At 36.8% G+C, this 144,179-nt stretch overlaps 3 protein-coding genes across 5 annotated transcripts; 2 read left to right on the forward strand and 1 right to left on the reverse strand.

Annotated features, from left to right (window-relative positions):
* The first annotated feature begins 212 nt into the window (after positions 1-212).
* On the forward strand, positions 213-70,416 carry sema3h (sema domain, immunoglobulin domain (Ig), short basic domain, secreted, (semaphorin) 3H). The gene is made up of 18 exons (XM_038293848.1): positions 213-324; positions 32,876-33,030; positions 38,386-38,448; positions 38,963-39,082; positions 41,803-41,896; positions 42,680-42,799; positions 43,881-44,026; positions 45,165-45,279; positions 59,020-59,089; positions 65,002-65,146; positions 65,337-65,426; positions 65,700-65,829; positions 65,917-66,005; positions 66,959-67,000; positions 67,522-67,676; positions 68,136-68,197; positions 69,364-69,506; positions 69,794-70,416. The coding sequence occupies exons 1-18, from the start codon at positions 213-215 to the stop codon at positions 70,244-70,246; spliced, it is 2,304 nt and encodes a 767-aa protein (XP_038149776.1). The 3' UTR covers positions 70,247-70,416.
* Positions 70,417-97,079: 26,663 nt separating this feature from the next.
* On the forward strand, positions 97,080-104,975 carry borcs6 (BLOC-1 related complex subunit 6). Of its 2 annotated transcripts, none has more exons than XM_038293859.1 (7): positions 97,080-97,154; positions 99,199-99,791; positions 99,908-100,091; positions 100,168-100,350; positions 102,882-103,045; positions 103,277-103,360; positions 103,929-104,975. In XM_038293859.1, exons 2-7 carry the CDS (start codon positions 99,210-99,212, stop codon positions 104,052-104,054), a joined length of 1,323 nt encoding a protein of 440 aa, XP_038149787.1. In that variant the 5' UTR covers positions 97,080-97,154; positions 99,199-99,209; the 3' UTR covers positions 104,055-104,975. The 2 variants fall into 2 exon arrangements, with proteins under 2 accessions (XP_038149787.1, XP_038149785.1); XM_038293857.1 differs by having other exon boundaries at positions 97,089-97,180.
* A 7,860-nt stretch (positions 104,976-112,835) lies between these two features.
* On the reverse strand, positions 112,836-132,357 carry si:dkey-72l14.3 (Glyco_hydro_56 domain-containing protein). Of its 2 annotated transcripts, XM_038293840.1 has the most exons (7): positions 131,915-132,357; positions 118,481-119,090; positions 116,670-116,918; positions 115,239-115,385; positions 115,045-115,131; positions 114,066-114,260; positions 112,836-113,754 (listed from the first exon to the last, which is right to left on the reverse strand). In XM_038293840.1, exons 2-7 carry the CDS (start codon positions 119,045-119,047, stop codon positions 113,386-113,388), a joined length of 1,614 nt encoding a protein of 537 aa, XP_038149768.1. In that variant the 5' UTR covers positions 119,048-119,090; positions 131,915-132,357; the 3' UTR covers positions 112,836-113,385. The 2 variants fall into 2 exon arrangements, with proteins under 2 accessions (XP_038149768.1, XP_038149769.1); XM_038293841.1 differs by lacking the exon at positions 115,045-115,131.
* Positions 132,358-144,179: the final 11,822 nt, after the last annotated feature.

Raw genomic sequence — 144,179 nt, forward strand, 5'->3', positions numbered from 1 at the left:
GCAGGGGATTATTTTATGGATCTGGATGCAGGAGAGACAGACATACTTGGACTGTTAAAGTGTTTGGATTCAGTATCTTAGAGACTTAAACTCTTCAAGGATTCAAACTTTGGTTTTGTTAAGCATCTTAGCAGTTAAGACTTTAGGACTTGGTTGAGGAAGGAGAGTCTCTGGAGCAGAGTGAGTTTTCTGAATCTGTCAGGTTGTCCGTGATGAGGAGGAAGATGTGTTGGCTGCTGACAGCAGTCCTGGTTGCCCACCTTGGAAGCACTCTGACAGGAGCGTGGAGAGCAGCGCAGCCAAGGCTACAGTTTACATACTCTGGTAAGAGGCAACATGTGCTTTGTTTTTTCTTAAACCCAGAAAACATTTTAACTTTCTCTCATTTTTTCGTGCTTTTACTGTATATTCTCTCCTTTATACCAGCACTATGCTTTAGTAGGAGAAAAATTAAACAGCATGATGCTCTTCTACCTGTTTTTCAGTCTCTTTTGCACCTTTGCACCATTAATGAATTAACGGTTACACCTTGTCCTCTCAGCATGAGGTCTCTTTAGACTTTAAAATGTATTCACATCATTGTTTACAAAGTTAACTTTATAATAATGGCTTTGAGATGAAATATTTACATATTTACTGCCTCCAGGTTTCTTTTGTGTTCAAGAAAGCTATACTTGCAGTTGACGTGAACAGAAGGGAAGCAAACACCAAGAAAACAATAATTAGACTATTTTATAGATTAAAACAAAAAAGCATTCCAGAAATTGAGTAAAGCTGAATAAATCTATATCTTATATATCTTACTTCATGAACCTGGTACAGTAATTTAAGGACAAACAGAGAAATAGCTTTGGATTTTGGGTTGATTTCATACTATTGCGGGTTTTGTAATGATTATTTTGCTCATCTGAAGGTCTGCTTTGTGAAACTGATCTCATGAAAACATTGTTGGATTAAGCGTATCTGGGTTTGGGACAAATAGCCAATTAGCTGTCCCATTAAATGCCTCTGAGTTCCCATTTCTACACTTTCTACATCCATTAAACACACATAAACAATTCCTTTCATTCTAATATTTGAGAGCTGCACAATTGTTTGAATGATAATTATTATTAAAGTGGGTGTAATATCATAGTTCTTTAGAATGCAAAGTTATGTTTTAATTAGGTGTTCTTTACTTGCGTGTTGACCATACATTTGGCCAGTTTGATGAACTCTCTGGACTCTTACAGCAAAACCAAATGTATATCTCTAATAGTTAAGATAGTTTATAGAGAGGTAGGGACATTCTGTACTGCTTACAAAACCCCAAATTAATTTTTTTTTGTAGATAAATTGTATAAATTAGACCCTAATTGTGGCATCTGTGACAGTACAAATGTTTGACATTTAATTCTCCAATATAGGTATATATGTCTATGTCACAGCTAGGGCTACAACTAATGATTATTTTGCAAATTGATCAATTTGTCGATTATTTTTTTGATTAATAATCAGACTTCCAAATGTTCCTCAAAGAAGATTTTTCTACGAAATGAAACCAGCTGAAACTAACATTTTTCCACTTGTGGGATTCTGGATACAGCATATTGACAGAAGAAAACATTTTTTTTATATCTTAAATGCAAAATGTTTACATATTATTTCACAATGTTGATATAATTACTGCTCTGAGTGTGTAGTTCTGTCAACTAAAGACATGTTTTACAGTCCTTATGCTCAATTTAACAATGAATCGATTTCTAAGTTAGTTGAAGATTATTTCAATAATCAGTTAATCATGAATAAACTGATTAACTGTTTCAGCCCTAGTCACAGCCATGCCATTGGGTATAACAGTATGTTATATGAGCATTCCAGTTTCTTGCTTGTTGGTGTTCATATTCTTCATTGCTTTCTTCATTTTCCACTATGGCCGCTGTTACAACCATAGCATTGGCCAAAACAGTTCCACATGGTATTAAGACTTCCAGATACAAATGGAAGGCACCATAAAACCATCTCATTAAGAAATAACTTTGAAGTCAAACATGGATTTAAAGCCTTTTTAAGGTGAGCATTTTATTACCAATGAGTCAGCATAGCATTTAAATTTAGATGCTTAGATTATTTGTTAGTTGTTAGTCAAGTTCATTGTAATTTTCCTCAGTCTTGACCACACCCTGCTTAAATCTCCTCCCCTATCCCACACTTATCCTCTTGCTGCCCATTTTGCTGACATTTCTCAAACTGTGTCCTGGGGGTAGGGTTTATGCTTTTACAACAGAGTTGGTTGTATTAGAAGAAAGTGATAAATATAATTGGTTTGTGATTTGTACTTCAGGATACATTCACACTCCTTTTCAGGTCTGTGGGTCGATAAAGGTGAGAAAATAGGCGCTCATGGAGATTTCTGGACATGCCCAAACAAAATTTTGCAGTGGGGGAATAGCTTTTTTTTGTGGACATACCATTGCAGTCTGAGCAAAGCAAGAAGAAATTCAGCACCAAGAAGAAAGTCCACCTCATTTTAACACTAGAATACATTTTTTTGATGTTCACTACTTCACTGCTCTAAGTCGCCTTGTGAGACATTTTCAAACCCTTAAGTCTTTGGATTGGCATTGGACTACTGATACAACCTGCAAGTGGCCTTTTTTGTTGGTATACTTTTGTTATTTGATTCATTAGTCACACTTTGTTTAGGGATGCAAATACCTATTTTTCTAAGGGGTATGCAGAGATATTACAGCCCCCCCAAAATAGATTAGATCCTATGTTAATGGCTATAAATCTTATTAATTCATTGATTAGTAAATACAAGGTTTAATTTAGTCTTGCAATAAAAGGGTAAGGGGAACCTAATGTGTTTTGTTTTTATTTCCGTCAGATTGAAACTCTCTTCCCGCTGCATTCTTACAAGTGTTGGTTGAAAAGAAACTTGCAGAAATGTGATGAGAACCGTGTTTTTTTTAGTGCCATCAATACAGCAAAGTTTTCATAAACGGAAACTATAGCTGCAAGGTTCCAGATGGGATATCATTTTATTGCCTTTGGATTTATTTCCTTCTTGTCTATTGGCAACATCTCTGAAACATTTTTTTGACATATACATTTTGCAAACCAAGGACATCCTCTATGATTGACTAATTGTGAGCATCGACCCCTCCTGCAGGATTTGGAAGTGCCTGTGGTCTTCAGATGGCCCAAATCCCAGATCCAGATCCCAACCTAACCAGCAATTTCTTTGCCCTGGGCGGATATGTTAACCAGAGTGAGATCCATGGGGTCGGACGTTGGAAAAATCTTGTTGATGGGTTCAACAGAGCCTTATCATAAATGAGAACAGTTGGCCACAAGTTAATTAAATTTCAGCTATTTATTGGCCAAAACTGCTCAGTAGGTTCGTTTTTCCATTTCTTCTCTCGCTTTAAGGTACGACAGGCTGAATAAACAGATATTTTTGAACAACAGACCAAAGCTCATGTCTGTGGGAATTTTAAACACTATAGATTTTATGTAGTTCTTCATCGACCGTATAAAGCTGCATGTGTTAACGTTGTGAGAGCTGCAGTGGGATTGGGTTTGCCTCACTGGAGAATAGGAGGATTTCAACATGATGTCTGCGTGATAGAGGGTGGATTTGATGCTCTTGGAATTCTCGTGATGGATTCTTCTTCACCAAACAGGGTGGGGCTTAACACTACGACCCATGCAGGGTGTTTTGTTGTTTGCAGGCAACAATCGAGGATCTGCTTGTAATTAAAACAGGATTTAGGGTTTCCTCTCTTAGTTCTAGTTAGGATGAATCTCCAGCAAATTGAAAGGATTGCTGGAGCATCCCAACCCTTTGTTACACAAAGGTAAACGCAGTTTCCTCTAATCATGTGGTGTGGGAAAGCAACAGATTACATCTTCCTGTATAAGTTTAAAGTCACCGTCTGTTCTAATTATTTTGAACCTAAATACAATCAATTGGAAAGAGAAAGAAATATGTAGAAATTTCTTGTTTTTCCTCATGTAGCAACAAAAAGTATTTGCACCCTTTAAGATTTTTTCTTTTTTTTTTTGCAGTGTAAAGACTTTTAAATACATTTTCTTAACAGATAATATCATTTTATTTTTACTTGTTTTATCTTTTTGTAAAATGGTAAATTCATCTGCTTCAAAGAAATTCATACAAAGCAACCTGTCTCTTTCCTAAACCTAATAACTGGCTCTGTGCCTTTAGGCAGCACTAATGGGGCAAATCTCCTTTTCTCTGCACTGGAGCTGTGTGGGTAGGTGTGAAGGCTGTACACCATGTCTGTTGGAGGTAGATATGTTTGTATAATGGTGTTTGTGTTTCTGCACACGTAAAGATATGGTAAGGTGAAGGCTTCTGTATATGTTCACAAACAAAGCTGCTTTACTTTCAGGATGAGCGCTGACTCCTCTTTTTGTTTTGTGTTCCACTGAGGCAAATCCTTCTATCTTTCAACAACACAGATCTGGGTGTATTTCTTTTATCTACAATGGCCAATATATCCAATCTGAAGAGGGAAGGAGCAAAAAAAAAAAAAAAAGGAAGTGTGATGGATGAAAAGGACTGTGATGTCCATCATCCTGTGTGTGTATGTGTGTCCACATGTGTTCTTTCTTTCTTTCTTTCTCTCCACGGGAGCTCCACACTGTGGTCATTTCCACGCTGTAGCTTTCACTCAGACAGAGGGTGGAGATTTTTTGGAAGGGAATTGCTGTAATTAGAGAAGGATTTGAGCTCCATTCAGACATTTTGACTCTGACGTTATTTGGCAGCTCAAACACGCTCTACGCCGCGATTTTTCTTGTGTCTTGGAATTATAGTAGGAGACTAATTGAAAAGAAAAACAGTGGAGTCGGACATTTAAATGAGTTATTTCACTGCATTGGTGAAACAAATTGTGACCTATAAAGATATATGAAGCAGAACGTAAGCAGAGCCCAGTGATTTTTAAAAGGTGTGGCAGCCTTATAAAAACGATGGCGTAAAATAACATAATCAAGTAATCAAACATCAGGAAATGATGAAAAAAAAAATATACATCCGAATTTCTGTGCAATAAAATATGACATTTTTTTGGTTATATTTTAGCAATAATTTTTATATTAGATAATGTTTAAAAATAGTTTAAATTACCAGTGTTTCTCTTGCTATCTTACCTGATTTCAAGTAACCGTCTTTGCGGTTGGTGCACTTTGGCTCTGTAGGACCTTTTTCAGTTAAATAGCTTTTCAGGACCTGTTTCACTTGTTTCCCGCCTGATCTAACCAAAAAGGCTGTATGGAGGATTTTACCAACCATTGTTATGTTTATTAAACAGGAAGCAAATTAAGACAATTGACTTTTAGGCAAAGGAATAAACTAACTATTTTCTTTTTGTTACCCCAGATGGGAATTGAACCCCAATCATGGTTTACAGGCCAAAGCCCAGTGGGGTCATTAACATTAATGATTGAGAGAGAGATTAAACAGAACACTGAGACTGCAGGTGATTGGACAAAAGCATACCACCTTGGGTGACTCGGCAGGGGGTGTTCAGACGTATAAAGTGTAGGAACAATCATTCACTAATAGAGGTCTAATAAATTTCTATTCACACTTTAGAATCAGCACCTAGGTCACCGCCAGACACTACAGACCCTCAGTCCCACCCAGGATCAATAGCGTAATTAGTGGGCATTTTGTTCTTATGTTTTGGGGGTTTAAAAATGCTTTAAATTAGAGTATGGAGGACTTTTTCAATTTCAGTGTCCTTTGGAGGAGCTTCTAAGGCTCCTCAATCAAAACCGTGATGAGCAACAGAATCAGAGGGAAAGTTTAACCTTGTTTTTGCTGTTGTAAAGAAGGAAGCCAGAGCAGGCTTCTTTTTCAAAGAAACACTCAAACTACAGGTTTGGGGAAGGTTGGCATGCTAATAATGTGATTTCCATGAGCTTGTTTCAGTTCCTTTTTTTTCTTATAATATTGAATATTCTGTTGGTACTCACTTCATTTCCCCCATTTCCCACACATGGACACAAATGTACTGAACAGCAAATTTTCTTTTCTCACAGAGTGACATAAACTTTAGATTATAGTGGATCTACACATATTGTTACATTGTTGATGTATTGTCCAAACATTTTTTTGTTCATTTTTAGGAGGGTTTAATCTTGGTTTCCTTCAGTTAGAGACTAACCAGAAGTATATTGATTTGCTAAAGCCAAAAACCAAATAAGAGAACAATTTGTTCAGAAACATAAAAGCAAACAATGAAATAGTAGGAACAATCTTGACTTGTAGTATGCTGGGTTAAATGCCTCTCAGTCTGCTTACTGTGAAGATTTAAATAGGAAGGGAAATGCAATAGATTTCATATTGGACTAACAATAACCAAGACAGTACCCTTGTATTTTTTATTTTTTTTTTTACAAATGAAACTCTAAATATATGATCTGAAAAACAGATTTTAGATTGCATATTATATTATTATTTGCATTACACAATATTAGAGCATCCAAAATCTAAGCAAAGATAAATGTAAGTCAGTGACAGAGAGAGTAGGTTTCATTATAGGTTCTATTCTAATTGGTTGTCTTCAGTCTAAACAGAGAGGTTCATGAAAATGGGAATTAATCAGACTTAAAATGAATGAGCAGCTCTTACTGCAGTTCTCCACCTGTCTTTTTAAGGGCTAATAAAAATTTGTTGGCTGACGCACAAACTAACTCCGGTTTAATAAGACTATTAACTGAACCACTGGTTGATGGCAGGTAAAGATATCATCTGCTGAAGAAGAAGGTTTCTAACTCTAAAAAAAAGAAAAAGAAAAAATATTTTGCACTTTTAAATACAAGAAAGTTAAAGACTTTTTATTTGCATGCAGTTAAAATACAATTAAGCTGAGTTTATATATATGTGTCCTTTATGTAAACGTATATAAGTATTTTATGATATCCAACACCACCTTTTAAAATCCTGACAATAAAACCATCTGCACTGTCAGAAAATAAGACTGTGTCTGCTTTATTAAGTCAGCTTGAATCTATTAAGGCCCACAGAGGCACAGTCATGTTTTATTCATGCTGCGTTCACTTCATGAATTGATTTCTAGAGACGTTTATGTTTATCAGTCATAGGAGATTATTGGGAGTACATATGAGTTGTTTTCAAAATGAATAGAGATTCTACCTGCATTCTGCTGTCGAGTTATAATGCTCAAATAAAGTTGCTTTTCTTGTGTGTTTGCAGGAAAATATGTAAATATAGGGAATGCTATTAGCATGCAAATTGTTAGGTATTTAGGAGACATTAATTCACAGCTGTATATTTTTTCCATGTAGACAGTGGCACGGGAAGGGGGGTGCTGCGGGGGCTGCAGCCTCCCTCGTCATAGCATCAGCCCCCCACGGTGGGGGGCTGTGGAGTAACATAATATTGTACTTAAAAACATGAAATTATTTATGTATTTTTTTTTTTTAAAGACTGTGTTTGATATGGGATTAAAATGATGGGCTGTGTATAAGATATAAACTAATGATTCATTATTTTAATATTTCATAAAAAACTAGGCTACTCCCCCGGAAGCTTCCACCACCTCACATTCGTTTAGGCATGGCTAGCAATAGGCAGCAGAAACATATTTCTGACTATTTCGAGGTAAGAAATGGTTTTAATTCCCCTATACTGCCGCATTTAGCGTTATTTATGTGCCTATTCGTCTTAGTCCTGTGGCTGAAGAAGTCTATGCTAGAATAAGGCTGCATATCACTAAATATTATGTCTGTATTAAGCTATTTAGTAACAAAATATGAAATTAGTTAATTGTTTTTTTTTTGTGTGTTTTTGTTTCAGATATGAAATCATTCCCCATATCCATAGTCGAATGGACTTGCAAGACGTTCAATGCTCAGTTTAGGCGATATTTAGGCCATGTTTTATTCAAGTATTCCTGATCCTGTTGATTGGGAGCTGCTGTTTGTTTTGAATGATTAAAAGAGAAGAAATAAAGTTTAAAATGTTGATGCTTTGTTCCAATGCATTTTAAATGGCAGTTTTTGGCGACAAATGTAGGCCTTCAATATTATGTTAAAAACGTCAGCCACAGCCCTCAACATAAAGACGTCAGCCCCCCTCGCTTGAAACAGCTTCCAGCGCGCCTGCATGTAGATGTTTTTGTGTATGTTTCATAACAGATAAATATGATGCACATAAATATTGGTGAGATTTTCTAACTTTTTGTAAAATAGCTTAATTTTTCACGTAAATGCTGTTTCTTTATGAACCAAAATGCTTAAATGGTCACAACTAACAAAGCTAACATAAGTAGCTTCTTTGTTCCTCATCTCAGATGGTATATTGGCTTTTAAAGCAGCAGGACATTATTAAAGTCTGTTGTCTTTTAGACATCTTGCAGCTCCAGCTGATCTGTCAACATCAGATTTTTTAAGTAACAACAGATAGATTCTTCAGAAAAACAAAACAAAGTCTAATGTAACTCAAACATATCTGCCTCATAAGAGGTTTTGTTTACTTAAACCTGCTGATTAAACTTCCATCTTCATTAAGTCTTCAGCTCAGCGTACCACCCCTGACAGTGCACAGTGCTTTGTGGGATTTAGATTCACCCAATTGTACAATTATTCATAAACTATTATTCAAATTTTAAAATATTTGTAAAATTACAACCACTAACTTTAATGTATTTAACTGGGACATTACCTGAGATTAAAAGTGAACAAACAGCCTCATAAAAAAATAAATAAAAATGGCTAACCACTTATAGGTAGGCAAAGGAGGGACTTAATTACAGAAGCAGTCAAAAGGCTCGTTATTACTCCAGAGCATCGCTGTCTGTTATCGAACCTTTGATTCATTCTAATTGATTCAAGTGTGTTGAAGTAGAGACACATGTGAACGTTGCAGGACATCAGCCTACACGACTAAAGGTTGATAGAGAACCAACACTGCACTTCGCCATGAACGTGACATCTCCAAGGTGAAATACAGTTATGACAGCTTCATCCTGTGAGAATCTTCTTCAGCAAAGCTTGAATGTAATTAATGTCATAAAAACATATGACTAACTGAAGGTTTCTTGAATTAAAAATATATTTAGCTGCTATTTGAAACCATCCAGTGCCCAAAGGTGCTGAGAGTTTTCAAATAAAAATTTGAATCTACAACAGTTCAGTCACTTTAAAAAGGGGCTGTGCTGTTTCTCTGTTTGAATGAGTTAGCAGTCTTGCAGCAGTTTTGGAATACCTGAAGATGGGCATGCCCCTTCTCATTACTGTAAGTAAACAGGTCATTACAAGGCAGCATAGACACAAATGTATGTATTATCCTCTCAGGCTGAGTTTGGAGATGAATAGGAATAGGTCTGAGCACAAAGCCCTGGGGAACTCCATTTAGCAGTTCAGCAGAATCCGATATAATTTGGTTTTCAAACACAATGATAATCCTGTAAAATGTGAAATGTATGAGAATCACATTAGAACAGACCAATATCGGTTGAGAACATCCCTCTGTCGGTTTTTTAAGATGCATGATTTACTGTGTCAAAGGCTTTGGTCTAACAACACCATATGTCTGTCATGGTAACACATTCAGCCAGGCATACACTGTACGATTTTTTTTTCACCTTTTCAGGCCGATTCTCCAGTCGTGCAAGAGTTTTTTGATGGGACTGACTTTCAGCCTGATACAGTTGGCCGTCATAAGGTGGTCATGGGCAAGGCACTCAGTGCGCATGCACAAACAAGGATTCTTCTTTTTCTTCCTCTCAGATGAAAACATAGAAGCATGGCAGAGGTGCGAATGAAATGGCGTTCTTTCTGTAAAATTGACAGACCACGTTTGCTCAGTCATGTTTTTATCCAAATACGTTGTTTTCCTTTGTAGGGCTTTCAGCACACAAAATTGCTCAAATTGCCAAGGCAGTGAATTTCACTCTAGTGAGCTTCATTTTTAACAGGAGGCATCGGAGACATCGAGTCCGAGTAGCGCCATCTCACTGCGGAGCTGAGTCCGACGGGGTTTTTAGACGTACAGTGTGAGCAGGTAGATCGCATCAGAGCTTCGGGTGAGAGAACATACATTGTGAGCTGGGAGCTTTAAAATCCTACAGTGAGATGTAGCTGCGTGCAACAATAGTGCTGACCCTAAATTTGAGTGACATTCTGTTGGAAGTCCATTGGAATTGTTAAGAAGGGTAAAGAAATTTTATTATCTTGATTTTTAGTGCTGGTAAAAATTAGCCTGGGTGCCATTCTGAACTTAGTCCCGCCCACAACGTTTGAGGTCGGGAAGTTCGGTCTGGCATTGCTTAATAGTAGTGCAAGTATGCTCGCACAATATCTGGCGGGCCAATCAAATTGTCAGGGCGGGCTTTATACGATGATGGACAGATAATCAACAGTAACGTAATCAACCACGTCACCAAAGCGTGCTTGGGTGACAACAACAACGGCTGCCGCTGAAGATTTGAGGTGTGTAGATTCTGCTATTAGGTCTGTTCTAGAAGATATCGACAGCAAATTAATTTTAAAAGAGGAACAGAGAAACGCGATCAAGGCTCATCTTCTTATTCTAGGCGTGAAACTGCACGCTTTGATTTTTGTTGACAACAACTATGCGTCACTTAACATACGTCACGCACTCCGTTGCTCTTATTGGTTGTAGATCTATCCAATTGAGTACAGAGGCATTTTTTTTCCTGGTTCGTTCGAAACACGCCCCATAATCACAGCTCTATGGAGCAGTATCAGACTCATATTCTGACTAGAATTGAGTAGGACTACGTCAGGCTAGGTAAAAATGTAATTTCAAAGCAATTTTAAAGATGCCTTTAAAAAGTCAGGGGCACTGAAAATATATATATGTCATATCGCATTTTATATTTTTAATTATAAATAAGTTGAAAAAATTATGTATCATGTCTTCTATTTCACATTTATGTGTTGCTCTCAATTAAAGTTATAACTTCAATAAAAACAAGATTTATCAAATACTACATATGAAATGTATTGTATTTGTTTTTAGGATAATGCTACCTACTGACTGTTCAAATGTTGTTTGTTTTCAATGTTCTTAGATTAGATGATAATTAGATTGTGCCTGGTTCACAAAACCTTCCTAACTTTTCCTAACTTCACCTTTCAGTTTTTTTCTTTATGTAGTTCAGTAATAAAGCACAAAAGCGTTCAAAGCAGTATTAAAATTGAGAGTTACTCTATTATTCATGCATTCTTTCAGATCTGTTCCTATCTAGGCCAGTGTTTTCCAGGCTGTAGCTGATATGTAGATTTCACTGGGACATTCTTAATAGCACACACTCCGGATATTCTTCTCTATTAATTTTAATGGAACCCTAGTGTGGTGACAGTAACATCGCTTGTTACTGTTAAAGTCAAACGACAGCTGATTGCTCACTCTGCATTTCACTGTATTTTTAAACCAAGACAGCCGTTTTTTCAGAAAGAATTTTTAGTTTTCTGGTAGTCTGAGTAGCAAATTGGTAAAAACATGAAGCTGTGTTCATCTATATCCCTTATATGTAGTGAAAAACAACCTAGTTAGTTAGTTAGCTCCTCTGCTGTTAAAAGATTTCTGGGACACTTGAAGCACCTCTTTAAACATTGCTTAAGTCCAACTTTTCTGTAGTAAATGAAAGCATAAAAACATGCAATGCTTGTAGGTTTCTCCTTTTTCTGCACAGAGACGGTTAATGGAGACTAATTAAAACCTTGTTTTGGCAACAACAACCTTTGACAACAGTGGACATGCTGTAAATCCACCCTTGGGACGATTCAGATGCTAATATCTAAGGCTATCTTTAGCCGAGGGGCTGTAATTAAAGAAAATTTCACAGGCTTCAAATTTCTTCTATTTCCCCCCCAAGTATGGATTTGCTCCAGCCTGACCTGCCTTCTCTGTTTTTCTTTCTGCTTCTCTCCAAGTTTTAGTGTTTACAATTATTTCTTTATTATGTACTACTTTGGAAATATGAGAAAAAGTTTTACTTATGTAATCCATGTGCTTTTTACAATTCACATAGGAAATGAATGCTATGCTACATTTACAGTAAAGTAAAGCTGTATCAAAACTAATAAAAAAGGGCAGAATGTAACACAATCTATAGGTCTTTTATTGCAGCTGCAGTTATTTTTTTCCCCCTCCAAGCATTCCTTTCACCTCAGCAGTCTCAAATTTTTTAATCCACAAAGGCACACTTTTTGTCAGCCAGAACCAGATGGGATCAGCAGCGTCGGACTTACTGTGACCATTAGTTTACCTCATTAGCTGTAGATTAGAGCGAGATGGAGACGCAGGATATGAGGGTGTGTTCAGGGATGGAGCGAATACTCGGAGGGTGATTTTAAACTGTCTGTAGTATGTTTATTCTTAGCTGACATGTTTTTATGGCAGTTTTGCAGAAAAAGATGCAGGTTGTACTATAGAGGTAAAGGGAAGTTAGAAGAATATATCTTTTCACATATGTTCCTAACAGCAGGTGATCTTTCTGATGAAGATATGCACTCACAGTGTAAACTATTAGAGTGTGGGAGGAGGGGGAAAGCATCTGCCGATACAGCAAATACAATGTGATGCAATGCCTGGTGTGAGAATTGTGTATTTGCTATGCAGCAGACTAAAAATTCTTTATCAAAAAATAAATCATAACAATAAGTAGCTAAATTGATCACTGGCTAGCCCAAAAGGAGGATTCATATCAGTGCTAGATGTCCACTGAAGGTCTTAACCTTTGATGCCACCATGTTGATGTTCCCATGGCTGCATGCTAAAAAAAAAAAAGAAACCACAAGAATCTGATCCTCTCTCTTTTGTCAGTGATGGAGAGATCAGACATGTGCCACAAAAAGCTGAAAGTTGGACTTCCTTTTCCTGTTTAAAAATGAGAGGATGTAGAAAGACAGATAGGGAACTTTATTATCTAGCTTGGCTTTAAAGCATGGACTCTAAATAAAACTGCTCCTCAAAGCTGACTTTAAATCACTGCAGGCATCACAAATGCCCCAACCTACACAGAGCAGCTACTATTTTCAGAAAGTGCCCATTTGTAAAACGCTGGGGTATTTTATTGCGCCTTTTCCTAACTAATACTTTATATCTAAAACGCTTTAAAGCTGAGCCAAGAAGTTGAAGCCACAGACAACTTAAGGGCTGCAGAGATTTTTCACTTAAGTGCAGACATTTGTAAACTCCAGGAAAGTGTGCTGCACTAACTACTCTTTGAGGGGAACACTGCAGTGATTTTTCTGCGAGTCGCCGGCCTGGGCCACAGATCGTTTCCACTTGGCACGAGTCCACAGAGTCATTAAATATCAGGCCCAGCAGGAACAAAGACACATTGCCACAGTGAATCACAATCTAAAGCGCAGCTACCACAACCCAACTGCTTTCTAGGATGATATCATTCATTCCTTTTTATTTATGTAAGATCAATTTGCAACAACTTAAATCTCAATGCTGTTCAAATTTAGATAAATTCATGTAGAATCCATTTTTATTCTAAATAATTGTGATAAAATGCACTTATAGATACATTGCATAGAATTTGTTTGATTCAAGATGGGTTTTTGAAAATTCTGTTTAGATTTTGTTACAACTTTTCAAAACTGGATGAAACATTCCCAAGATTATACAGAAATGAGGTCAGATGGCTGCTTTTCCTACCAGAAAAACTATTTCACCTCTGAAAACTGTCAGTTTGATGCCAAAAATGTTTGGTATTTCATGGATTGAGCTGATCAAACAATAAAGGACCTGCCAGAATATTCATCAAAACGAATATTCTGTTATCTTCAGGCTTGTTTTTTCTTTTGCAATGTTACACTTATTGAATTTGCTTAACACCAACAACAGATCAATATGTGAATTACATTTTAACCTCTTTTTTATTCCATACATTTTTTGTCTAACCTTTTCTTTATTTTAGGGTGTTTCCACACACTGGAAATGATTACATGGATTTTTGTTGGGGCTGTTTGGAGCAAAGCTGGAGTTCACGGCCTTAAACCACATAAATAAGCAAAGGAGGAAAAGAATACCATTGAAGAGAAATATTTAAGCAATGTCTCCAAGCATAAAGACATCTCTATTCTGCATTTGACAGGGCTGACCCAAAGAGTCCATGCAACTATAAACCTTCTCTCACACAAATAGGGATTAGGAAAAACAACAAATTAGGAGAAATGTAAGCAGTGAACAGACTGTGTTGTGTGTATGTTGCACCATGAAACCCAACTGTTTAATGATGATAAATACTCATTTGTCAAAGGGTCAAAGGTCAAGCTGTCCACGTGGGTCTGCTCTTTGGGTGATGCAGTCCAGACCTAGTGTGTCTGTGTTTGGCTATAATTCTGCTCTGGTATGTCTGTGTGTCTGTGTTGGAAGGTTTAAACTGAAATGAAGCAGCAAGAAACATTAAGTAGAGCTTGTTTTTGTTTATATTTTATACACAGCCTTTAGTTGTAGAACTAAAACGGGGTCAGGAGTAATCAGAAAAGTGATGATTTTGACAGGTTAAAATATGGTTCTCATCTTATAGAAAAATAAAAGAGAAATAGAAGTGAAATAAGTCATAGTGTTAAAGAGAATTATGGTGATTAAGAAGTAATGAGGGTTGAATTTCCAATTTTATGTTGAATCCTGTGAGAGGGGGTGGGGGCAGGCTGCCTTCTTATAGGATCTGGGAAAATGTACAGTGTCCCAGGGGAAGGATAACTACGCCATAATCTTAAACACCATGATAGTCTATTACAAATTCATCCACTTTGTCACAGCAGGAGGTCTTAGACAGCAAAAAGACCTTCTCCAACACATTCAGGCACTCTGTGAAAGACAGAACATCGGAGTACTTGTCCTTGACAAAACGGTGCGATTTCTTTTGATACCATGTAGATATGAGTGTTAGAAAAGACTCCCCGCATGCTCATGTCTCCATCCGAGTGCCCATCTGTGTGCCTATAGGCTTTGTTCCCAAGCTTCTGCAGGCCTCCCACTGTAATTGCACCAGTAATTGTGAAGTGATAACCCCATTTCCACAGGAAATGTGCCCCGGTTTCCTCACCCCCCCCTCCAAATCCTCCCCTCCTCCTCCAACAACACCCTCCTCTCGTGGCGCAGCCAACAAACTCCGCCCGTTGGGAACACTGTACCAGACAGCTAAAGTTCCCTGGGGCTCAGTGAGCAGACAAACAGACTGACAGAGACGGATGCTCACAAAGACACGGAAACAAAGATACACATGTGTGGTTCCTTAATGCTCTTAGATGGATGAGCCTTTAGGCTGGGAGGGAATAATTGGACAGATCAATATAAAACGTTTGTGTGATAAAAAAGGTTTTTTTTTTATTACTAATTTTAAAGAAATTTGGAGTCTAAATAGAGAAAAAAAAATCTTTGAAATCCTTTTTATGCTATATGCTCTATGCTTTTATTGAAATATGTTTCAGTACTTAAATTAAGTTAAAAAGTTTTCATTTGAAATCCCCTAACTATTCATAAACTTTGAAATATCCCAGCGGCCCACCACAGCAACCCTTTGAGGACAGAACGTCACCTTCGTCCTCGTATGCTCTTGTTTTGCCAGCATGGAAAAGCTGCGCTGACGTTCTCCGCTCTGTATGCCAAAAGCATTTCTTCCCTTCATACACGTCCCATTTCATCTGCTTATACTGGCTGAGTGCCTTACCTTGACAACAGCAGCTGTGTTCAGATCTGCTTCGTAAAACCGTCAGCCTAAACCTGGACAGCACCAGACAACACAAAGGTATTCAATCCCCTAAACATTTCTAAAATGTTGTCAGATTAAGACCCAACTCTGCTATGTGTTTTATTTGGATTATAATATAAGTGCAACTTAAACTCAAAGCAGCAGCATGACAAAGAAATGACAGAACAAATATTTTTCAGTATTTTATGCAGTGGAAAATTGCATTCATAAATGCATTTGTATTTAGCCCTTCTAAATCAAAACATTTTGTAGAAGCAGCATGATTACAGCCAGAGTCTCTAATATCTCTGCATATCTAGAGGCCTCGATGAAATGAGGTCTTGACACCAATTCTCTGTTGCATCTCGGTCAGTACTTTGACTGGGCCATTCCAACACATAACTATGACTTAAGCTGATCTTGCCTTTATAAATAAATAATTATTGATCTCACAGCGGAGAAATAAATTCTTTGCATTTAACCCATCCCCTTTGGGGAGCAGTGGGCTGTCACTGTGCTGCAATCGGGGGTTAGGGGCCTCCCACAAACTGAGTGGCAGTCTGTGCGAGTGAGTATCAAACTCACCACCTTAGGACTCCAAGCCCTATGCCCTAACCACTAGGCTGCCACTCCCCGATGTTTAGCATTGTTATAGTCTTATTGTTGAAACATTTCAAGTCTCTTGCAGCCTCCCAGATTTGCTGAATGTAACTTGAGCCATTTCTCTAGTGAGAGAAAGATTCAATTCTGTTATACCTGCCATCATGTTTGACACTCATTTAATACATATACATTAAAAAGTGTTATTTAAAGGTAGTGTAGTGCCAATGCCATTTTTTTGGCCCTGATACCGATACCCGATCCCTGGCTGTGCAGAATTGGCCAATACCGATATCATAACGATACCATCTGTTTGAAAATGATATGTGTGTGGATATATGAATAACTGCATACTACTTGGATATAAAATAATTGCCATCATGGCTTTGTCAAGCTGTTGCCTGCCTTTGTGAAGCAGGAAAAGGACTCATACCAAATTAATCCAGTAGAACTTTTTATTGCCTACCTGGTATGGGTGACAATAGTTGAATAAACTTTAACTCTCAATATGGTATCAGTGCCCTATTTGTTGGTACTTGCCGATACCAATACCACTATTGTAGTGCTGCATCGGTGCCCCGCCCGATACTGGTATCGGTGCAACACTATTTAAAGGTATAGTGGAGAATATTCTTTTTCCGGGTGGATCATCAAAATAAGTGGTCCTTCTAATTGTCAATCATTCTGGTGATATCTTTTCGTAACGTCACCCTTCATGTTTGTCCCCCACATTCACAAATGTATATTTTAAACAGAGCATGCACAAGGAGAAATGGGCTTGTGCACGCCATGCACGTGTTTAATAGGTGTTCCCTCTCAGGAGCAGGTACAGGGTTGTGCATGTGCTTTATTTTTTTATGTGTAAATTGCTTATATCCTCCACTATATCTTTAAAGTGTTTGTTCTGAGCGTTCTCTTCTCATTAAAGAATCAGGGAGAGAAAACTTGAAGAAGTAAATACACTGTGCTTATTTCCATCTATCCTGGCATCCACATTGACCAGTTTCTCTGTCTCTATTGAAGAACACAATCCTGTTCTTGTTATGTTGTACCATATAAATGACATTTTTAGAATGAATCTGTGGATTTTGCTTAGCCATACTGTGATCTACTTTTTATAAATTCATTGGCTGTATTTGTAAAACCCCCTTAACATTTTTCCAGCACCAGATTATTTGAAATTTGGATCAAACTATGGTTAAATTCATCCAATGTGACGGTGAAAAAAAGTAATTTTACAAAAAGGTGAGGCAGAGGAAAAGGCTTCAAAATCCCTGCCAGCTCTTCTTAAAAGTACAAGTAGGACACTGACCCAGGGAGAAGATGAGAATTGAAGTTGTAGCTTAGAGGGAGCCACTGTATGCTTCAGGCATCTTAAATCGTTTCAGTGGACACCTGCTTGCTAATTTTAAGCAGTGGAGGCTCCGTTGGACCTCGACTCTTCAACTCAGTCTTTTTCTTATGTGGCATGGTCAGTTTGGCAGCTCACAGATGCATGTGGTTTTGTATGTGTGCGAGGGAGGGAATGTTTTGCAGTGGAGGAATGTCCTTAGCTGCATCACACGCAGCACATTTGCTCTAATCACATCCAAGTCCATCAGTGCTCCCATGACCAGCAGCCTTTAATCTAATGTTCACCGCGGATAAAAATACGTGCCCACTCACTAACACACACATTCATACGAACATACACATGGTGTGTGGTGGACATGGTGTAAACAACACACCTACAGAGGCGCACTAAAAGAAAGGGACCATTCATGCACAGGTTTTAGAGTGTGTGCACAGACTTGTAGGATTACGGTGCAGCATGTCTGTTCCTTTACACCGTAACCTTTTCCATCTTTGATTCCTGGCGACAGGAGTCAGAGGCCAATTGGCTTCGATCAGAGGTCAAGAACTTTCTCTACCCTGCTGTCAACTTGATGTTGATAAGGGCTGCTGCTCTCGCTGGTTTGTGTGTGTGAGTGACTTGTGCACTTGTGAGTGTTCATTCGCTCACAAGTCTACACAGTGATGTATTCTCTAGCTCTGTTGCCTTGCAGCAAAAGAGTTTTAGGTTCAAATTTGAGGCTAAAATCTTTCTGCCTGGAATTTTAAATGTGCATACAGAAGTTCTCTCAAAAATGTTAGGTTCAATGGTGCCTAATCAGCTAATAGTGTTCAGATTTATGCACCAATTCATAGATTGGAACGTAGCTGGAGGTTAGGTGCCTTGCCCCAGGGTTAGAATCAATGCTAAGCTCAATAATCAACTGATGAAATGAATTGTGCAGGCGTCTGAGGAGGAAATGGTGGATTTTATGGGGTGAACCATAACAAGTTACACATTTAGATTTTTCTCCTAAATTACATTTTTTTAGATCTATATATATATATATATATATATATATATATATATATATATATATATATATATATATATATATATATATATATATATATATATATATATATATATATATATATATATATATATATATATATATATTTTTTTTTTTTTTTTTTTTCCAATAGCAGTGAGAAAATCAATTATGGTTTTAATAGAGTGGGATATTTTTGTCTTCAACTAATTTTAAATTGATTATGCATCAAAGGCAGTATTTGGTTCATCTTTACTTCCAAAAAATAAGAGGAAAAATCCTAAAGGAACACAAAATTACTTATATTTTTCCAAATAATGCTGTGAGGCCTTCATAATGCCTGAGGATGTTATTATTAAACACTTTGTTGTGTTGAGGAGGGCCCAAATAGATGTATTTATGGGGAACAAAAATACGAATCAGCAAAGTTCTATAGAACTTTGTTTGTGAATTTGAAATGTTACTCGTTAAAGGTAATTTGGAGGATTTTTTTAAAAGACCCGTTCCTCTCCACTTTAAAAAATAGATGTGCCTGCAAGAGCATGCACTAGCCCGTTTCTTCTTGTACATGCCCAGTTTAAAATGTGCTGTTCTCATAACTCTTACACGCTTACTGTGCCCAAATGCAGCTGGGACTATATAGTGGACTTTATAGCAAACTCGGTTAACTGGCCATTCTTAGAGATGATCACTGCTTTTTGCTCAGTTGGTCACATAAATCCTCCTTCACTGCACAGTGGGGACAGTAGGGACAGCCTATGGTGACAAAGGGCCACTGTGACAGCAAATCCCATAATGCTAGGTGAGGAGAGCTCTCCGCACAAAGCATTCTGGGATATATCTGCCTCTTCTAAGGTCTTTCTCTTGTTCTCATACACTTTGTAGACACCTTTTCTCTTACGGCCCTTGACCATTTTCAAAGATATGTGGTGAGAAAGGTGATCTTCAAACTGTAGCCACACACATGCGGCTGAAAGTGCGCATGCACAGAAAAAGATCGCTAGCAGGGCGAGCACGTAGGAAGGCTTTAGGTAAATGTATAACCAGAATGATTGACAATTAGGAGGACCACTTATTTAGATGATCCACCTGGAAATAAAAGATCTTCCTCTATACATTAAATGGCGTAAGAAGGTCTTTATTGTTTTCCACAATATTCCATTGATCTTTTACAGCCTATCTAAACCTGAATGATAAAATCTTACCTTTTAATATACTGTGAAATGTACCAGAACTTTTAAATGAAGAAAAAATTGACAAAAATGTCCACAATGATGCCCAAGAGGTAATCCATTGGTGTTGTTTTAAAAGAAATATTCCCTTAAAACAACAGTATTTAATATTCTGTATTTCAATATTAAACTCATCATAAGGAATTCTAAGGAATAATTAAACTTGAAGCTGGCGATGTTTTACAGATGGCCGTCTGAATTCTCGCTAGACTAAAGTCATTCCAGCACCACTCAATAGGATTTCCGTCTGCAGGGGAGTTTCAAATAATGTATTTTGAGAAACCATATGAGAAACAACTTTCTACTGGTGGCAATTACAGAAACTCTTCACTCTTAAAAGTACTTTTTCCCTAGTATAAAAGCGCCGTTTGATGGCTTTCTCATATGCTTTTTTTATGTCCTACTCTGTATGCTCTAAAGCAATTTGCCATTTTGGTTTCAAATTGTTTCTCCAGCTCTCAGTGTGTTTTGAAGGCATTTTGGGAGCTTCAAGTTGTTTTGATGCAAAAAAAAAATCAATTTCAATCCAGAGTTTTTGAAAAGGCTGCGGTGTTAGGGAATGAATTGCCTGTGGGCGGATCAGATCATCCAATTGTCTCTGAAACTTTCGCTCTCAAGTCCTTGAGAACACTTTTAAAACTTCCATCTAAAAAGTTATTGCAGGCTGTAATGAGAACAGGTTTATCCTTAATGTCTGTATTTGTTTATCTAGGCCAGATGATTGCAGTCTTGGCAGCTGTGGTTCTGTAAAAGTATTCATACCCCTTAGAGGTATGTGACCAACACAAAGTAGAACAATGATTGTGAAGTAAACGAAAAAGTATACGTAGATTTTCCAACATTTTTTGAGAATAAAAATTAATAAAAAGTGTTCTGGAAATTTGCATTCAATATTAGCAGCTGTCTCTTGCCATTGTTTGCAAAACAGCTAAAACTTAGTCTAATTGGATGTAAATATAATTTTTTAAATTATTGACACAGATTCTCCCCTTGCATTAGGCCAGACTTTGAAATTGCTATTTAACATCATGCATATGTTATAGACTTAAACATTCCATTGTCAAATCTTGTCTATCGCTGCTAAGGAAAACATCCCTTAGCATAATGCAGCCACCTCTTTATTCCCTGTAAGGGGTTCAGGTTAATAAGGCCGTGTTGGTATTTGATAACCCAAGATGCTTTTCATTCAGGAAACCATCTTACTTGTGCTTATCGTGTCCTATACATGACACATGTTATACTTTAAGCCTGGACTCCCTGTTGCTATCTTTTAATGACAGCCTCCTTTTAGAAACAGTTCTATGATTTGTGAAGTGCAGAATCAATAGTTATAATTTCATTAGCCTGCCCTGCCTAAGGTGTGGATCTGCAGCCCCTCCAGAAGTAGAACGGGCCTCTTGGCTGAAACCTTGATTAAAGCCTCTTGAGGATCCTCTCTGATTGGGTGGACCCTCATTTCTTAATATGTTTGATGTCATCCCATTCTCTCTCTATACTGAGGAGATGGACAGAACCGTGCTCTGACGGATTTTTTAAAGTTCTTATTTGTTTTGTCCCCTAAGTTTTAAGGCTTGCAGAGAAATTATATCTTCTCAAATAGTTGTACGTACGGTAATTGGTGAAAGTCTAAGTTTTTATTCCAACTTAATGGTGCTAAATAATGTTTTCTATCAAACATGAGAGGCCCTCACTGAACAAAATTGCAATATACTATCATTAAATTACTCTTTCTCTAAAGAAAGCTGTTATCAGTGTTTAGTTTTAAAGTATCAAAGTAAAGGAGGATGCATGCTAAACTATTTAATTTTTTTCCCCCGTAAAATGTTATGTGAACCAGGTTTTTATTCTTCCCAATTTTAAACAAATTCCAGTTTGTAGTAATTAGCCTGCAGATGTGGGAAAAGTGTTTTGCAAAGGCATTGCGTTTAAGTGAGAAGCTCGGAGGTAGTTGATTATGTGGGTATATTTTTTTTGTACCAGGATTTATGTCTAAGCGTGGGTCCCTCAGGGCCGGAGCCCCCCCACGCCCCCCCACTAACAAATGGCTTTGATGTCTTAGAAACACTCCATTATTCCAATCGACCCTGTTAGGAGGAGTGTTGTGGAGAGGTGTTGGCCAAATCAATCATCTATGTGTGTGAGACAGGGTGGCAGCGGGTGGAGGGCCACGACACATCCCCTCATGCCCCCTCCTTAATTACGTTGGCATGGTTGCTGTATCCAAGGCAACTGTCCCAAGAGTTAGGGTGGAGTAGGTGCAGCTGGTGTTTCATGACAGAGGAATGGTCTGTGTTAGTGGTAATAAAACAATGTTTGGTTTATTTTTTTTTTTTAACACATTTAATTAGAGTTGTTCACTCTTCCGCATGCTGAAATATTTTGAGTTTGTCTGGGTGTGCTCCTGCAGGGGTGTCTGCAGAATGAAGAAAAAAACCAAGCCAGAGTTTTAATCCCATGAAGAGTTGCATCAATGTTAGACATGTGATCCTGACTCAAAGGTTATGTTTAATTTCTATTAGCATGCAGAGTTCTGTGCGCATATTTTTGGATAATTCTTGACAAAGCGGTTCCTTCTTGGAGACCGTGACATCCTTCTTGATGATTTTTTTTTCCAATGCCAACTTAAACATGTTTGAGCCAGTCTGACCCAACGGGAACATGTGAGGGTACCAGATGCTGAATCTTGTTGGCATTTTCACCACAGCAGTGGTTTCACATTCAATTAAGTAGAGATTTTTTCCCCCTCATATTGCATTAAACAAGGTCATGCTGCTCCTGAGGTGCACACAGTAATTTTGGTGAAGAGCTCGATGCCTGAGTAGGCGCAGGAAGGCATGAATTCCACCAGGATTTGATTTCCTGTAAGAGAGCCTCTTAGAAACTTCCTTCCTTCAGAAGTAGGCTGCCAATTTAAATACACGTTTGAAATTTAAGATGTTTATTGCTCAAACAAAGTTGATGACGAACACGTTAAGTGGATTTGTTTATAAAAAAATCTGATATTTTTTTCTTTTGCTGATAAATTAACTAGTAATAAACACAGCAAACGCAGAGAGTGCGATGTGAATGCTGTAAACAAATGTTTACTAAAACATAGCTGAAGGATCACGACATTTCTTCAAGACAAACTCTTCTCAAAGACTACTAATGAAGACTGTTCCCGGCAGTAAGGTGCTCTGTTCTATTTATAATGATGTTTTGACACTTATTTTGAAGAGAAATAAAAACAAACACTTTTTTAAAAATATAATGTATGATAAGGTCTGTTTTGTAATTATGGAGAATATCTTAAGGCAGCTTTAGTGTAGGTAAAAAAATTTACTTTTCTGCAGGAAACATGAAACTTTTATTGCTGGATTGGTTGAATATTGTTGACACACCAAGTCAAAAACCACAGAAGAACGGTGAGCCAGTTTTTAATCAGAACTGATCATTAAGTCATATTATTTTGGAAATTACTTTGTTTTTTCCCTGTTCGTTAAAGAAGGCTGCACGGTTGAGTAGATTGTAGGACTGCTGCCTTGCAGCAAGAAGGTTGGGGGTTCCATTCCAGTTCCGGGGTCTTTCTGCATTGACTTTGCATGTTCTCCCTGTGCTTGTGTGGGTTCTCTCCGGGTACTCCGGATTCCTCCCACCGTCCAAAAACATAACTGGTGTTTCTAAATTGTCCTCAGGTGTGAGTGTGCTGTGTGTCTCTGTATTGCCCTGAGATACATTGGTGACATGTTCAGGGTCACCCATAGACTGCTGGAGATAGGCACCAGCCCAAATGACTGACGGATTAAGCAGGAGGAGATGGATGTTCATTAAATTCACTGAAATCTCTCACATTTTATGGTCATTTAATGCATAATATGATATTTATTAATATTTTTTCCCCTTTTAAAATGAGTAAAAATCAGATGAATAATTGGAAACTGAATTGTTGCAACAATTGGATTCCCTTATTATGATTTTCCCTTTTGGATCAAAATCTGCACCTTCGGCTGGGCAACGGGAACATTTTATGGTCAAATTCTATGATTTCATTTAATTCTGGTATTATATATTATTATTGAATTTGAAAATAGCACTAAATGAAGTTAATTTGCATATTCTATAATCAGGAACTGATTCACAGCATGTTTTATTATTCTAGTATCTGTCTCCTTTCCAGTAATCCCTTGTTGCTCTTTTTTGTAAGGATTAATTTCAGCTGCAAAACAATTTTACTGAACGTGCCAGTAAGTGTTGCTAACATGTTTGTGGTTTGAAAACATATTGAAAGCAATTCCCCTGCTAGTTGAAAACTCTTTGGGATTTTCTTCAGATGCTTGTGAAAGAGTTGCGTTCAGCACCATCGCTTTTGTTAAAGGGTTCAACATTTAAACAGAAGGCAAAATATAAAGACCTTACCTTTCCAACGCTAAAAGAAATGACAGCAAACGATACGCTCCATAGAAATCTGTAAAAAAGTCAAGATAGTTTTCAAGTAAAAACAGTAGATGTTGACTGTGAGCTGATTGATCTGGTGTGATAGTTTTCAGCACAGATATTTTGGCATTCAGAGATTTCGCCCAATGTCAGTGTTTAGCCTCAAAGCTGTGCGACAGGCGCCTCAGTTTTGTCAGTTTCATACCTCAATAAATACAAGAAAGCAAATGACAAGATGCTTAACTCGATGGGAGATGAAAAAAACAGCACGTTCATGTCATTGTAGCATGATGAATCACAGAACACAGAAAAGTGATGGGTAAAAATGAATTATAAGCCTGGGCTGCTCTGCTTACACGCTTGAGTTGGCTCTGCACAAGGGACTCCTCTCATAGCGCAACATCATAGAGACAGTGGCTAACGTCAGAGAGATACTTGTTCATCTCCAGTCCCTCAACCTGAAGAGCTAATGAGGTTTCAGTCATATATGCTCACCCATTAGATTCTGCACTCATCTGTGCAGAACCTCCTCAGAGATTTTGGTCCATATTGACATGATAACAATAAACAGTTGTTGTACATTTACTGACATTCCAAAGGTCCATCAATTATATGGAAAAGCCAGTCTATTAGATTGTTGTGTGTTTGGAGTGCAGAGAGCTCGTTGTCATACCTAAGAAACCAGTTTGAGATCATTTGAGGTTTCTGATATGATGCATTATTCTGGTGGAAGTATCCATAATGAGAGAATCGAGAAACTGTGAGACATGGTTTGCAAAAAGTACTAAAGCAGGCGTGGCTTTAAACGTGTAAAAAAGTATCCCCTTAAAATTCGTTCACCAGTCTGAAATGCTCATTCAAAGCAGAATGGAGAAATGCTTTCATGATGTTTACTCCAGATTCTGACCATCTGCATGTTGGACCAGTCTACATTTTGCCAATCTGTTATTGCATTATTTTCTTAAAGAGCCAGTGTGAATCGGAGCCTTAGTTTCCAGTTCATAGCTGACAGGATTAGCGCCTAGTGTGGTCTTCTGCTGCTTTGACCCATCTGCTTCAAGATTTAACATGGTTGTAACCAGTGCTTATTTTCACCACTACTGCCACAGACATACCACCTAACATCGCATGTAAAAAAATCACATAGATCCCTTTTTTTCCCTCCTGTGTTAAAGCTCGGCTTAAAGTTTTTTTTTAACCAAAGCCTTAGTGCATTTAGTTACTGGTTTGTATTAACTTTAATTTAAATTTGAACTTTAATCAGATTCTTAATTAAATCTGATTTTAATCCCTTTACACTATATATGGAAGGTAGTGGGCACATCTTTGCTGTCAAAAGAGAGTTAAATTAAAAATGTATATTTACCAATATGAAATTTAAAAATGCCATCATTAAAAAATGATCAGCGCTGTAGATATTTGGGTAAATTCCTGCAAATGAAGGACAGGATTAAGAGTTAACCACATAAATAAACAGTTTTAAATATGCTAAAACCATTATAGATTTCTGAAAATGTCTTTCCTTGACTGTGCGTAACTTTCAAATTTTTCTTTTTTTTTTAGGCAGTTCTGCTCTGAATAATTTGGTTAAAACCTCCATTTGGAAACCATGTACTGTAGGTTTTCATTTTTCTTCACAAATTGTTTGAAAGAAAGCTCGATTTTGTTTGTTTCTGAGGTAATCTAAATCTAAACTAAAAAAAGAGTCTAGACTCCGTTGAAGAAATTGTTTTTGTGATGCTCCCCCTGAGATTAATGAAACAGAGATCAGTAGGAAACAAAACAATTTACCTCCTTGATGCATTGCAGAATAACAACAAAGTACCCTGTGAGAGTCCATGCTCCACAAAGCATATGTTTCTGTTCTTTCTTTTAGGCTGAAAGACCATTTCTTTCATGCTGTTTCTTTGTGACTGATTACTTTGTGTTTCCACTGAGTCATGTTTTTCCTTCCCTCCTTTTTAAACTTATTTTCTTTCTACTCATCCATCTCTTGTGTAATCTGCCCAGCTGTCAATGTTAGTTTTTTTTATTTCTGTAATTTTTTCCCATTCCCTTTTATTAACCTTGTTTTAATTTTTCATTTCCTTTCCTTCTCTCTCATGTTGACTCATCATTATTACTTGTCATCAAAGAGTTTTGACAGTATTTCAGGTCTTCTTTGGCCTATTTTTAGAATTACCTTTAATTAATCTCCTCTTCCTCCATCCTCTCACCTGCTGTTTTACCTGCTTACTCTCCTGTGGTTTTCAATCTTCTCAAACCTGTTTCCTCGTTTGACTCCACTTCCTTCTTGATCCGCCCTCAGGTCCATCATTTGGCCCTCGCTGTCTCCAAAACATGATTTCTTCCTCCACCCTTATCGACCTACCCCCCTCTTTTTATTTCCTCATCCCTCCTCTTACCCTTCCCCTCATCATTATCTATCATTATTTATTAATTTCGTCCATCAGGATTACTTTCACTCTGTTCACCTCCTCCCCTCTCCCACCCTCTCTCATCTGTCCATCATCATTTCTTGTTTTGACATTTTTCCCATTTTCATCACGTAGCTGTCTTCACCCATCAGCCCGGTTTCATCTCATTGTCACTTTGCCGTTCCATTTTTCTCATCCTTCCCTCCAGCTGTTCATCTCCGCATTGACCTTCTCCTCCTCTCCTCCCCGTTAACCCTTTGCCCCCCCCCCCCCCCCCCACCTATAACTTTATTTTCTCATATTCATACTAGTCTACCATGCATTGAAACTATAGCAGACTTCCTGTTTCATGCTTTGAATGAAATTGGACCTTTTTAATCTCTTCAAACATTTGGTGGAAGAACAAAGGGAATATGTCTATTTTATATCTAGATAAGAGTTTCAAAGTATGTAATTTTGTGTAATGTATTTAAATTAAAGTATCAGCCAAGCTGCCAGCTGATGCTGATTTTGCTTTTGGTCCAGAAAGCACAAAATGTAGCAAATCGTCAAATAATCTAAAATATAATTTTATTTTCCAGGATAAAAAACATCTTGAAAAGTATTTCCTGTTTGTAAAGTATTTCATAAATTTTATTAAATGAATTTCAAGTTTAACACAGTATAATCCAGTTTTGTAAGATGGACTTAAACTTTCTTATATATAGGGTTTCATCCTAGTTATATTATCTAGTAATAAAACATTTAAAGAAGCACATCTGATTAAGTCAAGTCATTGGTTTTATAGTAATCCATTCTCCAACACAAGGTTGTGGCGAGAGTGGAAAGAAACAACCTCCTTTTAACAGAAAGAAACCTCCGACTGAATCTGAGTCGGTGTAAGCGACCAACTACTGGAACCGTCCAGGAGGTTTGAAAAGTCTGAGTGTCAGATGTAAAACATGGAAGCATTGGTCAAACAGTACATACACAGAGCTAATGACACTAGCCATTCCATTGGCACTACAGATAAACCAGTAAGAGGTATAGTGGTACTACAGTATCTGGGGAACTGGAAATCAGAGTACATCTTTTCAACGCTGCAAAAATGATCTAAAAATTAGTAAAAAAAGTCTAAAAGTAAGTGTATCTACCCTTAATTCGAGTAGGTAATTAAGATGATTTGCCAATGGAATTAGTATTTTAACTCTTAAAATAAGATAACTAGATATTATGCACTTGAAATAAGACAATGCAATAGTTTTTTTTAAATCTTATTTTAAATGTAAATTGTCTTGCTCCATTGGCAAAGTGCCTCACTTACCTCCTTAATTCAAGTAAAAATGCACTTAATTTAAGAAAAAATGACTTATTGAGATTTACATTTTTTACAGTGAATGGACAAAGTTGCTCCTTCAATGACTTTAATAAAAAACGAAGAAATGTATGATTATGTAAGCAGGGTTCACTGCTTCTAGCGCCCAACACTCCCTGCAGGATAACAGACAGCCTATACACAACCTTCTCCCTGTTCACATCTGGCTGACTCTACAGGCATGTGCAATAGTACATGTATGAAGGTGGAGGTGTGCATGTTAATGTGTGGCTTTGACATGCGGGTAGCATTAGTTTACAGATTTTACCTTTCATTTTGTTTCGCCGTTGTCTTTTAAACATGCAATGACAATCAATTCTAATTCTGAAAGAGAAATATAATAAACAATGAAAACAGAGCTAAATGTCAAAAAAGCCTAACCTCATTCTACATGCAGATTTTTAATATCCTTACAACTAAATATTTATAATCTGGTGGTTGTTCACTCCGTTTATCTTTATCTATGACATATAAATAATTTCAAAGATTAAGGTGGAGATGAAAAGCATGGGTTACATGACCAGTTAGAGATTTTAACCAGCAGCCAGTTCTCTTTTGCATGTACAGTAATATACAACCATGCAATCTCACGGTTGTATGGTTGTTGATACATGAGCTCAAAAGCATAATACCCAATATTGAATGCTAAGGTACATCATTTTTTAATCATTTTATAAAAATAAAAACGTTTTTGCAACTTTTTTTTTTTATCTCTGAGATATAAGCTGTATTGTTTCATTTCAACATCTGAAAAATATGTTGTTGATAATTTTAGATTAAGGCCAAAAAGCACTCAAGGCTTTTTGAGAAGTTACAAAGTATACCTATAATTTATTGCATGATTCATATTTTACTCAGCCACACAGGAACATTTCAACAAGATTTTAAATGGTGTTATTTTGCTCATCAACTGTAACAATATGAATTTATAAATTAGTTCTAAATTTCTTTCTCTGTCCTTTTTTTGTACTAATTGGAAATGACAGCAAAGAACCAGAACATGAGGTTTAAATCTGCTTGTTCAGATGTGATGTCATAAACCTGAACTTAATGAACTTGTATTTTCATGACTGAAATGAAGTTTATGCCACCCTGGAACTGTAAGGAAAAGTCATGTGCCCTCAGCATGAAACCTTTTAATTGGACCGGGTTGTGAAAACTTGTCATTTTGATAAATCTTGAAGTAATGAAAACAAATCAAACCAAGCTTCTTGGAAATGAAGTTAATCATCTTGATTTTATTTATTTGTTGTTAAAAAAAAATTTACGAAAAAACATAGAAAGACCTAGTGTTAGTATTTTAAATGCTCTTTTGTCCGTTTAAAATGCATATCTGTAGCCCAGGTTGTGCAAAAATGACCACAGTTTTTTTTTTTTAATAACAGCAGCTTTAACTAAAAGCAGGAGAAAAATCATTAATACAGTAGCTAGAAATGTAAGGTTTATTTCAGATTAGGACATTTAAATTATTTCATTTCTGCATGCTCTTTACAGAACATAATGAGCTGTTTTGTGGCTTTTATTTGTGGAGAAAAATACTTTTAATTCAGTGAAGACAACAAATTGAGCCCAACTGTTAGCAGAATAAGAATAGGATCTTCAAGAAAGGCAACAAATGTTGTCTTTTTGGAAAAATTCATAATTTTTAACATTTCATTTTATCCATCCATCCATCCATCCATCCATCCATCCATCCATCCATCCATCCATCCATCCATCCATCCATCCATCCATCCATCCATCCATCCATTTTCTTACACGCTTGTCCCGAATGGGGTCGCGAGGGGTGCTGGTGCTCCACCAGTCAATGGGCGAGGTCACCAGTCCATTGCAGGACATTTTATTTTAGCGTTATGTATTCTTTCTGAATATAAGTTATTGTTGTTAAGTCCACAATAAAGAAATAAAGAAAGAAATTGTGATATCAGGGACATATAGCCTAATTAAATGTAAAGAAATACATTTTTAAAGGTTTATTTCATGTTTCAAGGAACCAAAAACCCCTGCTCAAACAAAGTTGGCCCTCTTTATTACACTTACTATGTCTCATGTTAATATTAGTTTGATAATCTAAAACATTTAATTGTGACAAACAAAAAGAAAAAGCAGAAGCGCCTCCAAGTCACTGAAATAATGACTTTTGTGTGACGTTACAGGAAACATTTGAGCTGCCTTTCACATTCATCATCATGGTTGTTAGGTATCAGGGCAATGTAAATTTCCTGCTGCCACCTGAAGAAATTAATCATCTGTTTAGATGCTGAAATATTCTCCAGTTGCCTCTGACCCCTCTCTCACCCCAATCTTAGCAGCTTGGCATGTCTATATCTATCCCTGCATGTTATTCTCAGTGTGTCATCACTTTTTGCTCCTCCACCACAAGCTTCCCACTTCTTTTGGTGTCTGTAAGATTTTTTTTCCTTTCTCTTTTCTTTTTCCTTATCTTCAAAGTTTTTTTATGTTTCATAAAGGGTATACACTGCAGCACAGAGCAATATAATGCACTACAATGAAGAGCAGATACAGCAACTATAGGATCACTGAGGAATTTGGTGTAATATAACAGTTTCTTTTCCTTCTGAGCTCCTACCTGTTACATGTTTATGAATATATTGCCTTTAACGTTCTTCACTGTAAAAACATAAAAAGTAATTTCCTTATAACCTTGAATTATTTTCTATATCCAATTTGAAGTCGCCTCGTGTATAATTTTAGTCAAACAGCTCCAGAGTTTAACATTTCAAAGAAACTACTCTTGCCAAAACTTCAGTCTGTTGTGATATATTAAAGGAGATTAACTTAATTATATTATGCATGATGCACTTCAGAGCACAGTGTCAGCTCAGATTTACCAGTCTGATGAAACAAACTGTGTGTTTCAGAGGTGTTATCCATCACTGCAGAGGAACAGGCACCACATGACTGCCCACCGTCTGGAGAGCCCAAAACTAAACCTAATTTTTTAAACAAAAATGAGCTGAGCTCACTGCTGCTTTGGAAGGTGATAAATCATGAAGTTAAGAGGTTATGAGCTCTGAGCAGCAATGCATGTGGAATCAGCTGCTGGAGCCTATATGCAGCAGCACACAAAGCAGAAATAGTTTTATTTTAGCACATCAACTTTCCTATCTTGTCTCTTTAGGTTTAATGAGTCATAATGAAAAAAAGGGAGTGTAGTTCAGTGGAAATTACCATCTCAACGCATTTAAGTCATAAATTTTTTCCTTAGACAAACATGTTTCATAAGCCGGCTGTAACTATGGGTGCTATGTGGAGCTGCCAATGTCCCCCACTGCTATAACTGATACCTTTTTGCTCTTGATGCCAACTTTAATTCGCTGAAGTAAATCAGTCTAGATAAATCAGTTCATCACAATGCGAGGTCTAACACAAAACAGGCGGCTGTGCAAATTGTGTCCTTGCTCAGATATCAAACAATCATCCTCATCATAGTTCTCATAGTTTACATAGTGCAAGACAGTAATGAATTAAAAAAATTCATCATTGCATTGCATTGTATTGGTGCATTCATCATTTTCGATTTCAGAATCTGTTATCGCACACCCTGTCTAGATGGTGTGCTCAGGTGTGTGTTTGTAAAAGTTACATTTCAGTCCAGCCTGATAAAAAAAAATGAAGCTGAAAAAAAAAAAAAAAAACAGGGAGATGAGCATCTCATAGAAACTGAATGTGTGGGAAAGTCGGTCTTTTTATCTGATCATTTTTAAAGCAATAAAATGCATCATAGTTGCTTATTGTTTTGCGCAACTCCTTTTACTATGTTTTAATTCAGTTCTTTTCAGATAATTAAGCATAGAAACGCACTGATCAGAAGTTTTGTGAATTTTTCTTGATGTTTGGCAAATTTAAAAGCTTTGACACATTAATACTTATTTTTGCTTACACTAATTTCTTTTTTAAAATTTTCATTACTGGATTAGTAGTCAAGATTTTGATTCTCCAGTGTTCTTGTTTAACACATTCCTTCATTTATAATTTAAATTAGACGCAGAAGTAATCAAAAAATAAATCAAGGAAACACTTTTTTAATATATGGTTTATTGTTATTCTAAAGTTTGATTTATGTGGCTGACTTTTTAATGTCTTATACACGGGATTAGTGCAATCAGCACAACTCCCATTAACAGTCTACAGCAGTCTGTACACAAAAAGATAAAAGCTCCTCTTTCCTGAGATTATAATAAGCTGTAAACAGCTTAATAAAACTCATCTTTTATTCCATCTTGATGAAAGTGGAAAGTACTATAGTTTCCTGTCTTACAGTTTACTCTGCATCCTTACTAATTATGAAAATAGCTGACCTTGACCCTTTCTTCAGTAAGAGCTTCAACACAGAAGAGGGATACAGTTGGTGGTATGAACAGAAATGCCTCAGATTTTTTAGTGTCTGATTGTTAGTAGCTGCTCAGGGAAGGCCAAGCAAAAACAAAATATTTCTCATTGCACCTCTACTTTAGATATATTTATTTCCATTTTCTTTTCTTGGGTGACAGCAAGTTATTAGCCTATTTGTTTTAACTTAGCATTATCTTCACCATTGTTAACTTTCTAAAAGCTAAACTGCAAAATGTGCCCTTATTTGGACAGAGATAATAACTTTTAAAGCCTAGAGAAAAAAATGTTTTGTGCCATTAACCGTAAAAAAAAAAATGCATCCATTGATCTCCAGAGCTGTGGGTGTTAAATACATTTCCCAAGATGTTCTGGTTTCCATGTAAGTCTTATGTTACATTTGTTTTCCTCTTCTTTCTCTCAGAGCTCATTCAGAACGGCCGGCTGCTAACACTGCCACTGGATGCAGGAGACCTCCAGTCCCTGCTGCCGGATGAAGACAGGAGGCGTCTGTATGTGGCCATGAAAGATAATCTTCTCTCCACAAGTCTGGATGACATAACACAGAACCCACGGAAGGTAGGACATGGAGTACATATGCATGTCAACACACCATGCAAAGGAAGAAACCTTAACCAACTCATCTGCTTGTCTCAGCACCCATGCACAAATATAAAGATATTTATTAATAAATTTGATGCTTCTCTAATATAGTGGATGATTTTTGTGTTGTAATGAGTTAAACAACGGATAAAAGCTATTGAAAAATCAATTTAAGAACTGACTTTAAAAAAAAATCTTCTTTCTTGACTTATACTACTTTAAAAACTGTTGTAGGCATTTAAAATGCTTCTGGAGAATTTCAAAGATTCATAAAAAAAAGCATTTAAAGCCATATGCATATTTAATCTGGTTTTGCTGGGGACAATTTAAAGCTTAGCTTGTTTACTCCAATTCACCAGAGATGGCAAAAGTACTCACTTTCCGTACTTGAGTAAAAGTACAGATACTTGTGTTAAAAAATACTCTGGTAAAAGTGGAAGTACTGATTAAACTTCTTTACTCAAGTAAAAGTAACAAAGTACAGGCTTGTAAATTTACTTAAAGTATAAAAGTAAAAGTAGAAACCACTTTTTTCATGCCGTTGCCTACATTTTAAATGGATGTCTGCCAATAGGACTAGATCTCCGTTGTGTTCATTTTCAATCATCTCGTCGTCCATGCTACTATGCTAACGCCACCGCCACCAAGCTGCAATGATTTGCCGCCAATGAATACCGCCGAATCTGTCGATTCATCTTGTAGTGGTGCGTCAAATGCAACGTAGATTCCCATCCAATTAGATTGAATTTGGTATTGATGACGTGAAAAATAATAACGGTAACTCCATTGAAATGATTCAAAACTAAAGTAACGAGACAATTTTTTAAAATGTAAGGAGTAGAAAGTACAGATATTTGTGTAAAAATGTAAGGAGTAGAAGTAAAAAGTCGCCATAAAAATAAGTAGTAAAGTAAAGTAAAAATATCAGAAAAATCTACTTGAGTACAGTAACAAAGTATTTGTACTTTGTTACTTCCCATCTCTGCAATTCACTGATAACCAAGTTATGTTCTTTGGGGACTAACTCATATATTTATTTGTGATTTCTTCTCAGCTAGGTTGAAGCACCGTCCCTGCATCATATTTGTATAGCTTTCAGACATGTTACTGCATCAACCGTGCTCATTAAATCATTAACTTTAACTTTGACTTTTTTTTTGACTTGTCTAAATAAAAACTGGCAATTTGAATTCTGTAACTATGCTAAATCAAAAAGCAAAACCAAAATAATTGACTCTAATTAACTCAACTTTAAATTCCTAATTTCCTCTACTTTCTCATTACTGTCATTTCATATGTATCTCCATTCTTCCTTTTTAAAATCCTTTACAAAATAAAGATTAAAAATATAAAATTTACATTGTTAAACAATTGACAAAAGTAAAAGCATATTTTTCTTTCTTATCATATTTTTTTTATAAAACTAAGTCATACACAGTGGAGGAAGTTTGGGGGGCATAACCTGAAAGCCTTGATCTGCATCTGAGACCCGTTTTACGTGCAGAATAACCAAGAAATTAAGATTTTGTAAAGAGAGAAAATGAGAAACTGGATATTAGGTTGGGGGATCAGACAGATGAGTATTTCTTATCACGCACTGCTTTATACAGAGCAATGTTATTTTCAGATCAACTCGGAAGGTAGCAGCAGGTCAGTGTGAAGAACCTGAAATGATAAAAGGCTGCCTTTTATAAGCTTACTCTGAGTTTTTAAATATTCCTTGACAAAAAAATCCATAGTACAGATTTTCTACTTGAGTCCAGGATAAAGATGGAATCAGAAATTGCCCATAAGTTAAAAGAACTGGACCTGGTAGATGAACCAAAATGAGACAACTGCTCGGCCAAAGTCTAAATATGTCCGGCTATGAAAGTTACCTAAAGAGATGATGAACCAGCCAGTGTTTTAACTGTTAGGCAATCCGCCAGTTGGTCCCTGCCTCACACCTTTATTAATGTGAGGTATTAAAAACGCACTGACACACCAGAAATTATGTTTTTTTTCATTTTGTTATAAAAAATCTATTTGAATATGAAAAGACGTACATGTGCATCAGAAAATCTCTGTTTTGTAAATCTTTTTACCTACAGAGCCCGAATCCCTGAGGCAAGAAGCGTTCTCTTTTAAAAACCAGCTGATCTTGTTCCCATGCTGCAGGCGCTGGTGCAATAAACTCATCAGGCATTGATGTGGATAACAATCATACTCTCACACAGCAACACATTCAGAATCGGCTAAGAGAATCTCATATTCATAGGTCATAAATGTATGCGGGGGAGGGAGCTGTTTGAAAGAACGATGAAGTTGAAGATTTTAGGTATAGAGTATCCTGTTTCACACCTCAGGTCCAACACCACATCCGAATTGCCAGACAGACACGTTAATGGCTGACTGAGTTCAGGGTCACAGCAAGGACAGCGGCAGTGCTGCCTTTTCATAACCATGACCTGTCGGATCAAATCAATATCCTCATCAGTCAGCGGTGCACGCAAGCCGTCAGAGAGCCAAACAGGTAGGCAAGCAGACAAACAGCTCCTGAAACGGACAGACTGCCACCGGTTATTCCAGCCAGCCACCCACTGTGCCAGGCACACTGCCACTGAAAGGAGAGATAGATTTAACCCACAATCAGCTTTATGTGGATTTCACATTTATCACATTTCCACGTATAGTAATTATAGACTGTTTAAACCTTTTTATGCCAAGTACAGTTATTATGGTGAAAATATCAACTTTCTGTTAGTTTCCTCTGCTGGATTCCAAAGCTGATTAAAATGTTTAGTGTTTTATTTAAATACTGTATGTTTGCACTGTAAGCAAATGATAAAAAACATTTTGACAAACAGATTGACACGTAACTGATGCCTCCAGTTCGTCTCAGCCCAAGGCTCATACTTTGATGAGGCTACAATAAAAAAATTAATAAATAAAACAGCGGAAAAAAAACCCTCAAGGCATTATTTTTGTGAGAGTCTACAGCTGGCAGCCTCCATTACACAGAGAAGGTCACCACGGGTTTCATTGTGTTTTTGTGGCTCTTTGTTTTCAGACTCCTCCTTTAATCGTGGTCCCTTCTCTGGTTTCTCCTCTAAACTTTAAACATTTTCAACACCTTTTTTTTGATTTATTAGGTTTCACTCTTCCAGCATGGGGTTTGAGATGACAACCAGCATGCTTTGCACTGTGGGATAAATTCCCATTAACCACAGCTTTCACCTGGTGGTACCCTTCCAGCGGTGGTCCATGTTCCTGTCAGTGTGTGGTACTGGAGATTAGGCCGAGTGCGGTCACTAATCTAATCTGATCATCTTGGCTCCGCAGCGGGCTCTGTGGGGATGACTGCATCGGGGAACCATTACGGGACCTTCTGAAATTGTTTCCTAAAACCACCAGTATTTGTCACTAATGACTTTCTTTAAATATATATGACATATTCTACATGGAGAACTAACTCTCTGTCGCGTTGTGTTTAGGCTAACCATGAGGTCAGGTGCCTCTTTATATTAATTAATGCCAATAAATATGAGAGTTTTAGAGCTGTGATTTTTAATTGTTTCTTCAAAGAGAAATTGTTTGCTTCTTGTTTTTTTAAGGGCAGCTTTAGCCATTTCTGTGGTATGCAGTGATACATATCACTTACCACTCAGCCTCATGACTCTGGTCTCTAAGGGAATGACTGAGAAAGGGAAATAGCTTTATTAGTCATGTAGCTGCCATTGGGAGGAAGAGCATTCACCTCTTTCTCTCTGACCTGCAGTTTTTTCTCGAGCTCAATTATTTCCTCTCTGTTTTCATTTGAACCAAAAGGGTGGGAAAAAATATCACTTTTTATTATTTACACAGATTAAATTCTAATGCAGAAAAATGTGACATTTAATTTGATTAGGCTGTTTTGATTGTATTAGTGGTGAGGTTAGAAAATGTCAATGTTATAAGTACATTTTTCATGGATGATAGTCTTACCTGAACACAAGGTGAGCTCATCCTTTACCTCCCCACTCACACTCACACAAACACACTTCAACAGAGACAAAAAGTCTTATATTTCATTCAGCTACAGGGAACTTTTATGGATCAACATTGTAAAGTGGGAAAAACATTAAAATTTGACCAGACTTTGCATTTTTGTGAGGTGTTTGCTGAAGTCACCTTTCACTTTGATACCCTCAAAGGCCCCCAAGGCTGGTTGGAGAACATCAGTAAAGTGAGGAAGTGTAAAGTGGAGTCTGGTTATAAAACCTTGAAAACATAACAACTAATCTATTAACACGCCCACATTAACAGACTAATCAACAATAGCTTTTAAGAAAGGAGCAATCAGAAGCTAAATTATGGATCTGGAGGAGTTGCAGAGATTCTGTTCAGGTTGAGAGCTATTACTTATGGGAATATAATAGGAGCTAATTACATGGAAATCCTAGAAATAAATCCAGAGGACGTTAAAATGAGGTGTTGTCCTTTTACTGGGACAACGATGCTGCAAACACAGTCGATTGAATGACTGAAGAGGATTCGTGTGTCAGAGCTCAGTCCTGAATTATTTCAGGTGCAAGACATTAAAATAGTAATTCGCAGACACCATCCATCTCATCTCACTGGCTTTTAGTTTTTTTTTTTTTGTAGGAAATAATCTGAAAGGTTTCTTAAAGTACTGACAAATAAAAATCTGAAAAGCGTGCACCTCCTTCTGTCTTAGATTTATTACATCAATACTCACATTTATTTTTTTTTTTTGGTTACATTATTGAAAAATGTAAAAAATTTCAAGGGACATTGACAGTTTTAGAAGTTGTTTATACCTTCAAAAATATTTCTCACAAGTCCAAGTGCTTAAGAGCTTGAATGCTAAGTGAAGGTGGTGGTAGAGCCTGTTTTTTTTTGTGTTAAAGAAATAAATCTTTAAAAAAAAAGCATCAGGTACAGATCTATGTATTGGGCTTACTGGGTACTTCTCATTGCCTGCTGGTCAATAAGAAACACCCAATTCGTTCTGCAGGTGCAGTCAAATTGTAGATTAGTCATGCTGTCACCGTCCCTCCTGCCCTGACAGTTTGGCCCATTATCAGGACTCATCAATGCTTGCCAGTTGGTTTTTATTTTTCTCCTCCCTGAAGCTGTTGCTCTGCTTAGACTTCATCCAGATTAGTCATGTGCTGTTGGCTCTCCCTTCCTGGCGGCCTTTCTGAGCACCTGCTGCTTCCAATTGCTGTTTATCAGAAAAGTAGAGTGAGGAGAAACGAAAGGCAGAGCAAAAAAAAAAAGAAACAACTAATTTTTAAATGTCTATCTCTCACTTTTTGTCCTCTCTTTGCTCTTTCTCTTTCTCTGTAGCTTTACTGGCCAGCCAGTCCGGACCGTGTCCAAGAATGCCTAATGGCTGGAAAAGATTCAGAGGTGATTCAAGGCTCACTCACAGATACCGACACACATGATTAAACAAAAACAGCAGCATGCTAAATAGGAAGTAGTGTTTTGCCTTGAATGGAGTTGAGTTCACCATCATTTAGATCATCTATGGACGTGTTGTCAATCAGAATGCTGCACAGATAAAAATCTCCAACTGACAGATCAGGCCTATTCAGCTTTTTTATTTTATTTTTCACTGCATGTTGCAATGCGATACTGCCAAACAAGACCTGCCTGAAATGTTCTGCAACAATAACCCAAAACAGTCGCATGATAGATTATGATCTACTGCGGAAGTGAAGCTGATTGAATCCAATTCATTTAGGAACTGTAAACAAACAAAAACTCTGAATGCTGGTAGGGGAATCAAGATTCAGGGAAGAACAAATCATCACATTTAGGAAGACAGATTGTTATTCAAATGTTTCATGTGTTGCTTGAAACTGAAAACAGGTTTTCACATTGCTTTAATTATTTGTTCTCCGTTTTTTTCTGTGAACAGCTGGAGTGTGCAAACTTCCTGCGAGTTCTGCAGCCTTTTAATCAGACTCACCTGTATGTTTGTGGAACCGGGGCCTTTAATCCCCGCTGTGCTTTCATTGCCACCAGCATCTTCCACCAGGTAAGAAATGCAGAAACACATACATTTAAAAAAGTACATTTAACTCAGACTTAGACATTGATCACTTAATATGCTGCTTAGAAAGTTAAAATGACAAGGAGGAGTATACCTGTGCATATTATTTTAGTTAATACCTCACATTGACATTTGCACACGTTTATGGTATATTTATGTAAGTGATAGTTCACTATGACTTGGTCAATATGTTATGTACATATTTTCAAGTCAAGAGCAAATAGAGCCCTTAAAGTTACTGTAAATAAACCTGTTTGGTTCTTAGGCTGTTATAGTTAACCATATATATATATATATATATATATATATATATATATATATATATATATATATATATATATATATATATATATATATATATATATTTGTTCCCAATTAGTGTCTGAGACTTATTAAAGTTAGAATTACTGGGTTTTACTGAGATGCCCCTTGACACATTTTCGCAGTGCTTTGCAAAGTAATTAATCATTAAAACCCATTCCGTTTATTCAATGAAACATTTGACTTGATAAAACAGCATGACGTTGTGCAGAAGTGTGAAGGTCACAAAACATCAAATGTAATCTTCCAGACTTTTTACAAACAGAAATCTGAAAAGTCTGCCTTAACTTTTTTATCCTGATATCCGGTCATCTTCAGAAGTCACAAAATCTGTAAACAGATCAGCACTGGCCCATTTGGATCACATGCAAACCCTTGTATGTGGTGTAAAACCGACACTTTGCATCACCCCGAACAAGACGCCATGACATTCAGGTTGGGGAGATGTTTTCCTCAGCAGGAACAGGGAAGATGATCTGACCGGGTAATAAGATGAATGGAGCTGTAAAGATGACTGCAGAAGACTAAAGACTGAACTGAAGTTTCAGTTTCCAGCCAAACATTGGTTCTTATCCTACATATTTGTATGCTTGTGGTAAATTTTTTCTTACTTTATTGTCTACCGTGGGCTTTTACCAACACGACACGTCAGATTCAACAAACATTCTTAACTTCCGTAAATCAAGGTGAATAATTTTCCTAAACGTGATGCATGCCCCCTGGGTAAGTGAGCACACATTCCGCTAAATGTAAATCTGCATAATTACTCCTCATTATTAATTTCTATGAATTCCCACGCCTCAATGAATGATCACGCAGGTTCAAACAAAGAAGACAAAATGTAAAGGTTTGCAGATTGAGGCTCTGCTGACTGAAAGCTGAGCAGCAGAATTAAAGGACCAGTAAACAACCAAGCAGTGGTGAATAAATAATAATAAGAGCTGTAAATGTGGCTGCACAGTAGAGCAGTGACGGTGTTGCCTTGCAGCAAGAATGTTCTGGGTTCGATTCCTGACCTGGGGCATTTCTGCATGGAGTTTGCATGTTCTCCCTGTGCATGTGTGGGTTTTCTCTGGGTACTTCAGCTTGCTTAATATACACTAATGTAGCCTAAAAAGGACAGTTGCCTCTAAGCAAAACAAATGCAGTTATTTAGTGAAAAACTAGGTTTGGATAACAACTGACTAATTGCACAAGACTCCTACATCATGTCTGGAGCACTGGTAAAACATTTTCATAAAAGAGAGCAGCTTAAAAGTAGGAGAAACATTTGTCTGTCTTGAAAAGAACGGGTTTGTATGAACACCTCTTGCATGAACCACAATGCCTCTAAGTAGGCATCCATCTAGTTTATCGCTTCTTATTAAGTAAAAATGGCTCAGAAATTGTCCGGACCTTATTGAGACAAAAAAGGAAAAATGACCTTCTGCTTCTAATGCTTCTAATTCAGACTAAAGATAAATAGTGTGCTTCTTTTAGTTTTTCTGTTCGTCGGAAAAAGATTTGTTCTTAGTTGAAACAGGACAAAAAAATAAATAAAAAAATCACGGGTTCTAAATGCCTGTGATTTTACTAATTAATTTATATTTATGAATTGAAAAGGCCTAAAAAAGTGGAATTTAACTGCATATTTATTTGTAGGTAGGGCTCTGATCTTACTTGCCACCATCTTAGTTGTGAGATGAGCCCCCATATGAAGGATCATGAACTGCTGAAATGTCATCTGTGGTGTCTTCCCCTATGCTCACATAACACATCAGGGTTTTCCTTATGTCATCCGCTCAAAAAATATGACAACTCTGTGTGGCCCACCAGAAACCTGAGATTTAGTTGACATTTAAATGTCAAATACAAAGTAAAGTATGTCGAGAAGACAAACCCGTATCCTTGTGCTTAATTTTCAAAAATACACAAAGAACACATTATATAAAATAATACATGATATCATTATAATAGCTTGTAGGAAATGTTTTAGTTTTTTAAACCTTTATGTGATGTATGACTTCAGAGTTTCAAACGCACATGTTGGTGCGCATTCTTTTGCTTGTGTGTTTGATGGTGCATGTGTGTCAGAGAGCAGCTAATCCCATAAAAGGCCATGTGAGATCAGAGCAGACATGGTTCTTAGAGAAGCTGGTGACTGGTTTAAGTCTGGACTTCACACATTTTACAATATCTGTCTTTGCCCTGATTAGCCTCTGTTTGCTGCTCTCTGTGTGTGTTTGTGTGCATGAATAGCAGCCATGTGTGTTGAATTAGCTTCGCTGTACTTGCAGCTCATGTTTGAATGAATAGGGTTATGTTGAAATTGTAAAAAGGACTTCTTCAAAACTATTGGTTTATTCATCTCCTTTAATCATGTCCGTGTGGCTTTTCTTTTTCAGGCAGAGTACCAAACGCTCTCCTATGGTCGGACAGAGTGTGGGAAGGGAAAATGCCCCTACGACCCCTTCCAGAAAACAGCTTCTGCTGTTGTTGGTAATGTCCATTTTCTCAAAGTACCCATTGTCATGATAACGCTATAAGTTTGTGCTGCTTCCATTTCATTTATGATATTGTTCCTGTGATTTGAATTCCTTTTTATGAGGAGGTTTTGGGGTGAAAGGAGTTTCTGTTCAGGCATTTAGACAATACTGCAGCATCACGGCCCCTCCCACACTTGTTGCAGGAGTAAGCTTGCAGAAATAAAGTAAAGTATTGTTTTGGAAATATTTTTGTTTGAAAAATGACTGGTGAGTTATAGAGAGGAAAATACAGAGGGACAACTCATTAGAATATAGGGTTAAAACTACAGGGCTTGAGTTAAAAATAAAGTGTGAAAAGAGACAAGGTATCTCTATAAATGGTGATTTTTAAAAAATCACAACAATACTCTGGGTTTTGGATGATGGTGATAATTATTTCTAATTATTTCAAGGGACAAACATATATAAAAAAAAAAACATTCAGAGGTTGAAATGGAGATTCAGAGGTTTTACAGGAGGGGGAATGGAGTAATCTTTACAGAGGCAAGCTAGGGACGGTTTTTAAAAAATTAATGCATTTAAACATTCCCCAAAGTATTTCCTCCTCTTATTTTTCTTAGGATTTTTAGATAGTTGGATGCATTTTCTTAGTAGGAGGCAAAAGAAAAACCCATGTATGGGAAAAAATCATCATTTGCAACAGGAGGACCATGATATGCTCTGTAAAAATGCTTTTTTTTATCATCATACATTGCTGAAAAGCTGTTAGATCCTAAGTAATGGCTTTGCTGTGTAGATGGAGAGTTGTACGCTGGGATTACCTCAGATTTCATGAGCAGAGACTCTGCTTTCTTCCGGAGCCTCGGGAGTCGACATGTCATCCGTACAGAGCAGTACGATTCCACCTGGCTGCAGGGTAAGTGCCAAAGACCAAAGGTCCAAAACACATTTTAGAATCCAAAGGGAGTGGAGGAAAACCTTTTACAACATGGAGTTAGTTTTACTGAGTTTAACCGGTTTTCTTGTGAGGTTTAACTTTCAGAAACAAGTTAGTATGTGAGTCGGTCTTATAAAATATATAAAAGTCAGATTCTTTTCTAGCTTTCTGTTGAAGAGACCTTGCCTGAAATAATTCACTGTATCCATGATGGTTGGGGTGAATTACATGTGTGATCTCTGCACCTGTTTGTGAAATAAACAGAGCTGCAAAACGATTAACTGTTACACCTTTAACACCTTTATCTTAACGATGCATGTGGTGAAACTTTTTCTTGAGATCCAGTTCTTTTCTGGATGTCGGTTACGTATGTAATTTTCCTCTCAATATTTAAAACAAAACCAAAATTGTTGTTTTTTTAGTGATTGCTAAAGTTTTTTTTTTTTTTTCTCCTGATTGCTCCTCTGTTGAAAACAAATGAAAACTGCAATAGCGACTGCAGAAATATTCCTGCTTCACTTCATGTGCATTTTCATTTTACACCTACTGAGGCCACAAATGAAGTTTAATCTGATCATGACGCTAACGGCGCGGCTAGCAGTCATGTTTGAACATATCCCAGTTTATCTGCTACATGTTGGTGAATGTGCCTCTATCGAAACAGACAAAAGAAAATTTGTGAAAGTGTAAACGACATATGAAACTGAAAAGACATCAACAGCATTAAAAATAAGGAAAGCTCACCATTTGGTTGGTTGAACTCACTAAGGATTTATTGAATCAGATCCAACGAACATCTTCTACAACTTCATCTCTTAATCTCATTTAAATATTAAATGAACTAAATCAGCATCTCTAAAAGCATCCTGTTCACCCGGTTGGTGTTTTATCAGACCGGTACACTGATGTCTGCTGCCGATACTGCCAATCATCTCTGCTCTCTGTAAACTTACCTCTACCTTTATCGTCCCTTTGCTGTGTGTGTCTTCCTGCACACCACTGCACTGTCACACAGTTGATTCGCTGTAATTTGGGTGTCTTTGTGTATGTGTGTCGCCAGATGCCCAGTTTGTGCGGGTAGCGCCACTGTCTGAAACTGATAACCCAGAGGATGATAAAGTTTACGTGTTCTTCACTGAGCGTGCCCAGGAGGCCGAGGGGGCGGCTGGGAAGGTTCTCTACTCCAGAGTGGCACGCGTTTGCAAGGTATGCCTGTTAAGATAGTAACCAGATCAAATCAGCGGTTGTCTACATGGAGGTTTTGCCTGTGAATGCATACGTGCAGGTTAATGTGTCTGTGCTGAAGTCACTAACTCTGTTTCCAACTGAAGGTCCCTGTTGGCTTGTCTGAAGTTTGTTTATAAAGAATTGAAGGTTTGTCTCCAACTTCAGTCTGTTGGTTCACTGTAAAACTGGGATTGGATTTAAAAGTATATGTTAACGACTGGCAGCTTTTTTATTGGTTTAGCTTTGAAACTCATTTGGTCTGTAAAAGTTTTAATGATCTCATGACTCTACTGGAATAAATCAGAATGAAATGCCTGCTTTCATACCACAATGCTTCTTGTTGTCTGGGACTTCTACACATATTATTTTGGACTCAAAGTCTTTTAAACTGAATTTTCTATTCATTTAAACTTGAAATCTTCAAAAGTTCTTTTTAAATTTTAAAGGCCTTCTAAAGATCTAAAAAAAAAAGTGATTAAACTTGTTTGCTCATTTTCTTTTATTTTTTTTTGTTCATTAAGGTACATTGTGCAGTGTATGCTAAAGAAAAAGAGAAACATGGAAAGATTAGCTCTATGAAAATTAACTTGAAACCTATGTTAGTGAGATGAATAGTATTTGTCTGACCCTTCAGCAGTTTAGTGAGCAAAGTTTTCAGCTTAAAGCTCTTTTGGAAATTATGAGACCTTAAAAAATGTAATAATTTTTCTGGTGGAAAAAATGTTGGAATGAATTTACTTATGAAGTACATTAAAAAAGCAGATGTTTACCAAAGTCATTTAAAATTTAGTCTAACAAATAGAATTAGGGGTTTTAGTTTTCTGTAAGCCTTAATTAATCAACATTACAAGAACCTGTTTATATGGTGTGTATATAAGCTTTACTTTCTTAAATAAGAAACAACAAATATTAAAGTTTTTTAGGACATTCTAATGTTGGATGAAATAGGAAACCAATGAAAAGTTGTGCATAAGTTATATTTATGTATGATGAACTGTGTGGTTAAAATCTTTGCTTTATTATTTGTCCCAAATTTTTTAATACTTTAACCTAAAACTATGTTTCCTTGGCAGATACATGGACTGATTTTAATTAGAGTCTTTTAATTCTCATGCAGAATGACATTGGTGGTCAGAGGAGTCTGGTGAATAAGTGGAGCACCTTCCAGAAGGCCCGTATGGTGTGCTCAGTTCCAGGACCGGACGGCCTGCAGACACATTTCGACCAGCTGCGTGAGTAAAGACAAAAGACAAACACATTACAATCAGACCTTAGCAGCTAGGGTTACATCAACAGCTGGACCTCAGCCACTGACTGCTTCATAGGACAGGAATTGGGCTCAGAAGTTCAGCCAGTCTGTGTGTGTTTGTGTTTATGCTGTTGGTGTTTTAAGAAGCATTTCTTATCGTTACAACCAAGACGAGAAAGATGGCTGGTCACCTTGTGTTTGTGGTTCTGCTTCACCCCTGGTTACCTTGCTCACTGGACACAACAATCTTCATTCATTTTGAAGGATTCCCTTAATAGAAAGACACCTAGTCTAGTAGGCCGCTGCCTTTTGTGGTTTAATAACGGGTGGACAAAAACACCAGCGCTAGAAGAAAGAAGAAATATGTGCAAAAAGGCATATACATGACAGTTTACAGCGGTGGAAAAGATTAGGATGTAAAATATACAATTAAATGTAGCCTAAATGCTTGCATTGACCTTCATGTTATTGTCCCACATACATCTTCTGCAATGATCTCACATGACCTTTTCTTCCCAACTCATGGAGAACCAAGCCTGCAGAAAAAAAAAAGTAGACTGGCATGCGGCTAGTCTTATCTCAGCTATTCACGTAAACAGAAGACTTTCGGAGTAAACAGAGAGCCTCGTACAGTGGATTAGTTTGTTTATGCGGTACCTTAACTCATGAACGGTAAATTGTGTGCCCTTTCATGTAGGCCAGCTCTTAAACAAACACACATGCAAAAATTAGGAAGCACTTGAAAGCACACTAGTTGTAAGAAATACAAGTTTTTATTTGGTAAAACACATGTGCAGGTCTCGGCTCGTCTGTATACACAGAACAGTTCGGACTTGTTAGAAGCATAAACATTTCCACCCAGCATGCCCGTGGCCACGTTTTGCACATCTGATAAGGCTCCATATAAATTTGTTTTTTGAATACACTTCAGCACCACATGCACATAAAACACACAAACCGCAAATCCCACAAACAGATGATTTACACTTTGGGTCAAGAATGCTGCCCGTGTTTTGTTTATGCCACGCTCTGTCAAACTGAAACACTACAAGTCCCATAAACCTTTGCTAAAGTATTGGTTACCCGCAGACCCTTTCACAATTTTCACTGTATTACAGCCACAAACCTCAATGGGTTTCATTTGGATTTGATGTGATTAATCAGCACAATAGTTCATCAATTTATAGGGGGGAAAAAATTGTAAAAATATCTTAGTGTTTTGAAAAAAGACAAAAAAAAAAAAAACAGAATGTGGCGTGCAACTAATGGATTAATAACCACAGATTCTGATTAGATTTAACAAAACGCTTTGATGCATCAGTTGCTACTCTTCCTGTGTGTTTGAAGCCATGTGCTTGAGGCTTGGCCAATGCTGCACTAGTAAGGACGTTTTCCCATTACAATTTTCCTCTGTTCCATAATTTCTTTAAATAAACTTGGTTAATTTTCTTGTCCCTTCCAAAGAAGGGCATCCCCACAGCATGATGCTGCCACCACCATGTTTCATTATGGCGACAGGGTGTTTTTTGGATGTAAATGAAAGAAGTTCCATTTTCTTTCATTTTATAATTGCATCTTTTACTAATGTGTCTCCATATGGAAGTGACAAATATTAAGCTGGAGTATCATTGTAATCTTTCAACAATAACTTTCTCTCACTATTTATTTCAGTAAAAACACTGATTTGACTAAGCTTTTTTTTTTAGATGACTTGTCTCTACTTCTTACCATTTGTCTGAGGTTGTTGACCCACATAGTTTATGTTTTTGAAAACTTCCCACTTAGTTTTGTTTTGAGAAAAGCATCTGGTCTGCAATCACCTCATGGCTGGATTCACCAGACAGGGTGGATTGGAGTTCTCTTACCTTTCTCCTCCTGGTGTTAGAGTGGCTTTGTTCAAGTTTACATGTCTCACTTTCAATCTTTGGACTTCTGGTTGCAGATGCTGCCAGCGTGAAACAAGACGAGCCTCAGTGAACCATAGTTATTCAAACAGCAGTGAAGTAGAAGGTCAGACAGTGCAGACGTGACTCTATCTCACAAGAAAGGATTCACAGTGGGTTACTGCTGCTTTCCTCGTTGTTGTGGTTGCTGCTGTCGAGGAGAATAATGCAGGAAGGGTTCAGCACTGGAAACATACACGTTTCTGTGGCCTGCTGGTAGAGACAGTAAAATATTTCTAGTTATTTTTTTCCCAATTGTTTTTGTCTGGGTGTTAAAGTTTTAGTTATGCTTCAAACAAAAGGCAGGACCCATAAAAGTTTCCTAAAGAGGAAAGACAGGACGTGTCAGGAACAGTATGCAATGATCCTGAAGGGAGAATAGACGGTTAGACAAAGACATACACAGACATCTATCTATTTTGTATTCACATTCTAGAAAGCATAGGAAAAAGCAAGCTTAGACACATAGCGTACGTACAACACATCCCCACTAATATCTATTAGCATTAGCAGGGTCCTGCAACATTTATTATTGGACTTATGAATTTCTATAAGATTCATGTCAGTTCAAAAACACTTTGTGTTTATGGTCAGGTAAACACCAGAATCTTAATATCCAAACAAAAGCATGTCGTCATGTTTTTTTAAGGATCATAGTTTGGGGAATAATATAAGAAGGTATACATTTGTTAATATAGGTCATTTTTCTTTAGTGAATAAAGTTTTAAAATGCAACAAACAGCTAGTTACTTCTCCCAAAAAGGTACCTAGTTGTTAACACATTTACAGCACTTTCATATCACTAGTTGCTGCTATATTTGAAGGACTTTCCTGTTTTCACTACTCTACAATACGAATTCAACTGATAAATAATACATTTTTAACATCAGTTTATTCATTGATGAATTAGTAAAATGGATCAAATATTCACAATTTTGAAAAGACCGCCCTCTCCACTTAAAAAAAATAAATGCAACTAAAAAACCTGTAGAACGGCCTTACGTAAACATATCACCAGAATGATTGACAATTAAGAGGCCCACTTATTTTGACGATCCACCTGAAAATAAAAGATCGTCCTCTTTACCTTTAACTGTGGTAGGTGGGAGACGTAAGTCAAGACATCTATGATTTGCAAAATACATTATATTCATGGATATTTACATGCTACAGCTGTCTATAAAATAGGTTTAATATCTAAAAATAATGCTTTTCAGCAATAAAGATGATATAAACTTTCATGTTAATTTTTAACTGCAAAAGCACTGAGTTAAAACTCTGTTATAGAAGAGAGAGGAGGCATAAGACAAAATGAAAAATGTCCTTAAACTTCAGCAATCGTAAAAATGTTTCTATGCTTCCAGTTTAGGAATGCTGTTGTTTTAAATTGCATCACTCTTGTTGTCTGTCTCTGTCACTATGCACAAACACTCCCCCAGAGAATGTGCTATTATGACTCACTTAAATGATCAAGCTGTAGAAATGCTCTGAGTTATTCTATTAGCAGCGTAATGATATTGCCAGGGTTAGAGCATGCTAAAACACAAAATAGCATTTTAAAATTACCTGAAAGAAGCCTTTGCGCAAAGATATACACACACAAGGTCAATTGAAATGTGCAATTACCAACAACTCCTGGAGTAAAATGTTATCATCAACTGAGGCAAAGATTGAGCTCTTTGTCTACTACTACTAACGACTAACAAGGAGGATGTTGGGCAGAGTTTAGGCAAAGCTTCTATAACCAAGGATACACTGTCCCAGCTGTCTAGCATGGTAGTGGCAGCATCATCCTCTGTGGTTGTTTTATTGCCAGTGTTAGTGGTAGGGTTTAATTTCAAACTCAGCTCAAATTAAGAAAATAGTACAAAAGTAAAACCACCAAGAAAACAAACACATTTTTTAAATGGAATTCATATCTGTTCTGCTTAATATGCTCAGACAAACAGATTTATACAGAACCAGTGTCAGCTGAATGACTTTTAAGTGCAAAACATTTTGAGGTTTTATTTTCTTTTTTTCTACAGGCTTCCTTTACTGATAAAGCTTCAACAGATTCAATTGACCTTGAAGAGAGAGAGAAAAAAAGAAAAAATATATAATGCATAATTAGATAAGAAAGAAATCTAAAGAGAAATGACAGAGGGAAGATCCAGCTCACTCCTTGTTTGAACAGATAAAATGAATTGCTGAACCATCAAGACTCCCAACCCTATAAGATAGATCTGAAAAATGTTTTCTTTTTTTTTCCACACTATTTATCGACCTGATTGCCTCATCAGTAATTACAGTTCGCTACAAGTGGTACGAAAACATGTTTTGTAAGTGGGGGAGTCAGAAAATAAATTTTTCTACTCCCCCAGTATGGCTGTCTAATCCATCACTGCTTGTTTGTGCTTGAAGGGAGCCCCAGTTTGTCAGAAGAAAGAAAAAGGGAAAGAATAGATAGGGAGAGAGGTGGAGCCATCAGTCAGATTAGCTGCAGGGGCAGGGAGGGAACAAGTGGGCTTTGACCTGACAAGAGAAGAGCAAGGATGGAGGAAGGGCGATGGAGGAGAGTTATAGGCTGAGGAAAGGAGATGATGAGGGGTGTAGAAGCTGTTATTGGTGTGTTATTGCTTTTACTCTGTTAACCAGAAGTTGAGGGAATAGACGGAGGAGCACAACGAAAATTAGGAGGAGAACTAGAAATAGACTGGGCTTCGGGGGGGGATTAAATGAGAAAAAGTTAGATATTCTATCCATGGAGGACATAAAAAGATTAAAATCATGGGAATAATTCCAGTGTGGCAGGTATTGCTATGTTATGTAAAACTGTGAAATTTGACGTAGCAAAAGCAATGTCTTCCTTCCTGTGTGCAGCTACTGTTATCAGTGTCTATTTCCTCTAAACTAAAGTGGCATTTTGATTTATATTCTGAAGTTGCAAATTACAAAAAAAGTGAGTGTAAGGGCAAGGAGAATAAAAAAACAAAAAAATAAGAAGTTAAACCAATGCACAGAATGATTGGTAGAGAATTTATTTAAAATCTGATTGAAGGCAGAGTTCATAAAAGGATTCCTACAGATTTTGTTTAAAAGTTTCACATTTATAAGACATAATTTCCCATCGCTCTATATCAAGCTGTACAAGTTAATCTGAGAGATATCAAAATATGCCTTTTTTCTCTTTATTATAGATTATTAGGTTGTTACAAAAATATGATATTATAATTTTTTTCTAATTTATGCTTCTAATTGACAGATAATGGTAATTTCTGTTCAATAAAGGCACCAACTAACAGCATGTACTTCCATTAACCTTTCTGAAGGTTAATGGAAGTTTAAATTTTTCAGAAATCATTGGTATATCATTTATAAACAATAAAATAAGTGTATTTGAAATAGCTGATTTCTCATCATAAGACTATTAATATGTATATAGTTGTCTTAAGTATGATTGCTCTCTTTCCAGCTGTGACATAATACACCTAATATCCCTGATTCTGTACCTTTGAAGATGTATATTTGTGTTTTTAGACACCATAAGATTTGATGTGATTTAGTTTTTTTTTTTCTTTTTTGCCAACAACAGTAAGCACGCTTATATATTTCTTCCCTAATTAATTGAAACCCAAACGCAATTAAAAACAACAGATTTTCATCAAATATATTTGACACAACTGATCTTACTGTACAAGTGTTTGGTTTTCCTTTAAAGGTAAAAATGGTTTAAAAGGGAGAAGAAAAGAGGAGAGCCTGAGAGAATAATTAGATATAAAGCAAAGAGGTTGGACAGAAACTGTTAAGATGAACTCTCCAGTACAGCATCCTAACGTCCAACACTTCATATTGCCTTTAGAGTCACAACATTCTGCAATGTAATGTGTTGAGCTGTTGTGTTTAATAGTGTATAAAGTGTAACTACTATTAATGCATGTATAATTCAGCAGAGGCAGGAAGTTTTGCTAGAGAAATGGAAGGAGGTGGATGAAGCTAAATGCAATTAACAAGAAACTAATTAGGATCACAAAATACTCGAGACGTGGATGGAGATTAACAGAAGATCATACAGCTGGAGTCACACTGGAAAAGATAAAATCAATATATTAGTCAGAGTCTGAAACAGACATCCAAATGAAAAAATGCAGCAATGTTTGAAAAATGCCGTCAAGGTACGTTCCAGTTAGACTAAGCTTTTTTTTTTAGACAATCGGGCAAAAAAGATTTCGATTCCAGACCTCCAGGCTAGTAGAATTGGACAGCTAAACAATTGCAGTTGCATTGTTTCTATAACATATTAACTTAAGGAGTTTTTAATTGGTATAATGAAAATCAGTCAACCATGAAGGATGAAAACTGAAAAGCACATCAATTAGAACCATTGACCAGAGAAGATGGAGGACTGTTACTGTAAGATGGTGTACTAATTAAAAGATGCTGGAGGAGCAAGATGTTAGTATTCAGGGTGGCTGGACTAAAAGGGAGGGAGACAACATTGGAGACATGAGGAGAATAGGGGTATATGCCAGAGGGGCTCTGACCAGACAATTAGGAGGAGCAGAAGGCGGAGGAAGATAGGGGCTGAGGCTGCAGGTCTGCGGGCTAGACAAGGCTATCTTCCTTCAGGGGGGAAACAGTCGTGTTTTGTTTAGAGAAGACACAAGAACAAACCTCTGGAGAAAATAGACCAGACAGACAGATGGGTGAGGAAATAAATGGAAAGAAAGATGATGGAGGGATAAAGACTGGGAGGGGCAGAGAAAGTTAGAAGCAATGAAAGCAAGTGTCTCCTTAAGGGATCGTGGGAAACGGAGGTGGAATAGTGTGGAAAGGGGGACAGGATCACCACCTGATGAAGAGTTAAGAGGTAGAGAAAAAGAAAACAAAAGTTCAGAGGGAAACAAATGAGCACTCAATCTTTCTAAATTAATTAAACTCACTTAGTCAAGAAATCAGGTCAGAATGAAAAGGGAGACTCAGACTGTGTGCTGTTTGATGGACAGGGGTGTGTTTTTTTCACCCCCATTATCCTGCCAGCAAAGATCTGGAAGAGTGAGAGAATGCCTCTAATTCAGTTCTGATTTAAACTTCTCATGTATTATAGGAGATTTTTCTTTTTTTCTGGGAATGAGCCATAAATAACCAAAGTTTCTTCAATAAAGTTCTTTTAAAAGCAAAATGTTGAAATGTGTTTTCCCCAAGTTGAACAACGTTTTCAAGTAGCGATGAATGCACAATGAGGTGCAGGGAAGTAGGAGAGTATCTTTGAAGCTCAAGGCAAGGATTCAGATTTTCCCTACAGGGATAAACCAAAGTTTTTATTAACTTTACACAGTACTTCTTCAAAACCGTGCTGAGTTTATTTATTTTTACGTGCTGTGAGGTCTTACTTTTACCCTGCTTTGAAACACTGCACTTTATTACACAAAGAGAGTTTATATTTCTGAATCTTTAGATCTTATTTCTTTGTCATTTCTGCCACATTTTCACGTTTTTGGTAGAAATTATTTTCTTTTATTGTACCGTGTTAACAATGGGGATGATTCAAATCATGTTAAAGAAAAAAAATACACAAAAATGAGCAGAACCTCATCAAGTTTTACTCTTAGTAATCCTTTCAGTAGTTTTTAAAACAAATGTTCTGTTCAACCGATATATATTGTTGAAAAAAAAAAAAACAAGATAAATCTTTTGTATTAGCAATAATATAACATTTTTATGCATGCTAGTTTCATTATTTAGATAAAAACACATCCAATTTATAAACACATACACTGAAACTATATTTACTCATATTAATTTTGAGTTGGAGGCCTTGTAGTACTTATCTAAATTATGCTCCTGGGTTATATTGAACACCTGTCAAGGTTTTGTTAAATTCATCCATAAAAGACAAGAGTACTGCACAAGTTTTAGTCAGCAGAGACATGACCGTCCATCTAAATTGGAAGGCTGGGCAATACAAAAGCTGCTAAGTGAATGGGAACTCTGGTGGAGCTGCAGGGGTCCGCAGCTCATGTAGGAAAGCCTGCTTACAGGACAAGTATTAGCTGTACACTCTACGCTTCTATTAAGGACCAAGATGTTAGCCATTTTTGAAAGACTATTCAAATAAATGTAAAGCATGAAGAAGGGTGTGATTTGCTAAGAAAAACTAACGATTATTTTCTTTATGCAAACTGCTTTATGAAATGGTGTATCATCCTAAATAAACCATCCTCATAGAGAAGTACTGTGGTGGCTGCATCATGCTGTGGGAATGGTTTTCTTCTGCAACAACAGCAAACCTGGGGGAAAGACAGCTAGGGCTAGGGTGGAGGTTCCCCTTCTAGAAAAAAAAAAAACTCTAAACAGTCAGCCACAGCTACAGCTGGTTAAATAATATTAGAATGGCCTAGTCAAAGTAGAGACCAAAATGTCCTATTGAAATCTGTGTCCTGACCTAAAAACTCTCGTATTGACTTAGTGCAAATGTGTAGCACTTACTGATTTAAATTTCCTAAAAATTCTAAAATCCATAAAACCATTTTACTCACTTTCACTCATAATTATTCTCTGTTTTAAGTTGTTTCATCACAAAAATACCACCACAATACTATGAAATTATGATGTTATGATGTGAGAAAACTAGGAAACATTAAATATGCATTATGTTTATTGGGCTCTGTAAAGTCTTATTTATTAATCCAAACCTCAGACTTGCTTCCAGCTACTCTACCTCTACGACTCATCACTTTTATAGATAATCTTTTTAACAATTATATGTACTGTGGAAGTCTGCTGGCGTGATGGCGATTGGGATACATTTTTAAACTGTTTTATTGTGCTTTTTGGTTCGGAGTTAGATGGATTAAAAAAAACAAACAATTAAATGGCACCTACCAAACTGGTTGGAATCTTCTAAATATAAAAAACCCTTAAAGAGCCCTTAATTTTTCAAGAAATATGGCTATCTTTTATTTAAAACTACAACCTTATTCCCTTTACTTTTTATGAGCTGTAGCACTTAGTTTCCCAGGGCATGGGGCATGTACATCATTCAGATATCTGAAATAATAAAGCAAGCAGCCATAAAAATACCCTTTAAGCCAAGTTGAAAGTAGAAAGAAGAAATGATTAAGTTAATAATCTATTATAGAAGCTGAAGACAAAGGGGCATACTTTAAAATATATAAAACTGGAAAGAGAAAGAGAGGACAGGGAAAGTCAAAAGTTCAAAATGCTAATAAAATCATTTACACTTTTGTATATTGGGATGAATACATAAAAAAATACATTTGTGTTGGGATTTAGAACTATACATGCTACCGTCATGCATATATGTGGCACCTCCTGATTTTTCTCTGTGTGTGGTGAAGATGTGTTGATGCACGCTTTGCTGTGATGAGATGAGATTAGTTGTGGTTTTTTTGGAGGCCACCTGAAGTTGCAGGAATGACAGATAGGAACGTGGGAACTCTGATTCAGCACAGTCTCAATCATTACACCAACTTTAACATGGAAGAGGTGATGTTATTAAAGCCCTTCATCATTAAAAAAACAAAATTTTTAATTAAACAGTTATGTTTGATTGATCCCCACTTCTCATTCATTCAGTTTGCTACATAAAAAAAAAAAAAAAAAACTATAATTAAGGTTCAGTATATATAGAAAAAATTTCTTCTGAGTTAGTTCCTCTTGTAAAACAACACAGCTTCCTATTACCTCAAAGATAGTTATACAGATAGGCAATCTTCTGCTATGCTGCAAAATCTGTGTCTCAACATCAGCCAGAGTGCTGAGAGTTTCTAAGACTTTCAAAGCTGTTGGGCAAACAAACCCCAGAAGCTGAATCAAGTCATGTATTTATAGATTATCACAGCGTGCCACCCAGAAAACAAAGCGCTCTGTTCTCTACGGCTGTGATGGGATGATAAAACCTTCCTTCGCTCTTATCTGAGACAAAAGTGCAAAAACAGAAAGGCTTTGACTTATTGTGATTTAAATAAACTATGAAAGCTAAAGTTTCTACTGAACCACAACAACAAATAACTGAATACTACAATAAGGTGTCACTGGAATTTATTTTATTTAAGAAAAGGCAGAAGAGCATTGTTAAAACGTTCTTTCCAAAGATAAACAAATCTACCAAGTTTGACAAGTTGCTCTTGTTTCCTCAATTGTTAGATGAAGAAAAACCTGTACTTGTCATTTTGTACAGTTCAATTTTTCACCCGCCCACTATTTTTATATTTTCAAAGGTCCTGTCACATATATTTAATGTTTGTTTAGCATGTTTGTGGAGATCTAAAACCTTAAAGCAAAGAAATAACAAACAAACCAATGAAAAAAACATTTTCTTTTCCCATGTTATGGAACCTAGACAGGATCAACCCTCTAATGTAAAAAATGAAGTTAAAGCTTTTACAAAGTGAGTTTGTTAGATCATTTGAAACAGTACCCATATTTATATGGTATAACTCTGTTCATTTCTAATATATAGTATCAAACTAATATAGCAGTGTTTTATACTTGAACACATGCAAAATGTCTCTGTGCAGAATTAAGGCCCGATCTACTAACACACCAAACAAAGAGCACTAAACCGTTCATGCAGAATAAACAAATGCATAAATAAAAGGTACATGCAATAAACAGCTGTGTTGTAGGTGATTTAATATAGTTGCATGTGTAGTTGAACATTGCATGTGCAGTATTTGTATATGTATGTAGTTGATTACAGGTGCAAAAAGTGATGCAGACCACTCTATTTAAATGAGGATTTTGCATACGCTACTGGCTGTCACTATGGATGGTTTACATGGCCAAAGGCAGCTGCAGTATGCCACAGCATTCCGTATATATAAGGTGTGGTCTTACTGTGATAAACATGCAGGCAGTGAAGAGAAATACATAACTAAATAATCAGGACCTATCCACTATAAGATAATATGGTAAATATGCTTTTGGCATCTTGATTTTCAACTGACAACCACTGAAGGTCATCATGTCAATTTCTGAAAGTGATGTTATTTAGATACTTCCTTCTCTCTCAAAGACCATTTTAAAGTTATTACTTTAAATAAGTGCTGGAAAGGAAAGGGGGACAAAATCTTAAATCTGTTTAAGTACATCAACAATAAGTTTTTATTGATTTAAATCAAATACATCTGATATTTTTGAGCCACTTAGCTGCAAGGTGGTTGGAGAGAAGAGATAGTAAGTAAAACTTTCTTTATTTCCATCTCCTGTAAAGAATACTATAGTAAATGCAGGCAAAAAAAAACAACAGCAACAACAACAAAAAATAAAATAAGAAAAAAACCATATGTAATCTGTACAGCCCTGATAGAAAGAGAAATTAAAGGCTAGTGGGAAATGCACAGGTCTACATTACCTGTATGTGTCCACACTAAACTGATTTGTACTTCTCCTGCCCGTACGTCTCACAGACATACATCTCACACTCAGTGCATGTCTTAAGAGGAAGTAGTGTTTTATTTAATGTATGTCTACATTTTACCCTAAAAACACTGGAAATCTCTTGTTCACCCATAAATAAAGCGTCTTTAAGTTTAGTCAAAATGAGCTGTGTTAACTTTAAGTTTGCGCTTGTAAAAAACAGCCCCTTCAGTCACAAGCTATAAAAAAGTGATCTCTACTTATAACCTGTATTTTTTTTGGACTTGCTCCTGTTACTGGTGACTTGATATAGAAATATGGCATATAAAACTGCAGCAGTCTGTTAAACGTATTGGGAAACATTGCTTCTGCAGTAATGAAAAGGGTGGGCACACCTTTGGGTGGGTGCAGCAGTTTAAACCCATGGAGGCCTTGACCACTGACAGCCGGATGGCATCACTGCTCAGGACTCATTTCTAAACTGTTATTTGGTCTAAAAAAGATGCAACATGTGCTAAATGCTGCTGCTCTAAGGGAAGATTCATCAGAATCATCTGGCTGAGAGAAACATTTTCTGGTCATTTTTAGCATTAATGAAAAACTTTTTTTGTATTCATGAAATGGGATCAAATTACTTCTAAGTACCTACATCAAGCTATGCAAAAGAGAGTATGTTATCTAACAAATGTAGTTCTTTATTAATATAAATCTGTTCCCAAAAGCTCAATCCCGGCAGTCTGTGTTGTTGACTTGAGACTTTATGGCACTGAGCTTGCTTTTTTCTAATCCATAAATCCATTTCTCTAAATTCTACAGTGATTTGTCAGTTGCTATCCATTAAAAAGTGTAATAAAAAAAAAAAAAAACATTGAGTCTTTTTAGTATCTAAACCAGAGGTCAATAATTAGTGGACTGCGGTTCGGATCTGGACCCAACTGCTGGCTAATCCAGACCCAACCGGATTTAAAACATTTATAAATTACCGTATGTTGTCTGACAACAGTGTCTAATTTCACTTGCGGCGCTTTTTGCTGTTCGTACGGTAAAACCCTCCGGGACTAGGCTGTATATGATACAAATTAGCCAATGAGCTGTTTCAGTCTGGGTTGCTGCTTTGAGCTACTTTTAGACACAGCTGGCAAACCTGTGGCAAGCCGGGCGATGGGAAAGAAGGAGAAGATGATGAGAAAAAGTGAAAGAAAGTGTGGACTGCTGGAAGAACCGCGGGGAACTGGTGACAGAAAAGTGAAATGGCATGCTCAAAGATGACCCTGTACATTTTGAGTATGTTTGGCTCAACCTACTGCTGTGAAGCAGGATTCTCCACCATGAACATAATCAAAAATAAATATCAATCCAAATTCAAAATGAGCAATTTGATATGTGCTTGAGAATGGCTTTGTTGCCATTAAAACCCAGGTTTAAAGCCTTGCAGGGCAGCATAAAGCCCACTGCTCTCATTAAGACAGAAAAAGAAAAAAAACGGTCAGTCCAGGTGTGTCATAAAATATGTAAATCAGGAAATTGTCTATATACCAAACTGAACGATTCTTGTTCTCTATTTCAAAAACACTTTAGATTTTAAAATGTAAAAAAAATAATCTTTTTTTTATATTTTTAATTTAAAAAGTCAGTATATAACATGGATGCATAAACACATAATTTTATTTCACTGTTAAATTCTGTTTAAAGTAACAGATTATAATTAAAAATGTCTCTGTACCTTTAATGGTTGTTGATTTTCTTTATTTGGACACCACTGCTTTTTAATGGTTACCCCTGATCTAAACTATCATTTCCTGAGGCCTGGTTAAATTCTCCATTTATTGCACAAATGAATTTCTCCAATTCCACCATGAGCTGTAATTATGAGTTAATCTTAAGGATGATCCTGCAAAGATGGTGGAATGGAAAGCGCAAGAATCTCCACCTGACATCCCTCCTTGAGAGGGCACAGCTTGAGGAATGCAAGAACAAGAAAAAGCTGGCTAATGTTGCGTACTGCTGTTTTTTCTTTTCTTTTTTTTTTTTTCTAAATGAGGAGCGAAGTCTGGTGTGTGTACCAGCAGGTGTTGTTCTCCTGCAACGGACTCAGCCCTCAGCTCTCCCACTGCGGCTGGTTATTAATGGCTACAGATTCATTACAAGCAGCCAGTCAGCCATGCTGACTGTACGCCCAACACTATTAGTCACACTCCGCCCGATAGATACATATGCAAGAATGCTTAAGATGAATACAAAGTGTCTAACTTAAACATACAAACACGGGTCTTTGCACAGGCTCATGAGTTTTACTAAGACACAGTAGGTGCAATGTAAATAATAAATATTGCTACTAATCTTGTACTCTTGTTTCTCCCTTTTTTCTTTCACCTGAATCTTTTTTCCTTGACTCTTCTTGGATGGTCTCCATTCAGAGGACATCTTTATTCTACATGGGAAAGACAAGAAGAATCCTCTCATCTATGGCCTGTTCACAACATCAAGGTATTGTTTTTATAATGCAAAAATAATAGTAGTGGAGTCCTGTTTAATTCTAATTTATATACATCCTGACACACGTGCTGTAGGTGTTTAAATGAAGTGTGGTGAGCCATTTGTCTTCCTACACAGGCAGAAAAAGAAAACCTGAGATTTATCAGGTCTTTATGAAGATAACGGGAGATTTATATTCAAGCTTTGCTGCAATAGTTTATGGGAGTAAAGCTTGTGTGTCAAAGTGAAGAAAAAGTTTCCAAAAAGATGTAGGAAGTAAAAGAATGAAACTAAAACCTGCAAATGCAAGGTTTACTGATGTAAATAGGCAAGATCCAATCCATCCATCCATCCATCCATCCATCCATCCATCCATCCATCCATCCATCCATCCATCCATCCATCCATCCATCCATCCATCCATCCATCCAGTTAAACAAACCTATGCCTATTGGTTATTTGGGCATTATCCATAGCCAGTGACCATAGCCTGTGACCATTGTGAATTTCGGCCTATAAATTGAAAACCTTTCTATCTGGCCCAGCTTATCCTTCATCAACTGATTAGAGCTGCAATAGCCTGACTGTCAATGAGGTGTTAATGTGTCTATCCATCCCCAGGTTCCCCCCTGCTTTCACTAAGGAGTAATACACCTAATTACTGGAACTCCTTAGCTTCTATCATTGGCATTGAGATGTGTTTTCCAGTTGATAACCAGACTGGGGTCCTGTTCTGTCATTTTTGCTGGTCATGCACATCCACATCATTTTTTTAAATATCTCCTCTTGGTGGTCTCAGCGAAACAGGAAGAGCATCTAGTTATTTTCCCTGATTTATTTTTATTTATGAAAGCATGTTTATGTTTACTGACATATCAATTATTGAATATAAACACAGTAGGGATATTTATTTGCATCTCTATTACTGATTCATTTTTAGACCTCAGATTAATTTCTTGGCGTCCCAAATCTGTGAGACAACTGGAGGAAGGTAGACCTGCAGGTTTATATCCCAAATATGTAGCACACCCATGGCCAACAGAAATTTTCCGTCTCTGACTTTGCAGTAACGAGGAAGAAGTTTAAACATATTAGATTTTTTATGAGCAAACCCTCCTTGTGATTAGGATTCTAATTCATTCTGTCTTTAAGGATTGAATCGGTTACACTTTTGCAACAGTAAGCCTTTTTTGTTCTTGATAAGATCTCAGCTGCTGTGGTCGGTTTCCCCACAATTAACTTCATTGCATTTTCGGTGGAAAACAGGTGTGAGCTACAGGGAGGCCAGTCAAGCATATGCATTTTGTGTTTGAAATCACAGCCATGCAGAATAAGGTGTGGGATTTACCCTGCTGGAATAATCACAGACCTCTCTTATCCTGATAGCAGCATCATTATCACACACACTTTAACATCCATTCCTGCAGCTTTTCATCAATATCACGTTTCAAGTTTGTATATTTCAGACATACAAGTATATAATAAAGACAGTATTTGTCCATATAACATAAATTAAAACAGTCTGAAAAAAGGGTGTATTGGCAGAAGCAAGAAGCCTATAATGCCAACCCTCCAAAGCCAATTTACATTAGACTAGAAAGCACAGAAAAAAAGAAATATAATTATTTATTTTGGCTTTATTCATATTTAACTTTGGTGATATTTCTGGATTCATCTACTGGCTGTGTAGAAATATATTTTTCAGATACAGCTGACCCACTAGGGCTGTACTGATTATTTAGTTTTATATGTTAATTTTTTTACACATATATTAATTATATTGCAGTTTTTAAAGTCAGTTGTCTTAGGTTCTCACCATGCCTTCAAGGTTAATTATAAAATAGTTTAGAACAAAATGTTATTCAAAATTATTCAGGTTTGAAATGAAACTACAGATTAAAGTAAAGGAAATAATAATTTTTTTTTTTTATCGGTGAGCCCTGATGTCTGCACTGATATGAGCACTATCTGCACATACCAGATAGGACTTTAAACATCCCTGACATCAAAAGGTATATATTTCTATAGTTCTTGTAATTATAATTCAATTGCAAAATTTTGATCAAACAGATTGCAAAGGGACACTTTGCATTTAAAGATTTTCATTACATTTCACAATTTAATTTTTTTTGTACAGCTTGAAGGAAGAGAATAATGTGATCGTCTTTAGTTGCGAATCACAACATCTGCCTTGTTCTGCTTCAGTCATTCTGACATGACGCTTGGCCATGAACAGTGCGTCTGTGATGGGATGCGTGTTTCTCATATCACTCTGTGCTGCATGGCACACAGATGTTGGTGTCCCACGCTGTCAGTTACAAACCACTTGTTCTTTCTTATGTCACTCTGAGTCATGAATGAAATACTTGTTCATTCATTTGTGTTAACAACAAGAAGCCTTAGTCATCACATTATTATCATCATCATCATCTGTGAACGGATATAATCTGTTTCAAATCTGCATTTTTCACCCATAAAAAACATTAACTGCATAGCAAGAAGAAATTGCACAACTGAATTTCATTAAAAAGACAAAATGCCTTGTAAAAATGTGCCTTAAATGAAATCCAGTCACTTAACTAGTAAATATAAACTGCCTTTCTGAATCCAGCTCTTTTGTGAAAACTTTAGAGGTTTGTTAGAAATAAAATAGTGAACACATAGAACTATGAACACCAAGAAACAAAGCAGAAAAGCAAGGGTTATAGTTAGGGAATGCTTAAAAAAGGTTTAGGCTACAGTACAACCTGATGAGATATTACAAAGCAATGTTCAATCTTTAAAATGGGAGATTATGGCAGAAACCTACCATGTCACAATGCTCCATCTAAGCCCAGAGGCAGGGCACGGTATAAGAGAAGCAGCCAAAGTGCCTTCGGTAACTCTGGAGAAGCTCAGGTGGCAGATTTCTCAATAGGCCAACATTTAGCTGCGACATTCACCAATTCAATGTTTATTTACGAAACTTAAAAACTCAAGCAGTGCCTGGTGGAATGTATGGCTCACACAAGCATGTGGAAGAAAGATCCCCTAGCTAACAGTGTACATAATTCCTATGGTAAAACACGGGGGTGGCAGTATTATGGTATAGGGATCAGTTCATTATACAAAGACATGTAAGGTAGTTAGAGCTATATGCAGTGAAATACTTGAGAAACAAAAAAAAACCCTTAAGGTTTCAAGAGAACCTTAATAGACGGAATGACCCTAAACAAACAGCCAGGCTCGCATAGTTTAAGACAAAGCACATTCACACCTCAGAGAGAACAAATCAGCCAGACCTAAATGAAATCAAGAATTTGAGGTTAAACCTCAACACTCAACTTCTAATGTGACTGAACTTGAGTTGCTTGGAAAGAAGGACCGAAAAAAAAAGGCTGGATGTGCAAATCTGGAAGAGACACACACCTCTACACTTGTCGCTGTAATTGCAGGCAGAAGGAAAGGAAAATTGCTGATGTCAATGAAATAAATAAAAAAAGAGTAGGCAGTGCCTGAAATAATGGTATTGGAAAAACTTAGCAAAATATTTTAAAAAATGAGCACCCTCGAGGCCAACTAAGACAGACTGAATTCCCTCATTCACTCCACACTGCTGCTGGCACCAAACAGCCGCAGAATCAACAGAGTTTCTGAGTTAGACCCCAGAGCTCTACAGTAGCAGCAGATGGATGACTGCATTTCATTTGGCACCGCCGAGTAGGGTGTTGGCCTGTTTTGGGGATTTGGAAAGTGTGTGTGGAAACTTAGCAGGGAACGGACAGAAATCCAAAGCATCGCACAGGGTGGGGTCCCAACCACAAGTGTTGGGTGAAGAGGGGTCACTCCTGAATGGAAACTTGTCCCATGAGGCAAATTCTTCATTGCTCACATTTTCTTACTGAAGCTGGGGGTGAAAACTAGGAATCTGTCATTTCAAATTTATATAAACATCTAACTTTATTTAACAAAATCTTTTAAAAAATGTCTTGTAATAGTATTAAAAATAGTCTCTTTAAACAATTATCTTCTAAAGGGAATTAAATGTGGCCCTCTAACTGTATGCATCTAAATAGGGAATTTATTTTGAATGCACTTTCTTTGAATAGCAGCTTTTTTTGTTTATCCATCTGTGTGATGTGTCAGAGTTGGAACAACTGGTCGCAGTGGTGAGGAATATTGGTGAGGAAAGAAAAGAAAAAAGATTCCTCCACAGAAGCGTCAGAGCATACGTGCTGCATATGTGTCACCCAAATGAACTGAGGGAAACCATTCTGAGTCATCACAATGTGGCTTCCCTGTCTGTCTTGTTTCTACTTTAGTAGATTTCTCTTACTTTAATTAGACTTTGTAGAAAGCATTTTCCAGAACTGAACATGGTAGCTCCAGCAGTTGGTATTTCGTGGTGGGAACCAACTTTACAAAGCAGCACTTTTAAATATTATGACTGCTTGGTTAGAGAGGTCAGTAAAAGTTGCAATAAAAAATGTTCTCTACTTTTCATATCCAATGCAAGTCAGAGATGTATTCCCACTCATTTATGCATCCCATGTTGATTTTTGTATCTTTATAATTTGTTAGTATGTTTTTTAATGGGAAATTAACATAAAACACATAATTACAATTAATTTAAAAACCAGGAATTTGGTGTAAATGTTTTCTCTAATCCTGACAGGTTCAAAATTATGCGATTGATTTTTAAATGTAGAAAGTTGCTTCATTAAAAGCTTTTTATGGCCATCAAGAAGCTGCTGACATACTTCTGGCACGATATTTGGCCATTCCTCTTGACAAAATCGGTGGAGCTCATGTCTCTTGGTCGGTTTCCTGGCACAAACCCAGCTTTTAAGCATTGTCACGCATTTTCAGTATAATTGAGGTCATGGCTTTCCAAAGGCTTAATGCCAGCCTGCATTATCCATTCCAAAGCCAGTTTTGATATGGCCTAAAGGGTCATTGTGCTGTTGGAACACCCTGTTGTGTCCCAGTTCCAACAATCTTAGCCACACTGTCATCCCCAGATGAAAAGAGAACAATCCAAGAATCAACAATTGCCCAGGCCTGCCATGAACTGAAAAAAAAAAATACTGAAAAACTAGATGTGGTTCTCACTCAAGCATGTTTTTCACATCAACAGGCTCAGATAAGGCTGATCATAAAAGTATACCAAAATAAATAATTAAAACTCAAGTACAATTTGCAGCTGCCAACCTGAGAAATGTTTTATTGTGAGAAGGACTCAAATTAATTGTTGGCTGTCAGTGAAAAGTAACATACTTGGAAGACTGCTATGACACAGATGGTTTAATGACGAATCAAACAGCTCCAAATTCATCAATTTCCACTTTACTACTCTGCTAATCCAAAGGTTGAAATATTTACCTCACTTTTCACTTTTGGAGTATTAACACTCTTCCCACATAAATTATCACACATTTTTATTGAAAACTCCAAGGTAAACTCTGCCCCTGATTTACTCAGACTTGCATACATCAAACAACAGGACAGTGATCTTAAACATACTGGAATTTGTTGTAGGATGACCATATCAGGGTAATGTTTAGCTTCTGGAAAGTATAAACTTCTCTATACTGGAAACTTTCAGAATCCAACCCAATTTAAAAGTGCAGTATCACCAATGTTAAGAATATTGATGCAATAGCCAACCAATTGATTTATGTATAGGTTTAACTTTAAATTGAAGTTTCTATGTCATGCTGTGAAAATTGCTTCAAGTTTTCTGTTCATCACTCCACCCCGAGTAAAAGAACAGCTCAAATTAATCTATAAAAGTCCCAAATACATCCGATGGATGTAAACTGGAGCAGAACTGTTTTGCATCACTTTCCGACTGCAGTGGCTTAAGGGATGCTGTTATTCAAGCTGTCAAAGGAAGAATAACAGGTGGAAATATTGTTGACAGTAACCTCCTGCTTTGTTCTCAGTGATATCCTGAATGGTTCTGCAGTCTGTGTTTATCGGATGGAAGATGTGGTTCGAGCTTTTAAGGGCAACTTTCTGCATAAAGAGGGGCCTCAGTACAAATGGGCTGAGTTTACAGGAAAGGTGCCTTATCCACGGCCAGGAACTGTAAGTTTCCTCTCACTACTGACTGTTTATTGCACTGTTTTATTTTAAATGGATTAAGATAAACATCCAGGAAAATTTTACCCTAATATTACTGTAGGAAATATTACTTGTAAAAAGTTCTAGATAAAAAGCTCTACAAATCAGTTTAAGTTGTAAACATTCATGTATTTTTTTTTTGTGCTTTACTCAGTGTCCCAGCAGCACATATGGCAGCTACAGCTCAACCAGAGAGTATCCTGACGATGTGATTTTCTTCAGCAGGACTCATCCTCTGTTGCAGGTTCAACCTCTTTATGCCATTATTAAATTACACCCATTTCATGTAATTAGACTCTGCCCCGATTTACACAGTTAAGTAATTTTTTCTCTCTCTATCTTAATCTACAGTCTTAAATAAAATTAAGGAATTGAATTAGAGCAGCTTTCCCCACCTCATAACTGATGACATACATTTTCTATCATATTAGGAATGATTTACAAGTTTGGCTGAAAAATCCCTAAAGCTTCAAATTTATGTGATCAATTTTTTAAAATGTAATTAACTTTGTCTTAGGAACACGTGCTGCCTCTGGGTGAGCGGCCACTTTTAGTGAGAGTGGGTGTTCACTACAAGTTCAGCAAACTTCTGGTGGACCGGGTGGAAGCTGTGGACGGCACGTATGATGTCCTGTTCATCGGCACAGGTAGAAATCGAATGGGAAGAGGTGCATTTCAAAACCTATTGTCCTTTCCATGTTAGATATGATTAACAATTTTATTTAATATCTCAGATTCTGGACTCGTGCTAAAGGCCATCCATCTGCCCAGAGAGCACGGTCACAGTCAGGAGGTCACTCTGGAGCAGTTACAGGTTTTTCAGGTACAATGAGCTTTTTCAGACATAAAAAACTTGCATATTTTACCATAATTCTAAATATTTTATACACTTTTTATAAGTTTTCATATCAAAACATAAGCAAAATGATGTGATTTATGTCTTTCATGAGCAAATAAAAAGAACAATAGAAACTGCTGACCTAAAATCCACATCTTGCATTGCTCACCATGGAAATTGTGACTTTAAAGGCTAAGTATGCAGGATTTCTGCCAGATCCAAGTCGCAGCTATGCTTTCTTTAGAGTAATGGCTACAAAAGCCCTTCTGTTATTGCCCAGCCTTATATAGCAATATACCACATGCTTTAGATATAGAATGCAGTAAACATCTTTATCAAATTTACGGTCGGCAGGAAGGGATTATCAGCATAATCAGCAGGTGAAAGGGAAAGCAGTTAATAAGTCCCATGGAAACAAAATACAACTACTGGGCACGGGCCAGTAGGAGAATCTGATAATATTATAAAAATCAGCTTAAAAACAAACACACATAAACACATAAACCTAAGAATGTTTAATATGAAGCAACTGATCTTTTTTTAAAAGAAAAAAGAACACATTAATACTACTTCTGCTAACCTTAGCACATAGTATGTGGTATCATACCTATGAGATTAGTATTATACTTTGTTGCCATTTTGATTTGGATGCACTGATATAGTAATGACAATGTTTTTATACTGATTGCTATTTAATATTAGGATTAATAGAAGATCAAGATTTGATATTAATCTGAATTTCAGTTAAGTTTGAACATCAGTAAACCAGTGCCCATTGAAAGGGTGTTGTTTTTTTAAGGAGATGTGAAACACGGTAGAATACCTCAAAAAGTAGAAGGAATCAATATAAGTGAGAATTTGCTTCTGATTATCTGTCTATCTATCTTTCTTTAAAAAAAACAAGCACGTCTCTCATTTTCTTTCCTCCCTCTTCACAGCATAAATCATCCGTGACGGCGATGGCATTGTCAAAGAAAAAGGTAATGACACAAACAAGACGCAAACTCCCTGCCAACTTCCAAACTTCTTGACTCTTGCTTTCTCTCTCACTCTCACACACACACCTCTATGCACAGAATCGCACTTATCACTCATCTCTCCACCTTGCGTCTCCAAGGACATCTTCATCACCAGTTGCTATGGTTACCTCACCTCAGTCAGTGCCATAATGAAGTGATACCACACATACTTGCACACACACACAAAACGCACATATTTTCACCTTGCATTATTAAAATAGTCTGGGATCCTTGAAAAAAACAACCCCACAAGCTTTCTTAAAAACAGATATGGACATCTAGATCATAAAAAGAAGATTTAACATGTTCTTCCAGTAAACACGAGCAGTGAGAGTTCAGTGTGTTGCTCATCATTAAATGAGATGAATGTCATTTTATTCTACAGCATTTGAAATGAATTTAATGCTTCTTTATTGTTTGTCCCTTGCTTCCTTTTCTTTCACAACCCTCCATTCTCTTTTCTTCCAACTCATCCCCCACAGTGGTTGTTTGTGGGCTCAAGGGAGGGTGTGTCCCAGCTGGCCCTGTACCAGTGTGAGCTGTATGGTCAGGCTTGTGCTGAATGCTGCCTGGCAAGGGATCCTTACTGCACCTGGGATGGACATGCCTGCAGCCCATATATGCCCACCGTGCGCCGGTAGGAAAGAAAAAGCACTGTTTTTAAAATCCAAACAACCCTAACCTGATTAACGTGTATCAAATATCTTTTCTGAGTTGAATGCGTGGTATGCAATCTATAATCAGTCATCTTGAATTAAATTAGAAACCCATATGTTGATAGTTTTAAAGTTACTCACATTGAAACTGAGATCGCTCTAACATTTTAAGCATTTTTTCCACATGACAAACATTAGGGCCCCTTTTACAAAATGTTTTCCAGGCTTTTAATGTATATGGTGACAGTCTAATCAAACCTGAGATTTTTATGAGCATTGATTGATTTTCTCAGATTCAAACACTGTATGACCTTCTCTCTAGTGCCACCATCAGGACAAAGTTTACATACCAACCTTGATTAGGAAAGCAGTATCATTGCTTTAATTTATTTGTTTTTTGGAGCAAACAATATCCAATTGTTACATGTTTTTGTCTGCAGGAGAAATGCTCGTCATTTAGGGGAAGAGGAGGACCCTCTGACTCAGTGTGTCCGACAGGGGGGTGAGGAGCAAATCCAAGTTTAAATGTCTACCCATTCAGATATTATGCAGAACTCCTTTTTTAGCCTGTGTAAAAAATATGTATTAACAGGCTCAGGAAAGTGTTATATTTCTCATTCATTGATGCATGTAACTAAAATGACCTGTATGGTCATTACATAGCATTACATGCATCCATCAGGATGTGTTTTATGGGTGTTTTTATTTTTCCTGCATGAGTTTCAATTCTGGACACATTTACTGAAGGGGTTAGAGCATTGTGCTTGGAATCCAGAGGTTCTGAGTTCGAGCCTCACTGCCACAGACTGCCATTCTGGGTCTCTGAGCAAAGACCCTTAACCCCACACTGCTCCCTGGGCGCCGCACAGTGGCAGCCCTTTGCTTCCCAAGGGGATGGGTTAGATGCAGATAGTTCATTTCTTTGCTCTGTACTTGTGACAGAGTAATGACAATAAAAAGCTGTAAAAATATAGTTCTTTCTAAAGACATTTAGCTTTAAAAAACATCTTTAATGCAGTGAAATATTCTTACAATAAAGATTTAGGTTTCTACCTCATATTTGTACCACACAAAAAGTTGTAGATTACTGATTAAATACCTTTCATATTTAAAAGCATAATCTACTTTGCTTGGAGTAGACTGGATGATCAGTAAACTGGGTAAAATTGTTATTCCTGTGGAACTTAAGTTGAATTCCCTTCACTCAAAAGTTTGTTTTTGCTTAGATCTTCATTATGAGATTATGCTAATGCCATAAATAATTTATCTGAAGTTTTTTACACTTCTTTACCAAAACATCAATATATCCTTTGTTCGCTGGTGAAGATTCTTAGTCATCCACTACATAGTCATTCAAAAAGGAAAATTAAAAACAATCCACTGTACATGCAGTTTCATCTGTTTCAATTTGCATTTTTTCAAAACAAAAACAAAGCTTTCTTGGGCTACTGTATAAAACTTCTAAGTCAACGCTATACCTGACATTTTGAATTAAAAAAGCTTCTTGGGTGGGAAGCGAAGCATCTTCAAAATTGGAAACAAAGTCCAGTGGATTGTTTTTAATTTTCTTGTTTTGGAATATCCATTGTTAGTAATACATTTCAGGAGAGAAAATTTAAATCCCAATAACAGAACAAATGCTTAAAGTGCACCCTTGCTTTGTCGCAGCTGTGCTGCAGGTGGAGGCAGAGCAGAGGGTCATGATGGTGGCAGAGGGAAACAGCACCTACCTGGAGTGTCTGCCTCGATCCAGACACGCTGCCGTTACCTGGTATAAACAAGCAGGAGAGAATAGTGCCGAATTAAACCAGGTAAAAACCGACACTTTTTACTCTTACACGGCCAAATCTATCCCCTTTTGTCATCTTATTTTTAATATCATATCATTTTTGGTGATGTAATCAATATAAAGTAGTTTGGTTTGAATAGATCTGATAATTAAATAGATTAAAAGAAAAACACAGTTGGTTAAGATGAACTGAACTAATATAAAATAACTGAAAGGTTTAGTTTGAATAAAAATTAAGACAAAAGATAAATTATATTAAGTTAACCTGCAATCAACTAGAATAGTGTTAATGGATTCCCATCTGTCCAGGTTTTGACAGGTGACCAGCTGGTGGTGATAGAGCGGGGGGTCCTGATCCGGCGAGCTGAGCTCTCCCACGGTGGCGTCTACCACTGTCAGGTGGAGGAGCACGGTTATCACTGGACCGCAGTCACCGTCCGTCTTGCTGTCTGGAGCCCCTCTGCCAATCGCGTTCTCGCCTCGTTGTCTGGTTCGTCCTATCAGAGCGCAGGAACCCAGCCTTGGTACGAGGATGTGATGGCCCTGATTCACCCTGGAAACCTGGGCGAGCACTGCAAGGCCCTGGGATACCGTCCACCACGCAGCCAGCGTCATCGTGGGGGCTTTATGATTGCCGCCCACAAGGAGAAGGAAAGGGCTGAAAAGCACAAGCATGGGGGAGGAAGAGGAGGAGGGGGAGGTCGCGTTGTAGGGAGGAAGAGCAGGAGCAAGCCTCAACAGAGGGCTCCAAGGAGCGCTTGAACGCAGATCTTCATTGACTGAAACACACACACTTTGTGTAACCTACACATGCACACACTTAACTTATGCTTTAGGACCCACACATACTGTACATACAGAGACTACGTCATGCGCATGCACTTATCGAAAATAAAAAAGCATCCTCTCATTATATCAGTCAAGTCCAATGCCACATAATCACCCGAACTTTGTACAGGATGGCTTGGACAGCAGAGGACGGTTTCGCTTGGATAAATGACTTTGTGAATAAAAATACAAAAGTAGAGTAGCATAGGCTGCATGGCATGTTGAATGAAGGAGGAGCAACACAGCCTGATCAATCTGTGTTGTGACAAGAACACTAAGGAGGATGATATGTATGTGGAGGGAAAATTTGTCCACAATCAGAAATTCAACATTTTAAAACATAACCCCGCTTAAATGATCTTGAACTTGAGGGGAAACCTTTTAGCTTTGCATTTCCCCTTTGATTCCCAACTGTACATGCACTAATTTCAAGGTAAAATGGGTTTCAAATTGTCTCAGTCAGCTTTTATAAGAGCAACGAGCACCGGAGCGTGTGAAGAGGTTTGGTTTAATGGAGGTTTTTCCTAATCATAGAAAGGTCTTTGCTCAAATTTAAGGATCTTTCCTTCTGATGAATCTGATGTTGGAGAATCAGTGATAATTCTAAAGTCAAAGCAAGACAAAGAGACAAACATGCGGACTGTGCATAATGAACATAGATCTTGTTCATTAGTTACCAATATGTAAAACAGTAACAAGTGCTACAAAGATTAATCAGTAGAGGGGCAATTAAAAGCACAGCAGTTTCACTGAATATTTATCAGTAGTTACATTATCAAACTACAACAGCAAAGACAAGTATTCTAACAGCTGCTTAGAAAGAATTAATACTATGGTTATAATAATTTAATCCATCAGTGGTTACATTGATTTCAATGCACAGACCCAAGGATGAACATATAGAAGATATGCTAAATTCATCAGTAGGATTCAAGAGTCAATTGTTCTCCTTAACTGCAACTACAGGAGTTTAAAAAAGTGTTTTACCTAAATAATCATGTTCTAAAGCAATTGTTTAGGTAAAAAGATTAAAAATGTGACAGACCTATAGAGTATTAGAGCTAGTTTACATCAAAGAATGAATTACAGTTAAACCTAACATGGCCCCGTATTTTTCTTTGACCTACAGTACAATTGCCAATTATGGATACAGAAGCAAGCATTGTGTTCTAAACCTATCAGTGATTGATTGCTAAGGTATACAAAACTTAGTTACCAATCAATAAAAAAAGTTAATATCATAACCTACTAAAAAAATAAATAAATAAATAAAAGATGCTTTCCTAGATTGGGAATAGCAAGACAAAAATACAACAAATTATTTAGAGAAAAAACAGATTTATACTACCATGTACCACAGTAGATTGACAAACCCTTCATAAGAGAAACCTTTGTTAGTTCAGCTTTAGAAAGTGTGGTTCCACCATAAGATGTTGACTGTTACCACACAGATCCAAGGCAGAGGAAAAAGTGCAAAAATCTCCTTTGATGATTAACTTTCCCAGAATATCGGTGCTGTGTGCTGCAGCTGGACCAACCACTACAAAAAGAGGTTCCTATTGTGTTTACCTCAGTGTTTGGCGCTGTAACATTTCAGGCTGCTGCTAATTTCGTGCCATGTGAGGACAAAGTGAGGAAAGCAAAAACGTGTTCAATTCTATTTCCAGGGTCTGGTTTAGTTTGTTCAGACTCACATTTTGCATAAATCTGGAGAATATGATAAGATGTGTGAAAAAACGTCAAGACATGAGACAACAAGAAACAAAACAGAAATGAAACCTTTCTGTTAAATGAACCATGGAAAATGTCAGTGTGTTGGACTTTGTAGAATACTTCAAAAGATTTTCCATTTGGGTTTGATTAAGAAATTACCAAGAAAAAACGAGCTGATGAGGCCTTCACAGGCAGATTTTGTACATAGCATGCATGTTTCTGAGAGCCTGTTCTGCAGCTCCATTGTGTAATTTCTTGTATCTGCCAGTGATAAAAAGCCTAGAGTGTGCTAAAGAAGCTTTTGCAGGGCCACCAAGAAGCTGAGAAAAGGGGCTCAACAGAAACGCTGCCTGCTGGACGTTGGCTTGACAGATTGGAGCGCCTTTTGTGACTTTTCTGAACCTTAAAATGTAATGTTTAAATGTGCTTGTGTTAAACACAGCTTCTTCCATCATCTGATTTTTCTTTTCTTTTTAGTATTTATGAGTCTAAGTTGGACTAAAGCTTCTTGGTTTGTAATAACTCATAACCAGGTCATAAAGACCCCACTTGTTTTACATGTAAGCATAATTTTCTGCCTGTCTTTGTATGTATATCTGATGTCCATTTGTTACCATTTCCTTCTGTTAATACACCTTCCCACTCCCAACCATGGAACCTTATTTGTATTATTTTGAAAAGTTCTTAGAAAAATCTCCCAATCCTCTTGGTATTAGGAGGTTTATCTCTTTCACTTTGAGGCAGTAGAAATTCAAGAGGGATTTAACCCTTATATTATGTTGAAAAAAATTACATTCATTATGTTGCGGGTAATTTTGACCCGCACTGTGTAAATACCTGCAAAATAGTCAAGAAAACAGGTTAAACCAATAACCAAATTATTTTAGATTACTTAAACATTTAGTCAAGTGACAAACCATACAGTTTTAATTCACACACTTTATTTAGGTTTAAAATGTTCCCTCTTCACAAATTTTGTTTTTTAAAATTTACCTTTAAAATTCGCTAGTTACTAATATTTTGAACATTCAACAATTTTAAAATTCTCCACATGATGGGAAGAATGTAACTGCTTTCTGCAGATGGAATTCATACATTTCACACAAGATGTACTTGTTTTACTGTCCTCTCTGGAGGGACAGAGCTGTGATCTTTTCCTCTTCTCTTCACCCGTCTCGACTTTATGTTGGTTGGGTAGCGGGCAGTCTTGGCCTGGCAGCTGTATATTGCTGTGACTTTGTCCAGATTGTCAACTCCTCCTCTGGTTGAGTTATAATCCAGGATCATTTGTGCCTTCAAGTCCTTTCTTGTGCTCAGAGATATATCAGCTTGCATTATATTCATGATAAGAACCTTTTGTTCCCAACATGGTCAGCTTTCTTTTCTGAAGTTCTTCTCCAAGGAGGTAGGACATAGAGGTTGTCACAAGTGATGTTATGACTTGCAGCCCTTCATTCATCTCCAGCATCAAACACATCTCCTGATTCTTCTAAGCTTTTCCTCCAGGTAGCTTTCCAGTATATACTTGCATATTCCATGCATAGCTGGATTTTGCACCTCAGGCTGCCCTAATGATATGGGCATTCTGAGCAATGTTGACTGAATCTCCTCAATTCTTGTGATTGCAAATCTTGTAGGACCAGGAGTTTTTATCAGATTAGCTGATGATAGTCTGCATCAACTCTCAACTCAACTCAACTCAACTTTATTTATAAAGCGCTTTCAGTTAGCCAAAGCTAAAATCAAAGTGCTGTACAGGTCATTTGAGCAGATTATAAAACACAATTATCACCACAACACAGGACAAACTCAAAGATTAAAAAAAACAGTAAGAGCAAAAAAAGTCGAAGCCTCACTCAAAGGCAAAGGCAAACTCTGGTGTGGTGATGTTGTCACTCTTACGGAAGATGATTGCCTCATTCCTGGGCTTTCATCTGTTCGGGGGATAATAACTGACTCTTCCTCTGAACCCTTCTCATAGTAGGAGAATTGATCATGTGGGTCAACAATAACTTTGTCTTCTGATTCTGAAATATCCTCTGCCTTAAAAACATCTTGCTCTACATCACTATCCCAGTTCAAAATTTGTGAAAAAGACTACTCAGCTGTTATCCTTCAGGAGCTCAGTTTTTGGTGAGTTTTTTCATATAGATGACGTGAGAGCAGTGACAAAAACTAGTGTAAGAAGTAAGAAGTTCCCTCCCTTACCAAACCTGGGTCTGGGTCTCAGAGGCAAATGAAAAGAGTAAAGTACATCATAGAGCCATTTTTTTTATTTACCTGAATGGCTACTTACCCACATTAAAGTGTCCGGGTCAAAATGACCCGCAACATCATATTTGTATACATACTCTGCACAGACACTCCACTACACATCAGAGTGGCCAGATTTTACATACCATATTTTCACAACCATAAGGCGCACCGGACTAAAAGGCGCACTCTCAGTTATGTGTGCCATTTCTGTATTTAACACACACATAAGGCGCACCGGACTATAGGGCGCGTTTTTTATATACATGTCCTCTACTACCTTTAAATACCTCTACTGCGTATTTAAAAATACAGCGGGGGCAAAACTGAGTATGACTGTGCTTTATTCATGTATTTATTACAAAGTATTAATCAAACCTGGGAGCTGGCCGTGAGACAGACACATCGCAGATGACAGAGCTGTGATCACTCCTAAATTAACTTAAAATCTTGAAACCTGCCGACGGAATATGTTCGCTTTTATTACCGGTATCCTGGTGCCTGCAGTTTAAATTATTTAGATGAAAAACACCTGCCAGCCGCCGCGGTGAACCCGGAGGAGACCCGGCCCAGAGGCTGCTGTTGAAGGGATTTCTACTGTTGGTGTACCGCTGGTATGTGGGGGTCTGAGCGCCTCCGACAGAAATAGTATAGGCACGATGATAATCTGGATGAACTGACTGCAATTATGAAGTTTTCAGGTGGACTTTCTCACTTAAAAACATATTAAAACTACTTTATTCCCACTGATCACAGCAAATATAGCTGCAAGATTTAGATTATTTAGATGAAAAAACGCCTGCCAGCAGCCTCGGTGAAACCGGAGGCGGCCCGGCCCAGAGGCTGCTGTTGAATTAAGTTTTCAGGTAGAAAAATAGAGCGGGAGCAAAACTGAGTATGATTGTGCTTTATTCATGTATTTATTACAAAGTATTAATCAAACCCATCAAAGTCATCATCCTCTGTTTCTGAATTAAACAGCTGCGCTAAATCAGACATGCCAATTTCCCCTTCTTCGCTGTCAGAGTCACTTTCCGTGCTGCGCGGCTCCTCAGAAATAATGCCTGCTTTTGCGAAAGCTTGAACAACAGAGCCAGCAGACACGTTAGTCCAAGCATCTACAATCCATCCGCAAACGGTGGCGTAACTTGCCCGGCGCTGCATTCCACTTTTCCTGAAACTGTGGTCTCCGTCGGTCATCCATAGCTCCCACGCCGCTCGCAGCCTTACTTTGAACGGCCGGTTCACACCGATGTCGAGCGGTTGAAGTTCCTTTGTCAGACCTCCCGGGATAACGGCGAGCACAGCGTTCATTTGATTCAGCTTTTTTTTCACATCGGCTGTGAGATGGGCACGCAGTCACAGATTAACAGCGATGGTGATGCGTGGAAAAAACCACCTGGTCTCCTCACATACACCTGCCTCAGCCACGCTTTTATCATCTCCTCATCCATCCAGCCTTTTTCATTTGCATTAATATCATATGTCATCAGAGCGATGTGTCTGTCTCGCTGTCAGCTCCCAGATCAGCTTCTCTGATTGGTTGATGCGGCGCGTCCAGCAGCAAAACTTCAATTTTTCCATCTCGGCGCAGCTGCGGGACCTTTTGCTGCGCCTATACGCGCGTCAACCATTGACTTTGCATGTAAACTCGCTGCTTCTGCTGCACTTGCTGGGTCCGGTTCACACCGATGTCCAGCGGTTGAATAACAGCGAGCACAGCTTAATTTGTTTCACCATGTTTTTCACATCAGCGATGGTGATGAGTGGAAAAAAAACACCTGGTCTCCTTACACTCAGCCACTCTTTCATCATCTCCTCAATGAGGTGGTCTCAAAAGTCGCAGTTACAACACACATAGGGCGCACCACACATTTTGAGGGAAAAAAAAGACGTTTAAGTGCGCCTTATAGTCGTCAAAATACGGTACATGTTCATGACCCCAGATGAGGAAAAGTCACCAAATTTCATGAATAAAAAAAAAGATAACCAGTACTTTGATCAACACAAAAAACTGAAATGGGTCAAATTGACCCTTAACATAATATAAGGGTTAAGGGAGTAATTAAGGCCAGCTACCACAGCAGATCGTGACAATACCAGAGGCCATGTAGCCCTCATTAACAACTGTGGCCATTTTTTCGATTAGAGGCAAAAACTAAAAATCTTTACTCTAACTAAGGGAAGGTTCTGTAATATGGCAAAACTAGAGCAGTTGGTAAAAAGCCACAGATCTCAATTTAAGCTCCCAGCATTTCTAGGATGAGAGGGAAGTACCCCCCAAGAAGGGAATACATCTCTAATCAAGTTATAGACATTTTCTGGATTACATTGGGAAACCAGAGCACCAAATGGAAATACACAAAGTTAAAATTAAACAAAATTTAACTTAAATCAAAAGGGAAGATTTTTTGTTTTGTTTTTTTTTATACGGGGAAACTGGAGCACCCAGAGAAAACCCAAAAAACTGCAATTACACTAAAGGATGTTTCTGCAATAAGGGGGAACCAGTGCACCTGGATAAAAGGCAGGAATATCAAACTGAATTAAGTTCCTGCACTAAGAGGGAAATTTAGAACAGCTGGACAAATCAACCTCTAATTATTGTGAACTTTTCTTATGAAGTGTGCCGCTGTTTTCTGGTTATATTTGAGTATCTTCTTTCAACAACCACCGGTGGTGTAACAGCTCTTCTAGGGTGGGGCGTTTTTTTGGGTCTACTGTCAGGCACTTTGTTAAAAAAGCTGTGCATGTCTTGGAGAGCCTTGTGTTGATCTTTAGCTGATTTGACAGGAATCTTTTAGTAAAGAACTGTTTTTTGTGCAGAATGCAATACAGGACTATGCCCACCTGCCACACATTTGTTGGTCCAGAACTGAGGAACCCTTTGTTGAATTCTGGTGGGATATGGATCGGAGTACCGTAGAAATAATTATATATTTTTTGGTCATCAAAGCAACTTAGACCAAAGTCTATAAGATAAAGTTTTGGGACTTTTGACTTGGTCTCTATCAGGATGTTCTCAGGTTTAATGTCTCTGTGGAAGATGTTTGCCTCCTGAAGGTGAATTACTGCTTTTAGCAGCTGTTTTATCATGATCTTGGCATTCTTCATCGTTATGCGACCCTTGTGTTTTTGAATGTAGTGAAAGAGGTCCTCAGCAGGCATGGGTCTCTCCATAACTAAAATCAGTTCCTCATCAAGATCATACCAGTCTAGCATGGAAACGATAGCTGACTGCCCCGCTGAACTGGTTGTTTTATCCCTCAGTTTTAACATGATAGCCACCTCACAGGGCATCTGCTTCCCATTCTCATCCACATGTATTAGCATGTCATCGTCTTTTTTAATGTGTTTGATGGCTACAGGTAATTTATCACGCACACGATAACCAGCGAAAACAGATCCACAGCCTCCCTCTCCAATCTGTGTTTGCTCAACATAGGTTTCCGTAAATTTGGCTTTAAGGGAATCCTCTGTTTCATCATTGGTGTTCTCTGTCTTTACTCTTTTCACATTCGGTGACTCTAGAAAGTCCTGTGATTTTCTCTTTAGACTCCCTTTCTTTAAGTTTTGTTTTTCTGTTAAGTACTCACTCAGAGGGGAGCAGCTCGATGCTGTGAAATAGTCAGGAGAGGTGCAAGGTGACTCTTTAGACAAGACCAGTTCTTGGAGTATTTTCGCATTTTTTGCTGGCCATGTTCCTCCCTGCTCAAAGATGTTACTCTTTTTACTTCTCACCGTACTGATGTAGTCCAGGCAACTTCTGTAGACTTCTTCCCCCGTAGAGATCTTAAACTTTTTACTGGTGGTGGAGTCTCCCTGCTCAAACATTTTCCTGTTTTTGCTTCTCACTGTACTGATCTGGTCCAGGCAGCATGTGTAGTGCCCTTCCCCTGTAGACAGCTTAAACTTTTTTCTTGGGGTCTCATCTATGGTGCAGTTTTTTCTTTTTCTTGGACTTTCTAGTGTCATTCTGCTGTTCTCTTGATTATTCCTGAGGGCTAAAGTTGTAAAAATATCTGCAGAATCTTTGTCTTCTGTGTATTTTAGCAATTATCAGTTTACTTTCAAGCCAAAACGCTCTGAACTTGTGTTAACCTTGTGTTACTCTGGCAGTTCTGAGCTTAGAACAGTGATGTCAGAACATTCTAAATATTCTTCTGACCCCGCCCCCGTGTGACATCACACGGGGGCGGGGTCTTAAAAGTCAAAGCAGGGTGTCATTAACTAGAACATTCCAAAAGGTAAAAGGTAGGGTTGCCTAGCAACCACCCAATGGTAAGAATTTCTCTTGACCTAAAGAACAAAAAAAGGTCCCAGAAATCAAATCAATAACTCAACATAGGGCTTCATGTCAATTTCTTCCAGGAAAAACTTAGTTTGAGATATAAATCAAGTATTTTTTCAGGAGAAATATGTGAATTATGCTTGATTTCCTGTCTCTGAACAATTTTCTGTTACAGCTTTAAACAGATTCTGAATTTTGTTTAGTTATATAGTACCAATTTAGAGCGCATTAGCCAAATCATTTACAGAGATATTGATATTTACAGAGGCAGTTTAATCAAGCATACATACAGATTAATTATTTCATATTCAAGTGAAAACCAGCAGATCGTATATATATATGTCATTGACTTGCAAAATTCACTGCTTCTGGATGGGTAAATCAGTGAATATTTCGCTATGCAAGCACCCTTGAAGAAAAACGTGTTGGGTGTGATCATCCCTGTTTATTTTCAATAAGCACTAATTGCCCGACCTGTTATGGCAGGATTTTCTATGAGGTGCAAAATCGGATTTGTTGTGTTTAGGGCTTTAAGGGATACTGTAGATCAGAGGTCTGCAGAACTTTTCCAGGCCAAGGACCCCCAAACTGATGGCGAGATGGAGCGGGGACCCCCTAATTATATATATTGTCCCCAATATATTGTTGGCAATGACAGAGGTTAAACGTTTCCTGTAAGTCTTCACCAGGTTTGAACACACTATAGATGGCATTTTGTCCCATTCCTAAATGCAGATCTCCTCTAGAGCAGTGATGTTTTGGGGCTGTCGCTGAGCAACACAGACTTTCAACTCTCTCCACAAATTTTCTATGAGGTTGAGGCCTGGAGACTGGCTAGGCCACTCCAGGACCTTGAAATGCTTTTTTACGGACCCACTCCTTTGTTGCAGTGTGTTTGGGATCATTATCATGCTGGAAGATCCAGCCATGATTCATCTTCAAGGCTCTCACTGATGAAAGGAGGTTTTGGCTTAAAATTTCACCATAGATCAGTTTTCCTGTCCCCTTTGCAGAAAAACCGCCCCAAAGCATGATGTTTCCTACCCCATGCTTCACAGTAGGTATGATGTTCTTGGGATGCAGCTCTGCATTTTTCTTCCTCCAAACATGACGAGTTGGGTTTTTACCAAAAAGTTCTATTTTTGTTTTATCTGACCACATGATATTCTCCCAATCCTCTTTTGGATTATCCATATGCTCTCTGGCAAACTTCAGGAGTGCCTGGACATGTACTGACTTGTTATATTTGGACTGTACCAACATCAAAGTATTTGGATGGTAATGCAATAGTCTGTTGCTTCTTTACAACAAAAGTGACTGTTAAAATACCGGGCATCATGACAAAAGTACAGCTTGCAAAGTACAGTAAAGCTAAATATTAAGATAGCTGGATTTTGCACCTCAGGCTGCCCTTATGATATGGGCATTCTGAGCAATGTTGACTGAATCTCCTCAATTCTTGTGATTGCAAATCTCGTAGGACCAGGAGTTTTTATCAAATTAGCTGATGATAGTCTGCATCAACTCTGGTGTGGTGATGTTGTCACTCTTACGGAAGATGATTGCCTCATTCCTGGGCTTTCATCTGTTCGGGGGATAATAGCTGACTCTTCCTCTGAACCTTTGTCATAGTAGGAGAATTTATCATGTGGGTCAACAATAACTTTGTCTTTTGATTCTGAAATATCCTCTGCCTTAAAAACATCTTGCTCTACATCACTATCCCAGTTCAAAATTTGTGAAAAAGACTACTCAGCTGTTATCCTTCAGGAGCTCAGTTTTTGGTGAGTTTTTTCATATAGATGACGTGAGAGCAGTGACAAGAACTAGTGTAAGAAGTAAGAAGTAAGAAGTTCCCTCCCTTACCAAACCTGGGTCTGGGTCTCAGAGGCAAATGATAAGAGTAAAGTACATCATAGAGCCATTTTTATTTACCTGAATGGCTACTTACCCACATTAAAGTGTCCGGGTCAAAATGACCCACAACATCATATTTGTATACATACAGTACTCTGCACAGACACTCCACTACACATCAGAGTGGCCAGATTTTACATACATGTTCATGACCCCAGATGAGGAAAAGTCACCAAATTTCATGAATAAAAAAAAAAGATAACCAGTATTTTGATCAACACAAAAACTGAAATGGGTCAAATTGACCCTTAACATAATATAAGGGTTAAAACATTGTCTTTGTCCCTATAATCAATATATCACTTAAAAAGTGGATGCAGAACTGCACTAGAGATAAAGATGTTCAGTTAAGACAGTTTTTTCCTATAATGAAAATGAATGGAAAAGTGTTTTTCACTAACTGACATAGTTTTATATGAATATTTGAAAAGCTACTACTTCCACTGCTAATATAATGCATTTATTTATTTAATACAAGTTTATAACAACTTTTTGTTTGAGTCTACATTATGTATCAAATCTAGGAGGAGAGGGAAATTAAAAGATTGATCTCCCTTTCATCTTTTAGAACAATCAAGGGACCAGCAGTAAACCTACATTCTGAGAGCGATGCACTCCATTAGAAACATGAGAAACAATCGAAGATCTAATATAAGTTAGAGCTTCATCGAGAAGGATTTTATATAAGAGGAGAATATAAATATCATTTTTTTAATCAACAGGAAGCCAAGGGAGAGAAAATAATATTAAAGAGATCTGGCTGCAGCATTTTGAATCAGCTGAAGGCTTTTAACTGTACTGGGGACTTTCTGAAGAATTACAATACTATCCTTGAAGTCAGAAACAAATGCTTGGGATAAATCAATAGTAAATTATTTAATTATTTATTGATAAGCAGTTTATTTTGATAGTCAGAATTGGATTTAGAATACAGCATAGTTTGCCTATTAAACGTTTCATAGTTTTGGCAAAATGTTAAGTTTTTGCTTTCATGGCATTTAAAGGAGAAGTTCGGTTTTTTACACTTTAAGCCCATTTTCTGTAGTGTCCAGGATGAAATCGAATGATCGACACCAAAAGTTTGATAATTGCTCCTGTCTCTGCTTTTTGGCTCATTTAGAATCACCCCCTGGCTGCTCCAGAATGGCTTCCATAGAGCATGTCCGATAATGTCCTTAAAACAACCTTAAACGTTCTTTTTTTAAAATATGCTACTCACCGTGTCGTCAGCGCTGTTCAATGACGTTTCAAAAAAAGTTTCGTAAAGAAAAAACGTTCCTGTAGTGTTTTATTTAGCATTTTGTAAATCCCATTGAGTTCTGTAGGAATAGTCAATATTCCGCTGCCACCGGAAACGGAAATGGGGCCTGTTTACACAGTTGTAGTCTTTTCGCTTCACTCTGTGTACTCCGACGTCGAGAATCAACAATCCACCTTTCGTATTCCATTTTCAGAGTTTTTTAAAGTGTTTAACAGAGACGTTAGCACCTCGACGTCGGAGTACACAGAGTGAAGCGAAAGACTACAACTGTGTAAACAGGCCCCATTTCCGTTTCCGGTGGCAGCGGAATATTGACTATTCCAACAGAACTCAATGGGATTTACAAAATGCTAAATAAAACACTACAGGAACGTTTTTTCTTTACGAAACTTTTTTTGGAACGTCATTGAACAGCGCTGACGACCCGGTGAGTAGCATATTTTAAAAAAAGAACGTTTAAGGTTGTTTTAAGGACATTATCGGACATGCTCTATGGAAGCCATTCTAAAGCAGCCAGGGGGGGATTCTAAATGAGCCAAAAAGCAGAGACAGGACCAATTGTCAAACTTTTGGTGTCGATCATTCGATTTCATCCTGGACACTACAGAAAATGGGCTTAAAGTGTAAAAAACCGAACTTCTCCTTTAAATGATCAAAAGTACAAGATATAATTACATTACTATATTACATTATTATTATTAGTTTTTTTCTTTTTACAGATCTAAATAATATTAAGTCTTAATTTTTTTTGCTCCATAGATTAAAACAATTAAATATCTATCTAAATATCTACATATCTAAATATGTATCTAACAAACAAAGTGATGGATTTTTTCCCGGTATGGAAAGAAAACAATAAACGGATCAGAACATTGTGTAGAACAGTTTTTTTTTCTTCATATTAACAACGTTCCACATTCACAGGATGCAAGTAATTTAAAATTATTCAAACTGAGTCTGAGGGGAAAGACAGCATTCCTGCAAGGCATGCAACAGGAACTCTACAGGATTTATGACTGGGCTACTTTTATACACGTCTTGATTCTTTTATACACACTTTATGATTCGGATGTTGTCCTGTTGGAAGGTAAACTTCCACCCCAGATTTAAATTCTTTTGCTGCCTAAGTGCTTTCTTCCAATCTGACTCTCTAGCGGCATCCATCTTCCCACCACCTCCAAATAACTTCCCTATCCTTGATGAAGCAAAGCACACAAACTTCATAATCTGCATCCTGGTTTAATAATGGGAGGGTCTGTCCAAACATAGCATTTTGCATTTTGACAAAAAACAAAAACCTTCTGCCCCATGTGTGCTACGTGTCCTAAACAGCCTAGGGGAAAAAGGAGACGGTCGTCTTCTTGCCATTCCTCAACAGGAGTTACAGTAGGGGAGTGGTTGCCTAGTGGTTAGAGCATTGTGCTTGGTTCTCAGAAGTTCTGAGTTCAAGTCCCACACACTCCCACAGACTGCCACTCTGGGGCCCTGAGCAAAGACCCTTAACCCCACATGGATCCCAGGCGCCGCACAATTGCATCCCACTGCTCCCCCATGAGATGAGTTAAATGCAGAGTTCATTTTGTTGCTTTATACTTGTGACAATTTAACAACGATAAAGTACAATTCTATTTTATTCTAAAATAAAGAATTTGTGAGGTGCAACAGAAATAGTCGTCCGATCGATAGAACCTTGTACCTGAGCTGTGAATCTCTGCTGCTCCTCTGGAATCACTGGACAGTCAGTTTAGCTGGACTGGAATGTGTTGGTAGGTTTGCAGCTATATTTCACTCTTTCATTCTCGATTAGAGATTGTTTTTGTGCTTTATAAGTTGAACAAAAAAATATGATGTTGGTTTAACGTAGGTTCTGCACAATGAAAGCTTAGATTTTAATTGCAACATTACACAAAGTGTAGTTGTTGCAGTATTTATGTGAAGCAATGTACTTGGTAAACTGTTATGAAAGCTGCACTACCTACATGTTTAATGTCATTCTTGAGGATTATACCAAGCATGGAGCTCAACCTGTATTACATCCTAGTTTAAATCAAGTTGGACTCCTCTAGGTTTTTCCACTGGAAGTATGTATTTCTACACAGAGAATGTCTCTGTGAGGATTCAGCGTCTGTTTGACATTTGTGGGTTCTGAGTAAAAGCAGTTCAAGCAACAGTTCACAAGCTAAGCCAGTAAATTTGCCAAATTGGGATCTTAGGAGAGGATGGGAGACACTTATGTTGCTTTAGGAAAAATAAACCAGGACAGAGAAAGAGTGCAGAAAACCAAACGCAGACTTGGCTTTTGGCTTCATAGCTACACCCACATTAAATACCCACCAGCAGTGAGAGTTTACAAGCCTGTTTAAGAAGGAAAGAGAAGGCAAGATAGAAAGACACAAATATGATGTTGTGTGTTAGAGACTGTGAATCTGAAACTTTTCTAAATGAAATCAATAAACTTTAATGTGTTTTTCAGAGAACTGTTCAAACACAAAAATGAGAGTGCGCTTAAGGAACATAACCCAAATAACTTTCCTCTAGTATTTTGATATAGTCTTACCTTTTCTTCTTTATCTCCATTTGTCCTTTTACAGTGTGCTTAAAAGTCAACATATCAACAGATGACACAATAGCTTCTTTTTTTCTATTATCTATAACTCCACTTTGAACACTGAAAATATAATCTTCCTCTTTGAGATTTTCCCCTTGTTTTTTTCTGTCCAACTAATCCTGATTTCATAACAGGCTAACACCAATTATAACCCCAATTATCACAGGATTATAAATTGATCATTACACTATCATTAAATTTATACTGCTCAACACCACTGTTAATTTACTGTTAAAGGTAAATTAACATAACTTACCTGTAACTTATGTAACAGTTACATAAGTTACAGGTAAGTTATGTGATCGTTGACATATGTTAAGTTTAAGTTACTCATAAGTCGTGGTGTCCAGCTTATCCAAAGCTTATGAGTAACTTGTGCATAACTTATGCGTAACTTTTCAAGAACCCATCTCCAACACACATCAACCAACAAATCTGACGTCTTCCAGACGATTTGAACATGTTTTTAACTTACAGCTACTGTATGATGGTGTATTGGCAGCGTTTTGCTATAGACAGGGGTTCATAGGAGGAAACCGTCAGTTCTCCTCCAGACAGCATCCTCATCATAGGGTGAGGGAGAAGGAGAATGTGAAGGATCCTACCTACGTTCTCACCCACAGCCAACTAATTTCCAAGCAGACATGAAGCTGAATCTGCTGTGACTGCAAACCTTTCTTTTCCCTTTGCTTTTTATTTCTTCATTTTTTTTTGGCGGGGGGGGTAAACAACAACTAGGTTAATGCTGCAAATAAGCAATTTTTTTATGCAGGCTGGGTGCCTCCTGGTGGATTGTTGCCCCCCTCAGGACACTGGCTTGTGACATTTCATGGGCATTACGTTGCCGCATATTTATAAGTTAAGCTGTCATTGTACATAAGCTCTAGCGTATGCATAACGTAATTAACGTAATTAACGTACTTAAATTAAAATTTTATAGAAAATTTAGAATGTTAGAAGATTCTGGAACGTCAGGCATACCCTGGCTAAATCAGCAAGGTGTGACAGGGCCCTAATTCAGCAGTGGTGAGACTTTTCATGAATTAAACTGTTTGAATGACAAGTGGTGGTGTTTTTGTTTGTTCCTCCCGATATCTCATCATCTTTAACAGTGGGAAAATACGATCTGTACTAATTTTCTTTTTCTTTTTTGTCCTTATGAGCTATATCTGTTATCATAGAATATAGTTATATCTTAATCACCTACCTGTCTTATATCCTTCATTCCAAGCAGGTAAAGGGAAGAGCAACAAGTAATAACAGAACAACCAAGCAGGGAACGATGTCCAACTGAACTTAGATACTAAGGGAAGTACAAATAATGACAGTGAAAGTCTGTGATGATCAGAGGATAATGAGCAGCAGCTGAGGGAGTAAGTGAACAGGAAGGCTGAGTGAAGGAAGCCAATTAGCACAAAGGAGTTCAACTTCAATGCAAGGAAACGCTCAATCAAAAGGAAGACAAACAATGTGGGGCTTGAAGTAGGAATCCTAAAAGGAGTGTTTAAGAGGTTTCTTAACAGGCCTCAGCTCCAAAGCACAGCGTTTGTTAGGTTCAGCTTTCCTTATTTAGATGTAATTACTGCACACACCCAGGTAAATTAACCAGACAAAAATGTTTTTAAATTCTAAACCCTAAATGTTTTCTAATAAGGTATTAACTCTGGAATCATTCAGAATTGTTGTCCAGCCAGCTTAAATTATTTCTTCAGATCCAACACAAAAAATTCGAACATGTTGGTACCTGAGCTTCGCCTGTAAATAAATACATTGTAGTGCGAATGTTTTTCTGATCCACAGAGCCCTCAGCAAAGACACGGAGCTTCAATGACATTCTCATGTTTCCTCCTTCTAAACATTCAATGTTTCTGTTGAAGACATGCTGCAGGCTGCCCCTCAATCATCACAAGGACCATGTGTGTTTCACACTGTTATGGTCTATTTACATCTCCGTGCCAGTACTCGTCTCATGTATTTTCCAGAAGTGCTTCACTGCAGCTGGAGTAGCCCCATCCTCTTTATGGTTGGAGATTTTGGTTTTATTTTTGTGGCTTAACCTTGCAGAAGTACAAAACTTCAGACTGAAAATACTCTCTGTTTTATTGTGATTTTATCTGTTTGAAAAACTCGAAGCAGTGCATCATTGTAATTGGATGTTAATATGAAGCCCTCAGACATTTTTTGAAGAGCATTAAAAACAAGCAGCGTTGTGTTAACTAAGGAACAGATGACAGGTAAAGAACTAAATATCTCACAAAGACATTGATAGACAGACAGATTCTGTTAATCAATAATGTTAATATGTAGAAAAAAACAGCAATATCTGAAAAAAAAAAAAACAATTTTTTGATAAAACAGGCAAAATCTTTAAAAACAATTGATGTATTAAATCAAATTCTACGTATTAACTGGTTGGTAAAATAGCTGATATCACTGATGTTTGTCTTCTTAATTACTATGAAATTACAATAAAATGAAAAAAACATGCTTATATGGAAGGGATATACTTTATGTTATACTTAACATTTCCCATTTTAAGATTAATTTGAAATTTCATTAAATTTTCTTAAAAATTAAAACTTTGGCTACTTTCCAATCAATAATGTGAGCTGGTCATTTTATTCCTGTCATGAAGGAGATTGGGGCAATAATAATTAAATATATCTAATAACATTCAGAAGGGACACAGCAAACATGTAGAAAAAGGTCCTCTAGTCTGATGAGACTTAACTCAACTTACAACATGCTGCATGTGGAGAAAAAGAAAAAAATCGCATTGCAACAAAATACTTTAGTACTAGACTTGGGTTTGATGTGTATAGAGTTAAATACAGCAATCCTGAAAAACAAAACAATAAATATTCCACCATTGTCTAGACCTGATGTTCATAGTCACTCTCTGTGTAAATGTCAGTAACATTATTCAAGATTTATGAGTAGAAATTCAAACTATACTTAAATGCGTAACTTCCCCTCTTATCCCCAACCATAAAACAATCACATAAAAACCCAAATAAAACACATTGACAGTTGTGGTGGTAGTGTGATTATATTTGAAAAGTAACAAAAAGTATGAAAATCTTTGCGAGGTTCAATAAAGATCTGCTTTATAAGGAGGATGTTTATATGTGTGATATAATTCTCCTTAAAATGATATAGTGCTGATATTAAAAACCTCTATGGAACCAACTTTTAAAGGCCTACTTATGACTTTTTAGTGAACTATTGGATGATAAAAAATTTCCACTAAACCTGGTGTTATTTCAGACTAAATGAATCTCCCACAGCTCTTTCTAACCAGCATGTTCAGAAAGCTCTTTGTTCACGGTTGTCCTGTTTGGACACACTACAGTGGGATTCATTGCTTTCTGGTCATGGTAGTTTTCACTCTCTATGTACATCACTGCGTTTACTCCAAAACTGTAACACACCACTCATCACCAAACCCCTATCTGTCCAAACCACCAGTTTGACCACGACAGTATTTTATCATGCAGTGTTTAACAAATCGAGTGCTGAGCAATCATGTGTGCAGATAATACGTTCCTGTCATTCCAGATACCCAGAGCCTGATCTACAATTGGCAAAATCTGGGTCAACTGTAGTTCACTGGATCTCACCTGGTCATGTTTATAATATTTAAGATCAGCTCATGTTTTATACGTTTATCACTCAGCTAAGGAAACTAATTTGTAATTCTGCATTTTTTGACATAAGAGATATTATTTCTGCCAGTTTGACACATTACCTGAAATATCCTGTAAATCAGTTTAGTGAAAACATTGCAAAACCCTCTAGTATTTTATAGAGGTGAAGCTAGAAATCAAAGCTGTGTTTTTAAAATCTGGATTAGTGGAGGAATTTAAGATAATAACAGGATAGCACGATAGCAGATGGTTTATCAACTGTATTATAATTATTTAGAAAACCTTTTAACCACATCAGTTTAAGTTTATATTAACTCTCAACAAAAACATTGAAACTTTATATGGTTTTGCAGACATATTTGTCAAATTTTAGGATTGTTGAGCAAAAATGCTCTCATCTCAGACATCCGGTGGCGTGGGGTCTTTGTGCAGTTTGGATGCTAATTTCCCTCATGAGTGAATATTTATGCACATGTTTCCTTCCCGTGTGTCTCAGGCTTGTCAAACTGCCCAAGGTGGATGCTAAAGATGTAGAAGGGAATAGCATTAAACTGGGAAAATTATGCACAGTTGATTGGTCCTGTGAATGTTATGAACAGCTTGTAATAAGAACATTTGCTGTTTGGATTTTTTTAAGGCGATAACAAACCTAGAATCCTTTTTAAAATAGTGTCTTTTTAATGCTAAATGATGAGAAATTACTTTGGCTTTTCTTCAAACTTGTTAAAGGTCTGTCATGTCCACAATTAATTAAGTTTGTAAATATAACGAGCCTAAGATCTCGCCTAACAGCAGGGTCAATCCTGGGAAGATTGCATTGTTCTTTTCTGGAAAAGTGCTATTGGAGTGCATTTTCGATAAGAGCTGTGCAGAACTGGAAATCGATTCCTCAGACAATCAGAACATCTGCCTCCTACAAGGAATTTAAAAAACAACTAAAGATCTGGTTCATAACATCTTCTCCTAATCCTAATCCTTTTAATTACATATTACATCTTTTATAAAAACTTCAAGTTTTCCATGAATTTATTTATTGTTTTAACTATATTTGCATTTTTTTTGTTATTGATTGACAATCTTTTTGTAGTTTAGTTATTTTAACATTGATTAGTTTGTTTTCAGCAAGAGAAATTCTGTTTTTTTTCCAAGGACAACAGATGAAAAATTGCCTGTTGGGTAATTATGGCGCATATACAGGTTAATTATATACATTGTCCCTACCAAGATAAATAATTCCAAACAAGAAATGGGATGGAAATGTTTTAGAGCAGTTATGGTGATTAGGGCCCAATTTCTGTTTAGTCAACATGAACACATAGAAGCCCAATTTGTTTCTGATGGTCAGTGAATGTTCCAATGCTCTATCGCTTGTCCTCTGCTCATATTTTTTTCCGTGGACAAATAAAATCACACAAAGTTGCTCCCAGGAAGCAAGGATTTTTTTTAAAAATGCTTTTCTGGAGGACTGAAGATCTGACTCTGTTTACTAAAGTTAGTATAAAGCCTTTAATGGGTGTTAAATTCACCCTGTGCTTCCACATAAGGATTGAGTAAGTATATTCTGTCAGCATCATTTTTTTCCCTTTGCCTTTTCAATGATCGCCAGAGGCACAAAAATATGACATTTACCTTTTTTTCCAGGCAGAACTGCTGATGTATCAAATAATGACCTGAAATGGAAATCTGTTCAGCCCACGTAAACATCACAGCTTGTGTATGCACTTTTTCAGTTGCTGGACCACTCGCAACTCTGGGAAACTCGTGCTAATGTTAATACACCTATTTTACCCACCAGAGACATACGAGGAGCAGTTAATATGTCTATATGTATGGAGCTTTTATGGGTAAATATTTATGAGTGACTTTAATGTGGTGGAGAGAATCGAATAGACCCTGAAAATAGGACAGTGCAAACAGAGCATGTGTTTGAAATTAGAGTATTTTTTAGGCTCATGATGATGAGTTTTCCAAGGGGCATTGATTAAAGAACTGCACTTGGAGCTGTGGGTAGTCTTGGACGCGACATAAGAAGGAACAGTGCAGGGCCTGTACTGGACAGCTGCTGGGGTTCTTGAGCCATGCCAGTCTGTGTGGGATGTAAAACATTTTAGTCAGGTTTATAAGCTTTGGAGGCAGACCTGTTGATGGCAATATGAATGCAAAAAAAACTTTTTGAAGCTTTTAGCAGTACCTGTACTCCCATGTTCTCCCAAAGGATGATTTTTCTTTTTATTAAAATACTTTAAAAAATAAGCATTCATTCATTCTAAAGGCTAACTTGGAACAAAGTATGTGCTAGGTCAGATCCTGATGGGTAACTGGTGGGTGGGTTAATTAATGTTAATAGCTTCCTGTTGATGTAGCATTGAAATTCTCAACAGCTCAAGAGAGTAACTTCTTTTTTTTTTTTTTTTTTTTTTGCTGGTTGAACTGGTTTTATGGGATTTAATTTCTGAGTTTGGAACATTAGGCTTTTAGCATTATTAAGCCGAATAAATCTCCATAATTGCATGCAGCGCTTCTGCTCAGCTGCTCAAGATAATGTCAGGTCAAGGCAATGATGTTCACAATAGTGACCCAAAATGATCTTTTCCTACTCTGCACATTGATAAATTTTATACATTATACGTTGCATCTCTGGAATACATATTAGTGTGATGGGGGTAATAAAACGTCTAAGAAAAATCGCAGGCACTTGATTTTTAAATGAAAAGAGAAGCAGCCAAAAAAACTTCAAGGATAATTGTTGATGAAACTGAAAAAAATCTTCTTTGCAGCAAAATATAAATAAATGAAGGATGAATCAAAAGTTATTGAGTCTGTCTCAAAACAGAGTGTACTGTATATCTTTGTGTGAAGATTAAAACCGTCATTGTTGAAAGTGTGGTTCCAACATCAGACAAGCACTTAAACAACTCAGAGCTTAAAGTGTCTAAATTTTCTGGCATTTCGAGAGAAACAGCTACTTAAAGGTATTGTGGAGGATCTTTGTGAATTTTTGAAAAGACCAGCTCTCTCCACTTAAAAAGAAAATTCACATAGACAACCCTGTACCCACTCCTGAGAGGGAACGTCTATTAAACGTGTGCAAGAGCGTGCACCAATTTCTCCTTGTGCACGCTCTGTTTAAAAGTTGCTGCTTGCATCACTCAAACAAGCTTACTTTCCAAAAGAAGATTTGCAATTTTTCCACTATGTCAGACTCACCACCAGCAAGAAAAATCGGGATAAGCACGTAGTGCGGCCTTAAGTAAACATATCACCAGAAGGATTGACAATTAGGAGGACCACTTATTTTGATGATCAACCCAGAAAAAGAACATCCTCCACTATACCTTTAAAAGAAACTAATTCAATGGCTGGGTTATGTGTCATGGTACGTACTTCTAAGAGTTATTTAACTCTTTGGTGTAGAGGAAATCTTTTGAAATTTGCTTGTTGTTGCCTTTTTACTTTATATTTTTATTCTGCTCTGACAACTACAGAGACCATTTGCCCAATAAAATTTACCTTTAGGTCTGATAAGACGTTGTTTCACAGCACTTCTCTTGGTGAAGTCCTCCGCCTGAAAGAAAAACTACTTTATTGTTTAAAACTGAATTTTATTGCCAGCTGCCTGAGATGGTTTCTACAGTAGGACTCCCCAACCATAGCTCCACTGGCAATTAAATCAAGGTTTTTGGAAACCGATCGTCTTTCATCAAACTTTTAATCATCCCTTTTCCTCTGCAAAACCACTACATATTTTTTATGTTTCTCTGCGCACAAACCACAACAGCTTTTCAAACGTTAATACTCTCCAAGCCCAACATAGAATGTTGAACTCTTGGTTTTGGAAACATGTCATACAGCATTTCTGGTCCTAAGTTCAAGAGCATTTTCATAAATACCTGAATTCTGTCCAAGATATGTGATTTGTGGTATGGATGCTGAGTCGGAAGAACAATGAAAAGAAACTTTGCAGCGTTGGTTTGGACTTTTTTTTCCCCAGGAGCTTTTATTGCAGCTCATCACTATATTTGTTTAATTGAAACAACCCATCAAGTTAAGGTCACAGGATGCCTTGCCTCCCAGTTTGGATAAAATTAACAGAGGAATTAGTGGCTTGCTGATTTATAGGCCTTTAATGTCATTTTAGCCACTGATGTAAAACCTGCAGTCTCCAACTTCTGTAATAAAAACAACCACATATGCATGAAGCCACATGCTTTCAATTTAATTCATATACTTCCTCATCTATACTGCTGCTTCACATGTGGGAAGGAATTATCTGTTAAATAGCCTCCTTTTTTATGTAAAATCCCTAAAAAGGAAAAGGAATTAAGTAACAGAGCAATCTATGGGAGAGCTCTGAGTCAAACTCTTACTTCTGAACCTTGAAGGTCTTTAGGTAGATTTCTGAAGCTTTGATGTGTGCTGCAGTTGGAAATGGAGCAAATAGGATAAAGCTGCTGAATCCCTGCAGAGGGTGCAGCTGGCCTGAAGAGATGAGGTGGATTAGATATTTTACGAGATCTTTAGATGTGGCTTCAGTGTGGGTTTTTCTCTACTCTCTCCGCTTCTGCCTGGTTTGTCATTCAATGGTTTTGAGAAGCCACAAGATGTTGACTTCATTTCTACTGTGGAGACAAACTGCCGAAACCAAGATCTTTTCTTTATTTTCAGCCCCCTGGAAGGTTATTTAGTTGCCATTTACAGTAATTTATAGAGCAATTACCCGTTTGGATTTGATGATGGGCCTAAAATAAAGTACTTAGCGTTTCAAAAAGACTCAAATGTACACAATACATCTGGATAGTCTTTTTGATGAATTGCTACCTATCAAATTTAGAGCATCCTATGACAGTCTGTGTGTGAATCAGACATATTTGAACCTATTGATGTATTTATTATCATTATAAACACAATAAAAGATTAAGAAATACAAAAATTAACAAACATAAAGGAATTATTCCTTTTTTTTCTCTCCGTGAAATGTAATTTAAAAAAAAAATCTACTTCCAGTGAGAAATGAATTGGGAACTACTCCTCTTACAATAATTCTGACTAAAAATGACAGCTTCAAGATGCCTCCTGTATAGAGAAATTAGTTGCATGCGTTGCTCAGGTGTGATTTTGGCCCATTCTTCCACACAAAAAGTCCTCAAATCTTAAAGGTTTTGTTGGGCTTCTTCTCGAACTCTTATCTTTACTTCTTTCCATAGATTTTTCTATTGAATTCAGATCTGGTGATTACCATGGCTATTCTAGAAGCTTTATTTTCTTTCTCTTAAACCAATTGAGAATTTCTTTGGCTGTGTGTTTGGGGTCATTGTCTTGCTGAAGTGTCCACCCATGTTTGATCTTTATCATCCTGGTAGATGGCAGCAGATTTTCATCAAGAATGTCTCTCTATATTTTTCCATTTACCTTTCCATCAATTGTTTGCAGTTTGCCAGCACCATATGCTGAAAAACAGCCCCAAGCCACGATGTTTTCACCTCTAAACTTCACTGTAAATATAGTGTTTGGGGTGAGGTGCAGCGCCATTTGACCTCCAAACATGATGTGTATTATGGCATCCAAAGAGTTAAATTTTGGTCTCATCTGTTCAAACTATATTGTCCCAGGCTTGTCTAAATGTTGTGCAACAAACTCTAAACTTCAACATGCTTTTTCCTCAGCAATGGAGTCTTGCTCTGTGAGTGTGCATACAGACAATGACAGTTTTGTCATGATCTTGACACTCATGACTGGATTATTACTTAATTCCTTCCGCCTGTTTAGCAACGGCCAGCTTTCATATGCCCTCATGTGATCCACCTGTTACAGCTCCTATTTATGCTGCCTGTTTCCAGCCATCAGTGTCAGTTTATTTGAGCCGAGTTTGAGAGTTATCTAGTGTATTCTGTTGTGTTTTGACTGCCTGATCCTGACCTGTTTCTGCCTATGGATTTATGTGTTTTGGATTGCCCCTGTTCCAGTCTGTTTCTGCCCGTCCCTGTGTTTGGACTGCTGTTTGGACTCTGCCTGTTAACCACCTTGGATCTGTCCCTTGATCCCGGCTTGATTTTCCCTTTGGTACCACTGCGTCTCTCTGATCTTCTGGTCTGGACATCTGGTTCGTCACCTGCTCTGGATCCTGCCTCTGGATCCTGCCTCTGGACTCTTCTGCTCTTCTATGTCTGCAAGCTTCCGCTCGTCAGTCTGCTCTACCTCACTCCTGAAACTCTCTGGCTGGCTCCTGTCGTAAGCAGTGGAGAAGTCATCCACCTGGTTCCCACCCCTTCATCTGGACACAGACAGAACTTAAGAACCAGGTTAGCGACTCACATGCTTGTTATTGTAACCCATCTGAGTCTAGTGGTCACTAACCTGATCTATCTATCTATCTCTACAGAGAATCCAGCAAGTATGTCCCAGATGTAAAGTTGCACAATCCAGAGCAGTCAATAAACCATTTTACTTTTGAACAAACCTCTTCTGTCTTCCTGAATTCTAGGTCCTATTTTCTGAGCTTTGACTGGTTCGGTGGATGTCTTTCTTTGAAACAATTGTACCTGCTAATAACAGGTCTTTCTGAAGCTCTCCCTAAGAGGTCTTTGGCTCTTGGACAACTCTTCTGATAATTATTTTCACTCCTCTGTCAGAACAGTACACACTGGAACAGACAGAAGTTTAGGAATCCTTCTGTAACAATGCCATTATTATGATTTGCAACAATAAGGTTGCAAAGGCCTTGAGAATGCTCTTTACATTTACCTAACATGACATGCTTCTTATGTGATACCAGATACTCCTTTTTATAGGCCATCATTTGGGACTGGACCAGCTGATATTTGTATTGACAATGGGTTGGATAATTTCTCCATAAAGTAGGCGTCTTGAAGCTGTCCTTGCTAACAAAGGCTTTTGTACAAAGTATTAAATTTCAGTAAGTGTGTTCAACACTTTTTCCCTGTGCCATTCCACATTATTACACATAACTTAATTTCTCGACATCTATGGTTTGATTTCTTTGTATGTGTGGATTGCATGGATTCTTACCAACCAATCTGGTGAAAATGTAACGTCAGTAGCACCTCTAGAAATATTACTGAGAAAAATTGTGGCATTTTCAATGCTTATTTTACCTGCTTTGAGTGGAATAAGGCTCATGTAAGGGATTTAAAAAGCCTATAAAAAGTTTTTCTAATCAGTTTTTCTACTGTAAACAAGTAGTGGACATTGAAAACAAATACTAACATGCATCGGTCTGGCACTCAAAACTATTTCTACCTAAAAACAGACCACCTAATCTCATCATGGGACCCTCATTGGATTTTGCTGCATTTTATGTGAAATTGTGTGCCTGTCCTTTCAGAAACTGCATAAGAATAACTTTCTCTTCAACCAAAAAGCCAGAATAAAGTTTGCCAGAGAACATAGACGAAGACCAGGACTTCTGAAAAAAAATGTTCCTTCAACATATACGTCTAAAACTAAATTATCTAACACCAAAATCCAAATACCGGTACTGCATTTCTGGAAAATAACCTCATTTCAGCTATGAAGCATTGAGCTGGATGGGTTATGGTTTGGGAATGCTTTGGTGTAACATGATCTTAAAGAATCCACCATGAAATATAGAGCTAAGTTAAAAAGAACTGAACCCTGGAACATGACTAAAGCGTTACTAAGTAATGTTAAATCTTTGGCTGAGCAAAAGCCAAGATCTTGATCTCTGGAGATGTTGTAGGTTTACCTGAAGCAGTCTGTATATTAAAGAACAAAGGCCCCAATCCACCTTAAAAACAAGAAGCATCATTAAAGTTATTTTAACAAAAACGGGTAAGACTAGGGTGGGTTCGTCCCATCTAGCTTTCTCCTTAATGTATTTTTTGAACTCAAATTTTTATTAACGTCTTTTTCCCAAGATAAAGAAATTAACAGATTGCAACATTTGGAATGTACGTACAAGTTGTGCTGTATAATGTGTACATGAAGAGAGGACTTTAAAAGAAATGGTTAAATGGCTAAACAGTTATAACATAAAAAAAAGATTAACTGATTATGAATCCAGTGCAAAGACTAAAAGAAACGGTTACAAGAAACAAAAGATGCCTCTTGGTGCCAGTTAATGCATGAAGAGCAGCATTCAGAACAAAGTCCTTACAAACCAGATAGGCTTGATTCTTATAGAAATTTAGAGATGTCTAGACAAGACATTATGAAAGATACAATAACTTTCATTTTGGTCTTTATAAAAAGGTTAGAGCTTAACTTACGTTTCTTAACTGATTAAAACCTGATTTTTGTTTTACACAGCTTTAAATTTATTTTCCAATTTAAAGGAGTTTTCAAAAACAAACCCTTGCATCCTCATTAAAGAGACAGTCTAAGGAACCAGAGATCAAACAGGGACAAAGCATTCATAAAGTGGAGGTGATTTTTAGTTATCTAACGTTTATCACAGAAAATGAGTTTTTTTCCAGTGGGAGAAAATAACATTTCAAGTATCTTGTCAAAATAGTATTATTGTTTATGCTTCAAACCCTTAATACCAAATGCATCTCAGCCAAAGCAGAATTTTGTTTATATTCATATAACTATTCGATTTTAATCTCCATGATCTGGGCATATTTTGAAAGCTTAACATTTCTAAACATAATAATAGCTGAGCCAGAAAAGCAGCAAAACACTTTAGACATCTACACTGCTTCTAACCCCTAAGAACAGCAAAATAACCAGCAAGGCAGCCTGGGGGCCCCCCTGGTGTTTGTCTCCATCTGTTGGGAAAGCTATGGTAAATACAACACTGATATAAAGCACATGCGTAAAGCATAAAGCATTTTTTTAACCAATAAGAAAATAACAAAAGGTGGATGTTCACTAAATTAATATTAAACATACATCATATGTATGATACATAAATTTAATCTATCTGTTTTTTCTAAACACACACATAAAAGTATGACTTTAGGTCATACAAACTAATGTATATAATTTTCAGTTATTATATATACGTATACTAGTGATTTTTATGTTAACTAACTCTTAAAAAGTCTATGTTTACGTGGTGAAAATTCAAGAAAGGTTTCGTCATGCGGAACCATCCATTGGGAACTTGTGGGGAACAATATATTGGTCGGACTCGATTGTTGCTTATATTTTACAGGATAGAAACTGCCCTGGTGAGTTCTTTTTTCGATCATTTGAGGTATGTGACATCGTTATCTGGAGTCTTTACGGTGTATATCTAGATTGTAGCTTTAAATAAACACTAATTTACAGTCGTGACAGTTATATGAAAGAATGTTTGGTTACATTTGTGAGTCAGAGGCCTCAGTAGCTAACATTAGCCGCGTCAAAACAGCAGCCACTTCCCCACCGAAAACTAGTTCCCTTTATTTCTTCTTCTTCTTTATGTGTTTTATTTGTCGTAGCTTGGTAAAACGAAAACATTGATCAAATCAGATGGTTTAAATGTGCACTAGTTATTTCAGCGTATGCATGCCAGTATTCTGAGTGGCTGTCAATGTAAATGCTTCAGCCTTAGATAAAAGAAACGACTGGTTTTAAAACGGGAAGATTGGAGTCATGTTTAGGGAGTTTGGATAAAAGAGTGGGTCATCTGATGTTAAAGTGAGGCATTCATATGCATTTCTATAGCTTATTCTGTCATAATCCTGACGGCTTCATGTCTCACTGCCTTTGCTTGTTTACTTCCTTTTATTGGATGTGATCACATGGTTGTTACACCACTGCAAAATAAGCACCTTTTTTTTTTTTTTCCAAGGTTGGAATAAATCGATACACAGCATCTATTTTCATTATAAATAATCCAAATCCAAAAATGTTTTTCTCATCAGACAAAACATAGGAGACACAGTGGTGGTTGCAGGTTCTGGTACTTTATATAATAGATAAAATATATAAAAACATTTTAGCATTACTTAATAAGACCTGCAGGCTGTTCTAAATTTTCCAGAATGTGAAACTTCTGTAACCAATACTTACTGTAGGTGGTTTACACAGGCTAGAATAGGGTAAAGTACTTTAAGTTGCAGTATCTTCTTCCAAAAGCCAAAGCAGGCACAGCAGATAGTAAAAGAAATTATAATTATTTCCTGTTTTAACCAATTATATTTACATTGCACTAATTAAAAATAGAGCTCATCATAAAGTACTCTAAATAGTCACTCAAATCTTTCTGAAAAATTTTTGAGGGGCTTTCTGTCTGAAGAAATCCAGCAGATTGATGAATGTTTTTTTATTAACAAAAAGTCCTACCAGACCTCTTTGTTTTTGTTGAAACATGTTTGTTTTTCATTTTGTGGTGGTTGTGTTTTAGCTTACTTTAGCCCTGGAAACCTAGGTGGAGCCATCTAGGGCTGAAACAATTGAGTGGAATAATTGTGATTAATTGATTATTTAAATAATCATCAACTAATTTAATAATTGATTTATCATTAACTAGAGCATAGAGACCTTAAAACATGCCTTTAGCTGACAGTGACCCACTCACATCAGCAATTATATGAAAATTGTAAGAAATATATTCATATTTTGCGTTTAAAAAAAAAAAGTTTTTCATCTGTCAATATGCTCTATCCATCGCCTGGTTTAAATCTATTTAAAATCTTCTTTAATGAACCTTTTGCTCTCCGATTATTAATTGATTAATTAAAAATATAATCAACAGATTAATCAATAAGCAAAATAATCATTAGTTGCAGCCCTAGAACCATCACATTTAATTTTATCTTATTTTATTTTAGTCAATTCTAAGAATGTAATTTCAATACATGTTTTGTCTATAGTTTTAGGCAAAACAGACATTGGACTTTATCAGATACGCTGAATATTTTCAAACAAATATAAATATCTTTTTTATACTTTGATGTTAGATATGAATTACTGCCTTTTAAACTTTAAACTGAGGCAACCTGTCCCAATGATGAAACTTCATCAGAGGTTAAGTTGCTGCCTAGTCTAGTGTCCAATACAGTATCAGACTACACTTCTATCAGCCGATTGCTTAGTTTTGGAAATGATGCTGAAGGAAAGAAAATCGGAATACATTTTCATCCAAAGCAACTGGAGATTTTTATAATTGCTTTATACACATTTTTGAACATATTTCAATCTTCATGATTTCATAAAAAAAACAGCAACAACAACGTTTCTTGCTGAGAAGGATTCCTCTAACACCTTTGACCTTTTTTATTTCACCAGCAGGGGGAGGGATGAGTCTCTCCCCTGTTATTGGCACAGAAGTGCCAGAAGCAGCTAATGGAGTGGCAACAACTGGTTCTCTGGAGAACGACTCTCATGTGCCGGTCTCGGTAAAATATGGTGGGAGCAGGTTACCTGCTAATGGAGGAGAGTCGATGGGCGGGTCCTCTGGACACACAGAGAACCATGTTGATACAGCAAACAGACTGCCCACTGAGGAAAGTAACTCTGACAAAGAGACAGATATTAATCAGAGAACATCTAGTTTATCATTACATTGTTCTCAGGCGGTAGACCCCTCTACCCATGATGGGGCAGACAGAGGAAACTCTGAATCCAAAGACATTTCTAAGGCCTCTGAGACTGAAGATGTGGTTCTCATGTGGGGTTCAGCGCAGCAAGCAGAGCTCAAAGACCACTGTCAGCAGGGAGGGTCTGACATTGCTGAAAGACACCAGGTTGAGGAAGAGATAGTAGAGCGAAGCCTTGGCATTAGAGGGGAGGAGGAGGATGGAGAGAAAGAGAAACAGGATATGGAAACTGATGAGAAGAATGAGAGCAGATGGAGGAACACAGGAGGGAGAACAGAGGAGGTAAGTGGATAATATAGGAAAAATTACAAAATCAATGTTTTTCAGCCATTAGGAGACCACCTATTAAAATCTCTTTCTTTTTTCCTCAAACTTCCCCTTCTTATCTGTATTTTCAGCTCTCGCAACACTATTCTTCTTCAGCCCCCACTCCTAGTACCTCCTCCTCTTCCCCCCAACCTACTCATCTCACCTCAGACGACACCCCATGCCCTCCTCACGTCATGGCTCAAGTCTGGGTTCGCAACAACCGTGGGATGCAAGACAGCAAGAGCCTGGATGAAATCAGCCAAGCCTGTGGAGGTATGTTTCTGTCGCAGTTTGGATCACACCTTTCCAGCAATCTGTTTATTTATTTTTACTTATTTTTTATTCCCAGGTAGTCAAGGTGCCAGAGGTGGAGGCAGAAGTGGGCAGTCCGAGGGCCGAAGGGCCACAATCTCTTCAGCCCTGGAACTGGAGGGGACGGTCAGCCATGAAGGAGACCTCACCAACTTCATCACAAAGAACCTCGAGCAGAAGATCAAAATGAGCTCCAAACCCAGCCTGGACTGCAGTGATTGTGAGTTAGATCCTAAAGAAAACTTCTGACCTGTTTCACTGCTGTCATTTGTAAGGTGGAAAGTGATAGACTTTCACTAAAAAGAAAGGTAAAAAAAAAGAGAAGGTAACATCCCACATTTTTGTCGTGTACATCTTCAAACTTTATGTGATGTTGGCATTCTAACAAACATCTGGGGCCTCACAAACGGCCTCACGTATCCTGGGATTCATTGTCACACAGACGCCCTCTGTTCATTACAGTACAGCTGGCCACAGTGCATGTAAAGGGAATCCGAGTCAAACTTTCCCTCATAACCATTTTGTTTTGCTTTAAATCCCAGTCTCTATAAATACATTTGTAAGAAACTATATCTATTATAGGTCTAAAGGATTTTTTTTTTCTTTTAGCTGAAATTACAATTTCAGTTTTACATTGATTTTCCCTTTGCATTAACAACAAGCATACAGACGTTTCAATCCAGGGTTTCATTGTTTTCATGAGCTTGAAAGCTTCTTCTGCGTCCATTTTAGCAGGACTTTGAAGAGTATTTACCTCTAAATATAGGTGTGGATCTGTATTCCACCCGAAGTGCTGGAGCCAGAATGTCAGTGTCTAACTTGTGTTACTGGTAATAAAATGAGTGCTTCTGCAATTTAAAAATTGCATTTTGTAAAACTGATTATATTGCAAATGCAAATAATTGCCCTAATTTATTATAAGAACACCAGTTCTTTTTAAGACTAATATACCTCACATGTATATTTAAAAAGCATGAACATACAGCAAACCAGCATTGCCTTTCACAGGTTTAGTAAAGCAGTAACTAACTCATAATTACAGTTGGACATTGTTTTAATTTGAACGATTCCTAGTTTCGATTCCAGTTTTTTTATTCTCATTCTCCATTCCATTTCATGTCGGCACACAGGGCATCAAAACCAGGAAACCAAAATGAAAAATTTGAACGATTCCGATAGAACTGAAAAATTTAAACTGGGTCTGATCCACTCTAGATTCCAAACCATTCTCATAATTTCATAATGCTCTTAGCAAGAGAACTTCATTTTTGTAAAGTGCCCATACTGTTTGTCAATAACTAAGTAATTATGACACTAACAAAGTGTCTCAGCAGTAGTTTTAAATTGTGTGTGTTTGCAGCTTATAGTGTTTTATGGTGCAGACTGTGTTGTTAGTAATGTAATTACATTACAACGGCGGTATGATACACTCTCCTGGTAAGGTGAACTAAGTTAGTAGCTCCTTTGTTATGCTACGCTGGCGAAGGCATCCTTTGGGCAGGGAGGGGCTAAAGCCTGATTAGCGGTTATCACTTGGTGTTATATGCACCCCAGCTGGTTGGATAGTAAACTAAACAATGGAGGATGCAGAGAGATGGTGTGTGAAGTCATACCATATTCCATCTAAAAAAATTCCTTTACTTTTTTACTTCACTGTTTTCTAGTTCTTTTTATCTAAATTAATAAGTTGCTTCTTATTGCTTTTTTAAATTTTGTGCTGATAGGAGAACAATTAGGTGATCGCTCTTTATGAAGGTGTATCTAGAGAAAAGCAGAATCATCCAGAGGCCTCGGAAAAGATGAGCAAAGTAGTTTCAAGAAAAGGGACCTAAAGCAAATTTTATGCAACACTCTGTGAGGTAGTAAATCAATTCTACTCATTAAGCCTGAATACTCCATCGAAATAATGAGACATGGTGGTGGCAGCATCATGCTGTGGGGATTACTTTTTTTGTTTGTTTTTAGTTCAAGAACAGATACGATAAGTATGTAAAATATCTATCTTCTACTATCCAGCTCTGACTGTAACTTCAAACCCAAATATAACACATCTAAAATTATGGTTTCTTTCAAACATCAAGGAATGTTAATAGTTTTGCATAGAATTGTGTCAGTCAATACCAGAGAGGCAAAAACCTTTAAGATTAAACCCTCAGACGATTGTCTGAGTTCTTGGTTTGGATCTTTTTCTTCCCTTTGGCCTGCTGTTGAACATAGCAATTATTTAGGTGATATGGTTAAATCTAGCTCAGATATAAATCAATCCCTTGTAGTCTTGCAGCGCGACCTAATGCAGACGGTCTATTAGCAGCAATCTGTCATGTTTAGATTTCACGGAGAAACGCGCTGAAACGCTGCCCTTCCCTCACAAACTCGTCTGGATGAGAGTGACGGCTAAACCAGCCATTTAATTTAGGCACAGCGACACAGTCAATATGCCTCGTGTGGCAGCTCATTCCCTCTACCTGCTGATTCAATTAAGATGGATGACTCACTTTGTTTAGACTAGGAGGATTTACTATTAAGGTCCTGCTGTTGCCAGGATGAAAAAAAAGCTGTCTCTTTTTATTTTTTTTTTAAACGTCTGCTGACTGCTGATAGCTTCTGTATTTTGACATGTTTTGATGGGAAGAAAAAGTCTGTTTAAAAATAAGATTCTTACATTAATCTTATGCGGCAGGGCTTCCTTAATGGATTTTATTTTAGTGATTTTGGATATGCATGTTTCATCTTTTTATGTTATTCCTGCAGCTGACTGTTCAGGTCCGATCTACCGAAGCAGAGGGTTGACACGGAGACCAGCAGACATCCCCCCTATTGATCCTACAGTCCTGGTGGACCTGCAGAGGCACACCCAGGAGGTGGCGCACAGTGTAGAGATGATGATGAAGAGCCTCAATGGAACCATTCAGAATGTGAGTTGGTTTCATGCTTGAACGGCCGGGGTTATTTTGAGTCCTTGTTGCTGTTTTAGTTGGTGTATCGCAGTGAATCTCGCTGGATCACCACACATTGCTCATTTCTTCTCAGCTGGCCTCTAGTCCTACATAAAATCTCCTAGTGCCTTATTATTTTCTCTTGTTTGTTTCTCACTTTTGCTCGTCCACAAAACCGACGTGTCTGTCTCTGACTTTCTGTTTCTTTAGATGACGGCTCTGAGCGTCGGCTACATCCAGACCTACAGAGACTCTGTTGACAGCCTGGGAGAATCGGTAGACATGAGCATAAAGGTGAGGTTTAATGTGTTACTCAACTGTATAGATGTCTTATCCCTTTTTAGGGCACGCTTTTTATATGGATATTTTGATGGCAAACATTAATGTCAATGTATTAACAAGAAACGCCAACTTGCCTGTATAAAACTGCAGCTACCTTAGAAGCCTGAGGTACATATCCCTGTAACAGGGATAGATTAATAACATCGGAAATGGACGAGGAAATCAGAAGGAATACTTCCTGAAGTAGCTTGATTGGATCTGGGAAAAGCTGAGATGAAGATAATTTTGCTGTTCAGGTTCCAAAGTTACCTTAGATGCTTCCTCACCTTCTGTAGAACCAATCATATTTAGATTCAAACTTATTTATAAAGAAGCAGGGGGAATGGAGGGTTCAACAGAGCTATGGCTGTGTTTAAATTTGGCAATTTTATTAAAAAACATCAAGGATCATTTTCATTCTCCTTTATTAATGAAGAGGAGATATGCTTCTTTTGATTTATGATAATAAATCGGTTGATAAAAGAACCAGAATCTGTCATTTTAGGAGTAGTGTTTTTTATTGATATGTGTGTTTATACAGGGTATGTACACACTGATGGCCCGTTGTGAGGAGCTGGATCGCTCCATGCAGCCCATACACACACTGGCGGCTCAGATCCGTGACATCAAACGCACCCTGGATGCCCTAGAAGCGATCTGCAAGTAATACTCTTCTGAACACAGCTCCAACCTGCAAAGATTCAACCTGTAGCTCATCCACACATAAGGATGCCAGCAAGCAAGCGCAACCTTTCCGCAGGTAGCACACACACACTCCAGCGAAGATTTAAGTGCACCTCAGGAGTCTGGACCCCATCGCTGCTTGGCCTGCTAGATGATTGCCACCCATAGCTCTCCTGTTCGCCGTTTGAAGATGACCAGTTTTTTGTTGTGGATTGTGTCGACTTTTGAAGATGAGCTTCTGTTTTTTTTGTTTTAATTTTTTCCTTCCCCTTAAAATGTTTTTTTCTGTGACTTTTCTGCCCTGGATACTTCATAGGTCACATCCATGCACAAGCCTCGAAGAAGGTGGGATTCCCACCTTCTTCTCGGTTCCTTTTTAAAGTCCGAGGTGTGATCCTTTTATCCGTCCAGCCTGGTGGTTCAGATTGCACTAACCTCTCCTCCCAGATGGGGGCGATATTTCTGTCTCTGGAGAGGCAAGAATGAACTCCTTGGAAGATGGTGTCATTTGCACTGGAACAGAACGTCTATTTTTTAATCTTATGCAAAAACCAGATTCTTTCACTGCAGCTTGAATTAGTGCAATGGGGGAGAGTCTTTTTGTGTTTTTATTTATTCAGTCTGCTCAGCATGGGTGCTTGTTCAAAACCACTGCGTCTGTGTGTCGCAGTGAGCCAGCTCACAGTAACTTATTCTGTATAATGAGCTCAAATCTGTAACAAAGTGTTTAACTTTTTCCAATTCTCTCCCACCACCTAATGCGGAGATATCAACCGTTAAATGACAGGTGTGCTTCTTTGTTACCAAAATTTCCATCTTATGCGAGGTGGAATGATGAACATGACTGGAAAAGTACGTAAAGTGATCCTAAGACTGTGTTTGAATAATAAAATGTTAAAAAGCATCAGATGTTTGACTTGATTCGATGTATAGATGTCGTCAACAGACTGGTTAAATATCATTTTTACGTTCCAGTGTGATTTAATTTTGAATTCATTAATCTTTTGATGTTTCTGTTGCCTCAGGATTTCTAATTGAATATTTTCCCTGCATCTCTAATGATTAAAGTTTTTCCAATCAGCTATATTTGGTTATATGAACTATATTTCAACTTCACCCTTAAAAACACCTAGTTCTAATACTAGTTTATGACAGTTAACTTAGTTAAATCACGGCCATAGTTCTCGTCTTATTAAACATTGTAAACTTATTCAAGATCACAGCATCTAACGGTTCCATTTTAAATGATACACGACGATATGCAGTTCCTCGTTCCGTTTACATGAGCTCTATAAAAAGACACATGACACTTTGTTTTCTGTAAACATTAAATCAGACTAATTCCTTTTTTAGGTGAGATAAGACTACAACATTTCTGTTTCTTGCAGAGTAAATTTGGAGGTTAAGCTTATCTTTCTTTGCTTAAATTCAGAAGGTTGTCTACATTTCCTCAGTTTTTGGTAAATTTCCCTTTAAAACTGTATGACTTGGGCCAAACATTGTGGCTGTTTTTCCACAAACACCTGCTAGAGTTTGCTGGTGTTTTGAGCCATTAGTCCTGACAGGAGGAATTGTTGTTACTCTAGTTGTAGGTCTTGTTGCCCAAACACACTATTTCAGCACTGTCACGCATTTTCAATAAGGCTGAGTTCTTGGTTTTGTGATGGACAGTCAAGAACTTTGCCTTTGGTGTCTGCGGCTGTATTATTCGGGTTAATTTTCCTTTTGGAGGACCTATTCATCCCCAAACTATGACTTCCTGGGTTCCATTATAGGTTTTTCTTTAGTGTTTCCATTTTCTTAATGAGGCTATTGCTGCTGCCTCACTTTAGAGTGGGACCATGTTCTCAGGCTTAACTTTCTTCTTTCAAATATCTTAATTTTTTATGGCCAAATGCTTAAATCTTGGTTTTAAGGTCAAAGGAATGATTCCAAAATTTAAGATAATTAATTAAAGTTTATTTTCATTGCTCTTTGCAGAATGGCTTCCTTCCTCTATGAACAGCATTTAATCCAGTATTGGAACATTGGTTTGAACTGGTTTACCATCTGCAGCTTCTTCACATGGTTTTTAGCTTTTGTTTTGGGGATACTTTCGTATCTATGGGACACAGAACCCATTTCCTCCCTGAAAGGTGTGAGGGCGTGCAGTGGTTAGAATAGATTATTTTAGGAAATATTTGCACAATTGTTCGAAAGGATAAACCTGACCTGTGGAGTTCTGCAATTCTCTCTTTGATTTCAGATTTAAATATTTTTTATTTTTTTTTTTTCCAGAAGGAAGTAGATTGAAGAGTCTTTAAATTAGCTTGACAGGTGCCTCCATTTAACTCTAATGAGATACATTTAGCTATTAGAAGCTCACATGTGAGTAATTGGCTTTTCTCAAAATGTTTAAATTCTACATCTTATCAACGATGTCATGTCTTTTTATGCACCTTATGTACATATCTCGTTTCAGCCAAACATCATGGTGTATCATTTGACCTGTGCCAGCTTTTTAAAATTGTTCTGTTCCCTTTAATTGCATACAATGTTTTTGAAATAAATATTGACCAATCCTCAATAAAGCTTCTTCAGTTGAGTCCCTGAGTGGTAAAAGCAAAATAAGTGAATTTTTTTTTTTTTTTTTTTTTTAAGCTCCACCAGGTTGGTTTTTCCTTAGTTGAACATTTTCTTCACATTATAATATGAGGAAATGTCTGTGGTGTCATTTTGGCAATAATTTCTGCACTTTACAGTGATTGGGGAAAAAAAACAAAAACAAATCACAGAATGCTTTGCAGTGAGAATAAATCCCACCTAAACGCACTTCCTGCCTGGAGAAGGCTCCGGTAAATAGTTGGCATGCAAAAACAACGGCGAAAAATCAATGAATTTAAATTGCCTGTTTATAACCCTTTGGTTTTTATAAGTGTGTGTTTGTTGGTGAGGCTATATATATATATATATATATATATATATATATATATATATATATATATATATATATATATATATATTAAGATGAGTATGGCTGTGCTTTAACAGCCTGACCACAGATGCATGCCCACACAGTCCCATCACTCCTTTTTGGGCAAATGGTGAGACTCCTCCTCCAAACAGAAGTCACCATAGGTCATTTCTCATTGTGCACCATTATTACCAATACTACTGTCTAATAGTACGAAAAAGAGCTGGCCTCTGTTCAAGTGTCAGTAAAAGACCAGCATCTTTAAGTTTGAAGTTTATACTGTCGTTTAAAATTATTGGGACCCCTTATAAACTCTAAATGTTGAATGTGGAAATATAAATCAGTCCGATTGGTTTGATCAGCCTAATTTTGAATAGATCTGTAGTTGGCAGGCTGGCTTGCATTCAAATTTAAAAGTGAATAAAGCAGATTTCATACCATGGTCATGTTTCCAGTAATGCCCTCATATCTGCTAGGACAAACCAATAAATCCATTGTTTATGAAATGAGTTCAACGTTTTGAAAACATAATCTGTTTACCTTAATTTTTATTCTAAAGTTTGTTAGTTTATTATGTGTGTGTGTGTGTGTGTGAAAATGTCACTCATTAACTTATCAAAATGTAAAGTTGAATATAAAAAATAAATTTCAACTTTCAATAACAAATCTAAACAGTTTGAGAGTCGATGCGTCTTTTTTCTATTTTTTTCTGTTGTTTTTATTGTTTTTCTTTTTTCCATCAAACTGAGTTTTATATAAACCATGCAGGTATGGAGCTGAAACAAGGTTAAATTAGATCCCCTTCAATGGAGAATGTTGGCATTATTCCATCTTAAAATCTGAGATCGGTGTGTTTGATTGTAGTGGTATATTTTACTATTGTCAAATAGTTGCTCTATTAAAATCATAAATTTACCATTTAATATATTTGTAAATAAAACCTGGAAAACAAACTCCTGCAGCTATATAGGTATTCTTTAATATTTCACCCATTTATTCCATGGCTTTTTGATTTCTTCATGAGGAGAGAAGCTGCAAACGGAATCCCAGACATGCATACATCAGCTGTGAACAAATGTGCAATGAAAATCAGATTACCTTGTGTAAATCTGGTCTCTGAAGGGAATTCTCTACCTTTAGTGCACCAATCTATGTAGCCTTTATGATAAATAAGCAAAAACAACATAAGGTCCTGATTGCATTATGGAAAAAGCCATGGCCTATTTTTTTGTGCATGTGCTTGGACAGTTTGCAGCATGTTCATCCATAGCCACTGGTTTTGGTCTTATGTTGCTTTCAGTGTGCCTGAGAAGGGTGTTTTTTAATAAAAGCAAGTCAGCAGTGATGGGCAAAGTTCAAAATCTATCTGTAGGACTAGTGGATTTCACTTTAGATGATGAGAACCTGCTTCTTTAGTCTGCGAGATGAACACACTTCTCAGATAAATTGCATTGTTCTGCCCTGATGTATAGCCCCTTCTCATTGACAACATCCCTAAAATTCTCACTTTATTCAACATGTAAACAAATGTTTAATAAAATTCCCCCCCCCCCACCCCCCCCACACACACACACACACACATTTGGTAAAGTCTCTGTAAAATAAACAGATGTCAAAGCTGATAAATCTTACCTGATAAACCCAGAAAATGGCTTCTGAGGATTTCTATCTTGCCTTTTTCTCAGTGTGTTCAAGTTTCTCAGTTTATATTAAATGCTCCATACGTGCCAGAATTATTAATGAACAACTGCAAATTGGAGGTCTGCCCCTCCAGAGCTTTGTGTCTGAGATATACACTACATGCATTTATATCTCAGCAATAGATATCAGTCAGGGAACATTGTCATCAGGGTGTGCCAAACTGAAAAAACGCTAAAAATAAACAAAATAAAAACGCTGAAGTACTGTTTCTACAGTTTAAATAAATTTAACGAGATGCAAGAGAAAATCCTGGACCCCCCCCTCCCCAACCTATTGTTGCGATGGCATAAAGAAGAGCAGTTTCAGATTTTTCTTGCTTAACATATTTGTTTGGAAATATTTTCAGTCATTTCTCTGTTTAATGTATGATCAGTAGGACTGAGGGAAGGTTATGCTGCAACAAACATAATTAAAAACCACTATAGAATGTGTAATGTTAAATGTCCTGCAGAAGGTACATTTTTAGATTTCTGTTTTAACTGAGGGAATTGGATCATGTTATATACAGTTTTGAATATTTGGGTGAATTCCATGATGGCATAAAATTGTTTTAATTAATAATAGTGTCATTTTACCTAAATAATGTTAGAGTTGCCTGTTTAAAGTGGATAAATCTGGAAATTGCTAATAAATAAGCATCACCTGTAGTCCCTTCCTGTGCCTTTGTTTTTCTCGTAAAGCTTGATACATTCATCCGATTTTTATTTTTATTTTTTTCATGACGCCTTCGTAGAACATTACACTGCTTAAATTATTGATCTGAAACATTATTCTGAAATAGCTGAAGTATAAAAGTGAAAGAAATCCTATATAACAGTGAGCCAGGTTGGTACTCAGTTTAATAGTGGGAGAAGAAAATGAGATGATTGGGGCTCACTTTAAGCAAAGAGATTGAGGTTTGTGTTTGGATGGCTTCATAGTGAAGCCATTTAAATTAAATTATTGAATTCAGATAAAAGTGGTTATTAACAATCAAACCTTAGCAGCACTTCTTCATGCAGCTTCTTTTTCAGCTTATATTGGATATAAAAATGTTTCGAAGAGCCAATTTTGAGTAGAAAAGGCAAAATAGGGCCTTTTTAAACAAACAGCCTCAAAATAAATACTATAAAATGATGATCAGCTTTATTTGCTTTTTTAAACAATTAAAGGAAGAAAGCAATTTAGCTTTTGAAATGAGATAATCTGTTTAAATATAACCTTAAAATTAAAGCTTAGCTGTAAATCCATTCATACTAAAAGATTTCCTCACATATTAGTGACGTTTGATCTGTATACATAATATTATTTTCTTCTATTAATTTTATAATTAAAAAATAGGGGGTAGAAAATTGCATATAGCACAATTTAGGTTTTTTGCTTAACGTAAATTAGTTTTTTCTCCAAATGTTCACATTGTATATCTGCTTGTGCTGATGTCTCAATGAGGTCCTGGTGTAGTTTCACCAAAAGTCAGGCAGGGGAGGCCAAAGATCTCAGAAATTCACCACCTTTCATTGAAAAACCTAAATGTCTGTACACATTTTTTATTTTTTATTTTAGTAGCCCTTTGGAGTCAAATATTTACATTGTGGGATTTGTATGACATTTATGGTGTTTATTGTTGGCTTCCAGAAAAAGTATCTCTCCATTTCACCCATTTTACTCTGTAAAATAAAGTGAGCATTAAAAGTGTTTTTTTGATGGGCTGATGATCCATCACTTGTGTGCTTTTCTTCCGATAACATTAAAGGTTAAATCCAGGAAAAAATTGTGGATTTAGATTAAAAATTTATCACCAAACTTCATATTTATTTTTATTTGTCGTTTAAAGGGCCACCACATCTTAGTGTTGTAAAGATAAAAATATTAAGATAATTTGAGCACAAAAAAAAAAAAAAGAATGAATCAATCATAAAATGCTTAGAGCTCATAAAAGAAAATGGTGTTGAATCTGAGCTGATGAACAAATGGATACTGCTAGAGCCTGTTTAGGAGATGGGCTTTAAAAGGAAAGTTTGAATAGCTAACAGCCCCACCTGCAGCTCATATGTTAGGTTTCATAGATTCTATCGAAAATAACAGTCCTCAGGTGTTGGAAATCTAACAGCTAGCTATCCTAAAACCAGAGGTGTCATGTAACGAAGTACAAATACTTTGCTACTGTACTTAAGTACACTTTTTAGGTATCTATACTTTACTCTATCTATACTTATTCTTTTTCCTACTTCTGACTTCTACTCATTACATTTTCACACAAATATCTGTACTTTCTATTCCTTACATTTTTAAAACAATTTTTATTTATGCAATCCAATGCATTGGTGCCATCCACATGTGGTGAAAACAAGTGTAATTGGATGAGTCATAAAACGCAAACACTCATTGGTTAGCTAAATGAAATCATCAGAAGCAAGCAGGTGTTCTTCAAACTGCAAATGTTAATTGTCTATGCCATGCTACAATGTAGGATTCAGAAAAAGATGTTGAAATGTCTGAAAGGTCGGATACAAGAGAGTATCATTAGTTGGAGACGGAGACCAACAAGATCTCCCTCATTCTTGGCCCTATCTCAAAGAATTTTGTTGAACTAGTTGAAAAATTGAGCTTTAAAAATCATATAGGTTATTTTATACTTTTATACCTTCAGTAGTTTTTGGAGAACATACTTTTTCACGTTTACTTGAGTAAAGAGCTCAAGTTGATACTTCAACTTTTACCAAAGTGTTTTTAAATTGCAGTATCTATACTTCTATTTAAGTAAAACATGTTTACTTTTGACACCGCTATCCTATAACTCCAGGCTGTGTTTGAGTTTCACTGCTTTTTTCTCAGTTAAATAGCATTCATGTTACACTGCAAAATAACATTAGTTATGGCATCAACAATGTGTCCCATCGGTGGCGAATCACTGGTTTACTGGAAGTACAGAAAAAATGGAAAAAATCAGATTGGGTGGACTTTCAGTGTCACCTTAACGTTTCCCAGTAACGTTGGTTTCTTGTGTAAGCATAGTTGGTTATCTGCACATATAGCGCTGTATCACATGGATATTGAAATTTTTCTTTTGAGTTTTTTTTTTATAAATAGCTAACAAAGCCTCATCCCTGCTTGGATGCAGTAATGGGTTAGAGGTGTCCAGAGCCCTGCCAATTTTTTAATGCTTCCTAGGCTGCTGCGGACGCACCTGTGTGTTGAGCGTAAGGCTATCCTGTAGAGGTCTTTCATCTGACTGCCTGGGGGTGCTGCAAACTTTTAGGGGCCAAAGCTACATTTGCAGCACTGCTCTGAAGGGGTTCTTCCCTTCTCATCCCTCAAACGGCCTGGCAGCTCAAGGTGAAAATTGTACACACATACATCCACATCCTTACACAATCAAAATAACCAATGGTCACAAAGCAGGGATGTAGCAAAAGCTTCTCCATGAGGTATGTCTGAAAAGTATAGATAGGATGAATGAAATGAAAAAAAAAGTTAAGGAAAATAATATAGAGCAAGAATAGCTGTTAGCCTTCCAATACCTGGGGGGCTCCTTAAAGTCATGATACAACCTCTGGTTTCTACAGCTAATGGAATTAATACTGATAACTTCACTTTAAAATGTTAGAGTAATCCCTGCATGAATATGCCTCTGCAAATTCTCAATTATTCACAGATTCCTGTATGAAGATTTTTAAATTGTTCCTACCTCTGGACATTTAGGACTATTAAAAGGGAAACTGTTGCAGAGTTCTGGTGAAGAAATGTAAATACTATTTTCCTTCAACCTACCTTAATAGTATGTTCAACAATCTCAAATCCTTGATTTAAACCGGGAGGTCTTCAACAGAGGCTCCTCCGGAGGTAGCGAAAGTTTTGGTTGATTAGATTTTATTTTTTTTTATATTCCCCCCTGCAATTTTTTCCACTGATTGAAATGTCTTTAAATAGACATTAACATGAATTCAACACACTGTAGTGAACAGATAAATGTAGGCAGAATATGTCTTTCAGTCATCAATGCACACATTCAGCAAAACACAGGAGCTCTTTCGAGCAGGGCACCGTTTCATTCACAACACCTGTCCCATCAATGAGGAATCAGAATCAGAAATACTTTAATAATCCCAGGGCGAAATCACTTTCGTTACATGACTCCGTAGAGTGACTATAGGACCAGTTTGATAGAAACACAATTTTATACAATATATATAATTAGGGGGTCCCCGCTCCATCTCGCCATCAGTTTGGGGGTCCTTGGCCTGGAAAATGTTGAAGAACCCTGGTTTAAACCATATATCATTTACTGGTGCCTGTCTATGAAGAGATAAAAAGTCTTAACCTCTTACATATAAGAAAGCTTGGATGACAAAGATGGAACAGAAAAGAATGAGGAGGAAATGGTGTGGGTCGACTTTCCTAACCTTTGGCAGTAGTTTGTAGACCTTTACATTAGATAGCCAACTCAACAGGGTTTCCTTTTCCTTACCTTCTGACAATGATAAGATCTGTAATTCAATAATGTCTGCCCCAAATATATATTTGAATTCCTTGATTACAATAAAGTGTAATTTAGTGACAAAGCAGCAAACCTACAGCTGTCATAGGAGAGTCTTTTTAAAGGACACTTGTTTGGGTTTATATTTGCATTTATACCATAGACCTTTCTGAATCAACACTAGGTTAGGTGATTATTTTAAGGTCACAGGCATAGAAATCCAGCCCCTAGCAGCAGAAGTAATGCATGTAGGTTTGGGGCAGTAACACTGTCTGTCTGTACTTCCAGTGAAGCGGCTTGCCTTCCAGTACCACCAAAATCACTTCCTCCTAACATAGTCTCAGAGGCACTTTTTGTTGTGGAAGCTGCTCTGGACTCTGCTGCGTTTCCAGTACTTCCTTCAGCTTTTCCTCCAACAGACACTCCATCCTTGGGGGGTTGCCGTTCAGAGGTTTCCTTATCTGCAGTCTTGTACCACTGGCATTGAAAGTCTTTTTTCCAGATCTCAGCTGGATCCGATTCAGCTGCTTTAGTCCCTGCATCTGGCTGTTCGGTGGCTTCTGCTCCCTCTGCCTGAGAGAAAACGATAAAAGTAATCCTTTTGTTTTCGAAGATTAATGTCATTATCACATTTGTCAGTATCAATTCTGTCTAGAGAAGAGATAAAAAAGTCATTGACATTTAGGCATGCTTAGTTTTGCCTTTTGTTTTTCTGATTTGTAATTACCCCACAAAGAGACCCTAAGGAAGAAGACATTTTTTATCTCATAGCAAGGTAAAAAAGAATAGCTGTTTACTTGGAGAAAGGAACTATGTTTGTGCTTATTCTGTTATCGATAAGAGGAGAATGTCTAAATTTTGCTTTCAGCAGTCCTCTGTCACACCTTTTCTGTTGTCTTCTCTGCAACACTGGGTTGAGCTGGTAGATGGAGATAAGCGGAGCTTTCTGCATTTTGCCGAACACACCGACCCTTCCCCTGGCAAAGGGAGGCTGAACAGGACTGAGTTGCAGTTGTAACGTTGAGGGAGTAAGGGCCCAGGACTTTACGGACAAACACGGCCAGGTCTTGGCACTCTCTCTGAGGAAATATGGGCAGAATGAGACAAGAACAGACAACAGGGTCAAAGGTATATCAGCTAAAAAAGCTTAGAATGTTAAGTTTATAAAGTTTCCAGGCCCTGGTTAGTAAACTGGGATAATCAGGTATTACTGCACTTTAAGAAAATAGATGTAAAGAAATGGTAATTTCTGGTTTGTCACAAATCATGCATGCAGCAAATCTGGGTCAGAACTTAGACATCTTTTATTGTCATTTTGTATAGACAGTATACAGTGTATACAAAAAGACATTTGGTTTTGTACAGCTCTTATATTTCCATTTCAAGAACCAGATCTTTCAGAACTTTTAGACCTTCGTTATGCTAAACTGACTCTGCACTTTGACGGATGTGGTGACAGCATCATGGTCGGGGACTGCTTTCTTTTTGGCTGGTTAAAAAAAGGCTGTTAAGTTACTGAAAAGGTGGCTGAAGCTACATATAGGGACATCCTGAAAAGAGCCTTTTAGAGACTGCAAGACCAGGAAAGACTTTCACCTTGAAGAAAATGACCCACCAGTACACAATTTCAGTCTGTTGACAACCTGCAACTGAAGAGTTTTTTCTTAAATTATAGTTTAAAGGTGGTATTTATGGAAATTGGAAATAATTGCACCCAATACTTCATGTTTTTATTTGTAAATCAAATATTTGAAAACATGTACAGTTTTTTTTTCTTTCTTTTTCACAGTCATGCCCTATTCATGCTGCTGCTTGTGATACGATTGAATATAATTTGGAGGAGGAGGGTTATTTCTCAAGTACCTCTGTTTTCATCTCACTTCTATTCCAGATGACTACGCCTGCTGTTCCCATTGCAGCACTTTCTCCTATGGTGTTGATCAGGTCAGCCTTCAAAAAGCAATTTTTTCCCCAGATGAATTTAAATCATTTTACATTGTATCACACTGGGCTAACTACTAAAAAGATACTAAAAGGTGTTTAATGTTTTTCCATACCTGTGATAAGAAGGTTTTAGTTGAAGCATACACACTCTTCACCAAAGGAAAAACCGGTAGATCAAACTCTGCTGCAGCCAGAGACGCGATTCGTAGTGCTTCTTTTATTTGACTTGACAAAAAGGACCTGGCTGCTTCCGTCCCACCCTGCAGAAAAATATAGATTTACACAATGAGATATGGACCAATAAATATTCATAGTGTTCCTCTTGTTTTATATTATATTGATATTAGATTAGATTACATTATATAATATTATATTCCAGTTAGGTCCTGTTTACATCTGGTAAGACCACCCCACAGTATGCAGATCAGTAACTGAATTTTAATTTAGGAGTAGTTTTCCTTTAATACACATTTTAATTGAGTAATTAATGCTATTCTTACTTAAGTGTTTCTTTTGCCTAATTTTTTATTTCTTAATGTATTTTGTATGTGGGTGTGTTTACCTGTCTAGCCCTCAGAGTGAGGACAATTTTTCCAATTTTACCATCAAATTTAGGACCATTTGTTGCAAAGGGAATACATATTTCCGGTCCTCACATGTTATTTTGCTAATGGTTAGGTTTAGGGCTAAGGTTTGAATTGATTAGGGTTAGGGTGAGGTATGCATTGGTAATGGTTAGGTTTAGGGTTAATTTTAGGGTTAGGGCATAGAAAATGAATGGAAATCAATGCGAGTTGACACATGGTCCTCACTACATATAGCAGAACGAGTAGGTAGCTGTTTGTATGTATGTGTGTGTAGTTTAAATCTTATAAACATTTACTCAGCGCTTTACTAGCCTTTAACCAAACTAAAGTAATTTCTTGGATTGCTACTTTTTACTTTTACTTTAAAGAAACAGTAAAATTCTTGTAGTAATGTTACTATTGTTAAAGTACATTTGTAAGTACTCTACCCACCTGTGACGCTAATGTTTTTTGACACAAATGGAAACAGATTTAGTTTAAAGCCCTTAAAAAACTTCCATGTTCGTGGTACCTTCCTTATGATTTTCTTCTGTTAATTGATGGCTATCCTACTGGCATACTCAAGCCATTTGTATCAGATCTAACCGATTAGTAGGTTTCTGCACCTCCACCCTCAGTTTGAGCCTCACTTTGGGAAAGGACACAAAGGCAGCAGTTAGGGAAGAGATAATCTGACTATTTGGATAAATGAAACCTTATTCATAGATCTTGCAAAGATTATCCATATTCAGTTTTTCATGATTGCATTATCATGTGTGAATGGAATCTAAAGTTTTTATTAATTCAAACACGTACAAGATACATTTTTTTAAGCTGATTTTTTTTTTCTAAATGTGTTTTCTTGTTGGTTTTTTTTTTCGTTCATAGTATTTCTTGCTTGTGTCCTTCTAGTTGTGAATACGAACAATAACAACAGAATCTGTCTTTCTATAGAGCATAAATGATGTAAGATGATACCTGCCGCTTTTCCAGGGTCAGGAGGGGAAAGAGTGCAGAGCTTCTTCTCCATAGCCACAGAAGCTCATCATTAAGGGCCATCTCTGCAGCAGGGCACTGGCCAGTGTAATTGGCTAACTGGGTTTGGGCAGGGTCGCTGTTATAGCAGCTGGGATAAGGAGAGAAGCCCCACAATGCCTTTGGCCTCAATCTTTTAACCTCCCGCAGCGTCTCCACCATGACTGACTGGGCCGCTGCCTCAAAATCCACCTATAGAAACAGGAGGACATCTGTCACGCTTGTCCAGTCACTTCATACTCTATGACTAGAAATGTGGCTCAGCTGTAATCCACTATCAAATTGCTACATCTTCAACATCATAAATTACATTTTCAGTTGAATCCAGAATTTTATAGATACCATATAAAAATACATATATACATTTTTGTTAGTATTTGATACTCTTGGCTTTAAACTGTATGACTTGGATCAACCGTTTACCTTATTCATTCACAAGCTTTTCTGAAAGTTTGGCAGGAACTTCGGCCCATCCCTTATTATAGAACTGGTGTAACTGAACCAATTTTATTAGCCGCCTGGCAGGCACACACCTTTTAAGCACTCCCCATACATTTTCATACATTTTCAATGTGGCAAAGATTAGGTCTTTATAATGGCCACTCCAAAACCCTGCCTTGGTTATCCATAAGCCAATTTTAACCAATTTGCCTGTATGTGTCGAGTCATTGTCCATTCACAAGACCCATTTGCTCCCAAGCTTCAAGTGTCTTTATGATAGCTTAAAATGTCCCTTCAGACTTTTTTCATAATGTTCTTTTTATAATCTTTTTTGTGAAATTCATTTGTCCCTCCAGCTGCAAAATAACCAAACAACATAATACTGACATTTTTTTTGGATTCTATGTGTGTATTATCAAACTGTAATCTAGCTTTTATGTGTTTCTTTTGGAATGATTTCTTCTTCCTGACAGAGTATCCTTTCAGCCCATGTCGGTACAGTATTCCTTTTCTACAGATAGAAAACGAACACGTCTACTAGCAGTTTGATCCTCACCATGGAAAAGGACACAAAGGCAACAGTTAGGAAAGAGATCTTCTGATATTTCGGCCCATGTCATTATAGTATTCGTTTTCTAGTGGATAATAGCACTTACCAGCTTCAGCCAGTATCTTCACAATTGTATTTTTTTTTGTTTGTTATTGTGTTAGTATACACATTTTAGATGAAAGCATGTTCCTGACAGTTGGACAGTCCTATGGTGTTTATACTTGTGTATAATGTTGAAACAGATGAAAGTGGCACATTCAGGTATATAGAAATCACGCCCATGAATAAACCAAATCTATTCTTCATATCTTGGCTGGTTGTTTTTGGTTTCTGCATTATGTTACACAAAGAGGCAGAGTTTCTAGGTGTCATTTTAAAACATCCACAGGTATGTCAAAAATAATGTTGTCATTAAACCTATCAGAAGCTTACAAAAACATGACATGAGCATCTGGGTGTTCCCAGATTGTTTAATGGTATAATAAGCTATCCAAATTTCTGAACATGAAGAGAGTAATAAAGCATTGTAAAAAAAATAATCCCTTTTTAATTATTATGATATTTCATAAATTCTCTTTGCTTATAATTTTCCTGTTGTTTTCTACTCTGTCTTTACTTACGTTTGATTCATTAGCTCTACCTTAAAAAGCCATTTTCAATTCGATGCAGTTTACCTATATACTGACAATTCTCAGCACATATCATCTCAAGGCACTTTACAGAGACAATTCAACCAGATTATGCAGTCCTGGTCTTTCCTCACCTGTGACCACTTCTCCACTTCCTCTGGAGTCCATTTAGGAAAGAAGCTCCTCAGCAGTTTCCTGGATGCCTCCTGGTACAGTGCCTGTTTCTCTGGGTTTCTGGACCACTGGGGGACCCACTCTGCCCAACGCAGGACCCCCAGACCAAGATACCTGGGAGCAGGCAAAGCTGCCTCTAAGTCTAGCTTTGTCTTCTGGACATGGGCATCTAGACGTGTGTACTGTGGAATCCCTCCATTGACTGGTGTGTTTTTGTCTAGAAAATATGGGTAGTTACCCAGAGAATCCTCATAAAAGACGGCTACCCGACCTTCCTGTTCCATACCAAAAGATGTAGGGTTTAGGCGGCCAACGCAGGAAGAGTCTGAGATCCCCCAGAAGATAATAAAAGGCTGTCCAGACAAGAGAGGAAGACGGGCAGGATCTGCTGGACCAGCATTGCACAGGCCAGCAAAGTAACCAATAGAGATCAAGACGAGTAAAGATGAATAAAGCAGAGGACTGTGCTGTGTCTGTCGTGGGAGTGGCTTTGGATCTGGATTGAGCTGTGGTTCGGTCCACGCCATTGATGTAGCTCAGGTGTTCAGGCCCTCACAGCCAATCATGTTGCTGAAAAAAAACAATATTAAAGAAAGTGACTTTCAATAGCAGATGGAGGGACATCTGGTTTCCACTATTATTACAAGATCTCTAAATATTTCATTGCACCAAAACTGCAGGATTTAACTTAAACCTTAAAACAATCCATCCCAGTATCATTAAGGTGTTAGGTTCCTCAGCAACTTAAATCTAATCTCTTTAAAATTTAAGAATTAATTGTATGATTAAATTAGAAATGTTGACTACCAGAGTAAGATTTATTTCTTTTATTATTGTTTGTATCACTTGCAAGGGATTTAAATTGAATAATTTCCATTTTAAAATTAGACTGAAAATATTTTAAAAAGCCACTTGAATGTCAGCGGAATGCATTTAAAAGTAAGTTAATTCTATACAAATGCATGTTTAGTCTGTTTAATCTATATTTTTCTTGAGAAATCACAGTTTTTAATATCCGTATCGTTCATTTTGTTGTTTACTGATTATTAATCCCTTGTTTTATATACAGTTTGGATTTGTGTGGTAGTTTTAAATCAGGTTAGAGTTAAGTGCATATAAAAGGTGTTTTTGGGGGCGGGGCTACCTGCACAAATTACACTTTGAAATTTTACAGGATAATATTTGATTATCCTGTAATTGATTATTGAATATTCTGCTTTGTTTTGGTTTTAATTAAATTCTGTTTCATATAGTTTTAGTCCAAATAATTAAAATAATTTCTGTATGTACCAGGTATGGTTTTCTTTAAGGCCCAAAACAAGCATACTCATTTGTTTCAATCTTGTTTTATATTGTTATATATCCAGCAGAAAAAGGACTGCAGGATTAACTCCATATTATAATAGTAAAACATAAGATCTAAAATACTGTGACTTATTTCTTTATCAAAGTACAATGACTTTATAGACCAAATATTTGTTTTCAGTTTTGATTACGCTTGAAACAATTACTCATAATTAATCCATTACTAAGTAATCGTAAACTAATTTAGTTCTCGAATTATTGTTAACTGGACTTTGCAGAGTCTAAAACAAACTATTTGCTACCAGGACGACCCCCTCAAAGCAGCAGTTAAGCCCCCCCAAAAAATATATAGGTATTTTGCATTCATTTTCTGTAAATTTGCTCCATCCAAAACTCCCCAAGTGACACTTGTCAGCACTGAAATGAGATGGTCTCAAGTTTGTTTCTCTATTCTTTTACTTCTTTACTTTATTTTATCCAAAAACATCTGTTTAAGATAAGTAAAGAGTATATATCTTTAGATTGAATGAAATAAAGATGCTAGATTAACCAACTGCTGAAATAATAAGCATTGCCCTGGTTTAGATTAATTTAATAGGCAGAAAATCAGACTGATCACCATGAGAGTTAATGTGGGTGGCAAAGAGATCACTACCGTAGAATAACCAATACTTTAGGGAAGCTTTTGATAATAGAAATCTGATTATTAGAATTTTATTTTATTTTGGAGAAATTTTACAGATTGAAAGTAGAACTGCTGCTCCACAGTTCTACCGAAAACTTTTTCTCTTTAGCCTTAAACCGTTCTTTGCTCAGAATCTGTGATTTCATTATTTTTAACCTTAGTTATTTTCAGTTTTAAGTTGGATTATGGAATTCTTGCATCTCAGTTTTTTACTATTAACCTATCAGTTGAATTTCGTCATATTTCACTTGGTTGAAAAATGTCTTTATGTGTAACCACACACTTCCAGTGTATTTTTAATTGGCAACATAAAAAGTCAATATTTAATGTCTTCTAGCTCGTTTTTGTTTCACCAGAAAATTGTCAGATTTTGGTGACAAAAGCTAAACATTTGCTTGTTAGTGGGAGCGGCTCTTGTGGAGAGCACAGACAGCAACATGCTTTCTAACAAGCTATTAAAAAAGGAAATGTCTCGGTGTGTGAAGGTGACTGGCCGAGGCGTAATGGATACAGATCTAAATGTCACAAGTTCCTCAAAAACACTGCACAAAATCCTGCTTGTTGACAAAATAACGCAAGTAGGAGACACCAACATCCTCTTCTAGCCCTACCCTGCTGCAGACCTTTTTAATTATCCTGCATCATTATTATTGTTTAATAGGTGATTTAGAAAACAGCATGTAATTGTGAAACTTGGGAGTGAGGTGTGTGTCAGTCAAGATGCATGAGCCAACACTCGAATTCCGTTTGCTCTGTCCTCTCTTTGTGTGAGATATCTAAATCATATTCTAAATCAATGCCTGATCTGTTACCACACACTTTTTGTGAATTTTGGTAAATCACATCTTCAATTTAAGATGTAATAACTGACATTGAATTTAATTACATCTTGATTAATCCTGACCCCCCCAAACCCCCCCCCCCCCCCCCCCCCCCCCACACACACACACACACACACATTTTTTACAGGTACATAAATGCCACTGACAATGTCAATGAAATCATCTGCGGTAATGAATGTTGACAGGTGTCAAATAAGCCTCCAGACAGCCAACATTTTAAGGAACTAATTCTACTGTAGTGGGAAGTCATGCTGTGCATAGTGTCCTGCTGAGGCTTTCTTTCTTTCACTCTGAGCCAAATTTGGTGAGGAAAGAAATGGGAACTTTGGGGAATATTCTTTCTTAAATACTTCAGAACTGATCAAGTTAAAAATATTGGTTTTATTTAGTGTATTGTTGATTTTTCTCACAAAATAAAATAAATGTAAGACGGTTGGAAATTAAGTTTTAATTTATGGTTGGAAATTAAGTTTTATATTGGGACAGAAAAAAAGGTATTGCATGCATATTACATGCAGGGAATTAAAAAAAGATACCTTAAGTGTTGGCAACAAATACATTTAAAATCATTAAGCGTTTCATTGTTTTGTTGCCTAAATGATTTTAATGATCTGTTAAAGATAGGCTCTGTGTATGCACCTTGACGCTCTATCTCTCCGGTTCTTTTCCCTGAAAAGAGATCACTGTGGACAAACTCTATAAATAACACTTCATAACTTATATGTATCAAGTTAAGGGGATCATGATAGAAAATTAGAATTGAAGACAGCTGCTCCTCTCCAGGCTCACCTCTCAGGAAGTGGCCCCGATTAACAGTTAAAAAGGCATTTTAAACATCTACAGTCTGCCACATCATCTTATTTTACATCATACACGTTAGCAGGTTATTAGACATCCATGGCTCCAGCCTTATTAAAATAGGACACCGCTCTCACTCATTTCCAAATCTTTGCCATGTACAGAATGAATATTAAAACTGCATATCCCAACAGAGGAACTGTCTTGATTAGACTAAAACGTCAGTTCTGACATGCAACAGGCAGCCAATACCAAGGTGTAATAAACTCACACATCTTCAATGATAATTATCCTAACAGATCTAACATAAAGTGTAAAAAGCTGCATACTGTAGCTTAGATTCGACAAGAATGAATCAAATATAAAGAAAATGGCGAACACAATAAATGGAAAAATACACATCCAGGGCTATAGAAAACAAGCAACCACCAATATCCTGTGTGTTTTTTTTTCTCTCACATTTGTTTCAGATCTTCAAATAGATTTCAACTTCAGATCAAAATGAGCCACAAATAAACAAAAATCTTTTTTTCATTGGTGGCATTATTTTTTATTAAGGGAACACAGATGTCCAAACTACTCTGACTATTTGTAAATCCGCTCATGTTTTGAGATAAATACTGCAGTCTTTTCATCCTGGTGGAGGAATTTTGACCTATTCTTCCTTGTAAAACTTAAATTTAAGTCAAATAGGGTTTTCTTTGTTTGGTTTTTTAACCCACCCAGTCACTCCAAACCTTTTATTTTGGTGTCTTTGAGCCATTGGGGGAATTGCTTCCTGATGGGCTTTGCATCATCGTCTTGCTGCATATGCCAAGTGTGCTAAGCTAAGGGTAGAAAATCAGCTCTTGATCAGTTCTGAAGCTGAAGAGGCAAAGAAGCCTTAGGTCATCATAATGCTACCCCTATGTTCATCAGTAAGATGTTATTTCATTTAAATACTGATAGTTTTACATAACAATAAAAAATCTTTATGGCTTTTAGAAACCAATGTTTGTTCTCATCAGCAGCATCCCCTTTACCATGGGCATTAATCCGGACTGTAAGTGTAACCTTTTTTTTCATACCAATAGCTGTAATCCCATCATGGTGGATGTAATCCCTATCTCCCTGCTTGTAGTGAGTGGTAAACGTGAGAAGTGGCTAATCTGTTCCGGATAAGCCTCTTCTCTGTGTTTACTTTTCAGTTTGCCCCAACGCCTGCTGTCTCTTCTGCTAAAAGTTTAAAAACGAGCCTCAATTGTATTTAGTTTTTTTTTTTTTTTTATAAATCCATGCCGGTTTTTTACATGTTTTAATTTTAAGACGAGTTACTGATCCAAAAAGAAATCTTTTTTAGGCTGTTTGGAAGATATTTGTTTTATTACTCTTTATCAGTAAAGCAGTTCAGGATGAAATTTCTTAGCTCTAACAGGCTGGAGTAATTATTAGCAGAGAAACACCATCTGGTTTTCTTCTGAAATTGTTTCCTGCTCACTTACACCTCACAGTAAATGTGTTTGCCTCTCCACCATGAAAGCCTCTAATCTGTGCCAATTAGATAAGGAATAAATCGAGGTCTGACCTGCTGAGAATTTGATTTCTTTTTTTAAATAATCCTTTCACTTGCAAATGGCAGCTGAATGCTATCATCCTCATGCTGCTAAACATTATTATTGCTCACTGGAAGTGTTTTTTTTTTTCTTTTTTCAACCCATTGTAGTGTATTTGGCTTTCTTCCGCTATATGATAAAAATCTAACCTTTTCATTCTAAATTAGAGAGCTTCTTTGATGTTTGCTTTTCATATTTTTTTAGCCTTGAATGTGTTACCTTGTGCCTTTTTCTGGCAGCGGCGCTTACATTTATTTCCTGTCACGGTTTGCTCGATAAACATTGAGAAAAGGAGCGTAAGGAGCCAATGGGGATGTGGAAGCAGCTAAGATTAGGACCGATAAATGCGTCACTTCATCTCAAAGCCAACAAAAGGACCAGTTCAGCCAGGTTGCAACAAGTCAATGTTTACCAAACAGTTAAATGGATTAGGTGGGAGTCATAGAGCTGTTCGATCCCACAGGAACAGCCACACCGTACAAGTTTACTCTGTATTTCTGTATGATAATATGCTTTGAAATATTTACAAAGGAAAAACATGTTTATTTTAAGTTAATGCTGATAATATGACATTTATGTAAAATATTAGCCATCTGTTTGGCTGAAGGATTTACCGTATACACTGTCATATATAAAATATGTTTATATATGTAAATATTTTGCGTTTTCCACTTATGTCTTTATTTCCCCCTTTGGTTTTAAATTGAACCGTAGTTTGGAACATCAATACAACTAAAATACAATAAATTCCTCTTTAAATAATAAAGCTATGTCACCTTAGCAATAAGAAAATCAAAGTATTATTATAGGGGAGTTTCTCCAATTGAAAACCCTTTGAATAACTCCTGCAGTTTTTAAATAATTTTTCCTCTTCCTGACAATCATTCTTGGTATTTGGTTGACCACCATTCCTAGGAGCAAAGCCTTCAGTTCATTTTTATTCTTGGGTTTGTGGCCCTAGGCCGCCTTTTTCAAATCAAATCTGAAATTTAAGTCAGTAGAATTTGATGCCCCCTTAGTGCCTTCCAGGACTTGCTCTGAAAATTAAACCTTGAAGAAGTTTTTGGGATCATTGTCCTCTTTCAAGTCCCTGCTTCCTAACCGCTCACTTGTCAGCAGCCTTTCAGCATTACTGAGCCACTACCATGCTTTGCTGTAGCCATTGTCTTCTATTTAGCTCATTTTCCTCCTCCAAACATCAAATACTGCTAATTTATAGACCCAAGTAGATGTAGATTTTTGCTTTTATTCACCTGTTTGCAGAACAAAAAAAATAAAAGATAAAATAAAATAAAAAAACAAAGCTCCTTGGTTTATTCATAAAGATTTGAGTACATTGCAAACAGTTTTTTTTTTTTTTTTTTATTGTGCTTTTAGGTCAGTGTTTAGAGTTTAGGTATTATCCCTCAGTGTTCAATAAACATTATAATGTGAGAGTTGAAACCTCAGTGGCTGTTGTCAACACATTTTGATGCAGGTCTTGGATCCCTGCCTCTTGGTGAATCTGGTGGATGCCATTTATACCTTCCTCTCCATTCTACAAACATCCAGGTCATTTAGCCACGGTTCTCCTATCTTTAAACTAAGTTCTCCTGCCAGGTGCATCTCCAGAAACTATTATTTTCTTTCTAATCCTTTCCATTGATGTGCAATGTAATGGTAAACCCTGATGTTTTTTTTTTTAACAATTCTCTTGAATTAGCCTTATTCTGATTTAACTCACCGAATGCAACTAACTAACAGAAGGATTAGTGAAAGAGTTGAAATTTGATCAAATATATATGATATCAATTGTATTTAAATATTAAATCACTTCTGGTGATGTATGCTTATTTAAAACGTTTTGCTATAAGGGAGATATGAAAAAAACTTTGCTGCTATGCAAACTTTCTCATTTTTGGTAATTATTTTCAAACTAAACAATACAATACCAAAGAGCTGTGTTAGCAGCCTTCCAAAGGTAGGAATAAAATGCTTGAAACACCGTTATAAGATTTTCTCTGAGTTTTTGCTCATGTTTTTAGTGTACTCAGATTTTTCTCCTCAGGATAGCATGACCCAGGTCTGATTAGTAGGAACCTGTAAAAGTGTGCAGGAAAACAGAATCAATCTTTTTTTATGGACTGTGAGTGCAGAGTTTTGGGTTATTCTTATTTTATGTTTTGCTTTTAGCTCAGAACCTATTTTCAGTGATCTCCTTCTTTTTAAATGTTGGATATCAGCTCATATACAGCATTTTGAGCTGCTTACAGTAACTTTCTTATGTTTTGTTTTCAGACTTTATAATTTAGCCACCTTAGATGTTAGTCTTATTAATGAATACTGTGAATACTTATTAACTGAATACTGTGGTCTAATACTGAAATGTTATACTTCACTAGTGTTAAACTAAGTGTCAGAAATAAAAACATATTATTTTGTAACAGAATTACTCTTATCGGTGTTGTCATGACACACATAAATGTGTTTTGAAATTATTTCTGTCAAAAAGAATATTTTGCAGCTTTCGAAGTTATAACAGTTTACCTATATTTTCAGCTTTGCCAGATGAATATATGAAACTTCTTTTGTTATTGTACTTTATTATAGGTGGTCAGATGATTCTGACTAAATCATACCAGAAGTGACAATAAAATAGAAGCTTTCTCCTGCTATGACAATGCTTTCATGTTTTTGGTCAAAATTTCTGTTGCACATTTAGGAGCGTTGGACTGTATGAAGGGAGTTGAATAAAAGCGACAAGATGGACGGTTTGTTGCGACAGGTGGGAAGGGTTAGGTTAGGTTGGATCAGACAGCAGTGCAGACCAAATCTAGCACTCAATGCTCGAGGTTTTTAAGGTTAATTCCATAAGAAGAGTTTGTACAATTGGCGCTGGGAAAAACCAGGACAGTCCATGTTTGTTTGCCCACAAGGAGAAAAAGAAAACAGCTTGTATACTGTTGCACAGTTTTTATACTGTTAAAACGCTTTACAACATAGTATTTTAATGTTTATCTTTGAACTCCTCACTATTATCCTATTCTTATACATTTTTGTAAGATCCATCATTTTGCTGCTGTAAACACCAGAATTTCCCCATTGTGCGACAATAAAGGGATTTTCTATTCTATTCTATTCTATTAGTCCATGAGGTTAATGAGAATTTTGACATGATTTATATACCGAAGGGCTTTAGCGACATAGTGGTTTGCAAAACCTTACTTTACTTTCTTTTGCATTTTGTATCATTAAAAAGAGAAACGTCGATAGTTGTGAATCTGGAAAGTGTGATTTGTCTTTATTTTCAGCGTGCCTGAATCAATTATTTGTAAAACATTCCGCTGAAATTATAGCTGAGAGAATTATGGGGGTTTTTGTATGTGAAATAGCTCATTTAGATTCTCTAAGGGGCTCATGTATTATACATGCAGGCTGAATCTGGACCATCACAACAGTTTATTCAGTCCTCGAGAGCCAAAAAATTAAGTTAGAGGCATATTTTTTTAAAGTCTACAAGGTGGATAATATTGCAGAATAAATGCGAGTTCATTGATAATTAAATGGAATCAAAAGTGTCATTTACCTCTACAAAAGGGCAATTTATAGACTTGATGGTGTTGAAGTGGCCGGTATGAAAAGGAGTTTGACACCTGTGGTGGGGGAAAATGTATTTTAATTAATTCCCTTTTACATATATGTAGGTATATGCATATATGTATTTATATATATATATATATATATATATATATATATATATATATATATATATATATATATATATATATATATATATATATATATATATATATATATATATATATATATATATATATATATATATATAGTGTCCAACCAATTTTGAGATTTGGATAACTGATAATCTGGACTCCAGTTCTGGACTTTAAGTTCTGCCTGTATGTTTAGGATTGTTGTGAAGCAGAACCTCCACTCAGGACTCAAGGCTTTTACATCCTCTAACACATTTCCTTCAGCATTGCTTTATATTTAGCTTCATCCATATTCCCCTAAGCTTTGACCAGCTACCCTGTGCTCAAAGACATCTCTGCATCACGAGGCTGCCGCCACTGATTTCTGTGACCCAAAGTAGGGTTAGAGTGAATATTTTGCAGGTAGATAAAGATTTTAGTTCATGTGTTACATTGAAGTGTTCTTGCCAAGATAAAAATCCTCCCAAATAAAAATAATTTCTGTGCCTGTTCTAGTTTCTGTAAGTTTCTAGTTTCTTAGGAGCAAAGAGGTAAACAGTGCACAGTCACGTGGACTGCAGCAAAACACTTTTGATTAAGTACAAAAATGTTTTGTAATTTTTAATATTTTACCAATTAGGACCCAGTTTTAAATACTTTTTTATCAAGTTAGTATTTGATGAGAGGATAGATTAAGTAGAGAACGGCCCTTTCAGGTGAGTTTAATATAAATTATTGATTCAATAGAATAAAAATATGTGTCAAAGTGCTGGACCCTGCTGAAAAGCAAAACAATTTTATCCCCAATATAAGCCATACATAACCATTAGCAAGGGCTTTCAACAAATAAATAGGTTATTTGAAAAGATTAAAACAATAAAATACCAAATATACAAATTAATCTACAACCTAACAAAGTTTTCAAATCTATACCTATGTTGAACACAGCTTAAAATAAAGAAAACCTAACCAACTCCCATATCCTAGCGGATGTGCCGTACTGCAACCTGTTGTCATCGCATTACTGTTTCTCTCACTGCCTTTTCAGCAAAGAAACCAAAGTGACTAAATTCCAATGATAAATTTATGATTCCACAATTTCTCTGCTAACAGAATCTTTTAAATTTAACATGGCATCAGTTCTGTGTCTGTTTCATTTTTACCACTAAAAACCTTAGGCTCCAAAACAGCCATTTTTCCAAACATGCTTTTTTTACAGATCCGGGTCCATTTGATATAATTCTAGGGTCTGAGCCAACTTAAAAATTCTACAACTGTATGAAAAATTGCATAAAGCCAGAATCTCATTCCTCCCACCCATTGCTCTGCAATGTGGTTACACAAAAGACAAATGTGGCTGTTTTGGAATATTTATGGTCCCATAAACACAAAGACAGTCCAGGTGTGGAAACAATAGAAAGCACCACTCATCTCGTTTGCAAGCCATATGCAAGCAAGAGCGATGAAATGCAAGCTGTATTTCTGTTAAGCACCCAGTTGCATACTGTTTTACCAGAGCAGATAGATCCCAGCTTAGTTAACCAGCTCATATGAGCTTGTTTTATTTCTGATGCTTTGTAATGAGCAGAATAGCAAAAAGATCTAATTTTCTCTCTAATAAGCACAAAAACATTGTCTTCAGAATCAGAAATATTTTAATAATCCCAGGGGGAGATTACTTTTGTTACCGGGTACACGCTCCAGATATAGTTTTATATATAGTATACTGTATATACAGTACACACAACACACAGTAGTAAAACTATTAGATTATGTAATTTTTTTTTATTTTAAAACATTTCTACAATTACAATTAAATTGTGGCATTTTAACTTAGCATTTACATACTCAAAAACAATGTGCTGTCAAATGCATATCTGTGATTTTTACTTTCCCCTATGAAATTGCAAAAAAGGTAAAGTGATGATCTGTTCATCAGAACATGTTCTCAAAAATAAATTTTCTTTGTTGCCTTCAGGATGCCACTATATAATGCCTCAGTGCAAAATAAACCATAACTGTGCTTTTTTTTTTTTTTTTTTTTTTTTCAGAGATGACTATATCATCTTTTTTTGATTATTCTCCATTTTTAATTTTTTTTTTTTTTTTTTGGTTCTTAAGCTCCCTGCCACATTTTTTTCTATTTTTAATCATCTTATATTTTATGTAATTGCATGGTTTTTTTTGTTTGTTTGTCTTGTTTTCTGCTCAAACGAATTGCCCCCGGTAGGATTAATAAAGTGGTCTAAGTCTAAAGTGAAGCTGATATTAACTTATATAGAAAGAAATGATTTGCACCTATATTGGTGGAAAGATAGAAATACGTGAGCACATCCAGACCATAGCCAGCCACATTAATTTGTTCTGCCTTCCTCACACCTGGGTCTTGGTTTTTAGGCAAACGCAATCAGTTTATTGATGAACACAGTATATGATTATTAAAAGGCACTTATGTCTTGCACACCTGTGCTCATTTATCCAGCTCTCTTGCAAAGGAGTGGAAAAAATCCTTAATACTCCAGATGGCCAGCTAGAGTTTAGACACAAATGACCTGTGGAGGGCATGACCCGTCTTACTCTTTATGTCACTTGCTAACCCTAACTTCGAGACATCAAGGTCAACTTGCCTTCATTTAACCTGATCCTTCATTAAAACTATAGTTAAAGCAAAACAACTGACTACATTTTCAATTCTCCTTGTAGAAATGATGATGCTCATCAGATGGAGCAGAGTCATTGTTTTTAAAGTGTTACTGTAAAAATGCCTGAACTGCCCCCCCTGCGTTTGGCTAAAACGTCACGTGGAAGTGGGAAACCGTAAGAGTTGCCGACATCACATAAAACATTTACTAAGACTTTGTTACGCTTTTGGATTTGGCATAATAACAAAGATTGTTCTTTTATGTAAGGGGCGAATAATTTTGTTACAGCAGTTACATGGATTTGTGCAAAAAAGTAAATATAAGACAAAAAAGCAAGATGTATGAAAGTATAAACATTTTGAAAAAAAGATGCACTCAGTTTAGAATAATAAAAGGCGAAACTGAAATACATCTAACAGTATTAATTTGAAAAATGTGAGGTTTTAGCATCAATACAACAGTTAACTCACTATGTTGTGATGAGTAGGATGGATCTTAAGTAGTTTTAGAGTATTCTGTGTCTTGTCATGTGACGAAAGAGTCAATGAAAATTGTTTTATAGTCCACACAATCATTTCCAAATCTTTCTGGTCATATATATCTGTCACTGTATTACACAGACCACTACCGAAACAATACTGCTTTTAATGGAAAACATCCCCGGATAACAAAGGGGCTGCTTTGATATATACCGGTCATATTAACTGATGCATTGACAACCATGGTAATAAATGTTGCAAACTGAGAGTCAGGTATTTGGGTTAACATCCAATAATCCATTAGTTTATCATTATTATGAGCTGCAGTTCTCATCCTGACAGTTTTGTTTCTCCTTCCAATTAAGGTGAACAATACCACAATCTACCATCCCAAAGATGAACCCTGAACAGATGAATTTGAATCGAGAGAATTTTAATGTGAATAAAAAATATTTATGATAATTGCTTGTGGTATTTTTATATCCTGAATTGTGTGTAACTTAATATTTTTTGTTGTTTTACTGAGGTACGTTTTTAGACAAACTTTTCGTTTTATAATTCTTAATGTTTACTATCTATCTATCTATCTATCTATCTATCTATCTATCTATCTATCTATCTATCTATCTATATCATTTTTTTTCACTAAAAACTAAAACTTGTGGTTTGCTCTGATACTTATTTTGAATTATAACCATATATTTCCTTTGTTATTATTTTTTAGATGAGGCATTTCTTTAACTCTGCTCCTCATTCCAGTCTGCTGTTTTCCTGCCTGTGATTCTTTGATTGCTTTCACCGTTCCCTCGTTACCTGGTGAACCTTTTGTTATCTCGGCCTGTAACGATTGCTTGGCTTTGTGCATTGTCTTGGACAATGCACAAAGACGTGATCCTTCACCCACAGTCCTGCTAGTAAACCTCCATCTTTGATCCAAAGATTTGCGTTCTAAAGTCTGCATTCAGCAGTTTGGTAAATGTAGTATTAGAGCTAATGCTAACCTGGATTTAATCTAATATAGTGGATGTGCATGGGTTAAAAGGTCCCTCCGTATATGGAATGTGAAAACCTTTACTCAGCTTATGCTGTAAAATATTAGGCGAAAATAAAAAGTGATAATGTGTATAATGCTAATCATTAAAAATGAATATTAATTTTGCTATTCAATCTAGGACAGCCAGCAGTATCTAGATCACATAGGTTTAAATGTGCAAGCTATGATATTTATTCTAAAGAAACCAGTAAACAAGACTTTAATTAGTTTCTGTTGCTTTGCTTGTAGATTGAAGCTCAAACATTAAGATGAAATAATGATAAAAAGTTGGATGCAATGCTGACAAGTCAAGGAAAAGTTCAACTTACCCAGGCCAGCATTCCTGTGTCCTCCAGTCAGGACAACCAAGTTTCTGCTCCTGGCTCTGAAATTGCTTATTCTACTGTCTTCTGTTTCATTGTTTACTCTCCTGGCTAGAAAAAGCAAAGAACACTGCTGGACTTGTGAGGGCATGGATGAGCTGTTCGAACAAATCATGCAACAGAAAAAGTCTCCTTGACACCCGGAGGAGGCAGACAGGAAAAGACGAGGAGGAAGAAAAGGAGATAAGGGGACAGAAATAGTCAAGAGAATTAAAAGGTGTCAGGAGAGGAAGAGAGCGTGAAAAACTAAGAAGGAAAGATATAAAAGAGGTATGAGAGGAAGCCAAGCACAGATAGAGAAGTCATTTGAGGTCTTTCCAGGAGATTGAAGGATGCTTGGGCAGCAGCATGTGTGTGTTCACGTTCACAGCCAGGCTTAGCTGCCTTACTCAGAGTTGGTAAGCGGGGTCAGTGTAGACCATGCTGCCTCACATGACCAGCGACGCTCCATGTAATCCAGTAATCCCCTGCTCTCCTACTGGGGCTCTCAGCTAAACAAAGACCATCTCCTTTCTTAATTAAGTGTAATTTTTAAGTTTCTTAAACTTTCCTCCTCCCCCTCTGCTTCCTTTCCTCCCTTACAAATCCCAGTCACCCTAATCTAGTTTGTCCCCTGATTGAATCAGTTGTTCTCTTCAGATCTTTGGCAACACTCAAGTTGTTTACATGGACTCCTGTTTATACATTGTAATATAGTATGGCATCAATGAAACAATACCGTTTATGATCATGATGGAACCTCTCACAGATATTTTCAGCAGTTTTGTTTAGTCATCATTTTTTCATGTGAATTATAGACAAACTGAGCGTTTCATTTTGTGTGGTGAAGGTTGTTTTTCAGTGAAAACTTGTCTAACAATGTACTCTTAACCTGTTAATAATATTTTATGCTGTCCAGAATATTCAAATAGAGAAACACAAATTAAAAGTTTGACCATTTTTCTTTCATTAAAGAGCAAAGCACTGGCGTTTACAGCAGACAGGTTTCTTAATAGATTCAAGCAAGGCTGAACAGAATTGCTCTTACTTAATTTTTAACTTATTGAAGTTTACTGACTGTACAGTGGGGCAGTGGGTAGCACGGCTGCATTGAAGGTTCCGTGTTCGGTTTCCAGCCCTGGGTCTTTCTGCATGGAGTTTGCATGTTCTCCCTGTGCATGCGCGGGTTCTCCCCACAGGTACTCGATCTTCCTCCCACAGTCTGTGGGAACATGACTGTTTGGCTTCTTTAAATTCTCCTTAGGTGTAAGTGTGGGTGTGTGAATGGTTGTTTGTCTCTGTGTTGCTCTGCAATGGACTGGCAACCTGTCCAGTATGTACCCTGCCTCTACTGTATCTCTCTCGCCCATTGACAGCTGGAAATAGGCATCAGCACCCCTCGCGACCCCAGCAAGGATAAGTGTGATGGAGACTGGGTGGATGGATAATTATATAGCGCCAGTTCACAATACGTCATCTTAAGGAGCTTTACAGAGTGACTTCAATAAAATCATGCATTCAGGTTGATTAAAAGTTGAAGAAAACTTTTAATCAACCTGACTGCATCCAATTATGAGTTGGCAGAATCCACTCCTCCTGGACGAGCATAGCGAAGGCAGTTGCTTGCATTGTGTTGTTGATTCTGCAGCAATCTTTTCACACAGCATGTATGCAACAACAGTGGGGAGGAAAAGCTCACATTTAACAGGAAGGAACCTCCATCAGAACCAGGCTCAGTATGAAAAGCCTTCTGCTGAGGTTGACTGGCCCCAAAGAGACATAAGCAGAGACACAAAGAGAACGAAGAAGCACTGATTCATTATACTTTCTATGTTAGAAAAGGTAAGAGTAAACTAGCTCCATAGGTGGCTGTATCTAGAAAATCAAGCTTACCGTGAGCATTAGATGTTCAAATATGAGTTTTTATTCATTTTGTCCTTTTTAAATAGTAAAAACAATGTTTTACAGCAAATTCTCTTTTATTGTAAGATATCGCCTCAGCTCCTAAAGAATATATGAACTGATGAATACTTTTTATCTTATTGCTCATTCCTCAGTTTAATATAGTTTGAAAAAAATAGAATTACTTAAAATACTGTAAAGCTAAAACTTTAAATGCCTTACATTTTCCTCAGTTGAGCTGCACCTTTGCTGTTTCATTTTTATACAACAATGTTTTTGTTTTTTTGTTTTTTTAGTGATGTGGTTTTTTTCCTCTGTGGAATATTTCTGTCATTAATGTTTCAGTCCATCCTATTGACTGCGATATAGATTTAGAGTCCTAGTTTAATGAATCCAGCATAACAACACGAATAACTAAGTAGTACAGTTATTCTAAATTAGATGGAGCTAAACAAAACATGTTAGATAACAGTTTTTATGAAATATAAGTTACCCGCTTCTGATATACAGACATAATATTTCTGCTTATAAAGACAACAAGCAACAACTGGGGAGTTTTATTGGCATGAAAATGAAATACTCTCTTTATATTTTGTATTTTTAAGTCTTATTAGAATGGCAATCAAGGATGGATTTATCTCTTTATTTGACATGAATTGCGCTAAATTAATTATTTAAATAATTTTTAAACTGTATCATTTACATGTAAAATTTTTATTTATATTTTTATCATTAACTGGATATGTTTTGTTTCTCTTTTTTCTTATCATTTGAACTTTTATTCTGTTTTTACTCAAACATCTTTATAGATTATGTTTTGCCTGCCATCATCCCTTGAAGAAGGGATGCTGATGGGTCTGAATTGATTTATTCTTCAACTGATATTAAATAAAAGGGGAATAGAAATTGCCTGTAAGGAGTAATTATACTACAACAAAACCACCTGAATATTCCTCCTCTTTTAGTTTATTTGAAATATTGCTATATATCTGCTTTTGGTCCAAATCAGTTCAAATGTACTCAGGTGGGTTTTTTTTCTTCACACAGGGAAAACTCAAAGACCCAAATCCTGTAACTATAAACCATAGGAGAACTTTCAGTGATCAGGATGGAGGAAACCTATGAGCAGTTCCTCTGTTCCTCATTATTTCAGCTATAAAACCAAGCTGGAGTCATTGGGTATGTGTGTGTGCCCACACCAAGAAGGGCTGTACTGATAATACCTTAACAGTGTTGATCTCATGATATGCACAGACAGGCTTATACTGTAAACATGCAAAACTAAAATAATAGCTTTAAATAAAAAAGTTAGTTCTTCTTAACTCAAGCTTAAAGTAAGCAAATTAGAGACCTCTTTAATTGTCACAGTATTATATAATTTTATTTATAATGTATCCATGTCTCTTTTCTTTTTTATCTGTTTCTGATTCTGATGCCGGCTTCATGTTTAATGGATTGCATAAATGTCTGTCACAGTATATATATATATATATATATATATATATATATATATATATATATATATATATATATATATATATATATATATATATATATATATATATATATATATATATATATATATATATATATATATATATATATATATACAGTCCTTTCATTTAGGCCCAACTGCTTTCTCTCGCCTCTCTTTTAAGTCTCCTGTCATTTTTTTCCATCAGAGCTGTCACCTCCACACAATAGCTAAATAACCTGGTCAAAGAGTAGCACCTGAGCTCTCTTGGTTTTCTTATAAATGCACTACTTTTTCTGTCCATCTCTCTTTGCAAGCCTGTGTTTTCATAGCAATTTTCCACAGTAGCTGTCAGGACTTTTGTTTCTCTTGGTGAATAAGGCTTATCAGGATTTATGAACATTATTATTACGGCTGCTGCTTAATCTTTTAACTTAATCTTGGTGTTTCTTATTTTGACCCTTTTGTCTCAGCTACATGTCGGAAGATGAATACTCTCTATTGATGCAGTATTTTGTGTTTTTTTAACAATAGAAATAAAACTAAGCTTGGTGATAGGAAATGAACCCTTTAACCATTAACTATATTCGAAATTGATTGGCAGACCAATGACTCTAAATAATGTATTATGAATAATTGTGTCTAGCTCCCATTTCCATGTATAATGATAATTTTATTTTATTACTCTCAGTTTTAGTGGCACCTGCCTCTTTTATGTTAATCGGCATCTACTATACCTCAGCTAAAACTTTCTTCAACAAAAATGTGCATATTGCACCACAGGGACTTCAGCATAAAGCATTCCACACATGCATTACTTTGTATCCTTGAATCTATTTTATACATTTTCCTACTTTTCTGTTCTCCTATCTTTGTTCATCCTTTTTTTTTTTTTTTACATTGCTATTTTTTGTATGGTTTTCTTTTTTAACATCCATTTATCTTCAGATAATTTCCATTGCCTGCATTTTTAGGTATTCCTTTTAGTATCTCTCCGGTGAAAAGCAACTATGAGCCATTTTTTGTAAATACGATAAAGTGTGCCACAGCCACCAGAGATGTTTTCTAACACCCCTTTGCTCTTGCTCCAGATTTGGAAGACTTGCAGCTGAAGTTCTTTGTTGTTGTTTTTTGTAATATTATACTTTTCATCTTTGTTTTTAGAAAAAAGTTTTGTTAAACTTCGTTATTCAGATATTTCATCCTAAAAAAGATCTACTTTCTTAGAGAGAGGTGTTTACTTTTTACAAAACAGCAAAATGAAAATCAGCAACAGTCCATTGCTGTTGCTATTTAAATGCTTGCTTAGCTGTAATCTCTTATCTTTAACCCAGATGTTTATAGAACAAAACAGGAAATGTATTTGTAAGTGCAAAATTCTTTGATTTCCTTTGTTGGAATTATGCCTGTTTTTGTGGCTGCTTACATATTTTCAAAGTAATGGGATGATTTCTCCTCTTGGTGCTGATATGATGTCTGCTCGGTTTTCCTTTGCTAGCACAAATCTCTATTAAACTGCAAAATCTGACCCGCTGTCTTTGCCATCTTTAAGGAGGGATGGATCGAGCATTAAGTGTGCAGTGATTACCAAAAAGGTCACGGACAATTCCCATTGACCATCACAGATAGAACAATACATCATATAGATTATACTTACTCAATACCCTCAGATCATCCGCTCTGACTCCATGTTTCCTTGGCAACAGATTAGCAATGAGGGAAGAGATGAATGTTTTTTAAAAAGCGCTGTGTTGAGATAAATACTGGCCACCCTTGTAGCAGGTGAGAGGAAAGGAGACTTTGAAGGATCTAAAGATAAAATTAAAGCTTATTTTTAGGACAGATCATTTAAAAAGATCTTGCAGGACCTGTTTTTAATTCTAACAATTAAACTACAAAGATTTCTCAGCAGATTGTGTTGAGCTCCAACCAGCACGTCCTTTTTCCTGTGGCATTTACAAAGCCCTCAGAAGCCAGAGTCACGCTGGGTGCACCATCAATTCTTGGCTTTGGATTTTATGCACTGCGTGTTATTGATGAGAAATCGATGCCCTGAGGAGTGTAACTTTATAACAAGGAGGTGATGCTGGGTTAAGGCTGGCAGAACCATGTAGCGTGAGGGGATAACACTGTTTGCACAGTGGTTTTATACTAATCACAGAATGAATATTAATAATCAGGTAAGCACACGCTCATCTGCTTTGTGATTAATTGTTTGATGCATGTTAAGAAGTTTAGTTTGGGATTAATTCAGTTTTTTTTTTTTGCAGGAGAGCCGCCTTTCTTATTTTAACTGACAAACATAGTGTGGTTTTCTGATTCTGTTCATATGAAACATGCATATGCTATACAAGAAGAGCTATAACTCATGTGTTCCTCACTGCCTCAAATTACGCCACATTAAACCTTTTTAGGTCAATTAAGATTATCTAAAATTATTAATCTATGCTTAATATTGAAATATTAAAAAACAAAATACCCTCATTACTTTCTTCAGTCAGAAAACGTATTATAAAAAGATTTATTTAGCTTTAAATATAATGGAAATAGCCCTGATGATATCTTGTCTTAAAAACCTTGCATAAAAAAAAAAACATTAAACAGGATTTGTTGAATATATGCTTGGTATTCTGTTGAAGAATTAGAACATTATAAAACCTGAACATGTATCTGTGGAATAAAAAAAAAAAAAAATCTGATATCTCCATTAAAAAACAGTCTGCTGCTGTGGCCTTTAACTTGGCCATTTTAAAACACATCCGTGAGATGCACAGAAACATGAGCTGATGTCAAAATGTACAGTTCTTTATATTACTAGTTTTATACCTCTTACTAGTTTACTTTCCAGTGGGAATAAAAATAATGTGATCTTTTTCTAAGCTCTGTCAGGCCATGCTGATACCAACTCTCTTCGATGTGGATGCTATAACTTAAAATAAACAACTAAAGCCATTTTCAGCATCTTAGAATTATTAAAAGAAGAGGTTAAATAAGACATATAAGTTGTGCAATACCATTTAAAGCATACTTTTACTTATTAGAGAGGCACTTCAGTAATTTACTCTGACTACTAAAATAAATAACTTCAGAGAAGGCTAGTCAGCTCACTATTTTCTGTTTTTGTAGTTTGGATACTTTCACATTCAAACAGCAGTCGGTTAGTGCAATTCATGAATTTTTACCCACCATAGAATTATTTATTTAAATTGAAACAGAAGGAAAATTAAATGTAATTCAGCTATAATACAAATGGCTTTGCATTCTTATTTTTTTAGCTTAAAAATTATTTTAAAGGAACCTACATGGTTATTCAACATTATAATAGTTCCACCACCGTGCTTTAATTTGTTGGCTTTTCAGCATGGGATGTCAAGTACTTTGGTTGTTCCTCGTGCAATTTTAAAGAGGAAGGAGAACAAATGCTGAATTTCTGTATTAACTATCTTTAAAACAAACCTGAGCAAACACATAATTCTGCAGAAAGGATTTAGTAGAAAAACATATAAAGAAAGGGATTCTTAATTTAGTTTAGGAGCTGAAACATCAACCCCAGTCGATGATTTTCTCATTTAAATGTAAATGTGAAGAAAGCTAAAACCATAATGTGCTTTTCTTTCATAACGAAACATATTGCAAATTGCTTTGTAGGAGCTCAACAAAGTTAAAAGCTTCTTTTGGTGCCACTTACAATTAAGATTCCCGTATAATGCAAGAGGGTGAAAACTTTTCACTTTCGAATCAAAAGTGGTCTGAAATGGTTGGATAAAAAGTTCAAAAAAATTCAGGTCCCGACTAACACCAAACCTTAATCACTTCAAAGCTCCGTTCTCAAGCATTTAAAAAGTGCTGTTAAAAGAGGAGGTGATGCAACATCTTTGTAACAAAAGTGCTCCAAAGGCCTGTTCAGAACCACAAGTAGATGCATAACATGATAGTTATACATCTAAAACCACTTCTGGACAATATTAATTAATGGTTTCTATTTCTATTTATTTCTCTTTATACATCACATATGCTAAATATTATGCTTATAGATTTCTGTTTAACAGCTTTGTTAAAATTTCAAACAGTCCTCAATTTCTAAGATCACAATAAACAATAAACGGATCTAAACATTCCAGTTAGACATTTGTATTAAACATGTAAATAAAAAAAGACCCAAAGAGTGAGATATACATTTTATATAATGAGAAAGTGATTAAGTATGTATATATATAAATATAGTAATATAATGTATAATATATATATAAGTATATATATATATATATATATATATATATATATATATATATATATATATATATATATATATATATATATATATATATATATATATATATATATATATATATAAAAACTCATATTTGAACATCTAATGCTCACGGTAAGCTTGATTTTCTAGATACAGCCACCTATGGAGCTAGTTTACTCTTACCTTTTATCTTTAGGTAATGAATAAGAAGTAATAAAGCCATGCACGATTACTGTATGGTCGTAAGCGTCTAAAGCAATCTCAGAGCTAACTCATTATCCGGTAGTCATTTCTCAAAGGATTCATATTTGAAAATGATGCAACCATAACTGTCTCAGTTTGATACAGTTGTCTTTTAGTGAGATAAGATTGTTTGGAACGTCTTATAACCTAACATGAAACAATCAATTTGATTTCTGTAATATTATACTCTTCAATGGTCAAACTTTCTCAGTCTACATATATTATGTACCTGTTAATATGACGGCTAGCAACAAAGTACCCAGATGTTTTAGGTTACATGTGTCTGAGAAATACTGTATGTATATGACAGAGGTTTGGCGGAAGACCACTTAAAGAGTTATCACTACAGCAGACAGACTCATGAGGAGTGGGCTTCCATCTATGGAATTACGGATAAACAGCTGCAATAAAGGGGAAGCCCATATGTTAAGGACAAACAGTATAATCTCATACCCAACTAGGCGTTAGTTGGGTATTTTGAATTAAAAAAGCTTCCTGGATGGGAAGCGAAACGTCTTCAAACTTGGAAACAAAGTTCAGTGGATTCTTTTTAACTTTTTTGTTTTTTTGGAATATGCTTTAGAAAAGGTGCCACAGTTTGATTGGATACTCAAAACTTTGACAGTTCACTGTACCAATGTACCAATGTTATCTTGTAGTGAGTCCAATTTTAATGCTTTTGATTTTGCAATGAATATCCAAAATGTTTGGAGCTGTTTTAACTGTGCAATAACCTATGCAATAACCTACTTATTAGCTCATATATTTAAATATTTTTGTACTTGTTTTGTAATTTTTATGCATTTTCTGTGTTTTTTAAACTTTTACCTTTTTCTTTTTCCATATAAAGCCAGACTGAGAGCCCTCCACAGGTAACAGCATTATTTCAGACATTTTGCAAATGGAAATGAAGTATATATCCAGCTATTTTAAAAGATCTGGAGAGCCTTTCTGCCACTCTGTTGTCTAACAGCCAAAGTCGTATTTCTTTTTCAATGATGCTGATGAGAACAGGAGAATCCAAATGAGGCTGATCACCCCAGATGTAAGCTGTGCCAAAGAGTGGGGGCTGGAGAGAAAACCAATTAAATGTGATGCTCTGATACTTGATAGGTAAAATGCAAATTACCTGTTTTTATATGATGCAAAATTAACCAAAAATGCAAAATAATTTTGTAAAAATGTCTGTTTTCTATGAATATACCACTGAATCACAGGTACACACTTCTTAAAAGGATAGTAACACTTCCTTATCATGTTGACGGTGTTACCAAACTGGATTGCAACACTTTGATCTTCTCTAAATGGGTGCTACATTTTTTTTATACCCAATGATTCTCCTGTCATTAGGAGGAAAACAATCAGTCCTTCGTTACTTTTTTTTTAAATCTTCATCCAGAAGAACCTTTTACCTTCAAAAGAGGTAACTAGAGTATCAAAAACGATATGGACTTCTTTTTCTTAGTGTTTGTATGGAGTTGCGTAGAAGGCTCATTGCTTGGGAGCTCCCCCTGATGGCAACAGAGAGAGAGGAGAGAGAGAGCAAATGGACTCACACTCACACACACACACACACACACACACACACACACACACACACACACACACACACACACACACACACACACACACACACACACAGCAGAGAGAGGTATTACAGTTTGGCTGACACTGCGGGTCTGAACTAAAAGATTTGCTGTGTGAAAGCACCTCTATTGTCACTCCTGCAGTGACAGTATCTAGCAGGAATGTGAAGCTAACTGGTCTTTTTTTGCATACAATAGATACTATCGCATTCAGCTGGGACACCGGCCACCGAGTTTATAGCTGGTGAACAAAAAAAGAGAGAATCTGCAAAGGCGAAAAAGTAATCTTTTGTGCTAATATCTCAAACTACGATATGCATAATAGAGTTGAAAGAGAGGAAGGGGGGGAAAAGGCAAGTTATTTATTTCAGAGTGCTGAATTTATTTAGCTTCAGAGATGCTTGTGACTGCTTTCAAATCAATTCAAGGTTTTTTTTGAAGGAGAAGAGAAAGCTTTTCTTTCAATTTAACTTGCATTAAATCAAGACTGTAAGTGGAATAAAAATGGCACCGCTGATTGAAGATTTAAAGATGACGGTTACCACCCAAAAACCCTGATTGTGTGTGTTGTGCAAAATATTCACATTTGTCCTCACCTTTTAAGAAAACTCACATGAAAAAATCTATTTCTACTGTTATATATGCGTGTGTTTGGTTTTTGTGTTGGAGGGGGGTTCCTTCCAAGGAGTTAGAGAAGGAGTGAAAAGCAGAAAAAAAAAAAAAAAACAGCTCTCAGGACTGTTTGAACTGGTCTGTTAATCCTCAGTGCTCCTCAGGTGGGCTCGTCCCCATGGAAGCAGAGGGAGCTCTTCAGTCCGTGTTTAGGGGAAAGAGGTCAATAATCTGCTAGAGCATGGAGGAATGGTGGGTAGCATTGGAACGAAGAATGTGTGTGTATCCCGCAAAAAAAAAAGGGCGTTGCTGTGGAGCTGAATTACAATGAAGGCGGATGTGGACGCGATTTGAAACCGGAACACAGCTCTTCAGAAAAAGTCTTGAAGGGGGAAAAAAAAAGGGGGGGTGGTGGTTTGGGACAGAACAATTTGTTAGAAGTTAAAGAAGAAGTAATGTAGAGTTTTAAGGGATGGAAGGGAAGGGATGAAGTACCTGAAATTAGGTTCAATGAATGACGAATAAGTGTGAGAATGGGGTGAGGAGAAAAAAACATGAAGTATATTGAATGATTTGGGGAAAGTAAGATGGCGGGAGGGCGCAGAGGAGGAGTCAAAAAAATGTTCTTTGATCTCTGTCTCATTTAAGTGGAAACGGGAAGGAATCACAAAAGTGTGTGTATTTGGTGCGTGTGCTGATCCAACAGGCCTCCGATCTGGTATGTCAAATCCTTGGATGGAGTAAAGGGTGGGAGACTGAAGGGTGTGTGGGGGTGTGTTTGTATGTGAGTGTGTTTTCACATGCACTGTAAGTGTGTGCCGAAGCCAAGGCGGATGTTTTCTGAGCTCAGCAGCCGTGTCGGAGTAAGGACACGGAGAGAGAGGGAGAGGTGAGTGGAACGGGAGGGGGGGGAATAAGGGTGGAAAAAAAAAAGTGTGTCCCAGGAATTTACAAATGAAAAGAGAAGGTTTTTCTCTTAATGCGATTAAATTTTTCCATTTCACCGCTTCCCCAGCCGACAGTTTCAGCTCTTTAGGAGCGCAGAGTGGCAACGCAATGCTGTCTCTGAGATTTGATGGCGGGCGAGGTGGGGGGGCAGCGAGGAAGACAAGGCTAAACCCGGAGGGAATGAAAGAAATGCTGGCACTACATTTTGTAAAGCACTTTGGTAGGAGTTGTTAACAGTTGAGCCAACGCTTTGGTTTAAGTGGAGAAATTAAGGACAAAACTAGACAGAAAGACACATGCAGACAAAGATGGAAACAAAACAATTACCACAGGTTTTGTTTATTTCCATTATTTAAACTGGTAAACTTGGGATGAAAATTGAACTTGTGGATTTAAGTTTTTCTCAAACTCCTGGATTAAACAATACACTGTTTTGCAACTCGTGAGTTTGAGCTATTTTAAAGATGCAAAATATAAAATGATTAGGACTTGTAAATTACTTTGATTTGTAAAGTTAATCAGAGGAAGTACTCACATCAACAAAACTTGTCCACACACACATACTATACAACATTCGTTTACTTTTACAGTCAATCCTTTCTCTTTGGGTTTTGAACCTAAAAACATTTATTGTTTGGTTTTATAAGGACTGCAGCTTGCAGACCCCTGCACTACACCTACACCTATCCAATGATTCTTGATTTAAAGCTCTGATGGGTAGAGGTCGAAAGTTTGATTAGGGAAAAAGTTATAAAGGAGCTTACAGGTAATAAATATTAGCAAATCAGTTGCATTGAAACAGACGCAAAATTTATAGTGAAATGTAACTTTAACGTGGCATTATGCTGACGTTTTTTTTATGAATTTACTTGGGTTGGAGTGAGACGATACACACAAGATTATAGTTAGAATGTTTTTTTAAGGAGAACTCCAAATTTATATTTTAAGTTTTACATAATTCAAAACATTGTGTTATTGGATATTTAAATAGTCTGTAAAGCTGGAATATTTCAATAAAAAACATGTTGTTTCCATGTGCAAGTGCAGAACAACATAAATATGTAATTATCCCACCAAGTTCATCTCTATTCTTAAGGTCTGGCTCTTGGAAACATGGTCTTCTTACACATTCTGGAGTTATTAACAGATGAAGTACATATGTCTAAATCAAAGCTCTCTGTAGACGCAACATTGATCCGTTTCTAACTGAGGTCT

Source organism: Cyprinodon tularosa, unplaced genomic scaffold, assembly GCF_016077235.1.
Source record: "Cyprinodon tularosa strain WSP-4 unplaced genomic scaffold, ASM1607723v1 ctg330, whole genome shotgun sequence".
NCBI lineage: Eukaryota > Metazoa > Chordata > Actinopteri > Cyprinodontiformes > Cyprinodontidae > Cyprinodon > Cyprinodon tularosa.

Bases quoted from the DNA above. Each gene is read 5' to 3' on its own strand.
- sema3h (XM_038293848.1), top strand. From the start codon at position 213: ATGAGGAGGAAGATGTGTTGGCTGCTGACAGCAGTCCTGGTTGCCCAC. The intron at 33,031-38,385 runs GTAGGACATGGA...CTTTCTCTGTAG, and splicing joins TAACACAGAACCCACGGAAG to CTTTACTGGCCAGCCAGTCC. The intron at 68,198-69,363 runs GTGAGGAGCAAA...GCTTTGTCGCAG, and splicing joins TCAGTGTGTCCGACAGGGGG to CTGTGCTGCAGGTGGAGGCA.
- borcs6 (XM_038293859.1), top strand. From the start codon at position 99,210: ATGAGTCTCTCCCCTGTTATTGGCACAGAAGTGCCAGAAGCAGCTAAT. The intron at 100,092-100,167 runs GTATGTTTCTGT...TTTTATTCCCAG, and splicing joins AATCAGCCAAGCCTGTGGAG to GTAGTCAAGGTGCCAGAGGT. The intron at 100,351-102,881 runs GTGAGTTAGATC...TTATTCCTGCAG, and splicing joins CAGCCTGGACTGCAGTGATT to CTGACTGTTCAGGTCCGATC.
- si:dkey-72l14.3 (XM_038293840.1), bottom strand. From the start codon at position 119,047: ATGGCGTGGACCGAACCACAGCTCAATCCAGATCCAAAGCCACTCCCA. The intron at 115,132-115,238 runs GTATGGAAAAAC...TGCTTTTTGAAG, and splicing joins CTAAAACCTTCTTATCACAG to GCTGACCTGATCAACACCAT. The intron at 114,261-115,044 runs GTACTTGAGAAA...ATATTTCCTCAG, and splicing joins GAAGTGAGATGAAAACAGAG to AGAGAGTGCCAAGACCTGGC.